This window comes from Pholis gunnellus, assembly GCF_910591455.1.
Source record: "Pholis gunnellus genome assembly, chromosome: 19".
In the NCBI taxonomy this organism is placed as follows: Eukaryota; Metazoa; Chordata; class Actinopteri; order Perciformes; family Pholidae; genus Pholis; species Pholis gunnellus.
In genome coordinates, this window is record NC_136546.1 from 8,157,198 (window position 1) to 8,299,718 (window position 142,521).

Consider the following 142,521-nt stretch of genomic DNA (forward strand, 5'->3'; position numbering starts at 1 on the left):
TGGCCTTACGTACTTCGAGGAGTCTTCCCTAGGCGTCTCAAGAGTGCGCTCAGTCCCGTCTTTTCCTTAGAGGGCGTGGCACAGAGAAGCTCCGCCTTCCCCATGAGTGACAGCTCATCTCCAGCCTGCAGAGTGAAGCTGTAGGGCTCACTATCCTCACTGAACTCCCCTGACACCACCTGCAGCACACACACATGTATGGACGTGTGAACATGACCTTGCATGATAGGAGGAACTTGAAGTATGACATTCTCGTGTTCCTCAAACCTTGACACTAAAAGTGATCGTCTCCATGACAAAGACCCGGTCAGGGAAGACTCCAGCGACTTCCTCCACACTGGAAAAGTACTGGACCGGATCCCTGACGTCCCGGTCTTCATCCAACAACTTGAACTTTCCTACAGAGAGGTTGGAAGCGGGACAAGGGAACGAGAAGAGAAAGGTGGAGGAGGTGTACAAAGATGGACGGAGGAAGAGGAAGTAAGTTGGAAAAGGAAGTGGAGGAAAGTTCAGAATATGGTGAGGGAGCCCAGAGGAAAGAGGAAGATGAAGAAAGGAGAGGAAATGAGAAGGAAGGAATGAATGAGGGCAAGGAAAAAGGAGAGAAGAGGGGAGGAAAGGGAGGAAAAAGGAGGTGAAAAGTTGTTTTTGTTCTGTTTCTCGTTTCTCTTTATGGCTCCCTGCAGTCTACTACAAACACATCCGCAGGAGACACTGTTTGGACTGGAAGAACACAAAGACACCTCCGTGACCTATGACCTGGCACCAGCTCTCGGCCAATCGACAGCCGACGGGGTTGGCATGGCAACCAATAAAAGGACCCCCATTCTCACGCAGAGCAGAGACCCATCACCATGGAGACACTCGCACACACACTCACATACTTTCCCGTGCCCATCCCCTCAAACCATCCAGTAACTGTGTTTGTGTTCTTTAAGCTGCACCAAAGGACCTGTTCAGGAATTCACAATAGGCTCCAAATCATCCTTGTTTCAATGACATTATCCTTCCTCCTTATTTACCAGTTTGTCGGAGGGAATTTAACTACTGCGACCCTCGGAGGATTCTCCTTTTTCTCACAGAGTGTTTGTGTGAGTGTGAAGGAAAATAGACATGAGAAAGTTTTCTTTTTTTTTTTGTCCGAGAGGCAGAGCGGAATACCAAACTCCTCCATCCTCCTCTGCAGCACCCCCCCCCCCCCCCCACCCCCCCTTTGCTCTCCCCCTCTTTCTCCTCCACCCAGAGCCCCCAGGATGAGGAGCTTCCACCCACCGAACCGTACCGGCGAGTGCTACTTTTCAACACAACAAACCACCAGCCCTCCCCCCCCCAAAAAAAGACTGAAGTGGAGTTTCAAATGAAACTCCATGTTTGGTGTAGTGGTACACTACACCAAACAAAACTACAGTTCCACCCTGGAAACTCTTGGACGTATAAGAGGATTACTGCAACAACATATTAACAAGCTATTACTCTGTGAGAAGAATGTCCCTCCAAGAAATCTAAACGGAATCACTCTGAGGCTTTTAAATCCCTACACATGGAGGCTTTTGGCCACCAGTTCCACATTACGAGGGTGGCTGTGGCGCCACTTGCTTCCCTGAAACCCATTCATTCAGCTTCTCTGTCCTCTCCCCTTCAGTCATCAGTGCCTCTCTCACTGATGGACGGAGGAGGATACAGACAGACGGAGAGAGAGAGAGAGAGAGAGAGAGAGGATGAGAAGGAGGGGGCATCCTGTTGTCTGTCCTCAGGGGGAAACCTATATTGCTCTCCTCCTAAGCTTATTTAGACTTCCTGTATGAAGTCATCACACAGACATTAGCTCATCACTGGCGATTGGCCTCTGGTTCAAAAACAACTCACCTGTCACATTTAAAGAGACACAAAGGTAGTGCTGAAAGTATGCATGAATTTAAAAATGTCTTTTCCTTGGCTGCTGGAACGCATTGTTAAAATGTTTCACACCTGAAGAGCACGTCGGCTTGATCCAGCAACGGAAAGAAATGCAAAGTCATGCCAGAAAACTACAAGAATTAATAAAACTCAATGTCAAACGACAACCAATCTTGCAGGAATTTTGGCCGTACAGACTCTGCCCAGCTTTACCAGGAACAGATTTAGAGTTTGAGACATAAAAAGAGGCTATCAAAAGTTCACCTATTCCCAACGTGCTCTACCTTGGCAGTTCTTGTGATGTGGCGGGAAGTCAACAAATATTGAGTTATTACTTAAAGTCCCAGTGAGCACTACTCAGCCTGCATGTGAAAACCGCTGTTGAATATCTTGTGTGGATCCAGAGCACTCATCCTAAAAACGGGCTCATTTTTATTAGGGTCGCCAAACCAAATCTTTTATTTAACATTCATATCTGAAGTACACCTTTGATGAGGAAGCCTAAATGTCCGTATGTTCTTATAATTGCAGCCTACTCATAACATTGAGTGTAATATGAAAGCCTGGCGTACATTCTGTTAGTTTTACTGATGATGGGGAAAGAAACAGGAAAGAAGTTGTGATTTATCAAATGTAAATCACTTCGAAATGGCTGTTTTTCCTATTCATGATAATAAGAAAATAAATGTGGGAATCACTACTCTCAAGAGCTTTTCAAAACTGGAAAAAAAAGAACCATGGTGCTAATGAATGACACTGTTGCGTTGCATTATGGGAAATGTAGGATTCAGTGTTTTTATTTTTAAATCTTGACCCATACTAGATCATAGCCCATCACAGCCTCTGCTTCTTCAATTTTGGCCATCCTATTTTATTATGTCTCTTATTATGTGCCTCTATTAATGCTAAATCTTAACTATACAATACTACAATAATCAATACTAATGTAATACTACATTACTGGCATACCCCATTGAGGAAAAAACCCTGGGTACACCACTTGCCCATTGTTATGCTAAGTCAGCCCTTATTGCACATAAAGTGCTTCTGCTGTAATGAAAACCACGACGGCTCCTGTTTACTCAGTACATCTGTGATACTTTGATATATGTTGGCCTAAAAGCTGTTTACTTCTCGCTTGCTGACTGCTAATATTGGCGCTCACACGCTTCCGATGTCAAATGCTGGAACGTCTACAATGTCAATGATCTCAACACCCCCCCCCCCCCCCCACACACACACACACACCCCCCTTCCTCCCACCCAAGTGTTCTTTCATTCTTCCGAAAAGGAGCCTGAGAGGCGGCAGCACTGTGTGAAGTGACATCAGCACTCCATCGGTGGCGGAAACAATGAAGAGGAGGCATTAGGATCCAGTTACACAGCGAATAATGTGACCGGTAGGACAGTCGGAACTATGGGATTGTGTGGATTGAGCACCAGTGAGGTCATACTGACTAGACTCATTCAGCAGGAAGACGACAGGTCAATGGAGAGGAGGAGACGGGGAAGGTCACATCTACAGCGGCTGCTTGGATGTGTGAATGTGGGTTTTGGGTCTAGCTGTATTGCAGCGAGGTTAATTCTTCCTTTAGTTCACCTTAAGTAACTTTCAGCTTGTTAAAATCCTCTTGTCTGGTGCATCATTTTATACACAAATGTATCTTTAGAGCATGGTGACCAACCCATGCTATTCATAAGAACCCATCAGACATCACTTGCCAATATCTAATGCTTCTGTGTCTATTTTCCCAAAGAGACATTTGACATTAATAGAGCAAGTGAAAAAAATGTTGGCCCTGTGACAACAATCTTTGTGACATTTATGTCCTCCTCAGAGGAAATGGACAATTTCCGGAGAAACATTTTGAGGTTACAGATGACATTTGGACTAACTATTAAGACATTTTTTTTGGGGCGACCTCTAGCTCACCTGGTAAGATTGTGGGCTCCCGGTAGAGTCCTTGACACCGGCGCCCTACGTATCATCTCCTCTGGTAGAAATGCAGTGTGTGTGTGTGTGTGTGTGTGTGTGTGTGTGTGTTTGCGCACGCTCACCCTGGTATTGCAGAGGGATGTCTATCTTGGGTCCGATAACGTAGTGTCCCTCCTCTAAGCTGTGGGCGGTCACTGTGGTCCACTGACGACAGGAGTGTAACAGCACCACATCCTCCTCCGACAGACCCTCCACACATTCACCTGGAGCGCACACACAGAAATGGAATTAGGATCAACAAATAGTCTGGCCAACAACAGTTTACTTTGTCTTATTTCTATGGTCACACTAGCTCAGCGATGGAAAACACTCCTCCCACACACATGCATTCAGGATTCAGTGTCCATAATTACCACTATCAGTGACGGTTCACCACCCCTAACCTACTCATCAGGATCCCACTATGCAACTGGCAACCCACTATTACACAGCCCCCTCACACACACACACACACACACACACACACTCACCTACCCCTACACACACGCAGCTCTCCAGCTTTCACTAGAGCCATCATGTAGCACAACAGCATTGATTTCCGCTGATAGCACAGTGGTACAATTCAATCACATCACACACACACTCACAGACTCACACACCGATCCCATGGATGCACGTTTTTTTTGTTCTTGCTGCTGTACCGAGCCTTTTAATCCAACAACCACGATGACAGACGGCTGAGTACAGACACAGGACACACGGTGATGTGTCACAAAGGTTTTCGTGCACGTTAAAGGGTCACTTCACCCCAAATCGCAAAAGGACACCTTTTCCCATCGTATTCCTCGTGGTTATTGAGTCATTCGTGTACATTTGGATTATTTACAGGGTTTTAGTCTTCTGATGCATTATTTTAGATATTTAAGGAGAAAAATAAATTATATTCAATAATTGGGGCTGGCTGCACCTCTGTTAAATCACGGGGATGTATTTCAGAATGGAAAAGGAGAGAAATAAGAAAGTGAGCTAACAGCAGACACAGATGAAGGGAGAGAGAGGCAGGCAAAGAATCGGGGAAGGAAAGTGTATCCGAACAAACCTGAGACGTTTTTATTACACGAATGAAGGTGATTTAGGCCTTGTAGACATTTCTGTGTCCCACATTTCTGAAATCGCTGTCCCACATTAAAGAGTCTGAGACAATTTAACACTAAGAGTGCTGATAGGTCTATACCATTTCTTTTATGAATGTGACATCTGCATTTTTCCTTTTTAAGGTTTGATTAGTGCACATTCTGTGGATTTCGGAGTGGTACTGAGCGTGGATTTTATGTATTGGCTACTATTGCGACAGACCACACGGTCAAAATATTTCAAACAAAAATAGTCCCATCTTCAACAGTAGACTGCAAAACTATTACCAGCACGAAATGCTGACATCATGCCCTGTTGTAAATAACTAACCACCATCTGTGTTGGCTGGTTGGGCAAACAAGCAGCTAGGCATCCGTGGAGTAACTACAGTGCAGTTAATAAACACCTACGGGTGCTCTCGCTCTCTCTTTCTCTCTCTCTCTCTCTCTTTATATACAATGCACGCGCGTAAAGAAGTAAGGTGCGTGATTTTGGGTGCGCGCGCTTTTGTCGACGAAGGAAAGTTGGAGGTTTTCCTCCTCGTCGCTGCTCCTTAGTATTCACCACATTCACCGACAGATTACATCATTTACATATGAAAAGAATTGAGCAGCACTTGAGCAGCACAACAGACACTTTGTGGCTTTCCAGGCCTCGCTGGACTGGAACAACTTTGGCCATGATGACACCCATCGACCGCTCCCAAAGTAAAGACACCAAATGTGGTGAAGCGGAGAATCATGTTCGCGGCAAAAACATGCAACAAATAGTAGAAAAGCGAACACAAATGTGACTCAATGGCGCCCTTATGAATGTCAGTGGGTTGGTGTGAACCAGAAAAGTCGGTGTCCGAGAACAAAAATGCTGCAGCTGCGTCAAGGTAGCCACAGTTTAACAAAATAATAACGGAAGTAGAGCGGCGTTTGTTTCAAAATAAGAGCACCAAATGTGCCCACACAGCTGGGCCAGTCAGTAAAACGTGTCAATATATTCCATATTCCTTTGTGCCCCAGAAGGTGTAGTGGCTTCTCTAAAGTTTTGTCGAACTACATTAATAATGTCCAATAATGTTGCACATGTTGAACAAAAACACGATTGATTGAGAAAGATCACAAATTTGCTTTGGAAGCAATGCTGTCTAAATCCATAAATACTCCAGTAAAAACTCAATTTGACTAATGTGTGCACTCATTAGCTATTTTAATTCAAACCAAATCTGAGCCACATCTTTATTGAGCCCGTCAGCAAAAATATAAAAGTGGTGCTAAAATAGCAAAGCCCATCCAAGGTCTATTGATGAAAGTGACTCTGCATGATCTAATTAACTCATCTAATTAATATATTAAGTTTATTACTGTCTCATAACAGCTGAGAGTGTCTCTAATCTCTGTTCATTTATTGAACATCACCAGCCTCACGTCACGATAATACTGTGAGCAGTTTATTAGAGACACCTTTTAGGAATTCTGGTTAGTGGAGTATCAATTTATCAGCCATTAACTTGTAAAGATGTCAAAGATGGTTAACAACATCAAGTTAATGAGACAACATCTACAAGCATATGTTTAGAAAGTCATGTAACACTCATCTGTCCAATTTTCCTTTACAAGACAAAACACATTTTAATTGGATTAAAATTCCTCCTTTAGGTTACCCTCTAAATTACTGATAAATTACAAAATTATAATATAATACATATTCTTTATATATATTTTCAATTAATCTGTAAAAGCTTTTTTCCCCTTATTAACAACGCTAAAGTATTTATTTTTGAAAGGTTTTGACCGGAAGTGATATTTGTTTCCTGTCACTCTTGACACCGTCGAGATTATTCAGTAAATTGCTACACTTGTTCTTACACCCCAGCGTCGTTACACTCAAAAAGAAAACACTTGACAGAGACTTCCCCCGATGAAAGTTTGAGTTTACCCTCTCTTCCTGACCGGAAAACTATATTTAGCGTTATTTATCATCATTACAGCCATATAGTTACTAAAAACTCCAGGGCTATGAAACGACGGTGGCGCGTTAGACTTCATCAGAATACAACAGTAGCAAAAGTTTCCACCGGTCGCGCTGGAGCTCGAGGCCCCTGGTGACGGTCGTCTCTTACCGTGCGCCAGGCGGACCAGAGTGGGCAGACGGAACTTGCTGACCACCGCGTCCAGCGGCAGCGCCAACGGGCTCCAAGTGATCTCCGACAGGCTCGCCGACAGCTTCTCCATCCTCCCGGGTCATCACGCTACCGGAGATAATGGTGATGATGATGATGATGGGGAAGATAATGGTGGCAGTGGTGGTGGTGATGACGACGAGGTGCAGGAGGGTGATGGTGGTGGTATAATGGTAAAGAGTTTCGCCATGTTCGAATGTGGGAAAGACGGAGCGCAGTCACGGCACGAGCGGTGGGAGGGTGCGCGAGCCCTCTCTCTTTCTCCCTGTCTGTCCGTCAGCGTTTGTCCAGCGCTGCACACACACACACACACAAACGCACGCACGCACACACACGCGCACACACACACACACACACACACACACGGAAACTGGATAGCAGAGTCAGTCGAAGTTTGATTTTTATTAAGCGTGTCATTATAATTGGAGATCACATATCCAGGGTCGACGTCAAGAAGCTTCCTTTCTATCTTTCCCAAGTTTACTGTTTGATAAGCTGCCCTCTATCTTCACGCTTTCCCCATCAATTATTGCACCACTATGTCCACATGTGAGCTGGTGCGTGGGTGGGCAGTGATAGACGCAGGGGACTTTCTGTCTATGGCATGATTGCTCAACATTTTCCTGGCCGTGCTGTGGGCTCATTTTAAGATCAAATGTTCAAATGAGATGGTATGCAAGTCATTTGTTCCCTTTTTTTTTGTACGTGTGCAACTTTACTCCTCGGTTTCACTGCATTCGCTTTGCATTCATTTCACAGTTATCCCTCAGCCTGCAGATTAAGCTTTTTGCACACAAAACCAACATTGATCTGTTAAAAAAAGATACATTAGTTCCCCAACCTGGGAACTGGAACCCTTCTATGCAGTCATACGATAAACTTGAGGGGCCACGAGGTGATTTGAATCACCTCTGCTGCTCTAAAATGTGTTCTAATATTTTCTTATTTCTGGAGAAAAACAGGATATTTTTCCCCTCTTCAGGCCTCTTAAAAATATTCAAATGAAACAATCTTAGAAGGAGAAAAAAGACTCTTGGAACTACTCAAATCTCATCATATTTGATGCTGGGTCTAAAGTAGACAACTGCAACATTAAAATGAGACTTAGTAGCAAAAACAATCCATTAAAATACACTTCATCACATCAGTGACTGGTTGTTGCAATCCCTTAAAGACCATCATGTACTTTGACTTACTTTTGTATATTCAGGCAACCGTGGCATGATAGCCGTGGCGCTAGAAGCAGGAAGTAACCGTGACAGCTCCCCCAGACACTCGGGCCAGACATTTATTTAATGATGTAGCATTACGGTAGAACAAATTCATGAATGCCCACACACCGGAGCAGTATCTCATCCCTTCTGTCAAAAGCTATCGATTCATCTCAGTCCCACGGGAGCAATCCTGCACAGACTACTGCATCTACAGTATGATGTCATCAATAGGCACAGTTATAGGATTTCTAGATTCGGAAGACAGAAAAAAACGTCATATTTTAGGAGTCGCCAAAGCTCAGTTCGGGGTTGATTTTTTTGTTTGGCTTAAACGCAAATAATGAGATGCTACAGAGATGTGGTGTCTAACTAAACATGTGCTAAAAGACAACTTTTCTATTCAATTACATTTATTTTTATAGCCCAAATTTGCCTCAGAGGGCTTTACAATCTGTACAGCATACGACATCTGAAAAATAATGACTGCTAATAATAACAGCAACAGTGGATAAAATAGAATAATGATAATGATAAAAGCAGTAAGAGTCAAATATAGAATTGACATGATTTTAAACTATTGTTCATATCCATATAGTGCAATCACTGGCACACACAGATTGTATCGGAAGTGGAATCAGTTTATCCACCTCTTCACTGCAGCACTAAACTTCTGGCCCCGGGCAGGACTCTGGTCGACTTACTCTCAGTTCAGTGAACCAAACTGTAAACACAAACGGATTCATTTGCTGTCGATTTCTTTTTTTCGACACCACATATGAGAATGCTGTGGTTTATTCCGCCGGTTCGGTCAGTTAAAACGTAATCCCAAACGGTGATTCATTGGCTATTAATGGCTCACTCATTGTCTCACAACTGGATATGGCAGACCCGAAAATAAAAAAGGAGCACGTAATCTGGACTGAACCAACGAGCTACAATGACGGATTATAAAATGGATTCATAGTTATTGACTATCATTCTGTAGCACCCTAAACCTCGGATGTACCGTTGAGCAAGACACATAATTGGCCTGCAGCAGGTAGTTAAACTGTTTGATCTTCTTTTAAAGCATTGATGATTACATTTTGTTGATGTCGTTTTCTGTCTACGGTCATCGCTGTATAATTTGATTTTATAATCACAACAATACACAAGTAACTCAGTTAAAGCAAACAATGAAATACAAGTTGTTTTTTTTAGATAGCAACTTTATTTGTTCCATATTAACAAAAAATTAAACATGAAGCTGGACTAACGATTGGGCCTTATTTCAGAGCAGGTGGAGGGGTGGTCGGCATGGTGGAACACTCAATGGGCAGGCTCTGCAAAAGAAGAGGAGCGCAACAAAAACATACACGTTTAATAATACGAATCACTTAAATGAACCCTGTCCAACTAAGCATGGGCAGACCATAGTGAAAGTCTCCCCGCACCCAAAAAAAACCCCCAAAATGAATCAGCCGGTAAAGTCAGTGTGTCGGTGACATCTAGAGGAAACGTAGCTGCACAACATCTGAACCATCCAACCTTTTATCCTGCAGCTTAAAAATCATGTTCACTGCTGCAACCTCCCTCCACACAACAACTGATTGCAGAATCCCAGAACATAAATCAGGTAATCCCTCTAACATCTGTGTTTGAACCCAACACATCTTTATTTTCCATTTTGTAAACAGCTTATTAAATAGCTCACACATTGATGGAAACAAACTCAATATTGCCAGACAGCAGTCCTGCTCATTGATTGGCCAGTGCACCAAGAGGTCTGGGATAATTAGAGACAGCTCCCAATGATTAAGCAAAATCTGATGGTAGACAAATGTATATTGTGTTGCCGTATATAATAATTGCCCCATTACAACTACATAGTATGAATAAATAAAAATGGTTGGCTACTTACTGTCCGCCACAGCCTTCTTGCCTAGAATAGAAAGAAACAACAGATGTTACTCACTAAGACACTCTGCATTTTAAGTATATCTAAGTTACATCTACTTAAATTTAAGCAGCATTACTGGAAGACAAATTGACTATATTTATTGGTGATTTTTGCAAATTCATCCAACTCGCCAAGCACAAAGACTGACTGTTTTTCAATCGAAAACTATTCAAACCTCCAACTTTATGTCAACTAGACCAACGACATTACTCCACATTCAACATGTTGCACACATTAGTAGGCCTTGAACACACCTCCATAGGAAACTTTATAGTACAGGTAGGACATGATGCCAATGCCCACCCACATCTCCTGGTAGGCCTTGGTGTAGTAAGGGCTCATCTTGGACCACCAGCTTGCAAAAACGCGTCCGGCCATCTGTGGGAGAAAAGCAACAAGCATAGTTTCAAAACAGTGCTTGTGTAAAGCAAGTTCATTTTCGTGCAGGCATGACATTGTGTCATGCATTACCTACAGAGAAAGACCACAGCGTCAGCTTACTGACTTGTTGCTCTTAAGCTGAACTGCAGGACTAAGTTTAAATATTTAATTTCATCCTTAGAGCTTCTTCTTCTGACATAATCCTTTAAATACGTCAGGCTGCACTACTACTGACTGAAGCTACGTTTTAGAAGCTGGGTTCCTTCGTTCAGACAATGTGGTCACTCAACATAAAGTCAACTTGGTTGCTTGAATGCTACCCTGACCCTCAGCTGTGTCAGGCCTAGCTAACGGCTATCCACTCCAAGGAGACACTGATCAAAACAGGCAACTGTTAATGAAGCGAATAACTTCACTTCCCTTCTCTTTACTGTTTGTGTGATGAGAGACATCGTTATTTCATTTACGTGTCCAATGTCATAACTGAAGGTAACTTATTTTGCTAACGCCATTGTTGGTCCTAACAGTACCACCTCAAAATCGTTAGCATTGCAGCAAAGAAGAGAATATTTAAAAGCAGACGTAAAATAAATAGCTGATGTCTATACTGCGATCATGTAACTTGTCCAGCTAACTACTTCCATCAATGAATGGACCCTGGCTGGCGTATTAAGCGTCTTCTCTGCTGTACATGTAGAGAGAATGCAAACTAGCAAGAAGCTAGCTAGCCAGCTAGCTTCTAGCTGGGTACATCTGCACAGGTTGCACATAACACCACAGTAAGTACGTGTGAGACAATTCAGTTTAAATGGCTGTAGTTTAAAGCAACCACTCTTTTCTGTTGTTACCAAAGTGACTTTGTTAAATTAGTGTATTAACTCTTCTCTTACCTTTCAGTTTGTCACGCTGCAGTGAGAAGGTCAGGAATAGCGCTGCTGCTACACGTCAAAGTCGTGGGTGAATTCTTCTTCTACTCTCATATATTGTGTAGGATGTCGTACGTGTTTTGGTACGCAGCGCCACCAGCTGGAGGTACACGAGTAACGTGTTGGTGACCTGTGGCTCTGTCTTGGCTCCACCTTGAGGATTTTACCATAAATGCTAAACAGAGTGATCTTGTTTTTTGGTTTTGTATGGAATCTGAAATCTGTGGATAATGTGCTGTTCACCGATTCAGAATTAATTGATAAACGTATTTTGAATACAGTCAATAGATACTGTATATGTAATGCTATACCTGACTTAAAAGCTTACTTACAATAATTATAGTTAACACTTAAAAAACAAAAGTGAAATAATGATTACTAGACTAAGAATCCTGGGTTTGAAGCTAATTTCAGAATATCTCAAGATTCCTTCTATTGTTGATTACTGAGCAAAGCTGACAGTATGCTTAGAAAGAAAATCTGATATGTTCCCCAGAAATACAAGGTAAAGGTGTTAAAAATTGGATGTATTGTTCAACCATCTGAAAATTCAAACTGTTACCATTAAGTGTGGGCTTAGAGTCCAACAACAACTTAAGAACATTTGTCAGACGTTAAGTGTTGCACATTGGCTCCATGTCTTGAGGTAAACAATAACTAACTTCTGAAAAATGTAGAATTACTCTGTTGGCACACTCTGGCCTTTATAAGTCAAAATAGCGAGAGTTTGATGACTGTCATGCAATTCAACCTGATATCAGTTTCCTTTAATTGGAGCTTTTATAATCTATGTTCTCTTAACACAGTAGACACACACTACAATAACCTTTTACATGCCTCACATTTTTACACACGTGTTATCATGGCATGCTCCTTTCCCCCCAATCTGATGTTATGCTACACAGTTTTAGACTTACCAGTGGAACAATTAAATCATGTGTCTTTTTCTGCTCTTTGGCTCCTGTGCCACTGCCATGACGGAGGTGGGAATTTGAGGTGAGGGTGCAGCTGCTATGTGGCACACAGACTGTCCACCAGCTCGGCCCGCTCACCATAGTGAAACAACAAATAAAACACTGGCACTGCTCTCAAGGGTAAAGATGAACTTGCTCTGCTGTTGGTGCACCATGTTTGTCCTCTGGTGAATAGGACAATACTTAAAAGATTGCGATAACTCATCAGGAAACAGAGAGAGTGAAGGCAGGATTGAATGTTTTTTATGAATTACTGCATATTGCAGAGTCATGCGTTAGCGTGAACCGTAACAGGGACCTGCAACAGTTTCATATTAATGCATCAAATCGAAGGTCTTTCTCAGTGTCCTTGTTTCTCAACTGTTACTATTATTGCACTAGCTCACAAGCAAAAAAAAAAGAAAAGGGAGGTATCAGTTGAAGCACTTGTTGTGTTTTTGCCTCCAGAAACACAAATAACAAGGAACAGCATTTCCCTGGGATTTGTGAGGATGTGATTACTTCCTAGCCCAAAGGTTACTAAGTCAGTATGAGCGCCTGCAGGAGAGGCATGGGCCTGCAGTGAGCGAGGGCGGGACTTTCCAGCGTTGTTTGTCCTCACGCAGAGCGCAGAGTTGTGCCAATATCAAAGGACACCGCTGAGGACATTTATTGCACATGGAACTCACTCTACTCCGGTCTTCATTGTAATCCAGTGTGCACAGCTGTCTTCGGTGACTACAGCCCTGCTACAGGTATGCAGAAGATTTGTGACCAGGCCTTCTATTTTTGTATATCTACATTATGACAGTGTGGCTCTTTCCATACAGCAGTTATCCCTCCTCTATTGAGCGCTTTGTTTGAGTGTTTGCATGTGTGTACTTGTATCTGAGTGTGTGGCAATGTAAGGGCGTGGATAAGCAGGCAGCGGACGCAGCGAAGCGAAACATTGACACTGCAGTAATCACCCGTGGCAATTTTTCTTCTCCCGTTTTGGCATTGTGGATTTCTCTTGAGTGGACGATTTACAAATCCATGTCTCCTGGACCTTCCTGAGGTTGCGTGCAGTGGCTGGAGGCTTCATGGCTTCAGGCGGAGCAGAAGAAGACGATGGAGGCATTCCATTGGACATCGACAACGTGCACATGCTCCTCCAAGGTCAGTGTATACTTTTGTCGATGTTGTGACATGTGATGTGCTGAGGTGGGGGCCACATTTTGAGAAGTGTTGAGATACTATTTCAATGTGACTTCCATCTCTCTGATGAGACATATAACATGCACTGTGAATTCATAACCTAAAGAAATGAAAGGGATGAAAACACAACACTTGCACTGACACTTTGTATTTTGCTATTTGTTTGCTATTTCACGTGTGTATAGATTTCATCTTGGACATATTGGACTAAACTGAAGTTTAAAATCTAGTTAGCAGCATGTTAACACGCTCAGTCCCACTCAGAAGACGGCACTCGTGACATTCCAGATCCCGAAATACAGAATGTTATTAAGGGTTTTGCAACTCCTTTCTTTATTTTCACTGATGGATTTGAGAAAAGCTATGGCTTATGGCGGGTATGAAAGTATAAACCCTCAGAAATAATACATACCAGTCTTCATCTTTACAAACACTTACATAATATCTATCTTTCTGTATTTGCTTGATTTCAATTCTCTGAAATGTTTGTTTGGTCCACACCGATAAACTCGTTTGTGGCTCCAACTTTTATTCGATGACGCATTTAAGGCGACGCTCAGCTCCTGGCCGGAGGAGGAAAACGCTGCTGCCATGCTCTGACCTCTGACCTCTCCTCGTCCCACTGGAGCAATGCTTCTCTCTGAATTTGTGAACTTATGTCAGTCAAACAGAGTCATTAGTAATAAATTGAGCCCGTTTCATTCCTCACAGAAACTTTAACTAAAACCTAACTGATTTAAAAGCTGATATATATACCATAAACATACTTTCACAACATTAAATTGTGTTTGCATTATAAACATGTGTTAAGATCTATGATTATAATTTGACCTGAGATGCCAACTTACAATGGCTTGAATCAGGAAGTTATTATGAATGTGGCGAAACCTCTTACTGTGGTTTTCAGTGAGCATGTCAGGTGAACTGGGTGGAGACAGAGTGATTAAAAACACTCAGGAGTTTCCTGCTTGGGCACGCTCTTAAACAAGCAGTGGACTCACTGAGTTTGATGCAAGTGTGAGTTCATGAATCTCTATTTATTACAGATTGAATCATAAAAAAAGTCTCCACGCCTTGTTTGTAATCATTCTGGCTATGTTCGCTCTGCAGGAAGGAACAACTTTAATCAAAGAAGTAAAATACTTTGAGACAATAATTGAAACTAATAAAGCTTAAAGTGGGCAAACAGGCAATCTCCTAAACTACTTACATCTGTCTTTAAGCGTTCTGTCACTTCCATTATACCGTAACAAGGAACGCCTCGATAATGTTATATATAGTAAAAGGTTTATGTTTTGGCAACTGAAGCTTAAGATCGAGTCTGGTACCTCTTCAGAACCATGTATGCCCAAAATCTCCTCACTGTGTGTGTGTGTGTGTGTGTGTGTGTGTGTGTGTGCATAAGTCTGTCTGGGAGTTCATCACCACTGTGAGTGTGTCTCAGTGTGTATTTGCTGTGTGTGTCAGCCTCAGTATCTATGTCTGTCACGGTCTCGGAAGCCATCCCGTCTTGTTGCCAGACCCCAGCCGGTAGCCTTACTTTAGCTTAAAGAGGAAGCTTGCCACTCGGGGTCATCTACCGTTGCAGAAGGCAGTCATATGTTGGTGAAGTAGAATCTTCACCCAATATGTTGATGGGTTTTTTGACCATTAGTCATGAGCATGGAGGGTCGGAAAGTCCTCCAGCCCTCTGATTTCGGTGAGTAGCTCATGACCTGCCTGCTGCTCAGACCAGGGTTCCCGCTGCTCTTCTGAGACTTCTGGATTATCATTTCATTTTCACAGCAGCATAACGTCAGAGAAAGTCTGGTTGCTTTTGAGGAATCTACCGTAGTGTGTTGAAGTGCTTTGTGTGACACGTAGACTGTCATATTAAGTGGACTGAAACAACCCAGGGATTGCAATTTACTACTTAATTACTGTGTGCAGCATTTTATTTGCCAATGCCAGCACACGCAAGCTTCAAAAAAACATAATTAAAAAAAGAAATGTACTCATATTTATGTGTTTCATATGTTACAGAAATCAAATATCTGAGAAAAAGGATTTTAGTATCCAGTACTTCGTAACATGTCGTCAGAAACCACCTAATGGAAATACATGTGGTTCTGAATGTGTATAGATTACAATTTGTTTGTCTGTTTCCTCGACAGTGGAGCACGAGCAGATTCAGAGACGAACATTCACCAACTGGATAAATGCTCAACTGGCTAAGGTAAGATATATTTGCTTAGAGGTTAAATTAATATACATTTTCTTTGCATTTGTCGAAGAAAACAAGAAACAGATCACAACCAATTTGAATGAAGAAATATATTTGTAAAAGTCAAAAAAGCTGCTGCAGGTATAAGCTGATATTTTTAATTAAATAAACACCTTGTGCTTTATCAAATATATCCCACACAAAGGTTTACATTCAGCTGTCAAATAGGATTTATCTTTTGGAGATTATCTTTATGGCAGTTGGAGAACATCACTGAGTGCGTTAGAGAAAGGCTGGAGAAGTGACGCAGAAAGGGACCGATGAGAGAATGTTACACAACACTGCAGGTGGATATGCTACTCATGTGTTGCATGGCTTTACTTTTAATATTTTTAAGAGGAGATATTGTGCTTGTGCACATGCATTTGGGTATCTGAGAGCCAACCAACCCACTTAAAGAGACAGGCGCTAAAACAGAGCGTTTCAGACAGAGTGTGACTTCAGGTACAGAATATTCAGACAGACAGTGTGAGAAAAATACTGTGTTTAGAACATTAAAGCATGAAAACATGTTCCAGTAAAAACCCAGAATACAAGTATGAACCTGAAAGTAAGCATGATATGTCCCTTTTAAATACTCTAGCGGTTGACCTTTTATTTTTACGTACGGTTCAGTAAAAGTTTGAGATATTTTGTCGTCTATATTTTCCAAAACCTGCTTTTAATTTGGGAGATGTCGCAAGCAAAACCCGATCACAAGTGTGGATGTATTATGCTTGGGAGTTTTGAATGCTTTTCAACCTGCAGAATTCAAATATGACTCAATATTTTGGAGAAGTCTGCCTAGAGAGACGGTGTTGACATGACGTCATGCTGTGGTAAGGCTGTAAATGGAATGAAGCAGGCTGTAGATATGCTGACTCATTGTTCAGACAGTGAGGTGCAGTGAAGCAGTCCTCCATGGATCTTGTTGCAAAAAGACATTGAGCTGCTTGTGAGACTGGGCTGGAGTATAAATAGTGGTTCAGTGAAGCAGGACAGCATGTAATCTGAATCCAGACACCTCTTCATAACCTCATGTCCTTATGACTGAGCTCTAAAATCACTGGTTCGTCACCTGCCACCTGTTACACCAATCTGAGTCCACTGACAACACCCAGGAGGATTTACTTCCTGTTTGTCTAGAGGACAACGTTCACTGTTGTGACTTGACCCAAAGCTTTGACCCAGAAACTTTTCAATCACTCGAGTTTCACTGCAGCAGGTTTTGGATGAAAGACAGAAATTGTAGGCTCTGACTTTTGTGGCTGCCCAGTAGCTGCCCAGTAGCCACGGGTGTAGCCTGAGTTTTACTGTAGTTGACTCAAGTTTATGTGACAACTAAAACATACACTGGGTGAAGATTACTCTGACCTCCATGTCTTCTCTCTCCACCACTCAGCCAGTACTTTACAGCCTTCATCTGCTGACATATGCAGGTGAAGCGGGGCAATGTGTTTTATTGTATTTTTTAAGCATACAACTTTAGGCTATGCATACATGTGGGTTATCTCAGTATCAGTACAATGACACTTACTGTTTTTTGATGTATTATTAAGATTCATTTTTCTGCGTTCTTCCAGCGATGCCCTCCCTCATATGTGTCAGACCTCTTTTCTGACCTCAGAGATGGATCACAGCTGCTGGACTTGTTGGAGGTGATGAGTAGCCAACCTATGGTGAGTTTCTACAATGTGATTCTGTTATTCCTCCCAGCGTGGGATGGTTTAAAAACAACAACAACACACACACAAAACTGTGCTAAAATGAACATTGTTATCACAATAAAGCTGACTTTGTAATTTGTCTCCACAGAAGAGACAACGGGGCCGAGGGGTTTTCCAGCAGAGGGCCAACATTGAGACAGCGCTGAACTTTCTCAAGAAGAAATCTGTAAGTTTCCACAAAACAGACGAGGCCTCTGAATCTGCAGTGTGTTTGTATTAACTTTGTTGTGGTTGGTTGGTGTAGATCAAATTGGTGAACATAAACATCCCAGATATCATAGACGGACGACCCTCCATCATCCTCGGACTCACATGGACCATCATCCTCCACTGTCATGTAAGTATACACTGTCAAAAACATATTAACTTAGGAGGAGAAACAGAAGAAGAAGAAACAGAGACTCAGAGCCTATACTGAATGTCAATGGTACATTTTTTTTGTCAGATTTTATATATGTAGGAACCATTTTAAAGATACTGATAATTTGATATCCAATATTTTGTCTCACTATCTCTGTTTCAGATTGAAGAGTTGGCCAGCACTCTCTCCTATAGTTCCTGTCATTCCTCCCTCGACTCTCTGGCCAGCCTGGACTCCTGGTCCGGCAGCCCAGTCCCACTCAGTCCGGCCCCTGCAGGCCGGACATCGCCTCTCCACAGACGCTTTCGACTATCTGCCAAGAAGGCCCTGCTCATGTGGGTCAGGGACCAATGCCTAAAGTGAGTTATCCACTGTGTATGTGCCTAGGTTTGCTGTCGTTCCAATTAAGCCCCTCTTTGGTTTGTCATACATTCTGGTCTTCATTAAAGAGGACATATCAAGAACAACACACTTTTACAGAGCTTGTGCACAGACGCCACTATTCTCAAGTATCACTTTCTTTTTTTGTATTTTGTTTTTTTTCCGCTCTAGGGTTGGTTGCTCCATCAGTGTGAAGAACTTTAAGTCGAGCTGGAGAAGCGGAGAGGCCTTCTTGGCCATCCTGTGTTCCCTCAGACCACAGCTGGCTGATCTCTCACTGGTCCAGCTAAGAAGCAACCAGGAGAACCTGGAGGAGGCGTTTCACCTCGCTGAGAGGGAGCTCCACATCCCCCGTCTGCTGGAGCCCCAGGGTGAGGCTTACGAAGTAGTATTGTTGAGAAGTTCTAAATAATGTTTCACAAATTACTAATACCAATCATACAAAAATAGATGTCTTTTTAAAGAATAATTTCGCAATGTTACTTTGTTCACCCATTTTACCCCAGACATAGCTGTGTTACTTGATTTTTGTACAAAGAAGGTATTACCTGTGGCTGTAATGGAATAGTTAAGCAAATGGACCGATTACTGCTCCAAGGAAGCACAGAGAAAAAGTGTATTTCCTAATATATTATATAAACCTAAAAACAAAGACTGGTTGTGCTGAATGTCATTTAAGAAAACACCATAAAGTGACAGTTGAGTTGCTGCCATACACTGAACAACAATAAAGGCTTTCTGTGTGTTTATCTACACCTCAGATGTGGATGTTAAAGACCCAGACGAGAAGTCCATTATGACTTATGTGGCCCAGTTTCTACAGTACTCTAATGACATGCCAGCACCCGATGACCATCTGCAGGTAGGCGGCGTCACTTTGACGTTACACCTTCTAAAGACTTTACTGCAGAAACGACGGCATTGCTTCCAGTCACGTCTGCATCTTCCCTCTTAAGCTTGAGTAACTGCATAGTACCAGCACTCTGTTTCATGCTGCTTCGCTTACCTCTTTCAAGCTTGAACCCACAATCTCTTGCATGAAACTGAGGGGTGTTCATTATTTTCCCTTGTTCTCTTGTGGTGGCGGTGGTGTAGCTGTTTCCTCTGGTCCAGCCCTTTTCTCTCTCGCCTGTGAACTTGCCCGCTCACTTCACTCCAGCAATTGCTGTCTCACCATTACGTCAGGTAGCTACACACCGAGCGAAGAAGTCCTTCAGTTAGTGTTTGTCAGCTTTCAGATCTTTTCTCTCTCTTACTGTAATTTGCATTCATGATACACATTTTGTTGACAGCTGTTATACGATGCATGACTCTTCCTGCAGAGGACTATTCTAAATTTGAAAGAAATGGTTTCCAGGGTTAAAAAAATCATTGCTGTTATAGTGCTGAAACACAGGTGAAGTTAACTGTTAGGTCTATATGAGTATGGTTCATACTTCTTATGTTTTCCCACTAATTATGCAGCTCCAAAATACTTTTTCACCTCAGTTAACACAGAACTGACAGTTTAAATTTTGTAAATGAAGGTCTCTTCAAGTGAGCGAGCACGAGAGGTGACTTCCTGGCTGCAGCAAGCCTGCCAGGAACTGTCAGAGGCACGGACGGCTACAGAGAAGTCAAGCTATGCAGACAAATACCATGTAAGCACAAAGGTCGAGAGCTGAAAGAAGAAAACATTCCTTGGTGTGTATTATTTTTGCATTCTCGTGCAGCGATCATAAGTTTGACTTTGTTTTCGCTCGTCAGGTGTTTCAGAACCTCGCTGGCTCCTTCACTGAGCAAAGGAGACCAGTGATGACCCTCCTTGCTGCCACAAGGCGCTGCCCTGAGCTGAGCCTAGAGCAGTGTGCGCTCAGGACAGCGTGGGATCGTCTGGAAAAGGAGGTGAGTAAATCCATTCTTACTGCATCCTGTGGTGTTTTTTATTTATTTAGGATTTAGCGTAATGCAATATGGAATTAATGAGGAAAAATCAGACAAGCTCCTAGTTTGCTTTAAGTCTGGAAATGGCTCCAGCTGATTCATGTCCTTCGTCTCTCTCTAGATGAATGCAAAATTCTTGCAGAGCGCTCGTTACAATTACCAGGTTTTGTCCTTGTACCAGGTTGTGTATGTGTATGTGTGTGTGTCATTCCCCAGCTGCAGAGATGTAAAGTAGATCTGGACTCGAGCCTTCCTCCTCCTCTGGACTCAGCCGCTGTGTGGCTGCTGCGTGCGGAGGCATCGCTAACAGAAGAGGGAGGAAGAGCGAAAGATCATGCAGATGCTGCTAAAGAAGCGAGAGCTCAACAAGACACACAAAAGGTTCTTTTTATTTTGAAGCTGCAGAACAGATTCGATCCGTCCTGTTCTCAAATATCAAACAATTAGCATTGTCTAGCGTTCTGAAACCCCGAAGCAACCGTGAGAGAATGAGGCAGTTGTGGACATGAACAGAGAGCATAACAATATTTTGAGACTCATGACGTGAAACTTGTTTGCTGTTTTTTTTTTTTCAGACTTTCATGAAGGAGATGAGCCACTTTGTCAATATCCTCGATACCTTCCACAACATGGATGACGTCGGAAACGTAGTCGTGCCCCTTGAAAAGTTTGATGAGATAAAAAGACGGTGCGTGACATAATTGTTCAACTCCTGTTATTACAGAATTTTATTAACATCTATATGCGCACATGGACTTTTAAAGCCATACATCTTTGAGTCCCTTGTGTCTAAATTATCTGCAGTTTGGTTCCAATAAAATAATGAAATAATGCATTAACACCTGTATTTGAAAACAGCTTAACTAATATCCGAGTCACAGCCAAGTATCGAGGGATCAAGTTGGAATACCAGGAAACCCGTCACACTGTACTGGATCTCCTGGGCCGCATCAGTGCGAAGGTTTTGACCTGGAAAGCTCCCTACAGATCCCAGGAGACGGTGCTTCTGCTTCTGCAGGACTGGCACGTACGTATCTGAAAGAGCAGGACATACAACCTTGTTACACCACAGTTACAGAAACTAATACTAACGTGAGCCGCATTATTACGAGATAACGAGGAATGGCATCATATCAAACTCTCAAAGCACTTGGGGAAAAATATTTACTTTTGGCAATTAGTTAAAAATAATGTCCGTTTGAAGAAATCAAATCTCTTTCTGCAAAACCAGCAATCATCAGTTCTGTTGGTTTGTCGGCTAGGAAACGGTGGAGCGCCATGGGCTGCTTTTAATTCTGATGGACGCTCTCCAAAACCTGAAGGAGAAGGCGAATACTTACACCAGTAAGGCAGCACTAGGTATGAGATAAGTCTCTGAGCATAACACCTTAGCTTAATCTTTGATATGTAGCGAAGACTTTGAGACCTGACCTCCACACACACTCTTCACTCCCCACTCAGGTGAGGATTCCCAGCTCGTTACCCGTCAAGTGAAGGAAGCAGAAGGTGAAGCTGAGCTGGTCACACAGGCTGTGGCGGCTGTGAGAGGGACGATGGAGCGAGCGGTGTCTGCTTGGGAAGCTTACAACAAGTGCCTTACTGCTCTACAGACATGGCTGGCACAGGAGACACTTTCACACGCCCAGCCTCCTCCTGCGGGGACACAGGTAACCTCTTGTCTGGAATTCTGTCAATGAATAACTCGAAAGGATTGCTTTATGACTCTCACTAGGAAGTCCGGTGTTTGCAAGCTGCAATAGCCAATTGTGATTGTGGTGTGGTTACCGCAGGACATGAGCGAGTGGACGACATGTCAGGCCAAGTTGAACGAGGCGGGGAACGTGCTCATCGAAGTGGCAGAATCGTCAACCAGCCTCGCTCTGAACGAGCAACTCCGCAGCGTCAACATGAAGTGGGCTGAATGCATGAAGAGGACAAAGTTTGTAAGTATGCATGTTCTCACTGTTCTCTTCACACAGGCGCAAACTGTGCATGAAGGTACAGTTGAAATCTAATTAAAACAAAGGATTTTCAATGTTTGTGATTTACTAAATGAATCTCAAATTGTTAGGATCAGCACTTATTATACACATACACATAAATAATGGTTGCTTGTCATCGGTGTTACTAGTTACCCTGTTAAACATGTAATAAGTAATGTAACGTTTTTAATTACTTCACCAAAGTAATGTAACTTGTTACATTTGATTACTTTTCTAACGTAATGTTTAAAAGTGGGCAATAAAGCTTGAAAGTCTTAAAAACAGAACACTTAAACCAGGCAGTGTAAACCCCACCAGTATCAACACTGACAAACTTTTATTAAAATGTCTTCAATATCATTATATACAAGACATTTAATTTGAATTAAGATTGGAACAGAGCTTTAGCATGAACGTTGTATTCTACATATAACCTTTTTCCCAAAAAGAACATATTCGAGTGTAACCCGTTTGAATTCACAGACATTTTCTATTAGCAACTGTAATGTCATTACATATATGTTTTTTCTCAGTAACTGTAACTGACTACAATTAAATCTATTTTGTAATTGAATTGCGTAACTCTGTTCTTGTAACCAGTATCTCTCCAACACTGCCAGTCATGAACATTTCTTTCTCAGGAAGTATCGTCTGAGCCCAGTGTTGGTCCCCTGTGCCTTCAAATGGTGCATTCACTGACCCAGGAGGCCAGCAGGCTGCTGAGGCAGCCTCTGGAGGTGGCCTCGGTCCCACTGAAGGCTAACAGGCAGAAACTACAGGTTGGCAAATCTACAAATACATTGATTGATGAGCTGATAAGAATGAATTTTAAATCTCTCCATGCCCCATCTAGACTCTCTTTTTTTGTCTTGTACTTTTTATCAGCTACTGAGTAAAAAGATGGCCGGGATGGATCTTTCATCTCTCAGTCCGTCCTCATACGTTCAAACAAGCAGCACAGAGAACCTCCAGCAAAATCTCCCACAGGTACCCAGCTGCAAAAACTCTCTGACTGACTGATACATGTGAACAGGCCTCGTTCCTTCTTCTAGTTTTTAACTTAACCCATTTTTTCCCAGCTTTATTAAACCAGAGCACTGGTGTCCAGTGCTGTCCAATTTTTGTATAACACTACAAAAAGGAAACACTGCATTTGTAGTCCTTGTCACAAATACAACATTCTCATAATATCTATTATTGATATATTATCTGTTTACATAGTGCTGCTCTCCATGTTGTACTATGACAAAGGATAGGGTTCAGTTCTGAGTTCTTGTATCTGCATGACAGATGCTTGATGACGCAGAGAGGACCTGTGGAGAGCTGCAGCGGGCTGCGTCCAGGCTGGAGGGCCGTCTGGCTGAGCTGGACCGCTGGAGCACAGAGGCTATGGACTGTTATCAGCACCTGAGGGAGAAAAGGCACGGAGGACGCTCTGCATTGGAATCTGCAGCCAAAGTCAGCAAACCAAAACTTTGTGCACTTTCAAAAATTGCCTACCGGTCTTTTTCATGGTCATTCATGGATCTTAAGTACAGTGTTTGTTTTGATTTGTGAAACTGAATTAGCAAGAGCAAATGGGGTCAATGCTGTTAAACAATTTGGTGATATAGGCCCCAGGTTTGTAATGATAATTCACTGTCTTGTGACCTCATGTTCGATCTCATGGGCTCATTGTTGTTGTGTTCTTACATTGTGTTTCCCAGTAATTACTTTGGGTTTTGTAGTAGTGTGACACGTTTTCCCACGGAATTTCAGTTGACTGTGTTGCCAGATATGCACATAAACTTGTGCTAGACTCTGAATATAAAGCATACATGTGTCCTGTAAAGTTGTAAAACTATGCTAATGTTTGGTTCAGTACAGATAATGCAATGTGGGCTATATACTCCTCTCTAGGTGCTGATCTCTCGAGGTGTGCAGCTGGAGAACGGGGTTGTAACCGAGGGGCGGGATCTGCAGGACCTTGTGGCACGAACACAGAAAACCTCTCCTCTGCAGCACCTCAGTACCTCTGAGACGCAGGACAGGATCTCAGAGGCAGTCTCCCACTGCCAGGTGAGATAAATCAGTGTATGATAGCTTTCAGTTCTTCAACAGTTACTCATATTTTCATGTATGTATTTTTATGTTTTTTGTTTCATTTTCTAGGAGATTCTTGGGACGTTTAGTTCCCTTGGGTTTCTGCAACATGTCAAAACAGCCCATCAGACACAGAGACAGCCAGAGGCAGGGTTGTTTGTTGTGGCCAAAACCAAACATGTAGACCAGATTGGGAGTGTTATGCTAACCCAGGACCCAAATCTGGTTTCACCGGAGATTTCGCCTCAACAAAGGACAAGAGCTCTTCACGCTTGGCCTAAAAACCAGCACGTGAACACACAGGATGAATCCACCATTGCTAATCCCCGTGTTGAAATCCAAATGCTGCCCCGGTCGTTGAGGGAACCAATATCTCATATCCACTCTCCTCTTGCTCAAACTGTAAGAGAAGCTGAACCCGAGCCCATGATCCAGCCTCAGTCACTTTCCAAGTGTCACGCTCAAGCTTCAAGTCGGAGTCAATATGATCAACTTCTACCTGCTTTGATCCAAACTCCTGTTGGACCAAAGTGTCAGAAAAGTCCAGTCCCAGAGGAGGAGGAAAGCTCAGCTCCCTCACCAGCTCGTTTATCAATGTCTAGAATAAGAGGGCAGCCAAACACTGTGCAGAGTGCTAAAACATCTCCACAGCCACCGGTTATGGTCCGCAGTGAAGTTCATTCAAAAGCCCAGTCAATGGCGAGGAGCAGACTGGAGAAGGCCAGGTTTCGTCTGCAAGGACGCATCCAGCAAGCCATCAAGTTATTCGGAGGCAAAGAGATTTCAGAGTCGCAGGCCAAGAGGAAACAGGTACAGTTGTAAAGTGTGAATGATGGAGAATATGGACATTACTAATCCTAAATGTTGAAAGAAGTGTAAGCTCTGAAATGATTTATTCAAATCGTGATTTACTTTAATTAAAAAACTATTCCTACTTCAAAGTCTTTACTTTCAGATTTTTCATTGAATTTGACAAAAATCCACTTTTGCGCCTGCAAATACGTGTGAGACATTCAAAGTAACTGTAAAACCAGCTTTCTTCCAACGTATCAAATGCTTTTCATGCTACAACATCCAGACCTTGGAAACTCAAAACAAAATCTCAGAATTAGGACAAAATCTTCAAAGGTCTGGTGGTGTTATGCTTTGCAAAGCTTCCAGTTTTGTGTGTGTATGTTTGTCGAGCCTTATGTCTTTCTGTGCAGAGAGCTTTAAAGATTCTCCAGCCTGCCATCCTCGATGAGTTCCTGGGTGCCGTGGAGGGTTTTGGGGCCTTTTGTACTGGGCCCCAACTCCAGGACTTGATGCTCCTCTCAGACTCTGTCAGAAAGCAGTGGGAGGTATGACGGGGTTTTGTATACAGTAGGCTGTTATACATCCAGTAGAAATGAGAGTGATATTGATCCTAAAACTGTTTTACTTACAATATCTTACTTTTTTGGGGTTATCCTGTAACACGCATTCATAACAAAAGAGCCCAATTAATTCAGTAGTATGCTGGTTAACTTTAGCCTTAACAGCTGTGATATACCATTATAACCAGGCCTTGTTTGTGCACTCAGGATGTACGCAGAGAAATGGCCGCTTTTGTTCCCATCTTGTGGTCTAATATCAGAGAGGGAAAGCATTCGTCTTCTGTTGTGCAATGTGAAACGCAAACTAACGCTCTGCACGAAGCCAATGACCAGACTGACTCTTTGCGACAGCAACAGGTATTTGTCCTAACTCCATAACATGGCATTAACATCTGACTGCGCCGCATGGTGACCGGAATGATTTCGGGGGAAAAGATGAGAAAGCGAGGGCCTGCATGATTTTAGTCTCTCAGAAGTTCACATTCCTCCTTCCAGGCCGTCATGGACGGAGCTGCATCCGTTGAGGTTGATTCACTCCAAGAGCTGTGTGCAACACTAACACCAGGGCAGTCCTCCTGCCTAGCAACAGATCAACTGAAGGAGTCAGATGAAGATCAGGAAACACAACCCAGTGACACAATGCTCCCATCTGACTGGTAAGATAATGCTAAGGAGATGCATATTGAGGTATTATATATTAGACATAACTGCATTTAGGAAGGAAATAATAACAGCTCTGAAGCAAAGGTAAAGCAAGCCACTCCTCCAGACTGGTGCAGATTCATTTTCATTTGTGTTATGATTGAATCTCAAGTGTAACAGGGAATTCATAAGCAAAGAATTCTATTGAAAGTCTGTATTGAAAAAACAATACCGTGAAAAAGTATTTATTTTGCATATCACACACATTCGTCAACTTACCACAATTCTCTGGACCACAGCAAGTATAACAAGTAACCTTACACACCCTGCAGAAAACCACATGATACATATTTGTGTTGGCGAAGAAATGGTTGTAAAATAAATCATTTTACAAACCTTTCTACGCTTGAGAAGATCATATTTTGCCTGATATCATGTGGCACCTTGGGCCTTGTAATCATTGAAAAGTCTCTGTTAAAGTTAATCCTCAATGATGTAAGTATTTTGTACATTTAAACATACATTTCCGTTCATATTTCTAATGTGAGTCTAGTTCAAGTTAAAAAACAAGTGGGATATGACCAATGTTTAAGCCACTTATTGGTAGGTAGCACATAAAACATTAGGAAGTAAGTCAGGTTTTAGTTTAAGAAAACTTAATTTTAATTGTATTCAGTTTACAGCGTCTATAAACTGTGAATTTCATTTAAGTTGAACTGCATTGTTGAATTGAAGCCGACAGCTTATTTATTAACAATTGTCCCTCTGTAATCCTTCAAGTCTATTAATCTTAATGAGATTCCTGGAGGACTGATTCTTTCTGACTGACTGGCCCCGCCCCCCCCCCCCCCCCCCCCTCCCCCCGATAAACCTTTTTTTTGTTTTTAAACTCAGCAGGGGACGGCAGCTCCGGGGAAACACCCCGCTGAGAGCGACTGGCGTGTCGGCCGACACACAGCAGAGCAACGATCTCCCACAGAAACAAAGCGTGGACAGACCACAACAAGACCTCTCACCTGTGTGCGGTGAGGTCATCCATCCGCCATCTCAGGATGTCCCGACGGAGAACGAGGACGACCCGACACAACGTGCAGGCTGCGGGTCGGCGAAAGAACTCAAGCCCTCACTTCTGACCAAAGAGCAGTTGCTGAAAGCTCGTCTACTGCACATCACAGAGAGCAACCAGCAAACCCAAGCCCACATACAGGTAGGAGGAGGGCTCATGAGGGCTTTTACATGGATGTCATCTACTCAGCTCTGTGGGCTCCCAGAAACAACTATTTTCATTTTTATTTCATATTTAGTTGCAAAGTGAAGTAACAGTAAGATAAACAGCTACTTTTGAGAGTCTGGTCTTAATAGAGGTGCTTTCAGTCAACCTTCCTTTAGATGTAGTACACACTCACTTTGATTTAGCATTAAAAACATTTTGAAATTTAATTTTAGTGTTTTGAATTTCATATGTAATTATCATTGTCCAGCAGTTTCTGTACTGGACAGCTCACGGATCATAATTTGGGCCAGTCAGGCGGTAATGTGGCATGCTAAAATGCTCTCCGTTGAAAACAAACTAATAAGTCACATGACTTACATCATAGAAATAACACTCATCACTCTTTATTTGAAATCCTAGACCTCCATGTTCCTCCACATTGTGTCTTCTTCGGGATGCTGACACTGAGGAATGCAAAACAAATAGAAGAGTTAAAGACAGGGAGAGTCGGGTTTGCGGTTTTTATATCCAACATTCATAGTAGGCCCCTCCTCCCCGGCTCAATGACACCAGAAGTGTACGATCCCTGACCGCGGCTGTGTTTAATGTGCTTGTCGGCGGGTGAAAGCCAACCCCAGATTCGCTCTCGTTTTGGAATGAGCTTTGTCCGCTTGGCGTTTTGCCGTGTTGTATTTGCGTTATTTAGGAGATGTGTCCACCATTTTCATCGCGTCCTCTTGGATGCGCTCTTGATCTGGCACCTGATCACTACATAAGTGATGATTGAAAGGGATTATTTTTGTATGCGTCTATACATTGTTTTTAAGGAATAACCCTACTCATTCTGCCTTTTAAATGAATGAGTATGTTACTTTTCACCTCTTGCTTTGGTCCATATTTGCAAACCAGAACCTCCCTACAAAAAAAAGTTTATTATTTTTTTCAAAATTGTGTCTGTGGATCTTTGATATTTGAATTTGAAATGAGGTTTTTCTGTAACCATTCCAGCAAAATGTTAACACAAAGTTAAAAAAACAATGCTATGATGTGACTAATGGTTAGAGTGCATATGCTGCATATGTTAATTAAACTGAATTCATCTTATTTACTTTATACATTGCATTTAAAGTTGCCTTTCCTTAAGTCTTCCTGGTCAGAAAAAAGCTCAGTCGTATCATTGGCTGCGACTGATCTGTGCAAGACACGGCACCAGCTGCAGGGCACTAATCCTCAGTAATTGGATAGCTTTGCTCGCTGTTCCATCGCTTCCTCTTGTCTTCACTGGACTGTTTCTATGCAACTCTAGGTGGTTGTCCGGGGTAACACTGTGGAGACCAAGCAGGAGGCAGAGTGGACCGTCATCCCAGGGTCAGCCGCCCCCCCACAGGAAGAGCACTCCTCCGAACAGGAAGTACTGGAAAGGTATGTGTTGATTTCTCCGTTCTTACATTTGTGTTGTTTGGAGGACATTCAGCATGTGGAGTAGAGTGAGACCTGACCGATTAGCGCAATAGAACACAATCTGAAATATGAATCAATCATTTCTAAATCTTTTCAACAAATGTTTACAATTTATTGTGAATTTACAGTGTTTTATTGCCTGTATCACCTAAAGTTAACAACACAGTTACCAACAACATAGACACAAGTGAGATGAAGTTGATGTCACAGATTTTGTTCCCACGCAGCCTTTCAGTGTCATATTGAAACAATGTGTAAATCTTTCCCTGCAGGTACAGAAAGTCCTGCTTGATATTTCAGTTTCAGCTCCAGAAGAACAAGCAGCATTTGGAGGAGTTTATTTCAGACCCTGTCACCATCTCCACCCTGCAGAACCAAAAGAAGCAACTGCAGGCAAGTTAAAGCACCACTTCATAATCATATTCAGCAGTTGTTTGGTACCATTAGAATTTCACATTTTCAAATCATACTCATAAAGCTGCTTATCACGTGTGCTTCTCTGCATCTTGGTGCTCTTCCACAATCTAAAAACAAACTGCTGAGCAATTTTTCAAACTGCACCATATGACATTGTTACTTTGAGTGCTTTGTTAATATGTTTCTCCTCAACAGACTTTAAAACAGGAGACAGAGGCTCTATGGTTTGAGTATGAGCGCCAGTATACCCAGCAGCCCCCGTGTTCCCATCTGATGACCAGGGAAGATAAGGGTGACATGGAAGGAGACTGGGAGCAGCTGACTCAGCAGTGGAGAGAACAACAAATGTGCCTCCAGAGCAGGTACTGTGCACCTCTCAGATCAGTCATGATGATGATGATGATGCTGATGATGCTGATGATGATGATGATGATGATGATGATGATGATAACAGGATTATTGATTTCAAAGTCTATTCTTGACTTTGAAAACACCTTTTTCTCACCTTAATGTCCATTTACTAGTTGTTCTGGAGCTTTCAATTATATTACATGATCTTTATCAGCAGATGGAGTTAACTATCTAGTTTATATTTTAGTACTGTAGATAATAACCACTTATTTTTGACTTTTTGTCAGGATGACATCTCTGGAGAATACTGCTGATCTGATGGCACTGATCACAGAAAAACTGGACCGGATCATCCGAGAGTCCGTGGACATCTCCTCCTTCACCTTGGCTGATCCCAGACTGGTATCTGATTTAAAGGTACATCTATGCATTTATTAACACTTACATTTAGAGAGTCAAATATGGAAACGTAATGATCAATCCCTCTTGAATTTCCCAGGAGATGGATGACAGACTGCGGTCTGACATGAGACAGTCAACAGAGCGAGGCACTGGAGAAAAAATACAGGGGCCTGAAGCCACATCCCCTTCATCCCTCTGCCAGGCTTTCCACAACAGTGTCCATCATCTTGAGCAGCTCAGACAGCGGCTGGCGAAAGTTCAGTCAGCCGCCCAGGCTCTGGATCACTTCCTGACCACAGTGAGGGATGTCAGGGCTGAGATCCCAACCCTGCTGGCAAACCAGGACCCCAGCAGACAGCCAAATGAGGCGGATTGGGAGCAAGCGACACACTCTTGGCAGGCAGCAATGCAGCAGAGGTTGCAGACTGCCGCAAAACAATCTGATAGTGTTGACAGCACTTTGAAGGCAGTGGGGATGACTCTGACCATGGATGGAGCAGCAGTGGTGTGCCAGGATGTGGTGACATCATTGTCACAGCAAGCCGTGAACGTAGAGAAAGAAGTGATGAGAGCCAAGAAGAGGGAGAGTAAAGAGGAGTTATTTCCAGTGGGAAGGGAGCATATGTCAGAGATACGTCAGACAAACACTGGGGATGATTCAACACATCAGGGAGCAGCACAGGAGCATGAGTGTCCCACTCCAAGTAGGACGGAAGAGGAGGTAGGGTTGGTGGCCAAAAGGAGCAGGCTGGAAGGAGATGATGATGATGATGATGATGTAAAGTCACAAAACGGGGAAGAGCACAAGGCTCAAACACAGAAGTCTGACGGGGATGTCTTAATGAAAGCTGAGGACCAGAGAAGAAGAAGAAGCAGCCAGGTTAAGAAAGAGGAAGACGAGAAGGAGAGTTTTGTCCAGAGGAGAGTCGCCTTGTTAGGCACTCTGAAGGAGATAAGGGAAGCAGCTGAGCTGCTGAGGTTACAGGAGCCCACCCTGCCTGCTCTGCAGCACAGGTACAACACTGATGTGGGCCCAAAAATAAATACATCTTCGTGTTTATTCAACTTCAGTCCATTGTATTAACGCTATGAATCATGATTCCTCTCTTAACTTAAAAGCTGTGTCGAAGATCTCATGTATACAACAGATATATTTCTGTATCTGCTTGTTGCAAGATGCGTAATGATGCCATGTTTTTTTAAAGCTGCACCACAACATAGAATTATTATTATTATAATTATAATTATTATATTAAATACTATTTTTGTATTGTATATTATTTTATTTTGCCAGCACTTCCTGACTGGTATACAAACACAATAATAATGGTAAAGAAGGTCAGACACAAGTACACTAACGATGGTTTCATCTCCTGCAGGACACGCGCATTGACAGAGCTGGAAAGTCATCTTGCTGGCCACCTCGCTGAGCTGCAGCACATACAAGATGAATCCTCACAATCAGGAATCCCTGATGCGAGTCAAACCAGAGAGGGAGAGGACGCCTGGGAGGAGGCGACAAAAGCTGTAACTGAACGGTAAAAGGAGCAGTTTGAGTCCTTTTTATGATTTACTTCTATGTTGAATTTGAGTGCTTTATTGAGTTTGACGCATGTGCGTGTTGTGTTATGGACCACAGGCTGGAGCAGTGTCATGCCCTGACAGAGCTGCTGAAGAGGTTTCAGAGCATTCGTGGGGAGTTGAGAGGGACACTGCAGAGGGCAGAAAGCACCATCCGTGAACAAGCCTCCTACATGGGGAAAGACAACCTGCAGAGACTGCACACCAAGGTACCGTCTACAACACTGTTTAATTGAGGTGATTAAGGAAGAGATTTGTTTTTTATGTATACTTCCTAATGAAGGTCAGTCAACATAGACCAAATCATTTGTGTGTCACTGGTAAATCATTGGCTCTGGTTCTTCATTTGTTTGATTGAGTGTGTTTTACATAAATTGTGTGTGTGTGTGTGTGTGTGTGTTTGGTTACACAGGTCCAGGAAACAAAAGCAGAGCTGAATGGTCTCGGGGACCGCATCGAGGAGGTCCGCAGTGTCTGCAGGCAGCTTGACACTCATCTGCGTCAGATCCCAGAATGCGTCACCATCCCATTTGAGGACGAAGCGGATGCTCTCATGGACCGCTGGCTGGACGTGAGTCACTTTAAAGTTTCAACTCGCCATTTTTCACAAAACTTTATACATTGCTTAATATTTCCTACTTACTATTATTAATTCCTACGTCGGTAAATTATTTTTTTGTTTGTTTGTTTGCTTTTACAATGAGCCAATACAATATTTCTATTTTTTTTTCTTTTTGCATCACAGAATATTTTAGTTTAGCTTTGTTATCTTTTTGTAAATTCTTTTCTCAGTAAGTGTGCAATCATTTTTTTTATTTTGCTAAGTTGCATACATACTGCCGTACTTGCTCTGCGGTTTACGTATGGGCTTTCAGAAGCTTCTATCAGGGAAGAAACATGTTTGTCAAACCTCTCATTGTAATTCAGTTTTAGAAGAATAGTTTTTTAGCTGATATCTTTCTGCTTTTCTTGCAGATTATGCAAAGTTTTACATACTGTTATCAAAGCAGGATTTGCGAGGCTAATAGTATTTACCCGTGTGTTTCATACGTTGCTGCTCCCATATGTAAACTAAAGCATCGTATAGTAGATCATTATCATTGAAAATGTCTATTTTCTAAGGTTTCATTCTGAGTTTGGTTGTACGTTGTAAGATGAGTACTTGCATTCATTGCAACTCAAATTCTTGCAGATATCAGAAAGAACAGATTCCCACCTAGAAAACCTACGCCTTGGCCTGACTCTGTGGGATGGCATCATCCAGCTGGGAGCAGAGGTAGAGAGCTGGACCGCCAATAAACTAGCAGTATTTGCTCAGTCTCCGTCCTTCCAGACAGAGGAAGACATGAGGGCCTTGCAGGTAAAACTACCTTTCTGTTTCATTCTGTAATGATACACAGGTTTGGACTTATTGGAAGTTTAATGTTCTGTCTAAAGTTGCTTTGAACAATGATAATCTCCCTCTACATGCCTCCAGAATGAGATTGTGACCCAAGAAGAGAATATGGATCATTTCCACCGAAGAGTCGCTGAGATTCAGGCCCTGCTTCAAAGCAAAGAGCCCCCTCTGGAGCTGCAGGTGCGGCGTGAAGCTTTTGTGTTGAGGATGCGAGTGTTTCAGGCTGAAATGTTGCTGACCGATGCAGTTGATCTGAAGGTTCTCTTGATTGATTTTTGTTTGTTTCTAGGTTGTGGAGACCCAGATAAGGAAGAAGATGAAGCAGCTGAAGGAGCTTGTTTCTGAAGCTGAGGACGTTTACAGGCAGATGGTGGCTACTAAAGGACAAATTACTGCCAGGATGGCTGAATGCTTCAACTCCTTCCAGAAGATTCAGGACTCCCTTCTCACTCTCAGTGCTTCAGATATTGCAACAGTTCTTGCAAAACTTAAGGTAAAAATGTATTTAGTTTTTGTGTGTCGCAACATGTACTACACACTTTTACAGTGTTCTGAGAAACTTTTACTTTTATTTTACTTTTTAAATGCTCACTTACTGTACTATCAAAATAAGCTGAGAGAAGCTATAATTAGCTAAAATGTCAACACATAGTGGCTCTAAAGTCTGACAACGAAGCTGTTGACATTGATTGCTGAAGCTTTAGAATGCTAAACACTAACCGTAACGTATGTTTCTCTAAAGGATCTACTTTTTGAGCTCAAGGCGCAGGATGAGCAGGCAGAGAGTCTGCTGGAGGATCTGCGTGTTATGGCCTCCATAGTGAGTCCAGACAGCCTGCAGAGTTTGTGTCTGGATGGGATTCGGCTGCAGGATAAAGTCAGAAACACCCACCAGCTCTTCTCTGAGGTGGAAGAACAGACTCAGAGGAATATCCAGGCTCTCGACAGGTAACAAGTATATGCACAGAAATATTGATTAATGTCTCGTCTTAACCATGTAGCATGCATACAAACATTTAACATTGGGGAGTAGGTTGTTCTCTGAGCACAACTCTGCAAGTTCATGGATTTCCTCTCTCTGTAAAACCTCATAGTTGTTATATAATCCGGAGGACGGTGGTGTAATCTGTGTTACTGAATATTTGCGGTAGCAGGATGGTGTATGAGAGCTTGACTCAAAATAAACTACGGTGCTCATGTTCTTTGTAATTAAGGAACATGTCACTCAATGCGAAGGTGTGGCTCATATACGTGCTTTTAATAGTTTTTGGATAACAATGAAGGACTAAGACATGGAGGAATACGGTATGAAAATAAGACAGCGGGACGAGTTCAACTTGTTTTTCTGAAGTCCTTACTCTGCAGCAGAACCCTTTTATCACCATGTCACTTTGAGCTACAGTGTAATGTGCACACTGTACATGTGAGTCTGTGTCGTGCCTGCATTCATACTGAATGTGTTTTGTAGGCTGCAAAGCGAAGGTGAGCACTTGGAACAATGGTTGCAAGGCGTTGAGGGAAAAGCAGCAAAGGAGGACGATCTTAGTCTCCTGCAAGAGGAAGCACTTCAACAAAGGTAAACTGTTTTCTGATTTCAGATCTATGCCTTCTAGCTTGGCATTCATTGTGTGGAATTCAGCAAGTCTTGTCCAAAGGTCTGGAGGTCTAGACTCTTATCAGGCAGTGTGCACTCTTATATTGTGTATATTTAGTTTGTAGTGGGCTACAGTTGATATCATCACTAAGTGATAGTAACATCTTCCAAAAGGTGATAAGGATGATAGGATGTAGATGCAAATATGATCAGTTAGACCGTAGAAAGTAGTAGAAACTAAAATGTAACGTATAGCACACTTAATTAAACAGCCTGCAGTAGTTCAAATGTTGGGTTTTGTGATGAGTCAGGAATGATGGAAGTTGTAAAGCCTGTTATTCCGTGTACACGACTGACTCATCCATAGCTACACGGCTGTTTGTTGTCACACAAAAGACTGTAAAGTTTGTAGATTGAGGATATAATTAATGACACAACTTAGAATTGATCCCACTTTTTTAATTTAGCATAATCATAATCATGTAACCGCAGGGTAAGAGCAGAAGCCGTGGATCAGCTCGTGTCATCCTTACGAAGCAGCACATTGAAGCAGTCCGCTCTGCTGGAGGAGAGCAGCAAACTGTTGAAACGATACCACAACTTTCAAACCAACGTGCTGCGTGGCGCCACGGAGAAGCAGAGCTCTCTGAGCAGGGACGTCGAGGTGTTTCAGACCCTTTCAAAGTCCACTCAATCCTGGGTTGGAGAGCTGAGACAAACCCTTGACTCTCCACTTGGGAAAAACCTCGGCATCCAGAGTCCCGCAGAGCAGCGGCTTCAACATGCTCGAGTAAGAAAACATCACCCACTCTGACTGAGCTGCTCAGTTTCTCCACATATCTAAGTCTGCCTCACCTGTGTGGGCATTCTACATCAGCAAAATGTATATATGTTATAATAGACTTATATGTTATAATATTTATAATAGTATTTTAAATAAAAAGCGTTTTTTATACTGGGTTCTCATGTAGTTTTAAAATGACAGATGTGTTTTATGTCATACAAGGGTGTGGCCACAGAGCTCTCTTGTTTCTTTAATCTACATGTGTTTCTACTTGTATAATACGGGGGTGTCCATTGTTCAACAACACGCTCTTCAGTCCCTGCAGTGAGAGACTGGTGCGCTGGCAGTGTAGAGTGTTAAATAACTAATCTGTGAGAAAAAAAAATGTATTTCAGGCTGTAGCAAATATGGCGGCAGAGGGGGAGGCTCGCCTCGAAGAGCTCAGAGTTACTGGAAATCGTCTGAGCCACAGACTGTGTGATGGCGATGGCCTGAAACAGGACATTCAGGGAAGCATTCAGAAAACAGAGGAGCAGTGGAGGGACCTTGTCCAGTCAGGCCAGTCTCATCACAGGTGAGTGGAGCCAGATAAAACAGGCTTGTTTTACACCCTGACGCATTGTGCTGAAGTGAAGCTATGCCTGGACATAGAGGACTTGTTGAGTCCTCACCTATCCGTTTACTAAGATTTTGAGGGAAATGGAAGCACATAATGCACACATCCCTTCAGCTAAGTTTTTCTTTTTCGACACTTTCCCAACTCATCCACTAGTTCTGCTTTGCCTGAGAGACAGCTTTTGCTCTCTTTTTACCTCTGAAATTCTTCTACTACCAGTTTCCTCCTGTCAACCGCTGATGCTTTGTTCCACGTACAGTAGGCTGTGGTATAATTAATCCAAACCCCTGACACCTATGCTTTACCTACCTTACAAAATCCCTGTGTCTAAGTGCTGCCGGAGCCTGTAAAACTGCCTCCCTTGGGTTCCACTTCCTCCCTGCTGAGACTGTTGCCTCTGTACTCCTTATGCTATATCTCTAGACACTTACAGTCTCTTGCTTTTGCACATTTAAACTCTCTCAAGCTGGCGAGGTAGGGAGCTCCAAGATAGCGTTTCCATACAGGGCAGAGTTCTGCACAGGTCTGATTGTCAAGATCTTCACACGCTCCAGCATTGCGCCCCGCCACCCGCACATACTGTACGACCAATTAGTTTCGCCACCGAACCCGACCTGTCGACACGACCCGAAACCACAAATCCTATAATAACCAGGCGCTGTCCAAATCATTTGTTGAGGCAGCTCATTTTAAGTGATAATTTTGGCCATTTCATACATGTGATACTTTAATACTGTCATTTTAAAATGACAGTAATTAAGGAACTAATATTTAAATAATATTTTTAGCTTATTATCATAATATTAAGCACCACATCTCCAGTTAACATGCCTGTTAGTAACGCACCTGATTGAAGTGGTTCTCGTATTCCAGGTGGTGCAGAAGACAGTGAGCCAACATACAAAGTAGTATTATCATTTAATTTCAATCGCCTACAGGCCTATTTGTTATCCAACACCCACAATGAAATTGAGACAGAATATAACTCATGAATCACCTTTTTTGTGGGACAAAAGATACATAACGTTACAGTCATTTAGCAGACGCTTTTATCCAAAGCGACTTACAATTCAGATTCTATCACATACATACACCGTAGGCACAGCTACGGGAGCAATCTTGGGGTTAAGTGTCTTGCTCAAGGACACATCGACATGCGACTAGCCACAGTCGCCCAATATAGATACCCACAAATACCTGAAACGATGCAGGACTCTGATACAGGGCCACACTGTTGAGGCAGATTTTGGCTCCCAGACACTTTCTAATGTAAAAGCTAATCATTCTCTCTCGTTTCTCTAACATTAAAAACTGTCAGAGGCCAAAAACAACTCCTACTTGAAAGCACTCCCTTTATAACTGAATACACCTTGATTTCTCTGGCATAACCTTCCTCCCAGCCCACTTTGTTTGTGTTCAACTTGACAGCTTTTTGGTACATGATGCTGCTGTTGTGATGTTTGTCATGTCATCCATGTAAGCCCTTATCGGTGGTAAGCGCTGCCCCCTCTGAAGCCTCTGTTTTAGTATTGCATGAATTCTGAGTGGTCAGTTATTCTCTCTTTGTTTTTCTTGGTGCTTCAGGGTTCCGCAAGCTGATCCAGACCTCACCTCCTCCTACCTGGACCGAAGACAGCAGGCCAGCTGCAGAGTGGAGGAGCTGCAACAGAGAACTGCTCAGCTCCCTACTTCATTCCCCTGGCCCGGCTCGTCCGAGCGCAGACAAATCTGCCATCTAGCCCGTCAACTGCAGGATGAGGCTGAATCCTTGAAATTAACTCTTACCAGCCTGGCTGAACAGAGGAGGGAGATGGCCGAACGAACCAGCGACACCATCTGGAAAGATCCGTCCTTGGCTGAGCTGGAGACCCGCTGTTCATCACTCATGGATGAGCTGAAGGTAGAACATATAGAACAGCAATTCATATTGGACAGAAATTCCCTAGCAGGGGTAGCAGACACCAGGGCGTACTTCTGCAGTTGCAAGGGGTAAATGGAACGTCGAATAGTATCTTATCAAATAAAAAAAAAGCATAAACTAACTAACCCGGCAATGGATGAACAATTAAATAATTAGCTAAAAGTAATGGATAACATTGAAATAGTTTAAGTTGAATGCATGAGCTAACGGTAATAAATGAATGGTTTCGAGTATACTACACTTAAAGTGGTAGTATAATGGTAGTTTTAGTTTTGTGACTGCATAGTACACATTCCCCACCCAGCTGAGACAGCTGTAACACCTGAAAGCCATATCGTTCTTTTCCTATTTAGAAATCTATTTAGCATGTTGTCATAATTAGCCAAAAGTAAAGGTCAAACTGGTAAAATAATAACCTAAAAATGAATGGATAAACAGGTGTAATGGATAAATAATTACTTTTAATTTCTTAAAATCATTGGATGAAGAGGTAAAAAACATTATTGAGTACTAACAGTGTAATAAATAGGCAAATAATGGCATAATATGTGGTGTTACGTTTAAATCAGTAGAAATGATCACATTTGGAACATGACAGGTTGGGTGGATGAACGGATACTTTGGCTGATCCGATGGGATGAAGGAGCTGCCGGATTCATTTAATCACAATAAGCCTGGGAAATGATTTATGAGCCATCTGACTGTGGCTTGGTGTGCTTGAAATGTCCACAGGGAGTGTGTTCCAGCCTGGAGGAAGGTGTATGTAATGAGGAACATTTTGGCCAGTCACTGCAGGACTGCCGCCATAAATTGACATCCCTGCAGGAAAGGATGTCAGCCTGTCATGCCCAGAAAGAAAGCTCAGCTGGGCTCATCACTGATGCACCAGCTCTGGAGGTGAGGTCCATGAAGTAAACTGACCCAATGAATCAGGAACAAGCTTCTGATACATTTTTTTTTTATTTCACATTTCTTCTGCATTGAAATGGACATTTTTATGAAGAGGATGGAGACTTTCCCAACGTTAAGCCACCATTATTGTATTTCTGTTTCTTTTCATCCGTCCCTCTCTCCACTTTCCAGGCTTTGCTACAAGAAGTAACCGACATAGAAAAAGAGCTTTTACAAATTGTAACACTCAAGGACTCCATCACAGCCAGTTCCACAGCCGAGGCCCAGGCCAGCCTCTCCCAGCAAGTCAGCAACCTCCAAAACCAGAAGAGGGCACTAGACAGTAGCATCAGAGGAATCCTGGCACTGCTCACAGAAAACAGCAACCAGAGAGTTCAACGAGTGAAGGGAGAGGTCACCTGTGTACAAACGGCTCTGAAAGACCTGGCTGAAAATCTGTGTGGGAACTCTGAAGTGTTGCCTGATATCAGTCAGCTCAAACAGCAGTGGTATACAATACAGGTATTTTTTAAAGATCCTTTAAGATGTTGCTTCCCCCCCCGAATAACAGTGTACAGCAAGTTAACGGGGAAATATAGAAGCATCAAAAAAGCATTTGTCTCCCTCAGGACTGTGATACCAGGCTGACAGAGTTGGGTACAAGAGTTTACGACCTGCAGAAGACTGGAGAGTCCAGCAGTACAAAAGAAATTCTTCCTGCAGATGTCACTTTGACTGTTGATGCAGTTGCTAAAGACCTTGACAGGTATTGTACCTCATTTTTCATTTCAAAATAAAAAAAATGTTTGCCACAGTAAGAAGGCAGTCCTCTACTGCGGGATTATTTGGGTAATGAGGAGTTGATGGAAAAGTAATTTTGAATGCAATTATCTAAAAAATGAAGTTGGTCTCTCTCTCTCTCTCTCTCTCTCTCTCTCTCGTTCTCACTGTAGCCTCACTTCCATTTTTCGAAAAAAGAAGCAGACGTGTGCAGAAAACACAGTTAACAGAGTGGGACAGGTCATCAACCAGCTGCAGCATTGGAGACAAACAGCACAAGCTGAACTATCATCACCCAGCCAGGTAAAACACACCAAAATATTCATACATTATTCTATCAATCTATTTATTAAAACCCAGAATATTACCAAAAATGCACATTCATCTAACAAGCTTAAGAAAACTTTATATTATTTGCAATAAACTTAAAAAAACAAAAGACAAAGAAGTACATGTCATCAAGAATTAAATCTCATGTGTTCAATCACTTAATCTAAACTTTTCTTGTAAGATAGGACCATGAGAAGTTCAAGCCAACAATGGGTTTGTTTGTCTCTTAAAGGTTATAATTCAGAGCGTATCTATTGCCTCCAACCGGTTCTCAACATGGCGTCGGCTCGCAGCTAACGGTGCTCACAGGGCTAACAGTGCAAAACAACAGCAACGGTGCTGACAGAGCTAACAGTGTTTACCTGAGGGGGAACCTGAGAGTATGCGCAACGCTGCTGCAATGACTCTGTTGGTCTGCAGAGCGGCGGCCATGAGCCAACCAGTGGGGCAGGCTCACAAGCTCTAACATGTACGAAAGTGCAGATGATGGCCGGCCCTGCTATGTCAATAAAACACGAAGAAGTTCGGATTACAACACACAGGGAGAGCGACTTCATTCTCTGCGCATGTAGTCATTACTACACTATAACTTTAGATAGCAAATCATTGTTTTGCTGCTATATTAATGCTCTGAATGTCATCTACTTTCAGCCATGTTTGTGGCTCTTAGTCCCAAGCCCCTTTGATTCCTTTTGACAATGCAAATTTGTAAAAACGTGTCACAAATTTGAAGTTTATTTTCAGCACTTTCCTAAAACAGCTTGGCACTTTAGTTTTCACTTGACATTATTCAAACAGCAATAGATGTTGCATTTTTGGGGGCAGTTTGGCCATTTCATGGGATTCGTTGTCAATAAGAAAAATGTAGGACATGGTAAAATAAGATTGGTTCTCAATATGATTACTTTTACGTTCCACATGAAATACAACAGTGTAGCCTGGGAGTCTTAGAGAAATAAAATAAAAACTCTAAGTATGCTCAATTTAGGTCAGCCCATCATGCTGTTGTTTGTTGTTTGAATCCTGGCGAACAAAGTGGGTAGCATCCACAAATGCAAAAAGAGCAAGCCATCCAAACCCATCTAGGCCTGCACTTTGTGTTAATACCAAAACATGGTGAACATAATAAACAGTGCTCACTGGGAGGATGGGGCTAATTTTGTCCAGGTTTGTTCTTTGGCATTACTAAAGATCATAAACATGTTGTGACTCATTTTTACATAAGCTTCACCGTCTGCTGCTACCAAAAACAGCTGAAAGCATAACTCCAATTCCTGTTTTGCCAGTCTTTTTAGTGATGGTCTTAGTATGTAAATGTACAGTAATTATACTGAAATTTAAAAAATATGTACTTTTTCAGCTTATCTAACCATGATATGAACTAGATAAGGTTTGGGCTTGATTCTTAAGGGAAATATCTCAAGAACCTTAGGATTGATTATAATTCAATTTTGTACAGACATTCATGGTGCCCAGAGGATGAATCCTAATGATTTTGATGATCCCTTGATTTTTCATCTAGCCCCACCCCCTGTCAGAATGTTCACATATCCTGTGAAATATCGCTACGTCCACATCTATTGATTGTCACAACACTTTTTACAAACATTCATGGTTTCCAGATGATATTTCCTAATGCCTTTGGTGATTCCCTGACCTTTCCTCTTCTGCACCATGAGGTTAACATGTGTGGTTTTAAGTGAAATGTCTAAACAGCTATTGGATACATTGCCATGCCATTGTGGGTATACATTCATGTTGCTCACAGGACAAATTATGTAATATTGTTGAATTCAATTCTGAAAAATATCTGTCTGTGCTCTCGTAGGCAGCTCTTGATGAGGGGTTGTGGCTTCAACAAGGGCTTCGTGAAGTGCTCACTGAACGAGATCTTATTCTTAACTGTCTGGGAACAAAATTAACAAAGAAACTGGAGACAAGTGCTTCAGATGCTCTAAATGAAAGCACATCTGTACTCGAAACCTTATCTAAAGGCCTGGTGAGTTTCAGAATTGTAACATACACTTTTATAATGATGATGATAAAGAGATTCTGTGGTTAATAGTTTTGTTCAATTTAACAGGTTTCACAAATCAATCCATATCGTTGTGAAGTGGAGTTGGACAAAGATTTGCCAGGCAGAGTTGTTGAAGAAACGTTTAGAAGTGAAAGTGATGCTTCACCTGATAAAACTCTGGCCGCGTGTCCTCCTGCTTCTCCTTCTGCAATAAACAGCAAGGACAACTCTGAAAACGATCAGAATGACAACAAACCTAAAACCAAAGACACTTTGGAAACAACCAAAGAAGATGTAACGAATCAATTCTCCTCCGCAGAAATCCGAGATGATACTGGCACATTGGACACTGATAGCAATCCTTTATGCAGTGGGCTTAGGACACTATCTGGGAATAACACTTTAATGTCAGACTCACTTCCTGCTCTCAACAAGAGTTTAATAGCTCGGCGAGAGAACACTGAACCATTGCAGGAAGACTCTGCCTCAACCCAGGACTCAAAACTGTCACTTAAAGACACAGACAATATGAATGAAATCAATTCACCACAAGGTGTCACACCTCTGGTTAGATGCCCAGCAACAAAGCCTGAAGATGTCCCCATTTCTACCACTGAAATTATGTCTCAACGTCTAGCAGCCCAATCTGAGACATTTAAAACAGTTTCTGATGCTCAAGAAAAGGAGAAATACTGTGAGGACATCAGTGTGAGGCCAAATAAAGTGTTCACAATAGTGTTGGACATGGAGACAACCGAGTTCCAGCTACAGGACAATGTTGGAGCCAGCAGTCCAGATGTACTCAGATGTTCACAGGGGGCAAAGATTTGCGATGCACAGCTCACAGCATTTTCAAGTATTCCTGAGAAGAAATCTGGAGTCTTTACAACGTTATCGAGCCCTGAATCAGATGGAACAGACTTGAAGATCCACTATACGAAGAGCTGTGCAGTAAATGATGATGCTCAAGTGATGAACTCACTGCCAGGAAACCCCATGGCATTAGTACGTACAGAATTGGAGAAGATAAAGTCTGCAAGTGCCACATTTTTGGGCAAAGAAAAGTCAGAAAGCCATGAATTCATGCATAATGAGGTGTTGACTTCCTCCAAATCGTGTGGCCCTGTTGCTGAATGTCAGCTCACTGGTGCACATGCAGCAGAAACAACATTTCCGGATGTCAAACGAGAGGAGACGACAGATTTCTGTCAGGCTGAAGAGCAAACGATGAGCTCAGTCTTGTGCACTGTGGAGGTAGATGCCTTAACTGCAACACAAACACCTGCTGGTGACAATAAACAGCTGACTGTTGCTGACACGGCACAGAGTGCCGGTGCAGGACAGTTGCAGAAGGCAGAGGGAGAAAACACGGGAGAAGGAAGTGACCCTGAAAGCCTGGAGTCCAAACTTTCCAAAGTGCCAAAAAGACGAGTCAAAGCCACGCCGCTATTTGAAGAAAGGGAATGGAAGGTGCCTGCATCGCTGGAGGACACTGAGGTGAAAAAGAGACAGGTAGATGTCAAATTAAAAATAACAGATTTTCCATCTTCCCTGCATCAACCTTTTTTTCTCATTCTTTTTCTAAGAATTTTGCTTTACTGTCTTTTAATGCAGTGGTTCCAGTGTTTTTTGGATTGTGACCCCTCAAAACAATGCCATGTCTCCCTGTGCCCTTTGTCACCTGTTGTTTATGTCCACCACTAGTTTCACCAAAAAGTGATATTTCCACTTGTTCCTGAAGACTTCAAATTATGCAATATACAAAAACAACATAAGTGTAGCTCGAATTAACTTGGTCTTTACGGGGTGCCATTATGTCCTTCTGCATTAGCACATAGTGGAGACCTAACCGTAAATGAGAAGGCAGAGAGAGAGAAAGTAGGAGGACGTGCAACAAAGGTCCAAGCTGGACTCAAACAATGGCAAATTGCGATTACATAGTCAGTTGCCAGTAGACCTACGCCACCAGGACATCCCATAAAGGATCCTGACATATAACATGATAAAAAGACGTGCATTTTGAAAAGCGATATAATTGGTGGCTGCTCTCCAGACAAATGTTTGTTAGCCCTGCTGGCAGAAGGCCCAGACGTCCTTGCTTTCCAAAACGTCTTATATGTAACTGGGTCTTCTGTGACATTTACAAAGCGCTCTTCTTTCCTTCTCTTTCCTTCATGTCAGGAAGGGGCTGTTCAGTGAAAGTTTATTGCTGACATTTTGTAGGTGTTTCATTCAAAATTCAGTCCTAAATGTATCTAAAACGTAGTTCCTTTTATTCCTCCCACCATTTGGCATTTGAATGTCCTACTTTTGCCAAAGTCCCTTCATACAGTTTTGGCATTCATCTTTTTCCCGTTCATCCAGTGGAAAGAAACATATTTTTCTAGTAACAGATAGATGAAATCTATGTTGCATATTGCCTTGTTTATTGCACAGAATGAATTAGACATTGCAAAACAAAATGATGCAACACAGTGTGCAACAAAACACAAAATTGCATGTTAAAAAGTGAAAACAGGACGAAGTAATATACTCCGTTAAACCCTCCGTCGCATCCAGGAATGTCTACCGAAAATGGAAAATTACACCAATTCAGAAAGGATCCTTCTGCTCAGTGTGCAGGAGCTCCCATGACAGATCTTGAATAAAGAATAAAGATGATGAGGCAGAAATATTGGCAGCTGACAAAAGAAGTACCTGCGTTCTCTGACAGGGAGGGGGAAAAAACAGTATGAGCTAGATGCCAGAAACAGAGAAAAGAAACACTAATTAGTACATTATTCATGTTAATACATAAGCACTTAAGCATCCTGCTAATTTGGTCATTATCTACACTGACAGTACAGTACTTTGGTAGCACCTTAGTCCTTTTCTTTGGCATTTCTTTCATCAGGGGAACACTATATGCTTAGGATGCTTGTAACAAAGTAATGTATTCAGTCATTAGATGTGTCTTTGATAAGTACTAGCCACAGTGCTCAAAAGAATTTGAGGAATTTCTCACAAAGGCAACTTGTAATTGTTTGTGAGTTATTACAGTGCTCCTTCTCGCTGTAAACGGCCGACATTTGTTTCCAAGGAGTGTCCTAAAATCTACCAAAATGTTTGTATACTATAAATGTCCTGACCCTAATTTGACTGCTGATTCAATTCATTGAAGTGTGCTGCACTGGGGGAAGTCAACAAGTTGTGTAAACAAGTGTGTACAAACAACAGATTAGAGTGATCATAATCCAGGAGACGGTTACAGTACAATTTAGAATAGAAATAAAAAGAATTACAGATATTTGTGTTGTGGTTATGCACTTAAATGTTGACACCACTTTTGAGACAGAGATATTTGACTGAAGATATATATTTTTTCCCCCAAAGAAGATCAGAAACCTCCTGTTCCTTTTCAAATCGTCTTCCCGCTCTACCTGCACTCTGCTTCAAGACACACCTTGGTCATGGCCAAAATATTTCCCAAGGCAACTCCCCTGTAACCTAGCAGTTAATGTCGTGTTTCGGTGTTTGTCTTGTCTAACCAAGTTATAACAGATCACTTGTTTTTTTTTTAGAGAAGCAAGGGTGGAAGCACTTTATAGATGAATAGACTAAGTCCTTCTCCCTCAGGGCAGACTGCTCCCTACTCAGGCACATTCCTGTGTTCACTGTACTGACTCGCCGGGCCACAGGCAACATCATCATTTTTACCACTGTGGAGCAGGAAAAGAACAGGAAACTGTTATTATCTGTGGACAACCACAGGAGAAAAGGAGGCTAAACCGTGACACCACCCCTGTCTCCTGTGTATGTAGCGTCAGACCCAAGAAAGCATGGAGCCTGAGAGGACAGCGCCGGGTTCGGCACCTGATCTGCCGGCTGGGGAGGCGACAGGTGGATCACCGGAGTACTACAAACACAAGTCCACCGTGCAGGATGTTTTGTCTGAGATCCAGAGCTTGGTGGAAAACAGTAACATTATAAATGTGAGTATCAACTGGTTTTGATTTTTTTTTAATGACTTTCTGCATCTCTGTTAGATCTACTGTAGACTTGCTTTGTTGCAAAACGTGTGTCTGCGGGTTAAAACACTGATTTATAAAAGTCTGAACTTTAGAGTTTGTACAAAAGGTTGCATTCTGAACTAATCTTTGGATTTGAGGGGGCGGCTGTGGCTCAAGCAGTAGAGCGGGTCTTCCTGTAATCACAAGAAATGCGTTTTAATCCCCGGCTCCTGCTTTCAAAGTGTCCTTGAGTGAAACTGCACTAGTTGCTGCACTACTCCTTAAATGCTTAAGATGTGTTCTAAGCAGAGGTCAAATTTCATATATGTGATGATTAATAAAGGTTTTTATGTCGGGTATTTATTGTTTGTGACACTGTTTCCTGTAATTGCGCACAGTATGTTTAACGGACAAAGATATGAAAATCATAATTTAAGATTTTAAACATAACTGCATTGCGTCAAGTGTCCAAAAAGGGGAGGAAGTCAATTTGAATGGCATTCAACAGTGGCCAGATAAGAGCAGCAGCGTTGTGATTGATGTTTGTGTATATTCCCATGATGCTGCTGACAGGAAGGTAATGATTTCCTGCAGGTTCATTAGTGGGTCTAACTACTCTCAGTATACAGTCTGTGACTTGCACTCACTGACCGAGTTTGACTCTTATTTCTATGCCAAGTATGATAATTATAATAGTATATATATATATATATATAGTATAATTTCATGTCGACATGTAAAAGCCAAAGGAAGATGAAAACTAGAAGATATAAACCAAGCAAACTAGGCTTGAAAGAAATTGACGCAACTTTAGTAAACAGTCAGTCATTTAAAAACATTTTTTTTTACCAATAATACCAAACATAGTCTAGTCCCAGACTCTCAAATGTGAGGATTTACTGTTTTTCTTTCTCTTATGTGATAGTAAATCAATACTTTTAAGGTGTTGGACTGTTGGTCAGACATCAGCTTGGGCTGTAGTAAATTGCAACAGGCATTTCTTCAATATTTTCTGATGTTTCCAGTATAACAAAGTGTTTTAACAGCTTTTTCTTTGATTCTTGTGTTTGTTATCTTAGCGGACACCACACATTGATTTGAATTGGTACCTGAAGTCCTCTCCTGGTGAATCACAGATTCGATTGTTACGAACTGTAGAAAATGTTCTGGCATGTCGTTATCAACCAGCACAACTCGATGTCACTGCAATGGCCAACCAACTGCAGGAGGCAGAGGTATACACTTCTGTTTACTTTTCTTTTCCTTGAATATAAAAATGTACTTGGCTGGGAATTACATTTTTGATGTAACTGACCTTTTCTCTAAAGGAAGTAAAATATACATAAATGTACAAAAATGGCAAATCATTTTATCTGATGACTGTTCTGTCTACTGTAGGACTACCGACACTGTGTGCAGGAGCAAGTGGCTACTATGAAAAGCACGAGTGGTGCCAGGATTTGTGATCTGGATGCCTTGAAAAGAGTTGAAGGACAATGGAGTGCTGCACTGCTGGATGCCTCTGCCACAGTGCAGGTCAAAGCAGCACAGCTGGATCAGGCCAAAGAGTATCGCAAACGGATAAAGATCACCAGAGCATTCCTGGAGGTTGTAGCAGCGGAGAAGGACAAGATGAGCTTGTGAGTAATTCTTTCATTTAAAAGTGAGGTTGTCCTCTAGTTAAGATCAACCTAATAGTCTTTATTTGTGTACCTGATAAACAATAAACTCATATTCCTTTTCTAGAAGTACTTTGAGAAGCAGTGCTCTTCAAGCTGACAAACTCCACGCCCTGCTGCAAACCATGGTACAGAAAAAAGACATGATGGAAAGGCTCCTCCAGATAAGTAGCCAATTCTCGGTCCACTTGAGCGACGCTGAGAGTTCAGGTGTTCTTCTTGCCCAGCTCGGAGATGTCCAGGAGGAATGGAGGCTTTTAGAAGGAGGCATCAAAAGAGCTCTGCAACACGCCTCAAGCTCCGCCTCTCAATCCTCTCTTCTGATAAAAGAGGCCGAACAGCTTAAAGCCAAGCTTGACGCTCTTCGGCAATCCGACTTTCAAAGCCATGACAGCAAAAGCGCTTTAGAACTTGTTTGCCTGACCACAGACCTAAAACTGTACAACCAGCTTTATCTGCACTTACAGTCCCAGACAGATGCTCTTGTTCATTTCTCTCTGGGTCAGAAAGAAAAGGATGAGCTCAATCGTAGTCTTAAGGAACTTAGGTCCTTGCTAAATGTCACCAAGAGCAAGCTTGACACTTCCACATACAGCTGTGGCGGCATTTCTTCGGCTAAGATCAACAAGCAATTACAAGACCTGATCATATGGGCCAAGCAGGCAGAAATCCACATCTCTATTGGCAAAAAGTCAGCCCTTTTCCCAGAGGAGGCCCGTATTCAGATTGTTGAGATGAGGAAATTTCAGACAGACATTTGGTTTAGAAGATCCAAGATGCAAGTAGAAGTTGAGCAGATGAAAGCTGGAGTCTCTGATATGGAAAATGAGGAAAGTGACCAAATATTAAACACAATACATGACCTGTATGAAGCCATTTCTGACAGCTTGGATCAGGTCCTTGACACCATGAAGAAAAATCTGCAGGAGAGGGAGAAACTGTTATGCCAGCTTGCTAGCATTGATGCCTGGCTAGCAGAAACGCATGCTGAAAGAGACCCCTGCGCTCATGTTGACAATGTTTCAAAAGCTGATGTCAGAATGCTGGAGAGCGAGCTAAAAAGTCACAAATTAGCCGCAGTCGAGATAGAGGGTCAACTAAAACGGGTGGATGCAATAGCTGACAGTTGCGGGGAAATAGCTGTAAGGTCCAGTCCAGGAGAGAGCCGCTACCTTGTCAACAGACTGTCAGGCCTTTGGACAGAATTAGTCGGGTTGCTAGCTCATGAGAAAGCATCCAGCTGGGAATTGGAAGAGCTGATTCATGAGCTAACCACTTCCGATGAGGAGTTATCGACCATTGAGGCTAGCTTAAAACAAATTTCCACTGATTTGGCGCAGCAAAGGTTCCCTTTAACACAGGAAACCCTGTCAACCATTGCACATTTGAAGCACATGCTAATGGAACATCAGTGTCAAGTACAAGGGCTTAAGCACTGCCAGGAGGCAAGGCGAAGCTCCCTGCTGTCCACGATTGGGGAACTTCAAGACCAGTGCAAAGCTCTTGGTATTAGTGCCGTTGAGCAAGACAAATATCTGCACCTGAGGAGACAACTGGAGGAATCTAGGGACCTTGCTAAAGAGCAAATCCAGCGTGCCAAAGATAAAACAATCAGCATGGGTGAGAGGATCTTGCTATGCCAATCACTCTTGGTTGAACTTCCTTTGGTGAAGACCCAGTGTCAAGAAGTGGCAGACCAGTTGGAGGTCATAGCTCCGGAGTTGGAACCATCTGAGCTAAACCCGGAGAAGCAGAAGATTCACCACACTGTGGAAACTTTAGTCTCCTGGGAGCATTCTGTCACAGATGATATCAAAAACCTAGAGGCCAAGCTTCTACTAGGCCTGGATTTTTCCTCCGAACGTCTTGCCTTAATAGAGCTTTTCCAAAGAACAAGATTGGAGCTGGAGGGAGTGGAACCAGTAAATCCAGATGAAAAAGCCATAGATATTGCACTAACAAGGAATTGGATTATTTGGAGACATATGGAGTCGGGGATGCGGGTGTTAGAAGGTCTGGGACGGAAAGAAAAAATGAACCTGAAAAACAACAAGGAACTGTACTCTCTCAGGGATGCAACCATGCAAGAGTGCCATTTACGAATGGTAAGCTTTAACGTTTGGATTAATCCAGCCTACTTTCGTGTTTTTTTTTAAACTTTGCCATTCATACTTTCGTGTGTCGTTTCTCTAAACTGTGCTCGATCATGTAACATGTATCCAACAGGAGAGTTTATGCCAGGCGAGAGAATCCTTGAAAGATTACGAGTGGGCTGCTCAGGGAGCAATAGGCTTCCTACATAATGCTGAAGCCACGTTCTTATCAGCTCCTGGAGGGTTTTTGGACTGTACTGAGGAACAAAGACAGACTCAGCAGGCTCTAGCAGCTCTTGAAGATGGATTTCAGGCTCACACCTGCCACCTTGTGGATCTGGTGCCCCAACAACCCTGCTTGTCTGGCCCAAAGACTGAGCAGCTGCACATCAGCATCCTCAGTCAGCTGTTGGTGGGAAGAGCCATACTGGAGGCCCAAGCCCAGCTCAGGCTGGAGTCCTTGCAGAGGTACTGGCTGTTCTTACCTCATTGAAGTGCTTCTCTATGTTTCTCTGTTTAGTGAAACCCCTAAAAGACTTGTTTCTCACAGGTGTGAAGTAAGACAACAGAGCCACAGGAAGTGGCATGAAGACATACGTCAGCGTCTTTCAGGGTTTGAAGCCAAGCTTTCAGAATGTGCGACAGAGCAAGTGACGTCGTTTGACAAATGTATTGCCCAACAAAATAGAGCTAAGGTAAGGTTTGATGCAGCAGTATTGGATCTACTTGAACCTTCTATGTCACAGATTTTGACAATTTACAAATGTGAGCTTTTGAGTGATACTAATAACATGGCTCTATGAATGGCAATGTGTGTTGGTCTTTGGTGATGAGGGAAATATCTCAACAACTTTTAGATGGATTACCATGATATTTGATGCAGAGATCCGTGGTGCTCAGATGATGAATCCTAAAGATTTTGGTGCCACCACGACATGAATTGGTTTTGAGTGAATTGTCTCTATAATTATTGGATGGATTACAAAGTCATTTGATGTTCATGTCCCTCTCAAGATGGATTGTAATAAGATTGTTGATTCCTTCACTTTTCATTTGGTGTCATCATCAAGTCAAAACATCAATTTGCCCAATACAGTACATTACAGTACTTTTCATGATGAGCAAAACAAATTACATTGCCATCATCATAAGCCACACTTATAATGTAATTAGCAAATGTTAGCATGGTAAACATTACCTTCGAAAAAACCCGTCATGTTAGCATTTTCATTTCCGGTGTGTTATGTGCTGCCATTAGTATTTACCTATCAAAGCACCACCTACCCTAAGTACCGCCTCACAGAGCCGCTAGCATGGCTGTAGACGTTTAGTCCTTGTTTTTGCCTTTTTGCAGTACACCACCTATACCATTACATCACACGAATGCACTGACAATGTTGTAAGAGGAATACTGCCTGATTCAAACTTTAATCTGAGCTTCATTTCATCACTGCATAAAGCTCCTGATGGAAGGTCTTCACAGCCTTGCAGGTAAGCTAGAAGAACTGAGAGCTGGATGTCCGGTGCAGGGCTGTGGGATTGGGAAGGACGGGGAGCTGGGCGCCCTCTGGAGGCGCTGGGTATCATTACGCCGAGGTCTCTGCCTCCTTATGGCACACACAGAACATAGAGGAGAGGAATGGAAGGACATCACTACAAGTGTGAGTTTTACCAACAACAAATCCTTTTGCAGCTTTTGCATCTTAACATGACCTAATGTACAATAACATGTATAAAGTAATGCAAAATTAACACATTTGTTTCTGTAGTACTGTTGTCTGGCTTGCAAATGTGTGCAAGCTTACAGAACTGATGCGTTAAAAAGTAATATAGAGCTATTTTGAGTGTTACATTCCGTTCTCTTTAGATGGAGCAGTGTTGCAGCTTTTTGGCCAGTCTTCAGTCTGAGGTTCCCGACTCCTCCACTGTGAGCTTCACTCAAGAGGAACCGCTGGAGCTTCTGGCTCAGGCTGAGATGCACCAGGCTTGGCTGGAGCAGGAGCAGCAGGTCTTAGCCTCCCTGGAGCAGCGACTGGAGCACGCCCTGAGCTTATCTGGTTCCCAGGAGCCCATGAGCCCTGGACCTGTTGCCAAAACACTAGTGAAGATCCAAGAGAATGTCAGGAGGTGGGGTTTGTTTGATATACTTGTGCGAAGTGATTACTCATTAATGTCAGAGATGCTGAGATGATACTGTTCTCCACAGCTTGAAAGAGAGAAACCTGCTGGTGGTAGCTGCAGCGCAGGCAGAGGAGAAAGACAGACAGCAAGTCCAAGTGGAGATAGCAGAGGTGGAGGAACACATGTTCACCCTTCTTCCCTCACTGGAAGCCTGTTCAAATCCATGCAAACAACAGGTCAGGCTCCTCTTTTATGTCTAGTAGTCCAAGCATGAAAATTGTGCAAGAAGGCATTTGAAGCGACATTTAGAAAAGAAAAACATATGACATTTATACTTGAACAGAATAACTACAGAGAAAAACTCAAGAGCGTCTTAAGGTATAATAATAAAAATAATGTTATGTATAGGATATGTTTCTTTTAGTGTCAGGATCTGCTTAGAAGTCCTTCACAGCGTCAGTGAGAAATATAAATTGCGTTCTCTGCAGCTGCAGACCACGTGTAGCTTCAATAATTAGAGTAAAGACTGTAAATGGTCTTTTCAGGTCGACGACGGTCTAAACTGTCTAAATATGTGAGAAATCAGCAGTACAGTAAATGGTTTACTGCCTGAATAAATTTGCGAGGCGCTGCTGCAAGCTTACGTTGAACCTTTAATTTGAAAATAAGTTAAACTAATTTGGAAAGAATTCATTTAGAGCTAAACCTTTGACCTTATCTTGCAGTCTCTCTCTCTTTCATATTTCCTGTCCTGATTTTATTCTTGTGGATTTCTACACTGACAGGAGCTCAGGAAGGATTTTTTGTCCTCCCAGAAAGCCAAATTCAAGAGTATGATGGACGGCGTGCAGAGCCGGTACCCTGAGATACAAGTTCAGCTGTCTCTACAAAGAGAAGAGGAGAAGGTAATTGCAAACAGGAATCCATCCTTAATGTCTCATGACCTGTCACCTATTAAAACCTCTTGTATTTTTCTAAATGTGTGTGTGGTCATTCTACAGCTCACGGAGAAGAGTAACCCAGTTCGGAAGCTGGCTAGTCAAGTGGCAGAGTTGTGTTCTGGTCTGGAGAAAGTGAAAGTGTTACTGGAGCAAAGGAGTCCAACGATCAATGCAGCTCAAAATGTGCTCAAGGTGGGAGTTATCCTTTACTAGCTATGTTAGCTAATATGCAAATGTTGCAGGCTATAAGAAAAAACTAAAGTGTAGCAAGCTTGTAAAAAAACTGAGTAATAACACAAAAAGGCAGATTATTAGTGTCTAAAATATCAGTTTCCAGTAAAAAGTATAACACAACTAAACCATGTCTGCTCACTTCTGACGATGGGAACAAATCAACTGAAACAGCCACTGCTTCCTAAGAGCTGATGACAATCCAGGATTACAGTGTCGCTTCAATGCCCCTACATACTTTACATTTGTTGTCCTCCAGCACGTGTGGGATGAGCTGGACGCATGGCACGGCCGCTTGATGCTGCTGGAAAGCGAGGTGCAGGATCTTGCAGAGGAGCATCCTGATCAAGCCCACCTACTTATGGACCAACTCAACCAACCACTGCAGCTTTACCAAAACGCAGCGCAGATGACCGAGCAACGCACCGCCTTCCTCAGCAAGGTCAGGCATGCTATGTTATATTCACAATGTATTGGGGGAACAGGAACCATCGGTTGACTTGTGTATCTTGAAAATGCACTACATCACATGTACATCAATGTGACTTCCTTCTGCTCATTCTGCTTCCTTGTATTTTCTATTGTCAGATCCCCGCCTGTCTGCAGGAGTTTGAAGACATTCTGTATGGAGGCACCTGCTGGTTAGAAGAGGCCCAGTCATGGCTCAGTGCGCCATGCTCCTTCCCAACAGCCAGAGGCCTCCAGAATCACACAAACTCCCTGCAGGTCAGTCAGACACCAAGTACCAAGCAAACAAAAACAAAAAACACTTCTGATACCGCATTATGTTTTCCTGAATACTCAAATATTTCTTGAAATGTATTTTATCCTAAATATACCGTCTGTTTTGTATTGTGCATTAGTTTTAATAGAACATGTGTTTTCAATGATACATCAGGCGTCGTGGTATTTATTGCACACCCTGTACACATGCTTTGTTTATTTCTTTAAACAGTTCAGTCATTGATTTCATGCATGTATATATTTAAAGGGTGACTTTTGAACCTGGACCTTATTTTCCCATTTTTCTGTTTCTAAGTGAATAATGGGGACAACAATTTTAGAAATCTCTAAACAGGAGTGATCACTAAAGTGAAAAAAAAACGTTTTTCTTTACCTTTTCCACTTGATCCATTCTGTTTGTTATGGAGTCTCTCACCCAGAGAAGATTTGTTCTGAAATCTCGCGGCACATCCACCTTGTTGAATATTTAGGCATGACGTTGAAAATCTTTAAGATTGCACTAATCTATGCTTTCTGTACTCTTAACACAACACGCCTCTAACTACTCCTATCTCCAACTCGTACTCACATATCCGTTCAGTCACCCTGTTTGACATGATTCAATATTGATGATAGTATCCGCAAGCATTTTCATGTTAATGATGAATTTAATTCTAAATCCTGGACGACAGCTGGTCCTGGACGACTCTCAGAGGATCAGACATACCCTGCAGGACTTCAGGCCAGTCCTGGATGAGATCTCTGGTGTGTGTGACATCAGCACCCACGAGGAGAGGGTGAACCAGAATGACCAACAAGTCCAGAAAATGCAATGCAAGATCCTAGAGCTGCTGGAGCAGCTCCTGCAGGCTGTTGGGGTAAGAAGTTTTAAAGAGAGGAATTTCAGGTTGTTAGTGACCCCAAATGGCTGTGAGAGTAAACTGCCGGAGTATTTATTTTTTTCTTCTACGTATTGGTTCCCGCCACTCAGATCTAACACCATTTGGGCAAATGTTCCTCTGTAGTGTGACCACATTTTGAGATTCAGGGCTAATAAAACATGTATCAGAAGAAGGTAGGACCGCAAACAGGAGAGACTGCGCATCAAAAGTCCCCAGCCAGAACCAGGGATATTGTGGCTACATGGTGTGCATGGCAGAGACTCCAAAATATATTTTTCCATAAATAGATTCAAGAGAAATGCAACCAGTATCAAAAAATGCCTTGCCTTTGATCGACAGTGTTGTTGGCAGTTACATTCTTGTAGGTGGAAGGAGCTTTTTTCCTGTCTTTAATCAAGAAGTTGATTTTCCAAATTGAGAGCATGACTTGTTGATTTCATGTTCAGATTGTGTGATGCTTTCCCTTCAAACCCTGTCCTCGCACTTAAATAGCCTCTGTTTGCGTTTTGGATTAGCTGTGCTTCTGCTCACACTGTATGCTTGCAAGCAGATATATTGTTGCTTGCACAGATCCCCTGTGCTCCAGCTGCAGCCCTTCTCCTCACTCTCAGGCTGCCTCTGTTTGCCTGAGAAACGTCTGCTTTCAGATTGTTTTTGTGCAATAATCATAGACTGTGCAGTAACACTGTTTAATTCATCCAACCAGTAGAATGCCAGGTGTAGTGTAGCCCAATGAAATGAGCCCTGCCTCATTGCAGGTGCGCTCGCATCATTCCTGCGTCCCTGATGGACGGTTATACTCTTTAATCTGGTTCATCAACATCTGCTGATATATTGATATCTTGACCACTTTTGTCATAAACGGACAGTTCATTTGTAAACCAGCGTGCCGCCCTTACTTTTTTCTTTTACTATAATAGCTACACTAGCCTCCTGTTGGTGTGCTAGAAGGGAACGAACAGCGGTGCCGTTCAGAAGAGCAAGTCACAGTTAGCTAGTTAGTTAGTGGCACAGGCAGCCGCCGGATATTTCACTGAGATATGCCACTGAGAATCCAAGTGCAAGCAGGGGCTATTTGAGAGTGAGGACAGGGTTGTGAGTCGCCTGATATCAGACCGAATTGTCAACTCGCGGTCTGGACCCAAGTAAGGTTTTGAGGGAAAGCCTTACAGAATCTGAGGTGAAATCAAACTGAAGACCACACTAAAAGGAATAGAGATGGGAAGAAAGCTCCATACAGGTGGAGCATGTCAAACCGTCTTTATTATTTCAGGTAGTGGAGTCAATAGCAGCGGAGCTGAAGACCATGGAGAAGAATGTCCCGAAGATCAGAGAGATTTTATCCTCCGTGGACGACTCGCACATAACTATGATGGAGCATCTTCACAACCGACAGGTGATTCGTTGCATGCATTTATAACACTTGTAATACTTATAATACTACTTAATAGCACCGCACACATAGACCATGGAAACAAGGTTCGAAATGACTCTGTCTTAAAGAATCATCTTTATGTAAATGGTAAGTAGGTTGTGCATTAACTGTGATACTGAGATCTATTGTCTGATTGAGGAAGGAGGCATACAGTTCTTTATTATCCATAACAATACATCCCACAACTTCCCTCCCTATATCCACTAAAATAAAGCAGCAGTTGATAGTGTTCTACCAAATATGAATGCTTCTAATTTTTTAAATGTTACTTTGCTAGTCATACAGAGCCCTACTCATCCGGTGAAAACCGTTGAAAATCATAGAAACCACCATTTTTGTAGCTTGACCAGCTAGCAACTAAGTTTCTTGATTCTGCTGTATCATTTTTGCTCATTTTTCTTCTTTTGAGGTCCCCAGCATTATAAAAGTGTCCCATAGCTGGAATTAAAAAAAAAAAAAAATGTTGTGTCAAATTATTGTTTACATTTTTACATGGTTGGACATTAAACTATGATGAGGCGTCTAGCACAGATGTACAGAACAATCACACTTAACATTTCTTCTGTTCGTTTGTTTTGCCATCCTTTCAGCACCAATATGACTGTCACCAGAGTTAGTTATTTATCTGACAAAAAATGTTCTCTTAATCAGCTTGTTCTGTTTCAACTCGAAGGTGATCCTGGCCAATGTGCAGTCAATGCGGAGGACATTGGGGGAGATGGACAGATGCAAAGGAGAGCTTCACCTCCCACAGGGAGCAAAGGAGAGCCTGCTGATCTTCTCCAGAGCCAGACTGCTCCTGCAGCCGCTCGAGGAGCTGGAACAACTCACCCACCAACAAGCAGCGCAGCTGGAGGTACTGCATGAAGTCCGAACGCCACTGCACAAAGACAAACTAATTGATTCGATCTGTTACTGTAGAGCAGTAGGGGGTTGAGATAAAAAAAAAGTATTTCATGACTGTGACTGAAATAAAGCAATCAAGGGTGTTTGTTGTTGGCAACACGGAACTAAAGCCAAAAGTGTGTATCTTACTGTTTCTTTACAAAACAAACTCCAGGTTGTTCTGTGTCTTTGTTAGTGGAACAAGTGTGCTATTCTTATGTTTTTCCATCAGCATTTGTCACTTGTCACATTGTCTCTCTGTTTCTCTTTGTCTCTTTCACTGACATAGAACAAGATTAGGGAGGAGAAAGAAACATTTAAGGATCTTGGCGTCACCGCTGTCTCTCATAGTCCTGAAGAAGTACATCAGCTCGACAGATCTCCACAAAGATGCTCAATCCAGGTAATACAAATATCACAATCATGATAAGGTAGAATCATCAACAACACCAATTAAAATCCCTTATTAGTTTGTTTTTTGGGGAATTATGCCATTATTGTCTGACTGTACAGTGGCAAACTGCATATTGTATGTTTTACAGGCTATACATAACAATCAGTTTAGCTCAGTAGCAAAGCTTTTGGATGTCTGTGGAATCACATTCAGATCACTTTAAGACTGCATTAGCAATTAAAAAAAAAAAGGTTCTTCCTGGGTGAGAAGATCAGTAATTTATTAATTTGTTTATTTTGAAACTTCCCCAAAAAATTAACAATCCTTTTAATTAAACATGTGCTCACTAAATTAACTTGCATCCTTTCATCAGACTCTATAAGTCAAGTTTTTTTTTTATATATTAGGGTTTTACCTATTAAAGGGACAGTTGACCACAAAATCAAAAATTCATATTTGTCCACAGACCTTGTTGTGAGCAGTTTCATGTAGAAACTATTTTCTTTTAACCATAGTTCCTGCATTAAACTGCTCACACCAAGGTCTGTGTATTATCTTGAGTAACCAGGTCCCATCCCATTATATTCGAGATAAGGCAGACAGCCATAATAACAATATTAATCTTTATTTAGCACATTTCATACAGACTCTGTAGCTCAAAGTGCTGTACATTTGAAAAAACAGTAAAACCGAAAACCTTCCTTTTACAGAGCATGTTTTTTGAACTCACATTTTATTGAATTAAAACGTATAGGCATAAAAGAGTTTGAATACACAAAAGATAATTTGAAAGACAGATGTGGGACTGTGTGGACTATTCGCAGATGTCTCCAAAAATAAGTCACCTCACACCAAATCCATGTAGATTGATAGATAGCACTACAGGTAAATGGAAAAATATGTATTTTTGATTTTGGGCTAAACTGCCCCTGTAAAGGCAGTAGAATTACTTTATAAAAAGTACTTAAAATGACATTTGTCATGTACCATATAAAATGAGTTTACAACTGCTAATGGAGTCGTGCTGGTATGCATCCTGAAAAGCAACTCCTATTGATTGAACATTACATTCGGGAAAGGTTTTATATCAGATAATATTCCTTCATCATTGGAAAGAAAACGTATTGGTCCATTTCCTTTTTAATCATACTTTTTCATCATATCGTTCACCCTCGTCACTAAAAGCAGGAGGCTTTTGAGTTGTCTAATTCAGAGGAAGAGGAGGATGAGGAAAACAGGAGTTGTCACTCGTCGTCCTCTGACACACTAACTAGCAGTATTCCAGAGGTAAATCTATAATTGAAGCCCAGGAGAGCATGTTTCTGGGTACCTCCTTGATTTTCGGTTTCATTTCAAAATGTCACACTTTATTATTAAAAAACACTAGATTTGACTTATCAAATAGTCAATAATACATTTGAGACTTGGCAAGGAATTTCAAAAAAGACACACAGTGCTAATTCTATGTGTTTTGGAATGAAACTAAACATTTCTTGGGCTCCTTTTTCTCTTATATTTCCCTCTTTATTTGTGTTTCGATTCACTTAATAATATCCAGCTTTCATACTGCCTCTCTTTCCTGTGGTGTGGGGGATTTGAGCAGATCTGTGCATGTTTATTTGAAGCTGTGTCAGGCAGGCAGGGTAACAGGATGTCACTCCTGTTACCCGATGAATGCACTCTGACGCTGTCAGAAGCAGCTGCTTGAAATATGGTGCTCCTCAGAAACCCTTTCACGCACACACACACGCAGACACACACACACACACACACACACACACACACACGCATACACACTGAAAATGTCATGTATGTCTGTGTGTCAATGGATGCCATTTGCATTTGTATATTGATATGGTTCATGTGTTAGGACCCAGAGGAAACACTCAGTGCTTCAGATGTGCAAAATGAGGACATTGCAGAAATGAAGCTACCATCAGAAGTTAAGGTAAATACAATTTTTGGTTTCAGAGGCTGGACTGTCGAGCACTTTGGTCATTTATCACATTTGTATTTAAAATTCTTAACTTTGAGGTTTATTTTTAAATCCAAAGATTAGTCCGCCCTTGTCTTTATTCACTGACTATTACAGAGACTGGTGATTTTCTGTAAAATCAAGCTTCATTGTCATTCAGGCACTGGAGAGTTTGGCTGGTCTGTTTTCCTCTGAAGTGATGACGAGCACTAAAAGTGCTGAAACCACCGGGCTTTTGTCTGAGAACCCTACGCTTCATACAACAGAGTCTGAATCAGAAAATGTTGATACTGGATTGATAAAAATGGATTCCATTGTTGGCGAGACATTGAGTCATGAAACTGTGACAATTGAGCCACTCATCGCTGCAGCCAGTCTTGCAGCTGAAGACGAGTTTACTGCTGGCGCTGCCAAACTGGACTCACCTGGTTCACCAAAAAACGAAACTCTCGTCACCGACCCTCATGCAAAGTCCCTCCAGGCAGCAGCTGCAGCGGAAGACACAAGACGGATTCCTGCAAGGCCTAAAACTCCATTTACTGCCACAAGAGGATCTGATGGGTTTATAGAGGAAGCAGATGAACATCTGTCTTCGTCTACAGCTCCACGTCAAGATCTGGTAAGAAAAGAGACGCCCTTTAAAATCACTTTCCAACTTTTCCTACAATGTACAAACATGTCAGTGACATCCAGCTTTGAAATGAGGAGAATGATAAATTGTTGACATGTGTAGTGATGCGTAAACACTGATTATAACCCTGAATGTGATTTATGTCTAATGTGATGTTTACTAAAAGTGGCATTCAAATAATACACAATAGAAATGGTAAGAAAATTGCGAATTCTTCTCTTTTCATTATCTCTTCAATGTCCAGGATACTCTTAATGTGCTGAAGGAGCGGAGAGAAGTCAGCACCAGTCATCATAGTGATTTGCTGGAAGAATCTCATCAAGCTCAGGAGTCGTCTGAGGAGCCGATCAGGTAACCGAGTGTCAGTCATTGGAATTGATGTTTTACAACTCACATAGGAGACCCTAGACTCAGAAATACTGTGTGAACCCCTTTGTTCCCTAGCTTGGCTGGACAAGAGGAAGATGACAAGGAGCAGCTAAGGTGGAGTCGGCTTAATATCCAGATCTCCCAAAAACTGACCGCTTTGAAAAAAATGAAGGAGGAGCATCAAATCGGCTCAGAGGATGGAGGGACCCATGGAAAGGTAAAAACATACAGAAGATTAAGAAAAAGATTGTTTCAGATTTTAGGAGGATATTTTTAAGGAGGATACGTGATGCGGATGAGATGGGACCACAATAAATAGAAGGAAAATCATTTTCAAAGAGGTGAATGCCACAATCACATGTTTCCAGGTGGGCTAAACATTGCTAAAGCACATTGTGTCCTCTGTGCTGACACTCCTTTGACTTTAAGAGCTATAAAGTTCCTAGTCTTATCTATTGTATTGTATAATGAGAGGGACCAATACCAAACACCTTGCAAAATGTACAATATCATTGTTTGGAATTGAAGGAAAATGATCAGGGCCACACCGTGTGGGATTGTTTTTTTACATTCAAAGTTTCTGTTGAGTTTTTCAAATGAAGCTTTGAATGTCATCATATATTATGACGTCATCACCCTCGAAAAAAAAGAGAACGAGTTACTTAATGAGTTATGATCACACACGTCTTCCTAAGTCAGTCCTATGCAGCCACCACTGGAATTTAACTATACAAATGGTATAATACTAATATTATTAGTGTAGTTTAATCTTTAGCTGCAACTGTGCATGAATACCAGCTTTTGCAGCGTTCAAATGTTGATTAGGAATTTGAATGTCAATGTTATGAATGAGTCGTTGAAGCTTTAACGACAGCCCTTAAAATGAAGGTCCTTGCATCCTGTTCAATTATTCCCTCCATGCGTCCTTTCTTTTTTCCTCCACTCACTATGAAACTTAAACCAAAAATGTATGTTTTTGTTTAGGACCCAGAAAGGGAGCCGATATCAACCGGGTCTGCTTCTGCTGTTCTCCAGCGGACACATGAGTCCATCTCCATGATGAGACAAATAGTACGCACCATAGGAGATGAGGTTAAATATGAGCATACATGTGTATACGTATTCAAAATGACTTGTTTGTAGACGCAGAGATTGAGTCTTTAATAAAATGCACTGTGTTTTTAATAAATTGTCACAAACATGGATCTGTGGGGCTTAACAAGGTAATCAAAAGGGCTTATTTTAAAGAAATGCTCTGATGGTTAGCCTCTTTAACTACAAATACATAAAGATATTTAGATGTATTTTCTTATAGTTGACCAAAACCACAAACCATATTTAGAAGATCTGAATTGTTACATCATAACAGTGTAGTGATAGTGATCGCCATGCGTTTGATCATTTCCCAGGTGAGCTCTCCAGGTGTAAATGAGGAGTTGTATGAGGCTGCACGGAAGGTCCTCCTCTGTCTGGATGCTTTGACCGACCTCCTGTTAACTCCTGGTGAAGACGACCCCCAGCTGAGGCTGCTACAGCAGGAGGTGACCGACCATAATGCTTCTCAAGCACACAAATGTAGCGCAACCAACACAACTGCACATTAACGTGTCTTTGTATTACGTAACAGTATTTTTTCCACCTCTGATTCTAAAAGCTCTGTTTTTGTGTTTCTGACTAAATACCTGCGTAGTGTGTATCAACTGAGCTGGTGACTCTGTGTGAGATGTTGAGTAAAGTGGAGTCGGGGACCAAACCTGCACTTTTGAGGGAAAGACCAGAAGCTCTCCGCTGTTTGACTTCCCTTCAGGATTGTTTACAGACGGTCCAGCTGGTCTCCAGTTTATCCCACAACCAGCTCATTGAACATCTGGGACACACATACCAACATCAGGTTTGAAATACGAATCATTCCCAGAATTTGATAAATTCCATTCATAGATTATGTAATTTCTCACAGCAAAAATAGTCGTTTAAAATGTTTGTTGGCTGAAATTTGGCTTTTATGGCTTTGGAATTTATTTTTTTATTATGCTTAATGGCTGTAATGTATTTAATTGTAATTCTAATAGGCAATGCAATCATTTGGATGCCATCTATTTCTAATTATGTGTATGTGTACATCGTCTGAACCAGTAGTAGAGAGTTGTATAACTTCAAATACTTAGATACAATTTTGTAATACTGTACTTGTACTTTGTATTTCAATTTTAATGTAAAATGTTGAACAGATAACCTTTATTACATTGTCATATTGGTACTTTTATTTAGCAAATGATGAATACTTTTTCCACCACTGTTGTGTAACACCACTACTCTTTTGTCACACAGGAGCATGCCTCCAACCAGCTGTTTAACTTGGACGAGTTTGAAGGAGGACTAAGTGAGATGTTCCCCAGCATTAAGAATGCTCCCAGTTTGGAGGTAACCAGTGCTTTGCAGCTTTCTTTATGTGTTTTATGCATGTTTGCCTTCGTATATGTACACTACTATAACATGCCCAGTAAATACCTGTCTAAAACATTCTAATTAACTCTCAGCAACAATATTACATTACAAGCAAGGCCTAATTGGAGAGCTGTTAAAAGCTATAACTGCTGCATTATCATTTCTGCTTTTAATTACACATGGAGAAATAACCCATAGCATTATATCAGCCCTAATTACAGACTAATGTCAAAGTAGGAAAGATGTAGGATCTGAATTTCAAAAGTTAATAATATTTTTCTTCAACTTTATGCTTTTCTGTATCTCTCAGCAGTGTGTGCTGGGCCGACATCGGCGGGAGAGTCCAGGGGTAAAAGCCAAGCTACAGCAAGCTTCCCGGTCCTTACTTCAGGGGATAACTCGCCTCTTGGAACTGGGTGAAGAATGCATAACAGAAGGGCAGACGAGCCATGTTCATAACTGCAGCCAACTTCAAGCCGTTCTCTGCAGACACCAGGTATCTCACTGCGCTTTCAGCAAGTTCTTCAACAAGCAAGCAAAGACTTGATTTAAACTAGGCACTTTCCCAAGAGTGTGTAGAGGCCTCTTGATGGTTTTCAAAGAGACGCCCAGTACTAAAACAAGTGATGATTAGACTTCACCCCACAATATTCAGACCTCAGTCACAGTCGGTGTCTGTTTTCACTGCCTTGTCTTTATTTATATCAGGCCTACTGTGCAATTATTACACTTCACTGCTGTCATAAATCTGGTTTCTCGGTGATCCAGAAGCTCCTGCGGGTCCTCGGGTCTCAGTTGGCTTTTGTGCAGCATCTGTTCCAACGTGAGCCAGAAGCACTCGAGTGTCAAGAGGATGAGCGGGTCCAGCTGGAAGTCAGAGCCAAAGCTTTGCAGCATCAGGCTCTGGAACAGAAAGTGGCTTCTCAAAGGAGGATCCAGGTTTGTAGTACACATTTGCTGAGGGCCATATGAATTCATACATAAACAAATGTTTTTATAATGTAGAATACTTGGAAAACTGTTGAAAATCTTGTATTTGGTGTTCAAATGTTAAAACGAATGTGTGGGTTTACGGTTGGACCTGCTGTAGGAGTGGACCCGCTGGGAGGATAATTGTGGTCGACTTGGCGGGCTGTTGGATGATTTTGAAGCCTTCATCAGCAGTGGGGAACCAGAGGGAGACAACGTGATGTTGGCTCAGCACCGACAAGCTGCCTGCCAGGTAAACCCTGTCACACAAACATATTGCATTTTTTTGCTGTCTCATCAGACTTCTGTTACTGATTTCCAACATTTCCCCGCATGCCTCAAACAGCCTCTAGACAACATGAACTACTGTATATATGGTTAATTTCATCGGAAGGTGATGGGAGCTGAGTGAGGGCAAGAGAGGAAACTTTTTTCGATACTTTTTTTGAAACTCAACATGATATGGGGTCTTTTGTGTTGATGTCCCTCCTTGAAAGCTGATTTTTAACATTTGTGTGAGAAGAGTTCCTGAGCAATTTTTGATATTTGAGGGACACATTTGAGGTTAACTATTGATGTTTGAGATACTGCCCCTAAAAAATATGTTACTCAACTGCAACAAAATTGAGTCATTGGCCAGTTATTCACTTTAATTAAAAGAACCAAACATCAAATACCAACATGGCCAATAACCAGTTTTAGGATGAACAAATGTGGATTTTTCTTCCCATTTTTCGGCCCATTCTGGATGGACAATGACATGGACATTGGTAGAGACAGTAAGGATATGTCCTTACCAAAATCCAGTGACTGATATCGTATTCATAGTTTTTCAAATGGCATCGTCAGATTGGATGGGACAAAGACATGCGTAGAGAGACAAAAACAGCTGATGCATAGCCGTGGCTGGAGTTAGTTGGAGTGGCATGAATCAATGATATTGTGATGATAGTTTAGTTGGTTTGTTTTTCCTGTGTTCATGTTTGTTATTCCCTCTCTCTTCTTTTCTCCTTTTTGTCAACCTCTGCTGTTTTTATGTTATTTTACATTTCCCAAACTCCTGCTCTCAAGCAACATTTTCTCTACACCAGTCGGTCCACGCTGTTTCTTCAAATGTTAATGCGGTGTTGGCTTGTCAAGAGAATCTGACAGAGTTTGACGTAAACTCAACATAAGCACTGTTGGTTCTCCTTTTCACTCAGCAAACACTGGTCCAGCTGGATGACAGCAGAGCAGCTTTAGGACTGCTCCTGGATCAGGGGAAGGTGCTGCAGACAGATCCAGAGTTTGCTGCCAGAGTTGGTCACGCAGGAGGCGCTCTGGAGCTGCGATGGCTCGCCACCTACAGGCGGACGGAGCAGGAGGGTCGACGCTGCAGAGATATCCAGGACGGCCAGGACAGGTGGGACAGTCTCAAAAATACCAACATCCAATTTATGTAACAAGAATAAGGAGACAGATTATTGGCATCTTTACAGTGAAGGACATTAGTATCTATCAATGTAGACCAAGCAGTCTGAGTGTTGTCTTGTCTGTAAAACCACATCAGTTAGTTTATTCATAGATACTTGTTTAGGGTTTTCCATGTGAAGACATACTGAGTCTTGTATTGATTTGTACCCATATTAAAATAAGCAACAACAGGCATCTTTTTACAGTTCTAGTATGTATGATTATGAAACCTCATGTGATTTGTAATAACTGCATGAATAGTGGTCCAGTCAGAATTTAAATCTAGATAATCTAATAAATTGGTTGCTTATTTCTCTGTAGACAATGATGGAGGCTGCAGTGGAGAGTATTATTGAGAGGCTTTGATAGCATTTTGAGTCAAATTCTGCTGCAGTGAAGTCCATTAGAAAAAGAGCCACTTTAAACTCAAATCCATCATAGTGTGAAACCTCAAAAGATATGAGTTCCTATCTCTAGGCTTAATACAGCTTCTTGAGGATACTACTACATGAGGTTTTAGCTATTTCTGAGGATATTCTCTTGGATTTAGTCAAAGAATTTAAGTGGGACACAGACTTTGTTTCCACCCGAAATGTGCCACTTGAAAAGTGTGTAAATTCTTGTTAAGCAGTATTGGACCCATGCCCAAGTCCTTAACTCACTCTTTGTTAAGTAGCAGTCATGTTCCGCCCCACTGGATGAGCTATCTGTGTTTCCCATCCTCCCCACAGATTCCAGACTGACTTTGCCTCGGTCACTGAATGGCTGGTTGGTGCCAACAAACACCAGAAGATTTGGTCAAAGCTGGCCGACACAAACCAGGAGTGCATTTGCAACAATCTGATTAAGCTGCTGGTATGGCTGCCTTGTCTACTCATCACGTTTCTAAAAAATAGACAGTGAACAACTATCGTCAACTACGGCCTTTTTCCCCTACGGAAAAAAAAAACATGTTTTCTCAGTCCTTTTGGTGATTTTAATTATTTAAAGCAGCATCAATCTACAAGTAAAACATGGGAAAGTGCAAAAAAAAAACCCCACAATTTTAAGGTTGGTTCTATAGTATTGAGCCCCAGATAACTGTATCGATGCAAAAAGCAGAGGAAATAGAAACTATCATCTTCTAATTCGATCCACCTAAAGATTCACAAGTTGATGAACTCAGCCAGCAGTTAAAAATGAATAATTCACACATGATAGGCATTTTTCTGTTACACTGGTTGTGTTCTCATCCCCCAGGACTTCTCCATGGAGACTGAAGCCATGTCAGTCCAGAGGGCGTCTGCATCCAGGGAAGCCACTAAGCTGCTCCACCTGAGGGAAGCCGATTGTCCTGGGCTGAGAGCTCAGCTCGCCCAGCTGGAGGGCAGCTGGTCCCAGCTGACCTCTGACCTGTCCACGATACAAGACCGCCTGCAGCAGGTACAGTACATACAAAGAGTAGTCACCTGAGCTGAAGAAAAAGGAGGTTTCAAATATAAGGTACCGTAACTGAAAGATTAATAGTGATACTGTGGTGTATTTATATATTACCTTAAATAAATGATGCAATGGTCAGGGTGACCTCCAGCCTTTATTGCATCAAATGTCCTATAAACTTTAAATATCACTATCTCCATTACAGTGTTCTGGTCTAGATTCCATGGAAGTGCTGTTGGTTTTCAAAAATAATTAGGCATTGAGAAATCCCCTCCAGTGAAAGGGAGTGTAGACCCTGTTCAAATCCCTTTTGGGGTGATTAAGGACCGGGAGTTTGGGAGGACTCAGTGAGGAAAACTTTAAAATGTCCTTCACCTCCTTGCTATTTACCACCAGTGAATGAAACCAGATAGTTCTGAAATATAATAAATATTCCACCAGTCCTTTTTAAGACTAACTTTGATGTCTTACTCTTTTGGCAATACCCACAGGAGAGAATGAAACAATCTTATCCACCAAACAATAATTAAAATAATTTAGACAGACACAAAAGTCAGATTAAAATAAAACAGTTTTTTTATTGTTTGACTGAAGTTAATGTCAAGTTAAAATTTCTCCTCTGTTGTCTGCTGTCCATTAGCAGCTGCTGGCAGCGTGGCCACCGGTAAAGCTGCTGTCTGACCTTGAGGACTGGCTGAAGAAGCTTGAAGCTCGGCTGAACCAGGAGAAAGAAACGGTCATCAAGGCCAAAGATGCTGCTCAGATCACTGACATTCTGCAACACTACCAGGTACTTATACCTCCAGTGTCCACTTTGACTTTATTTTGTGCATTTCCTTCAAGAGCATTTCATTTTGAATGATTATTTCAATGTTAGATCAATTTGATTCACATTTAGTGAATAAGCATCTCAAAATTCAATGTGTTCATCCTTAAAATACACGACTGTGTTTCAACACCCCTTCCCTTTCTGCATTGACGTGATGTCAACAAGATAACCATTTTCTGTACAACAAAACATAAATTAAAGCTAAAGCTCTTTTCTCTTTGGGGATTACTCGTAAAACATTGACAGAATGTATTTCAAAATACATATATACTTTGAAAGGCAAAGAAAAAGGAAAAAATCCAATATTTATTAAGCACTACCAATGTTTTACAACGCTAACGAAATATATCAAATACATATATTACGTTAGAAATATGTTTCTGGTCAGACACCTGAAATTAGAATCAAATTCAGTTGCACAGCAGAGGAACCTCCACGATATCTGAGAAAGTTGAAGCATACTGATTTTTTTTTAAATAGCAACCTCCTCTGGTTTTATTTATATGCATATTTGTATTGATTTCTTTCTATGTAATGTGCTTTCTCAGGAGCTAAAGACAGGCTTGGTCAATGGGCTGCTCCTTCTTGATTTCCTGTGTCAGTCTGGGCCTCAGCCGGTGGGACTGGATGTCCGGACTCTCCGCTCAGAACGTACGACGTTTGCAGAGAAACTTGGAGCCCTCAGACTGCAGTGGCTGCATCTTCAGACAGAGCTGGAGAGCCAGGTCCGTTCTTCAGCTAATGATTTACAGTAAAACACGTGGAACATGTAGAATCTGAAATTGAATGATGCAACTGTGACCTTCTCTTTTATTTTCTGGTCTAATAATATTTATATGCAGTGCACAAAAAGCAGTACAGTTGGGTGGCTCAGATCCTGATCTGGGTGCATGTTTCCATACAACCAATTCAAAGAATACAAAGTTGGGTTTCTTGTCATAAAAGGCTCAAATAGTTGGCTAATGGTTTATATTATAAACTGAAACCCATGAGCCAAACCAGAGACATAACTCAGATTATGCCAACATCGATGGAAAAAAGCTTCTATTTTGTGTCTCTTCAAAGTTATTTATTTAACACTTTGATTTCTACACATGAATCAACCACTGTTTGGCTTTGTCCACTCAGACTCGTGAAGCTGAGGAGATGCATTACACTTGTGCAGACAGAGAGAGGCGTTTACAGCGTCTTCACAGCTGGATAGAACAGCAGAAGAAGCAGTTGAATCAGTGGAAACAGCCCACCGGTCAAACTCTGGCTCGTGAGGCTCTGCTGGAGTTGGAGGTACAGTAACGCCATGTAAGCAGGTGTGTATTTGATCCGCCTCTCCTGCTGATGTCCTCTGATCTTGAGACTGCTCCTGTTTTTCTTTTAGGCTGTTGTGAGCAGAGTGAAGGAGGTGTCTGCAGCTCTGCAGGAGTTGAAACCCAAAAGAGTGCATGTTGAAAAGGACGAGGATCACCCTTGTGATATCGCCTTCTCTGTTCAGACGGAGAGTGTTTGTCATGCTTGCGTGGATCTTAGTCAACAGGTAAAAAGAAATCTGTTTTGGCAATCAGTGACATAGACAAATGAGTGCCAGAAGAAAGTGAAATAGTTATTGGCCAACATATTTAAGATGCCTTTTCTGATCCTCCTTTTAAACTTCTTGTCTTCCTCTTGTGGTCATTTGCAGATGGAAGCTCTGCGACCAGCTCTACAACAGAATGTGGAGGAGTGGACTTGTTTTGAGAGCGATCTGAAGGAGGTTTCTATGCACACCACCAGGGTGCACTGTGCTCTTCAGCATCAGCCTCTGTTCTCACTGAAGCAGGCAGAAGGACACGTGGACCTCCTTGAGGTGAGCAGAAGTCATGAGTATGATATCACATAAAGACTTTACAGCTGTTTTTTTTAGTTTGACACAGCCAGTTGTAACTGAATGCCCTTAAAAGCCCTTCCATCTAGTTTTGACAGATTTAGTAAAGGTGTGGGCGTTCCTGGGCGTCAAGACCCCAGTCACCATACTTAGGTTTAGGAGAAGTAAGAGCACCTCTGAAGTGAAAATACAAAAGGTGAATTCTGTGCACAGCAACTCCAGGAGAAGGCCATAAAAGGAGGAAAGCTGTGGGCGTCCGTGGACCAATCCTATCAGAGTCTTGTGAAGACTCTTCATCATGGAACAGCACGGGCACTGGACGATCAAATGAGTGGAGAGCGAAAACGGTCAGTGGTCTGAAATTACCGGAACAGAAATCAGTGCATCAAACTTAAAGAAGAACAATAAAAACTTTTATTTTTTTTAGCCAGTAGTACACATAATCCTAACATGTATTCACAGTGCACATTTTCATTCCTGTACCACGGCTCCATCAGATATATCTCGTATTCATTTATTGTGTTCAGGTGGAAGGACGTGGTGCTGGAGTTAAAGAATGAGCACATGAGGACTGGAGAGACAATTTCTCTCTGGCAGGAGTACGCTCGGCTGTCTGATCGATGCTCTCTTAACATGCAAACCCTGTGGCATCGGTGGGAGGAGCTGTCGAGATCTCCACATCAGCAGGAAACAAAGGCCGCGGTTCACTCAGTGGAGGTGAGTTTGAAGCTGTTGTGTTTACAACGAAATCCAGGGATTGTTGATTTGAATTGATTGGCTCCCTCATCCCTGATGTACTGCTACAGTACTGTCGTGCAACATGGAGGATTAGAGCCTCGACCGATTTTTGACCAATATTTAAGTCTGGTTGACAATAATTTCTTTATATTAGTATATAACATATGGACAAAACATTTTTGTTCAGGAAAGAACTATATATAGAGATATGTACTGAGTGAGACATTTTACAGTATGTACTTATCACTCAACTATTTGATGAGGCTTGTATAAAGGCAGGAAAGTAGTCCACGAATATGAGATATAAGTTAACAGTTAATTACAATTCCTCCTCGGCATTGTTGAGGTTGGTTTTATGGCGGTTGGTTTGGCGGTTACAACAAACAGCGTGCTGAGCATTAACGCCTTTGTGCGTGCACGTAGCTCGGCACCGTCTGCGGAGACTCACGCTACGGTGCCACAAAAAAGTTTACAAAAAAATGTCGTGCAAAACTTTTTATAAGTTGGCGGTGCATAAGATCAAATATATTACACGCTAACTTCTCCTGAAAAAGTAAAAACGTATTCCTCTGATGATGTGATGATGAAAATTTGCCAAATCTTTGCACATTCATGTCGGAAACACTGACTTGTTTATTTATGTATATTTTAATTCGTTGAATTGATTCCTGGCATTGTTTAAATTCACTGAGAGCAGGCAGAACTAGTTTGATAACGTGCTTATTAGACTGCTTGTTTTTCATATAGTTTTTCTTAGAACTGACTCATGCTGTACTCTATCACTTGCATTTCAGGCTTTCATTCCAAGTGTTTCTCAATGACTGTGCTCCTATTCTTTTCTTGGAAAGAAACAGACAGCATGCACCTAGAGATATCAGCGAGGGTCTGCTCCGTGTTCGTTCACCGAATCTCCTGTTCTTATACCTGCGTAGTTCAGATGCTATGTGTTGTTTTGCACATTCGTGCAAAAAAACAAGCGTCCGTTCATGACATTTCCACCCCACTTAAAAGTACACAAAATGGTGTATTTTGGAAGACCAACAAATTTGTGGAAATTATTATTTCCATTTTTTGAGAGGATAAAAAGCAGCCATGACGTTATGATCTTGAGTATTTTAATGGGCATTGATGGAAATAGTTGCAAAGATGATGGAAAGCAGGAAATACTAAGTAATTAAATCCAATTAAGGGTCACAGTAAAAACAGTAAATATACAAATGGATTAAAAAAAAGCACTTATCTTCTCATTTCTCCATCTTTCCCACTCTATCAGCAGACGTTGCAGAATGCTGCTGAGGATTTGCAAAGCAGTGTGGGGGATGTGCTTGTGGCTTGCAAGCCTCTCATTGAACGACTAGAACCACTGGCCACACATTTAATCCAATCAGAGACCAGACTGCTGTCCCGGGAAGTCCTGCTGCTGAGCAAGGCAATGTCAGGAAAAAAGAAACGTCTTCAGGTGAGGAAATAAGTTGAACCATCACCTTCATTTTACAACAACAGTAGAATTATTGCTTTTAACTGTGCAGTTTCCGTCACAGTTCAAGGGTTGATGAAAGATCGCATGTACAGTGACTAACACAATATAAAAAGCTATCTATACTCTTGACATCTAATTCCTCAAATGTCTAATGAATGGGCAACAGTTTCCCTGACATTAAATGTGAGACTGTTGCTTATTTCACAAATCCAGATTAGTATCATCACCATCACATTTCTGTGTGCAGGAAGATTTGGAGCAACAGGAACTGTTTCATGCTGGACTGGAGGCCCTTGAAAAGCAGGCACAGAGCACACAACATCAACTTTTGACCAGGTTCAACGACGCAGACTCAATGAAGGTTGGTCCGAAACTTTATTCTTGCCCATAAATGGACTTTCCTGTAAAATACTTCTATGCCTCCTCTTTCAATCTAAGGAGATGCTTTTAAACTGTGGAGGAGAGTTGGAGGATGGGAGAACTGCAATCAGCATTATAACTCAGACAGACGGGACACACACATATCTTTATCCCGAGGATATTATCTTCATTGGCTTCACTTTTCTGACTCGGTGTGGTTGTCTCAGTTTTGTGTGAAAGGGCCCACGGTGAATTATAAATGTGCTGTGTTTTTGTTTTTTATTCCTTGGTTGTGTAGCAGGTTCTCTTGGAACTCAGTGATCTGTTTGCGTCACTGGTTGACGTCAGGGAGAAGAGTTGTTATGTGACCCTTAACAACCATGAGACAGAGAGATTGCACAAGCTCAGCGGGCAATGGGTTGAAAGCATGACTCGCACATCTGACATGAACAGGTGAGAGAATTCAGTTAAAAGATGATGCACAAATAAAAGCCTTTAAGTGTGCAATTTGGTTTGGGGTTTTCTCACTGTTGCCATTTGAAGGTTCACGAAACAGTTCGCTAAAAAAAAGTTATCCTGGCAGATGAGATGTATAACATTATCGGTTTTACAAGATGTGCAAGGCTGTAATGACTTATTTATTTTTCTGATAGAATACAGTGGATGTGAGTCCATTTTGAACTCCAAATTGTCCTTATATCCCAGAGAGCTGCAGGCTGACCGTCAGCGTTCCAAGAACTTCCAGGAGAAGTGTAAGAGCCTGACGTCGATCCAGAAGAAGCTTGAGGAGGCATCAATGTCTGAAAAACCTCAAAGTTTCTCCAGCCTCCGAGAGATGCTGACTGTCCATAAGGTCTTGATCACTTAATACGTCACGCTTTTTGATCCTCTACATTTCTTTCATTTCCTAGACATTGATTATATTTGTATCTGACCAGCTGGACTTCAAGGTGCTTCAAGTTGTTTACTTCTTGGCACACAGCAATTCAAAATATATTTAAATTTGAACGACAGTCTATCATTTAAAGCAAAGCTAACTCGCAATCTACTTGTTAATGGGATAACTAGTGTTAAATTCACTGTTGGTGAATTGTTTGTTGATAAAGGCTTTCTCTCCCCTACATCTGGAGATTAGTCTGAACTCTAGATTAACCACTCATCTGTATTCTGCCCACATGCTATTAGATCACAAACATGTTGACAAAGAAATATTTAGTAATAAAGGCTCGATGGAGCTGAATTAATAAGCAATCCTCATCACAAAGGCATATTTTGCATCCACTCTTAATGGGTTAATGCATCACTGTGATGGAAGATTTGTTTTAAATAGTGTCTTGATTACTCTTCAAATGGTGTGTTTTCTTTCTTTCCCACTCCCACAGAGGCTCGAGGCTGAAATAATTATTGGACATCAGCTTGTGCAGGCGCTTCTCTGTCACGCAGTCGAGTCCATTGAAACCGAGACAGGAAAGAAAAAGTAAGTGATGGAAAAGTCGTGGAAGACATTAAATGGTAGTTTTTAAGCCGCGATTTCCCCTGGTTCTTCCTTTCATCTATGTCTCCTTTCAGGACTAGAATGAAGTTAATAATACTGCAGCATTCCTCAGTTTCAGAAGGTGCTTAGTTCAGCACACTCCTTGGTTTGATTGGTCAGTCTAATGCTATAGAATAGCAGGTGTTTTGCACCATATTGGCACCGAAATGACACCCATAATGGAATAGTGCATAGTTATTGCACAGTTTAATAAGTGCATTGTGAAGAAGCTGTACTTTTAATGTGAGTTGTGATTTCTTCCGCCCGCTTGTCATCAAGGTTTAGCTTTGTCTGCCTCTGACAGGCTCATAACTAGATAAGACCAGAGTTTAAAGTTCAGCAATCAATCAATCAGATAATGAAACCATGTGACCATGACAGTTGTCTGAAAGGAAGTAATTAGATTTGAGGTTTTCCGGTTGGATTCCTTACTTCGCGTGCAAGAATCACACACATTGGGTTTACGCTGCAGACACACAACAAAATGCTGTGTGTGCAGGTGTTTCCTGTCCTGGAACATTAACATGTCTCTTGCACCAAAGCGTCCCTAAATCATTTCTTTGGAAAGCTCTTACTTTTTTGTTTTTGTTTTTGTGAAGGCGCTAAAGGAAAGTTTCTTCTCTTGCCCGTGCTGGGATTACTTCTTAAAGCTGCCCTAAAATCCTGATGATTTTGTGTTGATGTATCGAGTGCCTGTGAAGGGACTGTGACAGACCTATTTGTAACTTTTCTTCTACCACTTTATGTGTTGATTTATTTTTTACAAGGAAAGAGTAATAAGCTTACTTCGATTTTACAAAACTTAATATTCCCATAGGGAGCACTGAATATTTTCACTCACTGGATGGATGCCAACGTGTTTGCCAACAGATGTTAACAGTTTACAGCAAGTACGATTGTTTTTCTCCAAAGTATAACTCAGTGGAACCTCTTCTCCTTCACAGATCTGAGCTCATGGCACAAGTTAGCCGCATGAGGGACAGCTGGTTCGACTCGTTGGCTTTGGCTGGCCAGCGCAGGTCCTTGTTAAAAGAACAAATGGGCAAGTGGAGAGTCTACCATCGTGGCTCGAAACTTCTCTGGAGGCTGTTGAGAGAAGTTGACCCTTTGCTGCCCCCTGCTGGACCTGCTCTGTGTACACTGCATCAGCTACGAAGCTGCGCGGATGATTACCAAGTTAGTATGTTTGGCTGCCAGTGAGAATGTACAGTCAGCTTCTTGCATTGATGAACAAAAATCTATAGTGGCGGAATAGTAAAATTGTGCGAAATGTAATATTTATAGTTGTTTAAAATGATAAACAATAAAAACTATCTCCCCACATTCCCTTTCCAAGTGTGTTCAAGACGCTCTGGGTCTGCACTCCACCGTGTACTCCGAGTCGCTGGGGGCTGGCAGACATTTATGTGAAACCATGACAGAGTCCGAGTGTCAGAGCCAACTGCAGTCAGAGCTTCAGGCCATACAGGAGGCCTGGGAACGAACCACCTCACTGCTGGAGAGGAGAAGAGACCTGGTCGGCACAGCTGTTCAGGTAACAGCCATATTTCCAATAAATACTAACAGTCTTATCTATTATTTTCAACATTCAAAACAAAAACTAGAACCACAGTCGTAAAGCGCAGACCTCCACCAAGGCCATGCCCTTTCTCGCAATGTTAATGAAAGTAAAAAATAATGTATGTATCTGCCCCAGGAATTGAATCCGCTCCTACATTTAATTGGTTCTTCTTTTGCTTTGCCTGATGCCAAAACAAATATTCAGAAATAGTTTGTAATATTTCAGAATCCAGATAAAGCTTTGGACTTAAAAAATCCAAGAGAAGAGCATGTTTTACAGTATTAACAGAGTAGGAGGGGTCAGCTTTACATGACCCATATCCAGGACCTGATCCTACCCCAACACACACACACACACACACACACACACAATCTGGTGTGTTGCCCTGGCACAGACCTCCAGCCAAGAGGGATCAAAGAGAAGCTCAAATCTATCCATGATCCACATCCAGAGATGTCTGGTTACCAGTGACGCTCCCTTTCATTCCATCACTGTACAGAGCAGGACACGTAAATCATACAGGCATTATACATATACATATATCATAGACATACTTACAATCGTATAGAATATTACATAAATATGGTAAAATGAGCAAAGCAGTGAGGAAAAAATACTTTAATTTACATTGATGTTTTAGTTTAAGGATGACTCCGAGCGTTGACTGATCACTGGTGTCTGAATTACAGAAGTGCTGCCGAGATTCATGAGCTGTGTTAAATACAGTATCTAAATGTTTTGGTGCCCAGTCCCCCGCAAGGTCAGGGAAAGTTGTGTTAACCCCTTTAGGCGAGACAGGATCCTCCCGGGGAAAGGGAAATCCCTCTGAGCAACATGTCAAAGATCACACAGAGAGCAGCATTAATGCACAAAGTAGAACTGACAAGCAAGAGACCAACTTGGTTATCATAATAAGTGAATAAAGGGTTTGTAGGAACAGGAGGGTGCGGTTCTCTTTTGGATTTATTGAGTTTATACTTGGAATTCAGTTACTAAAACTTTTAAGTGAAGCAGTCCTGGTCGTTTCAGCATTTGACATGAATGTTTTAGGTTCATTCAGCATTATTTTCAGCATATGAAAGGTTTGTTTGTGGAACTATTTATAGAATTAGCAATTAGGAACACAGATATCATTGTACAATTCTGCCTTTTACAAATGCAATTTGCTAAGCATACTGTCTCATCCCTTTACTGCAGGCAACATAGCCAAAGTCATAGTATTTTATGATTTCACTTTTTTTATTATATAACTAACTAAAAGCAGGTTACCGCTGTCGTTTCTCAATAGATAGTTCCCCCAAAATATACTGTGCAGCCCAGGCCTTTGTGGTTAAACATTACAGGTTCCTGATCATAACGTGTCAGATGTTTGTTGAACTGACTCCGGAGATCTCCCTCCTCTCTTTGCTGCTGTTTATTAAGAAGTGGTCTCAGTGTCAGGACATGACAACCAGTATCGCGTCTGAACTGGATGAGCTGAACGCCATGCTGAAACAGCCGCTGCCTGAGAGACCGCAGGACTCTGAGGGCGAGAAACATGTTCAGGTAATTATAAAACAGCTAGTCTGTGTACCCTTGACTGTATTCTACTGGAATAGTAGTGAAATTAATCACAGCCCGGTACTTGTACCATCACTTACTCATAATGGAAGGAAGTTGTTTATCGCATACATATCATAAACAATAGCATACATTTGTTGAATGATAGAAGAGCACAAGCATTACCAAATAATATCAGAAATCTAATGATAATTAATGATTTTATTTTACTGATTTTGACCAACTTTGCTTACTATTGAAACAAGTGGTTAAAAACATAAATATTCTTTTCACAGTCACTGTTAACTAAGGACTCGACTGTTGGTCGTTAGGGACTCTCGGACTCGTGTATCTAAAATCCTGGCTACATCCCTGTGGCTATAAAATACGTCCATATTACCGCAGCAAATCATTTAGCAGGACCCCGAAGAGACAGTCTCCCAAAAGCCCACAAATTGTCATGTAATGCCCAAATTACTTCTCAGTATCCACATTTGAATTTGCAGGAAAACAGGCACTGCTTGTGACTGACAGCGTTCATTGCGTAACCTGCAAGAATAACGACTTGATGGATGGAAATTGCCCAAAAAAATTACAAATAATGTTTTCGTCTCTGTCAAAATGAGTAATCATTTCACAATGTGTAATACATTAAAGCATAAGTTGACAAATAACTTCTAATACATCAGCAGCACGAATCTGCCAGCTGGTCTGCAAACTGGCCAAAGTTCCTCCACCCCTCAACTCCATCAGTAGCCACCCCCCATCCCACCAGAGCGCCTCTGAGGTTTACCCCCCTTTCTTTTATTTCATACCCCCATGCTTTCACTCCCCTCCCCCTTTCTATCCCCTCCCCCTGTCCCGTCCACAGCCCTTTAATCTGGACGGTCAGAGCGAGAAAGAAGTATAGAAGCGTGTCCACTCAGTTTGTACATGGCTGTCTGACTGGCTGTCTGCATATGCGTGTGTTATGCAGGAGACAGAACTCGTCCTGCAGCGTTTGACTGGTGGATTTAGGGAATTGGCCACCATGAAGACGGACCTGTCCCAGTACGTAGCGGCCGGTGACTCGGCTCTGCTGGAGCAGCAGCTGGAGCAACTTCACGGCCAATGGGATGAGCTGTGTATGAAGGTGAGAACTGACAAAAAATGGAGGGAGAGAGGAGAGACCAAAAACTGAATCAGAGTAAGTGAGAGATTGTAGATGGTGCAGGTGGAGAGGAAGGATTGGGGGAAAGAGTGAGGGAGAAGGAGGAAAAAGTTGCAGAAGAGTCTTGGCGCTGACCAGCAGCACAAAGCCTCTGCACCGCTGGGGCTGAACACACACACACATACACACACACACACACACACACACATACACACACCAATTTGTTTGAGAATAGAGCAACATGTGCCGGTTCATGGAGGGAAAATGTCCTTTCCTCTTGTTACTTGCAACTTGCCCCCATACAGGTCAAATGAATATGTTTTCTTAACATTTGTTCTGCAAAAGTGCAAAAGTGTAAGCTTATTGTTGATACTAGGTGTGTGTTGTATGGGACAGTTCTGGATTTAGAGCCTTTTCTGCTTGTATCAGCATATAAAGAAAAGCTTTATGCAGTTTTCTCAAATGTTTTTTGAAAAAGTCACTTGACAGCTTTTCAGGTTGTAATTAGCTCCTTGCCCGGGCGCACCGTGTTAACAGAACAATCAACTCTCTAACAGAAACAGGCCGTGAATTCTGTAACTGCATTATTTGTGAAAGCAGCTCTACTGTATAGACGTGGCCTCAAATTCCTACAGTTAAGTCTTTTGGCTTAAACACAAACAGGCACTTGTTCTTGAGAAACCAACGGTTATGACATGCCTGGGTCCGTTATTACGGGTTCGTTGCAGTCATGCTAATTGGGTCCCCACTCAGAACTGGCTGCTTCTACCTGCTCCTGTCTTGGCAGGAGCTATTGGGATTCACAGATGCTGCCATAGAAGCCAGTATGTTTTCTGTTGTGCGGTGTTCTGTATGTAGCTGTCTCTTTGTTATCTGTACAAGTATGGTACAGTAGCTGCTCATCCTCACTACTTAATTCTTAAATTTGTCCCAAGAAAACACAAAACACATAATTTTCCCGAAAACCATTGGATGTCTTCAAGGAAAGCCCAGTTACTGCATATCAAATGTTAAAGCGTACATGCTTGTACATAGGTTGAACGCTTTTAGATCACACACAAGATGTTTCATCCCTATTCATTCCTGACATGGCTGACAGGCCATGGATCTGAGCCACAACCGTTTCCTCTGCATAGTTAACAGGTTGTAGGTGGGGGAAGCCACTGGAATGGGTCCGCTGAGCAGATGGCCTGGCTGGGCTAAAGGGATTCAGGGGACAGGCTCTTTTGTTCCAGGGGAAGCCCAAAGTCCTCACGGGGTGACGGCAGCTCACAATGCCCCCTAAATTCTCCAGAGTCCAAAAGGCGCAGCAGTGTTAGTACATTAAAACCAAAGCAGGGCTCCTTTAAATCAAATAAATGCCACGGAGCAGTAAAATATAGCTGGTTCAATCATGCCTTGTGGGCTCGCTAAGCCCTTTAACCTCCAAAAGATCATCGGCCCCCTCCTCAGTAATGGGGTGTTCTCATGGCATTAAGCTGTCATTAGGAAAATGGACCTTGTTAGTTTTATCAAACAGCAAGAGTCCCTTAGGGATTTCAGTTGACCACTGATTCTGATAGAGATTAAATGGCACTGGTATTAAAAGAAAACCATTAATATTCAGTTCATTTGGCTGTTTTTTATTGACATCAGTACCATGTAATCTGTTGTATTAAACAGTACTTTTCTTTAGTACTTTACCAGGTTATTTGTCCCTTTGCACCAAGCTCTAATCTACAAAATGTGCTGTTGTACAGTAGAATTAGGTCAGAGTATCTTAGATACACACCAGGAAGTATCATAACAAATAACCCTGTTTTAGATCGGATTGACATTTGTCAAATTTCGTTTGTGCACGTCAGACAGTTAAAAGATGTTTGCGTGCAGTTGTTCCCAGCAAGTCTGTTTAGTAACTGAAACCCATTTATTTTGCTGGTGTAAATGTTGTCAGATTTATGGTTTGTTTAAATGCTCTTATTAATGTTTAGTGCTTGGTGGGGTCAATGCGCCAAAATCCCTGGTTTGTCCCTGAAAAACAGTCATCTGGTTACCCTAAACTAGCCTGATAGCTGCATAAAAAGTTGCTAATGCAGATATAAAACCATGTACAGCTTCAGTTTTCATGCAATATGTAACTTGTAGGGGAAGGATCAATAGATGAACCTTTAACTGCAGCTGGCACCACAGGTGTCCTGCCACCATTATAAAGGTTTGTATTTTGTGTGTTCAATGTGAAACCATAAAATGGTTATCACCTGATACTTAGACATTCGGCTCCCTACCATAACGTGTGCAAGAGTCGCTAAATGACACTTGTATCACTCTTAGGTATCGTTGCGCCGACAAGAAATTGCAGACCGTCTCAATGCCTGGACCATCTTCAACGACAAGAACAAAGAGTTTTGTGATTGGCTGACTCAGATGGAGAACAAGGTGTGCCACAGCGGAGAGCTGAGCATCCAGGAAATGGTGGAGAAACTGAAGAAGGTACAACAGCTTATGAATATTAATATCTTCCCATCTAAACACATGGAGGAACAGGTGTTTCCATGCGTTTTCAAGTGGCCACACAAGATTACATCAGGACACAACATTGTTCAGAGTGACCAGTATTCTGAAATGAATCTGGATGAAATTGGACTCTTCCAGATATGACTGTTGGATTAGAGTTCACTGTATATTGCAGGTATTATTAGGCACATTATAAAAGAAATGTACTGGATGCTTCTTGCACACTATTCTTCATAAATAACACATTCTGTAATTCCCACAATCAACCCACTTGTGTAGGTTAAAATCCATACATGAGCAACATGAATTATGCTGTTTATAACAGATGGTGGCCTGGAATGGGATGGCTGCACTTCCCTTTGTTCATACACAATCGTTGTCCTTTCAGTGACTGAAAGCCTTTTGTGCCTCCCTGTCTCATCGTGAAGCATGCTCATTTACTCAACAAGATAATAATTGGTTTGAACGCCGCAGGATCGTTGTTTTGAGTTGTTCGATGAAGATGAGACAATTAGTGTCACTTGATAGTCCCTCTTTATTATTTGGATAGCTAAAGTTAACACTTCCCATTGATAACTGACTGCTCCAGGGCACGGAAACAGGTGTTTGGCAGGTTGAATGAACAGAACACTGAACAGGAAAAGTGCTTAAAAGCATTCCTCTTTACTTGAAATTGAACTAAAATCCATCTTTGTGTTTTGCTGGTCATTTAAAGCTGTTTTAAAGCATCTTTGTTATGACAAGATTATGTCATAACAAAGATGCTTACCTCTCATCCTGTTGGTGTCCTTTGCTCTAAAGGAAAAACAGATCTGCCTAATGAGCATAAAACATGCAGTTTACTAATGTTATGTTATGTTAATGTTGAGCATTGCGCATAAATAATTTCTACTCCGGTTGAAATTTACATGCATAATATAAAATCATGTATTGTACATGATAACACTACTGACAAAATCTCCATATGAAATCAGCCTACTGTAAAACACAAATAAACAAAACAATCCAAAGAGATTTTAGATGTAACCTGCATTGAATCGACACAGTTTGTGAGAGCATAACATTCAAAAAGCAGCACGATGTTATAATGTCATGTTTCCACAGGACTGCATGGAGGAAATCAACTTGTTCAGTGAGAATAAAAGCCACCTGAAGCAGCTGGGTGAGCAGCTGTTGTTAGCCAGCGACGAGGCCAAGCGGACGCAGGTCCACGGCTCGCTGCAGGAGGTCAACCACCGGTGGCACAACCTCTTCCACCAGATCGAAGCCAGGTGAGAACAGCCACGGAAGCTGGAAGTAGGGACTTACTTGCCCACTGTATTTCTTTTAGCAATTTAGTCACTTTTCAGAAAGCAAAAAATGATTTGACTTTTCAACGGCAATTACCAAAAGGGCTTTTAGATAAAACATCCTTGTGTGGATGTTTTTTTCAGTACGACACAATAAATGGCACAACATTATTCTGCACAGGCACCTTTCACAGCAAAGCCACTCCACATTAAAAAGCATCATTATGGACTGAAGGGCTTTAACTGGGAGCCTGTAATTAAACAATAGCTCTAATGCGGATCCACCCACCTGCTGTTACGCTCGTCGTGCTCTGCAGCTGTCAGGAAAACATGGCTTCTAATGTACAGACTGTAGGTTAAGCTGTGATGGTAAACTGTTCCTGCCCCCGACCCCTCCCCTCAGACAGATGGACAGCCCTGCGTAAGAGCTGGAGATACAGACCTGCACATACAAGCGACCCCCACCATCAAGAAAGCTGTGCTTACGTCTCAGACAGTACCATATGTCCCCACTGACTCTCCCCCACACTTTTTGTAGTCTGTCAGAGTGGGATGACATGAGGGAGGGAGGGAGGGTTAGTGGGAGGGGCCGTGTCCGTCGGCATGCATTAATCACTGATTCTCAACGAGAGGTTTCAGAGGGCTTGATCCCATGCAGCTAAGATGTTGAATAGTGGAATACTGAATTATTGACCTTTTTTAAATGTCCCTGGTATTTTTATGGAAAGTTGCTGGAAAGACTTTTTACACTATGCTTTACTCCACTTTCTTTAATTGTCTTCATGCCTTTAATTCAACTAGCTGGCAACAACTAATATGATGCAATGCATTAATCAAGTAGTCTAAGCATCGTTATGTATGTAAAAGTGAAATGATGGAATTCAATAACCACTAAAGAAGCACATGCACAGTAAGGTGAAGAGAGTTAAGTCTCTGAGTAACTTTGAGTCCTCTACTTTGTTAACTCCAACCTTATATCCTCACTTATCCTCCAGCTCTTTTCTGCTCCGTTCGTTCTCCTCTTGTCTCTTTTTCCTCTGCGAGGACCCCTGACCGGGTTTTGTGTCTTTGTTGGGCCTCGGCATGAAGCTGCTGGCCTTTGTTAGGCTGTCAGAGGTAGAGCGGGAGTGAAAGAAAGACGGACAATTTAGTTGACAAGGATGGTTGTGTCTGCAGAGGGGAAGAGTATTTTCAGGACAGAATTTACACTGACTCTATTATGTCTTCATTACACGGCCATAAACATAAAGGCACATTAACTACGCACACAAACGTCCACTGAATATAATGTACATTATTCCTGAACTGTAACTAGGGCTTAAAATCAGTTGACATTTCCAACAACAGAGTTTTGTTACAAAAATATATTGTTTTTTTAGGTCCATTAGTTCGAAGGATTTTTTTTTTTCATTTAGCAAATCATGGCAAATTTCGGTGCATGATTGTTTAATGTTGTCTCGGCACAAGCAGTTTTATAAGAACTGTGTCTGTGTGAAAAACAAATCGTGATTAACCATTAACATAACCTTTCCAAAACCGTCCATGACCTTTATGTTAATCGTAACTAGCCGCTTGAAGAAGTAAGAACCATCCAAAAAGAAAACTATCCTAACTCCGGCGGTCTAAAACTCAAATTGGATCGCATAAGAACAGATCTATGCAGACTCTCAACGTATGTACTTGTGCATTGTGCAAATGTCCGGCATCTGTTGGGACCCTTTCGTGAATTCTTCAGCCTGCCGCTGACACTCACAGCGGTTTTCAATGCTTGATATTTTGGTGAAGAGTCTCCCTACTGGACCTCGACAGGAGATGGGGATCAAACTCCCAATGGGCCACACTTCAGGCTCTCAAGCTTCAGAAGAGTGCTCTTACTGTCCCAAGCGTTGCTATGACACCTGTGTGTGTGTGTGTGTGTGTGTGTGTGTGTGTGTGTGTGTGTGTGTGTGTGTGTGTGTGTGTGTGTCTTCATGATGGGGTCAGTTACCATGGTGATTTTGGAAGTTGTACTACATAATAAGATGAGAATGTTGCAGGTTAGAAGAGAGCTACATTTTCTTTCTCCTTTCTTTGTCTGTCTTTTCGTTCTCTTTCTCTCTTTTTGTCTTTCTTCCTGTTTGCCCTTTTCCTGTGTTTGTATCAGTTGTTTTCATTTTGTCCTTTTTATATATACTTTCAAGGTTATGTAAAAAAAAAAATGTATTTCATACAAAGAGAAGAGATGCTTTGGACCAGATTTAGCTACAGGCTTTTTTTTGTTGTTCCTGCCTTTTAAATACCCACGTGTTCAAAAGGATCAGTCCTGGGTGTGACTCCACCAAAGAGGGTAAAAAGAAAAGTTATTTGCCAACGCAAAATATCCTCTAATCTTTGCTTGCCTATTTGTTCTTGTGGATTACTGGCAAATTTGCCTTTGGGCCTTTAAATTAGTCAATTAATCACGTTTCAGTTAACTTGATATTGGTCCATGCACATATGCAACTGTTTAAAAGGTCACGAGCCAAAAGGATTGAGAAGCGCTTGGTAAGCTGTTCGTTAGTCCACGCTATAAATTAGTACAGATGTTTCCAACAGTCATGATTGCTTACTTAAATATGGATTACTTCATTTAAAGATTGGAAGATAAAGTTAATAAAGCAGTGTGTGTGTGTGTGTGTTTAGGGTGAAGAAGCTGAAGGAGACTCTGGTGGCGGTGCAGCAGCTGGATAAGAACATGAGTAATCTCCGCTCGTGGCTTTCTCGCATCAAGGCCGAACTGTCCCGACCCATCACCTACAGCGTCTGTCACCACCAGGAGATCCAGAGGAGGCTGTCCGAGCAGCAGGTACACAGAAACACACACTCTGGTGTTGCTAAGCCAGTCCACCAGTGGTTTAAACTGAGTGAGGAGTTTTGTCTTTAAACTCAAATGTCTGTGGTAGGTTAGCGCTATGTGAAATTTTCTCTTTCTTTTATTCTTTTATCTATTTCGTTAGATTTTTGTTGTTGTGTCGTCTCTTTGTCTTTAAAGTATTGTTAGTATTGTTACACATTAATTTAACATTTCTTGTGACAGTTGTTTTTCTGCTTCACTGTCACTCCCACTTACTCTTTGTCTCTGTTTATGATTAATAATTTACAACTGTTCTTTGTTTAATTTTGGGAGCGGGTGGTCTCATGCAGTGAGCTCCTGTCCTCCATCTGTATGTCTGTTGACTGATGTGTAACACATGGTTTCACTGCTATGGTCTGATGCCATGTCTGACTTCGTGTCCGTCCATGTGCCTGTCCAGGAGCTGCAGAGGGACATTGAGCAGCATACGCAGGGCGTCGTGTCAGTACTCAGTCTGTGCGACGTTTTGCTGCGGGACGAAGACGCTGCTGGCGGCACCGAGGCGGAGAGTGACTCCCTGCAGGAAACCAGCCACAGTCTGGACCAGCGTTGGAGGGCCATCTGTGCCATGGCTCTGGACAGGAGGCTCAGGTAGGCACTAAAATACACACACACACACACACACGTACATAATGTATGGTTTCCTCACACTTTCCGATGTGAATGATTGTTACACAGCGCTGTTAAATCCCTTAAGCCGATTCATTCATAACCACATTCCGAGGTTTGTTGGCAGTACTTCATTTACATCCAATATCTCACTTTGCAGTACACAATCCCAGTCCATTTAGTTCATTTCTGATCAAATTAATAATATAAAGCTTGAGTTTTGAATTTCAAAAGGAAGATCCACTCATTGGTTAGAAAAGCCTTCATCAGCGTCATAGAATAACTCCAGTACGGTGTGTCCTTGTAGGATCGAGGAGACCTGGAGACTCTGGTGCAAGTTCCTCGATGACTACTCGCGGTTTGAGGATTGGCTCAAGATGGCCGAGCGCACCGCTGCCAATCCCAACTCTGCAGACGTCCTTTATACTGACGCCAAGGAGGAGCTCAAGAAGTTCGAGGTCAGTTGGGACGTCGGCAAACAGAACGGACTTGAAGTAGCTCTGTTTTAGAATGCTGATTTTGTTTTCTCAAAGGGAAATATTCTCATTGTTCTGTATTAAATTGGATGTGACTTAATTAATTAATTTTGAATTGTTGCCTTGACAGACTAGGTGGGTGTTTCATCTTTTTGCTTTTTGCTCTAGGACCAATTATTGTGGTCCTAGACCACAAATTACTTATCTTTTTTTCCTCAATGTTCTTTCTGGTGTCTGTTAGATAAATAGAAAAATACTACTCGTTTACCATTTTTCTTTTAACAGCAAAAAAATAAAGATCCATATGTGAAGTAAATCAAACTATCATTTCATTATCAATTAATCTGTCATGGTTACCAAGTTGACCAAGTTATTAAATTGCTTTTTTTTTTGTCAGTCAAAACCCAAAGATGTCACTAAACTTTGTAGAAGACCAGCAAATATTTGCTGGTTAAATAAGTTCAATGTGTTCACAAGACTATTATAATATTTAAAGCCATTATCCCTTTCTATTTCTCTATAAGTGGTTCATCCCATCTTGTCCTGTTCTTTTTAGGGTTTCCAAAGGCAGGTTCATGAGCGGCTGACCCAGCTGGAACTAGTTAATAACCAGTACCGCCGCCTGGCCAGAGAGAACCGCACTGACCGAGCCAGCCAGCTCAAAGCCATGGTCCATGAAGGCAACCGCCGCTGGGACAACCTGCACCGCAGAGTGGCTGCCATCCTCCGCAGACTGAAGGTACAGCATGGGACAGAGGGCATGAAAGGCGATGACCATGACCCGCAGCGTTCTTTCCCTTTCCTCTTATTTCCTGTCATCACTCTGTGATTTTTTTGGGGGCATTTTATGGCTTTAATTCGTAGCAAACAGTAGTGTTAAAAATGTATCATATACTTCTACACCTTTCTCTCAGTATTTCACCGGCCAGAGGGAGGAATTTGAAGGCACCAGGGAGAGCATGCTGGTGTGGCTGACCGAGCTGGACCTGCAGCTCACCAACGTCGAACACTTTTCAGAGAGCGACGTCCATCACAAGATCCAACAGCTCAATGTGAGGACACACTGGAATACCTACAGACACTTGTTTTATAGCGACCGCACACGGCTCAATGTCAGGAAAAAAGCTTCAATTTGTCTGACTTTAAGCCTTTATACCTGAGGAGAAATGACCTCTTATGACCAAAAAAGAAAGAGTTGGAAACTATTTCAGCCAGTTCTCTTGGTGCTTACATGTTACAGCCATTAAAAGCAATGTTAAGATATTTAGGGCACTGGCTTCATTTTTAAACTATGAGTAATTCCTCTTTCCTGCAGAGCTTCCAGAAGGAGATCACCCTGAACACAGAGCGCATTGACGGGTTGATAGTGTTTGGAGAGGGTCTAATCCAGAAGAGCTCACTGCAGGATGCAGCGCTGATAGAAGAAGAGCTGGAGGAGCTGCACTCCTACTGCCAGGAGGTTTTCAGCAGACTGGTCCGCTTCCACCAGCGTCTCAGCCAGCCCCCGGTGAGCTGGATGGAGCACACACACATAAACTACATCCATTCTTCCATTCATAACTTCATTCATCCCTCAGTAAATCTCACTCTTTCTATTCTCTTTTGCTGATTTTTATTTTGTACATTTGTGATTCAGTTCATACCTGTTTCTATTTGCAATAGCAACATATTTCATATTACATTTACATGTCTAAATTTCATGCTGGCTTACATCGAAATCCAAATGTATGACATGCTCATCGCAAATGACGATGATGGTGAAATTCTGGCTGCATTTTTGAGTCCTAGAGGGCTCGGGACTCTTCATGGTGGAACGTCTCCAAATATACTAGAGAACAAATGATCCCATGTTGTAAATCGCAGCTTATATGTTTTAAACATGGTGAAATTAACCCCTGAGATGCTCAGTTCAATTTTGAATTTAAGGGGCACAAACCAAAAAGGTCTGGTCCGTAAGAGACGAGCTGATTACCTTCTATTTCTTCACCGTAGTTGATCAGAGAAGAACCGGTGCTCTCTGATACTACCTTTTCCTTGGAGTCGAGCTTGGAGCTGATTGGCCGACCGTGGCTTGGGCGGAGCCAAGGAAGCCTCCCGGCGACACCCACCCGCCTGCTGGCCTCTCCGCTGGAGCGCTCGGGGCGGGAGACACCGGTGAGCGTGGACTCCCTGCCGTTGGAGTGGGACCACACCGGAGACGTGGGAGGGTCATCGTCCCATGAGGATGACGAGGAGGAGGAAGATCATGAGGATGACAGAACTTACTTCAGTGCGCTATCAGGTAGATTTACAGGAAAAACATATTGATTAACGGTTCACCCAGTTTAAGGTTTCCTAGTTTTTATTGCTGTAAGGGTTTTAAATGTCACAAGGTCATAGGGCACTATCCCTTATGTGACTGGTGTTTGAATGGGTGTTGCAAAAGAGACAATGAAAGGAGACTAGAAACACCTGAAAGCCAGGGACTGTTTGACACCCAGGAACCATGGCTTTAAATTTAGATTTAGTTTCTCCAAGGAAAGCTTTTGAGTCCCTAAAAATCATCCTGGATTACTGAAAAAGCTCCTGTGGTGGAGGACGATTACTTCAGTTTTGCTGAAAAATTATATGATAAACATCTGGTTTAATTGGATTTCTAAGATGTTTTTTTCAAATGGGGTTTTATGAGGTACTTATTCATAGTTAGTGTACAGCAGATGGCGGTCCACACGCCCAGAGTTTGGAGAAGCAGACAGGAGTTTTAGATTATGGCAGTCTTTTAGGTGGCTACCCGCGTCCACAATAGTACAGCGCTTTGCTCCTGTGCTGGTATTTCTTTGAATTGGGGGCATGCCGACCACCATCTACTTTGGTACCTCATACAACCCCACTTCAAAAAAATCCAAACTACCCCTTTAAAAAAAAGAAAAGTAAAAAAAGACAAAATGTAACATTCATTCCACACACACACACATAATCATAGACGTCTCTACTCTGACCCCTCTCTCCTCTCAGAGGTGGAGTTGACTGAGAGCCAGGAGGAATTTGTCGAAGCCCTGGAGGCCCTACGAGCCTCCTCACTGGGTAGGATAAAAAAAAGAACGTCTTCAACTTCTGCTCAATAAGTCCACTCCTTGACTCTTCATGGTGAAATGGGTTTCCAACAAATATCTTCGAGCAGCTCATGTATCACTTTGCGTCTATTTGCATGTCGTGATGTTGTTGCTGCTCTGACACTTTGCTTCCTGTAACTGTGGTTTGGAAAATCTTTCAGTGCGTACACAAACACTTTGTACCTTTTTCTTTCTCTGACACCTTTTTTCAAGCTGGTGTTCTTCATTTAAGATGCACTTTGGTCTAAATTATAAAAAAACAAACAAACACTAACAGACATTTTATTTTATTAGTTTGAGTCTTGTGTTTTCTTGCTCAATAGGAATTGTATTGGCTCTGTACTAACAACACTGGTCTAACTTTGGTCAAGCTTGTCACTAGCTGCATGAATTATGTCATTGAATATTTTTCATTTTCGGGTGACCATGACTTTTGTTTAGCCTTTGCGAGGATAGATCTCTTTCATTTATTTTTTCCCGTACACAGAATTTGCTTTCTTTACATGTCTTTCCCCACCAACCTTCCTTTTCTTTTTTTTACCAGTCCAATCTGTTTTGTTGTGTTAATTTTAGTCCCTTTCATCCTTTTGTCCCCCAACATCCTGTCTTTTATCTTCCCCCCTTTTTCTTTCTGCACTTTCCTCATCACGTAATCCCATAACTTTTTTATTTTCCTTGAGACCTTCCTCACTTTGTTTTACCATTTGTTTTGTTCATCTACTTTACTCATCCAATAATTTCTAGACACATCTATAAAAACCCTTCAATAGCCCTTTGATCAGCCTCTTTCACTGAGTTTTACACTGTGCCTTAAAATGGCCTGTTTCTTCACCGTCATTTCTAACAGTAATTTAAAATAAGGTATCTTATGTTAATCTGACCCACCAGATGGTTTGTTATACAGAACCGTCTGAGATGCCATAATTGGAAAAGGGCAGTGACTTTCAAAAAAATATTGGATGAGCCATCTGTCAATCAAACTCTTACCAAAGCCAGTCAGGGAAAAGCATCTTTTCAATGAAGAAACTTCTTCAGTACTGTTGCTCTTCTCTCAATGAAGTTCAGATAAAAGTAATGTCATTGCGACATCTACGCAAACTTCCTCGGGAGCCTCCATTGTTTTTTTAATAACCGGTGTTGTTATAGGTCAGCACATTTGAGAAATACAGTATACCCAAATTAGAAGTTTTTAGTAGGAAATACTATTAGATTTGTCAAAGATGAGGGTGTTTCATATTAATGCTGGTGTAAATAACTTTTTTTTTATTTGTGTTTCAGTTTCAAGCAGGTCCATGGCTGTACACGAGTCTCCAAGATGGCGATCACAGGGAGACACAGAAACACAGCTGGACTCAGAGGGCCACATTGAGGCTCCTCCCACCCTCACCAGCACCCCTCTGAAGCAGGGCTACGTACGTTTCAAAGATGCCGCACTACTGGACACAAGTAAACCTGTACCAGTTAACTGGGCATGAGTAGATGCTTCTTACAGTGTGAGCTCTACTAACAGCGTCTTTCTTGTGTCTGCAGTTGCGTCTCATGTCTGAGTGCAGCGGCAGCATTGATGACATTAAAAGAGTCTCGTTGATCCTGGATGATGAGGAGCAGCCGGAAGACCTCGGCCTGAGGAGACTGACTGCCTCAGACAAACAGTCAGGTGGGAGACGCTGCGACTTATGACTTGATATTCACTGTATTGGATTGTACAGCTCAACTCAGCTCAATAAAATGACATAAAACAGCACAAACTTCAACATCAGTGAATGTTTTTGCTCTCTCAGGTGTGATTGAACGCTGGGAGCTGATCCAGGCTCAGTCCAGGAGCCCACAGGAGGCCCGTCATCTCACATCTGACCTCGACGACATCACTTCCTGGTTGGAAAAGGTGACCCCGGAGCTAGAGCGCCTCCAGCAGTCCGAACCAGCAGCCAGTATTGAGGACATGGCAGCCAGAGCCACAGAACTAAAGGTGACATTTAAGACCAAATACAACAGATCTGATGCTAAGTATTCCTGCTTTTGTGTTTATATTCATGGATATTCTCTTGCAGGAGACGCAGAGGGCGTTTACTCGCTACAAGTCCATCATGCTGTCTGTCAACCTGCAAGCTCAGGAAGCAGCAGAACTACAGGATAGACTGGCTGGCATGAACCAAGACTGGGGCCGAGCGTGTACAGGCCTCCAGCAGTGGGACACCAGTCTGAGGAGAACGCTGATGCGCTGCCAGGTGAGAAGAAAGTATTCATAATAGACTATTTCAGCCTCGTGGTGTCTTGAAATAGGAATGACTGTTTGCTCTTACTATGCCATTACTGTTGTTCCGTATGTTTTTTAATTTGAAGTGTTACTTAAGGTGGATTGTTCTATTAAGTTGATCAGACTTCTTTCTTATTTGAATGCCATTCACACAGCTTGTAGACATTTTTCATTTGCCCATTCTAAAATAAACGCTTCCACTACGTATGTAGCTGTCCATATGTCCAACATATGTCCAACATATTTCTCAGCGTTTCAAGGTAACGTAGTGCGTTAGTTTGCATTCTTTGGACTCTTATAATCGCTTACAGAATAAAGAGCTTCAAAGTTGGGGCTCATTTTAGCAAAGATTAGCAAAAATCTGCATGAGTACTTTTACTTTGAGTACTTCAAGTATTTGTGGATGCTAATACCATTGTACATATACTTAGTTACTTGTAACTGAGCATTTCTACACTGTAGTTTACTTAAAGCAAAATGATGCAACTTTCTATATAAAAATAACAGCTTCAAAATGATTTGTTGGTACACTGACTTGTAATGGGGAGAATGGTCTCTGTCGTTCCCACTCCGCATCCCAAACTTGCATCATGTAGAAGTGCGTTTTGTGTTATACTTATTGCTATTTGAGTGTTCATCCCCAATGTCACAAAAAATTAATCTACGAAGAGTATTTGTGTAAAATCCTGTAGATTATCCAAAACCTTGTAATGAAAAAAGAAGTAGGTTGTGTGAAATCTCTAAGCAATACGTTTTTGCACAGTATTGCATCAAGTAAAAGACCCAATTGCTTCTAAATACCACTTTTTTTATTGTTCTCCACACAGGAGTTCCATGAAAGCCTCCACTCCCTGCTGCTGTGGCTGGCCCACGCAGAGAGCAGACGCTATGCAGTGGACATCAGTGAACCAGCCACACCTGTTCGAGCCCTGCAACAACATCTCAGCACGCTCACAGTAAGCGGATGATCATGTTTTTGTCAAATATTCACTGTCCTGCTAGGCTGCCCCGTCACCATCTCTTGCGTTTGTGGTTTGAAGGAGCTGCAGGAGGAGCTGCAGGGCAGGCAGACTCAGCAGGCCTCCCTTCAGGCTCTGTGGTCTCAGCTGCAGCCTGAGGACGAGGCTGAGGAGGCCGACGAGGCCAAGGAGAAGCTCCATGTGACGAGCGGCAAACTGAAGTGTCTGCTGACGCAAGTGGACCAGGACCTCAGCTCTCTTCAACAGCGTCTGGTGAGAGTTTAACAAATACACTTTTCTTTGTCATGTCAAACAGCAATTCCTGAAAGAATTTTCATGAACTTCTTATATTTAAAAACAAAGATTGTTACCACAGGGTATATGCAGGGATCCTGCAATCAAATACCTCTTCAGACCTTTTTTGAAGACCATTTCCATGATTTTAAGACCTTATCGCCACTTCCGAGTGCTAAAGTTATATCAGCGACACACTTAAACTAACATTTTCCAAACATTTATTGTAAGACAGAGATAGCTAATGCAACAAAATGTGGTGGGAACAAAACACAAGGGAATAAATGAAAACCCAATGCAAGGTTTATTAGAAAGAGTAATATCACTAATACTCGAGAGCAACAAACACAATCTTGTTCCCTGTAACACAAACACACACAGTTGAACTCTTTTGAATAGAATTACTGTAGGCTACTTTATATCAGTCCTTAATGTTATCGTCTTTTTTTATGTGTGTTGTGTCACAAGTAAAGGAATCGGAGGTCAAGAAAACTATGTTTAAGACTTTTTTATTATACTTTAAGATCCTGCGGGAAATTAGGGATGGTGAAATAATTATGTCTTTTATTCAGGATTGTGAAACTGCATCAGACGTCGAAGGCCAAAGCGCATCGGCAGATCCAATGAAAGGTTCTTCTACTCAAAGGTGTGCAGAAAGACTTCAGTATATTGCCATTTATTAATACAGTACTACTGTATTTAATGGTGTATTTAAACTTGATTGCTTACAAAAAACTGCAGACACTCAAAACTGATTTTGTTACAATATGTCTTTATCACTCAGTGTGTGTATTTCCTTTATTCCTGTAATAAACTTTGTCCTTGTCTCTTGTGCGTCATGCAGAGAGAAGAGAGGCTCGCCCCCGCCTCGTTCCTTCTTTTACCGGGTCCTTCGAGCTGCCTTCCCCCTCCACCTCCTCCTACTGTTTCTCCTGCTCCTCCCCTGTCTGATTCCCCAGTCAGAGAGCGAACCCGGCTGTACTGGGGCCAACAACTTCGCCCGGTCCTTCTACCCCATGTTGCGCTACACTAACGGCCCACCGCCAACCTGACAGACATGTACTTAGGAAGAAGATATAAAGACTGAAAACATAATGAAAAATCACAAGCCACCTTTTTGCCACACCTGAACAAACATGTAGAAATGATGTTAAGCTGTTGAAGTGATTGTCTTCTAAAGAAAAGTTATTAAGGGGTCTTTGAACAGATTGTATTCATTTCACAAACAAAATTAACCATTTCAATTTGGAAAACCACCACATGTGATCAAAAATGCAGATATTTTTGTTTAACAATGGAAAGATCTGCAGCCTCTTGGAGGTCTCCCTTTAAGGAGTGACACAGTAGATGGGGTATCTTGACACTTGTAGAGGGATAAAGCAGAAAACATACAGTGTAATAACAATAACAGGTAAGATACATATCTAAGATACAGCGAACATATTCCAGTGAGTTCATTCAATAATGAGAAGCCAGAATTAAGATGAAAAGAAAGAATTTCCAAACACAGCATAATAGTGACTGTAAACAACTCCCTGTTAGATTTTATGAACTGTTTATGAACATTTATTTTTGTCTAAACTGGCGCTTAAAAGATAAAAATCATGCATAATCTATTTTTATGTGGGAATTAACTCTTCAAAAAGTGTATGTGTTACATCAAAGACACTTGTTAAAATGTTAATGTTATCTTTATGAAGCCAATTGTTGAAAAATACGGCACTTTCATACACAATTGTATGAACATGTTTTTTTTAGAGGTCATTTATCTTGAGTTGATTGTAAGTGACATGTTTATGCCTCCCAGTGCACTGTTGAAACACTGTAGATTTAGCAGGAGAACTTGTATGTACAAAATGTAAAAATACAATGGTTATTTATAACATCAAATGGTTGATGTATGCTCTTACTTTTCTGGTAGTTAACACTTTCTTAACTCTGTTTACTCAAAGCAATTGTTTTGCCTAGAATGATGAACAAATAAAAATGTAAATATGCACTTTACAGAGGGATGCAGTATATGCTTGCTTCATGTCAGTGAAGAGGCCTTTACATTTTTTTTTTTATAAATAGTATAGTATCTCGAAAAAAGGTTTTTAAAAAGTTGTAGTATAGCATGTCAGAAAAAATCATTAAAAAAAAAGTTATATAGTATGCGGAAAAAAGTAAAAGAAAAATTCATAGTATAGTATGTCAAAAGATGTCATAGTATAGTTTGTGGAAATTAGTTAAAAGTTATAGTATAGTATATCGTAAGAAATGTATAGTATGTCGAAAAACGTTTTTAAAAAGTCATAGTAAAGTATGTTGAAAAAAGGGAAACAAATTCATAGTATGTCAAAAAAAGTCATAGTATAGTATGTCGAAAAAAGGGAAAAAAGTCACAGTATAGTATGTCAAAAAAAGGGAAGAGTCATAGTATAGTATGTCGAAAAAAGGGAAAAGAGTCATAGTATAGTATGTCAAAAAAAGGGAAAAGAGTCATAGTATAGTATGTCAAAAAAAGGGAAAAGAGTCATAGTATAGTATGTCGATAAACGTTTTTAAAAAGTCATAGTAAAGTATGTTGAAAAAAGGGAAACAAATTCATAGTATGTCAAAAAAAGTCATAGTATAGTATGTCGAAAAAAGGGAAAAAAGTCAGTATAGTATGTCAAAAAAAGGGAAGAGTCATAGTATAGTATGTCGAAAAAAGGGAAAAGAGTCATAGTATAGTATGTCGAAAAAAGGGAAAAGAGTCATAGTATAGTATGTCAAAAAAAGGGAAAAGAGTCATAGTATAGTATGTCGATAAACGTTATTTAAAGAGACAGAAACATGTTGTATAGCCAAAAGAGTCATAAAAGTCCTACTATAGTGTATCAGAAAACTTAAATCTGATATTATAGTATGTCATAAAAAGTTAGAAAAAGTCATCGTGTACTATGCCATGAAAATATCTTAGGATAGTTTGTCATAAAATGTCATAAAAAGTTATAGTATAGTATGTCATAAAAATCAACAAAATAGACGAGTATATTTCACAAATAGTAATAGTTTAGTGCATCCGAAAAAATCTTTCAAATCTCATAGTAAATTATGTTTATGCGAGTCATAAAAAGTCAGTGTAATGTCAGAAAGTTTGTAAAAAAGTCAGAGTATAGTGTCAGAAAGTCATTAAAATGTCATTATATAGTATGTAATGAAAAGCAAATAAAGGTCATAGTGTAGCATGTTATTAAGTCATTAAATAGTCATACTATAGTAAGTCTTAAAAACAAATCATAGTATAGTGTGTCAGAAAAAGTAATTTAAATCTTATATTATAGTATGTCAAAAAAAGTCAGTATACAAAGTCAAAAAGTCACAACATAGTTTGTCATAAAAATGAAAATATTGTAGTATAACAGGTCATAGTATATTATCCCATAAAATATGTTATACAAAAGTAATTTAAAAAACAGCTAGTATGCCATTAAATAATTCATGTCATAGTCATGTATGTCATTAAAAGTCATTCTAAAGTCATAGTGTAGTATGTCACAAAAGTGGAAAGAAAGTTTTTAAAAGTCAGATTATAGTATGTCATAAAAAATGTCATAAAGAAGTCATTCAAGAAGTCTTTGCACAGTATTCAACAAGAATGTCATAAATATGTTCAAATATTATATTCTTTCTGAAAGTGCAGCACATTGACCAATGGGAAACTTGCATTCTCCCAATAGCCCGGTAGTTAAACACCTGGATGTAAAGGGACCATTGTGTAACATTATTAAGCAGCAGTCAGTCGGTCTGTGGATTTTATTCAGATGATGTCAAATACCATGAATAAACCACACAGAATCCCACTACACACCAACGCAAGGATTCAATTCAAGAAAAGTTCAGCAACTTCACCTCTTTGGACAGATATACTTATCGAGAACAAGGTCAAAAATGGAAAAAGTGACTTTTTAAGATCTTGCAGACACCAAAGTGCCTCTGCAGATCCAAAGAAAGGTTTCTCTACTCAAAGGTTTGCAGAAAGACGTACGTATTTTGCCTTTTAGTGAGAAAGGTTTACTTGCAGATACTCAGGAGTGTTTTCAGACTCTCCTGATTTTGTTGAGGTATGTCCTTATCACTCAATAGTGTGTGTATTTCCTGTATTCCTGTAATAAACGTCCATGTGTCTTGTGTGTTATGCAGAGAGAAGACAGACTCGCCTGGCTCCTTCTGCCTTCCACCTCCTCCTCCCCTGTCTGATTCCCCAGTCAGAGATCGACCCCGGCTGTACTGGGGCCAACAACTTTGCCCTGTCCTTCTACCCCATGTTACGCTACACCAACGGCCCACCGCCCACATGATCGCCTTTTTTTCTCGTACCCAAGTACATATCGGAGAACATAATGGAAAAACACAGGTCGTATTTTTGTCACACTGAAACGCACAGAAATTGTATTTCTATTCATAAAGATTTGATCCGAGAACAGAATTTTGTATTTATTTCACGAACAAACCACCCAAATTATATTTCAATCATGACAAACACCACGTTAACAAAGAAGCCAATATTTTAGTTGAATAATGCAAAGATCTGCAGCCTAAATATGGAGGGGTAAAGCAGAAAACATACTGTAGCAGTGGAAGTAACGGGTAAGATATTTTAAATATCCTTCAGCTACAGTAGAAGCAACCGTGCAAATTCCAGCAATGATTGCATAATGAGCTGGAAGTCAAATAAGATGAAAAAAAAAAAAAAAATCACAATATTTTCAGTATAAAAGTGACTGTAAACAAGTCCTTGCTTAGCTTTTATCAGAGGTTTTTTAATTCAAATGTATACATTATCCATTCATTTTATGACATTCCATTTTTTTACATCAAAGACACTGTTAAAATTGTAATGTTACCTTTATGAATCCAACCGTACATAATTAAGGCAGTTTTATACACATAATTGTGTAAACATATCTTTTTAGAGGCTATTTGTCTTGAGTTGATTGTGTACAATATGTAATAATACAATGCTTCTAATTTTCTGATAGTAAACAAAAACTCTGTTTGCTCAACGCATTTTTTGTATTTTGCCTAAAATGAACAAATATGTTAATAAGCACTTTACAGAGGGATGCTGGCATTCTTCCAAAAATCAAAAACAGAACAAGAATTAGGCTACAAGACATGATCTCATTCGTTTAAAACAGAAATGTGAACATAACAACTTGACTCCAGAAGGTAATGGCACCCAGCTGTTGCAGACCAATAAATAGTTACGGCACTTAATTCTCCTTTTAAACTTGAAATACTGAAAATAGAGGGAAGCTAAAGCGTAGTTTATATACTCACCGCAGTGAAGCCGGCGCGTGGGCCAGAAAATGACGTAATCACGGCCGGCGCGTGGGGCACGCAAGTGGTCGCGCTGCTTGGTTTTGCTCCTCCAAATTTTTGTAACTTGACGGGCGCAATCACATGACTGTCACAAATAGTTCACTGATAAAAGCAATACTTATGTCTAGGGCATAACCTCCGGTTCAGCCGAATGAAGCCGACGCAGAAGTGTCTTAAAACTTGCATTTTCTCCACTAACCACCTTTCACTTGATTTATTACCTCAGTAAATATTGTAAACATGAGTTTATGGTCTCAATCGCTAGTTTCAAGTCTTCTTTAATACAGCATGTTCATTTAGTAAATGATGGTCCATTTAGAGTTAAATAGAACATAAAGCCGCATATGCTTTAGGGCGGGCTTACTGTTGAGTTGAGTTGCTTTTTTTTTAAGTTCCTTCAGGGGCTTTTATACATTGAGAAAGAACAGTAACATAATTTAATAATTTACATATATAAACATCATAACAAATCTCTACCTGATTTTTAAATTTGGAGAGAGAGTCAGGCTTGCCGTTTCCCCCGCTTCCAGTGATTAGCTTAATGCTAAGCTAATTAGCTCCAGTCGCTAGCGGTTTTAAGATTACAAAACATAAGATTGGATTGAAGTAATTTGATAATTCTTTTTTTTAATTCATACTCAATGTGGTTTGATAATTTCAAATATTACAAACATTGTAACCACTGCTAAATTCAGAATTGTTAAAGCAACTGAAAATCTAATTTTAAGTTAATTCTTGACTTAGAAAAAACGTAGTTTGGGTTAAATCTCATGGTCCACTTATTAACTTTTTCTGGAGCTTTCAACCATCAATGATCACTAAAATCAACACTGAAAGTTGAAAGCTCTAGATTTATTTTTCATCCATGATGTTTTTAAATGACATTTGCAAACCATTATAAAAATGTCTTGCATTAGCTGTACAATATTTGTTCTTTATTTATGGTGTAAAACAGAGAATGTATGCATAAACATAAAACATAGTTCGTAGTTCGGTCAAACTGCATGGTGGAACACACTGGAGATACTGTTTGATCATTGATGGAATACCCAGAAGTCCTTTCACCAGAAACAAACTAGGCACACTATCACAATATTGTCTGGGAACATAAAGTACAACCTAAGTACACAATGAAAATACAGTTTGCAAGAATACATAAAGAGTGTGACCAGAGGAAAAGCATATATTTACATATTATGCGCCCTTCTTGCAGTGATCCTGATTGTCGAAGCACGACTGTGCACACGATGACTACTGTAGACAGTTCTAAGATACAAAAATAATGTTCCTGTTCTTTAAGCAAAACTTCACAGGTCGAGTGCAATGTTGTCTTAAGAGCAATAATGGTTATGATACTTTTTCCCTCTCTGAAAAACACATTTTATGTCTTTGATGAGGAAGCCAGGACTGTACAGGGACAATTGACCAATCTGCAGAAGGCCCTCAGGTGCGAGTATGAGCTGTAAAGCGCCCTCTAGTGGTCAGTAGGAGCAGGAATAGGCCCTGCTCTGACAAAACAGCTGGTTTCAATTCTCAAATACTTTTTCAATCTTTCAGTGGCCTGAAACTGAAATGTTTTCTGTTTTCTGAAATGTTCTAAGCTAGATGGGTATCAACATCTACTACTAAAATGGACTTCTTTTCATTTTAACCAAGACAACATTTTTTTAGCATTTAGCAACAACAGTTCCCATATTTTAGCCACATGTATGCTGTCAAAGTCTTACAGGTGCTGTAGTTGTTGAATGCTAACTAAATAACTATACCATCTTCTATCACATGATATGTCATTTTGCATTAAAGAAATAGTGAATACAGTACACTTGCTTGCATTTCTTGCCAAGAGTTAGATAGTTAGTTTGATAGCTAGCCGTTTTCCCCCATCTTCATCCTAAGCTAAGCTAACCGTATGCGATACATATTTATCGCAGCGATGGGAGAGTGGTATTGATCAATTGATCTCATCCAACTCTTGGCAAGAAAGCCAATAAGCATAGTTACCAAAATGTAAATAAGCTTATTCGCTTAAGATGACAAATTATACTACAATCAAGTAGGAATTTAATTTCTTATAAATATTTGTATAGATTAAATGAATAGATGGGAATGTTTGTCTAGTCCAGAGAAATAAATACCTTTTTAGGTATTTTATCATTTGGATGAAAAAAAAAATATGCAAATTTAATATACACTCAGCCATTAAATAAACAGCTACCTCGAAAGAAGATGTATAACAATTGATTGTATTGTCTTCTTATTAGTGCTGGGCAAGTTAACGCGTTATTATCGCTTTAACGCATTCATTAATTAACGCCGACAATTATTTTATCGCGCGTTAATGCAGTTTCTTATTTAGTATTAAGTGGACATTTTTAACACAAGAACCAGCTGGCAGCGAGCGTGAACAGCTGTGTTTGTGTGGCATCTCTTCCGGTTTGCTTCACCTACATTCCCCTGGGTCCTAAGTCCCTCCAAGTACAGCTTCTTATCGCCCTCTATGTACCAACGTACATTTATAACAAATACCACACATATTACGGTAATCAGCGTTGCATGTGTCTGACCAAAATACCAAAAAAGCAAAGATTCATTTAAATAATTATTTTGAAAGTGTTTTTGTTTGGAATATGTATAATAAGCATATTATTTAGTTATCGCTACTGAGAATTTAACAAACATCAAAAAAAAGAAGAAAAAAACATGACGTAGATAGGTTTGCAGTTTTCAAGGTGTATATTTCAAATTGCATCTCTCACACACACCGGCTGAATATCTATTATCAGAATCATAACTGTATTATAACTGCTACTGTGTGTAGGGAATGCTGCTGTTAAAAAGCACCTTATTTGTTTAAAGTGTTTGCAAATCAAATGTTATTGCACTTTTGTTCATATAGCAGTACTTTTAAAATAAAAGTGCGCAATACACTACTTTTGAATTCATTATTGAATTTTGCGCATTAACAATGCCATTAATCTGAAAAAAAAATCATGCGATTAATTGCGATAATAAATGTTAATCGTTGCCCAGCACTACTTTCTATACATCATCGTATCGCCCAAACCCATCTATATCCAACAGGGGTTGTGCATATCTCTTTTTGTCATTATTTACACCCAGCATTCTCTGTTGGACCTCCAGAACAATACCAGACACGGACGATAAATATTTGATCCGATATGAAATTTGCTTCTCAGCTCAAGAGAATCATGGCAGTAACATATTACATCAACATTTAAGCTGGTGCTACAGGCCAAATTATCAATAAGAATTGGTTTCCATTCAAATTTTTCAATATGTAGTGATAAGGCTGTGAATACAGAGAGTTTGGTCTGTCTGCAGAGTAACGTCCTACGATTCAAAAGTTCACTATCATGAGTACACAGTGTCTCAAAGTATTAGTTTCACCTTTCTGAGGTCACAGAATTCAGCCAAATGTTCCGGCAAAAAGTCTCATCAGTCTTGTGAATTACTTTTGTGCAAAGCGGTGAAAAATCATTGCATCGAACTACTTCCATTCACCTCCGCTCCCAGTGCTGCTGGGAGTCCAGGTATCCGAGGGTCCGCTACTGGAGCCGTGTGGCCGAGCAGCAACCTGCGTCTGGTCCCCGGGCTCCTGCTGGGAAGGCCGGGGGGGCAGACGGGAGCCGTGCATGATGTGGGCGTCCAACATCTCCAGCAACAGGTCATACAAAGGCACCATGTTCTTCATTTTCATGCAGTGGAGGTGGTCCATGCCTTTGTTGCTGCATGTTTGGAAAGAAGAGAGTACCGAAGGCAAGCGCTTTGTTTAATAATAGTCCACAAAATCAGCAACTTGGTCATAAAAGGTATACCATACTCTCCAACACATAAATTAGCAATTTTGTATTGAGAACATTCACGACTATGGGGTCCTTTTACCTGGCATGGCGGATGTGTGAGAGCATCATGAGCAGGTGGGCAAGGCGGGTGTATTGTTGGCGGAAGCTGAGGCCGGTTTTGGCGATGGCCCACACCAGAGCGTCCGTCACGGCGTCCAGAAGACGCAGCAGCTTGGAGCGACTCTGCAGCTCCTCGCTGCCCTCCGACGAGCTGAGGCACATGTCTGGTAACGCATGGAGAGGCAGACATCTTGACTTTAACAAACATGTGGTGCGTTGATGATAATGACAATGCTAGTGCGATTGGACAAATCAACATCCAATCTTTTTCATCTCGGACTACTTTGATAATTAGTTGCTTTATTTAGCCTTCATTTTAGTCAAAGCCTTTATTTTGAAATAAATCTTGTTTAAATATTTAAGATGAATTAAGCCATGACTGTACAAACTACTGCATAGCTGGTGAAAGTACTTTCCAACTTTTCAATTATGTTAAAAGGTTCAGTGTCAAAGATGACATTTTATACATCCTGCTTATACACAAATGTTCAAACACATAAAAAGCTGAAATTGAGGAGATTGGTGCTAAAACTATGAGCCCTGCTCGACTCGCTGGCTGAGGGATTTAAAAAGGAAAACAGAAACATTAGTCAGATGTTAATTACTCCCCGGAATCGCTGCTCACCAGTGAGACTCTGACCTTGTTCATCCTCAAACAGGCAGTTTGTTGCTGCGAGCATTCAGCAGAACCAACGAGAGCATACACAGTGTTCCCATTAGGCTTTTCACTGGTAAGTTATTTAGCTGGTCCCCTTGCCAACCCTGTGCAGACTCCCGCACAGACAAGATCACATGCTGAGACACCAAGCACTCAACCGTGGCTTCACGAAGTCACAGACACAAACATGCATCTCCTTGTCTCACCTACACACAGAGAGGACATAGGCTGCACAAAGGCCTTATACGTGTATGTACACACACACACACACACACACACACACACCCCCACACCCACACACTTACTGGAGTTAAGGAGGATCATGGCCTTGAGGCAGACGTACTCCTCTCTCTGGAGCTTGAGTTCTCTCACCCTGGACGTGGCAGCTATCAGCATATCAAAGATCTCTGAGAGGCCCTGGACACAGTTCCCCTCTTCTCTACCATGCAAAGACACAGAAACCGCTCTTTATTTTTTTGGCCTTTCGGGAAATTAGGTAGAAACCTTGTGACATTTTGCAAACATGCAGCACGCATTTAACTTCCACCAACATCCAAAAGATGGCAATGGAGCGGTACTTGTTTGGCAGCTAATATTTTCGTAAAAGGAATTCTCGGCTGGATTATTAGATAGTTTTATTAACACTTCTGTAACAGAGTTTGACTGAAAGTTGCACAAATAGCAGAAGATTCCAGTGAAAGAAAGTAGAGTACTCTATACTTCTATTCCACTACATTTCAGAAGGAAATATTCAGCTTTTCACAGACAGCTTTAGTTACCCGTTACTTTTCAAAATAAATCCTACAAACAATGGCTGCAGAGCATGCACTGCACTTTTTCGAAAGCTATAGGCCACCACAAAGGAAGTGTAGGTGGGTGAGAGAGGACAGGATGCTTTGTTCAAGCTTTGGAAGCAGCCGAGTGCCAGCAGAAACCTCTCATTGAGTGCAAGCACAGATGCAGGCAGAGCTCCTCATCAGTTTCTAAATGACAGTGCTGTGGAGGAGGTAGCAGTTTGAACTCCCACATTAAAAACGGAAATTTAGCTACATCTTTGTTATTTATTACCAGTATGATCTAAATCGCATTGTGGCAGGCCTTGCACTGAACGTGGGTCTTTATTGTACTCTAAACAAATGGGGGCTGGGGCACATCGTGCACTGCATTTTTAAGACAGATACTGATGTTGATAATTGAGAAGGAGAAAAAAAAACCACCAGTATTCCTTTTTCCAATCATACATAAACAAACAAACTAAGACTTACAACTTCAAGTGGAATCCATGTCAAAATTATTACAATTTCAGTCCTGGTTGATTTTGTGACACCCGTGGTCACTGTGGTAACAGCAAGTGAAGTTGAACACAGCAAACACCCCTTGAGCAGCTGCTTTGTCAGACATACAACAGTAACGATGTAATAGATACATGCATAGTTTCCTGTGAATCCAATGTGCGTGTGAAAGACATTTGAATCGTGCGATAATGAAAAGCCACTCCAAAAGCATGGCTTTAAGTTTGACACTTGCCAAGAGAAATATGTCGGCATATAAACTACTGTTCAAAAGTTTGGGGTCACCCAGACAATTTTGTGTCAATTTCCAGTTTCTTCGCAATTTCTCGCATGGAATAGCCTTCATTTCTAAGAACAACAATAGACGGCGAGTTTCACATGAAAGTTCTCTTTTTCTGGCCATGTTGAGAGTATAATCGAACCCACAAATGTGATGCTCCAGATAGTCCTATGTAGATATTTCATTAAAAACCAGACGTTTCCACCTAGAATAGTCATTAACCACATTAACAATGTATAGAGTGTATTTCTGATTAATTTAATGTTATCTTCATTGAAAGAAACAGTGCTTTTCTTTGAGAAATAAGGACATTTCTAAGTGACCCCAAACTTTTGAACGGTAGTGTATAGCACAAAGCCTCTAAATGACAGCTTGTCTAAAACCAAAATTACAATACATACTGTTGAAACTTTGTGGGAGAGTGAGCGCGAGAAACTGTCCCTTTAATCAAGCTTGTGCGGTCGATATGCGAGATGTCGGCGGTGGTACCTGCTCAGGCTGAGGTCAGGGGAGAAGATAAGTTTCCCCGGATGGTCCACTGACCTCCACATCAGTCCGATCATCAGCACCTCCAGCCAGCAGCACTCCAGCAGGTGCACTTGGTCCAAAAGGCTGAGCTCTACAAACCCTGAGGAAATGACATGATCAAACGGTATGTAACCGTGTGCTGCCAGTGATGCTCCACACAGACAAGCACGACAAGCAGCACTCATTGTGTCCCAACTAGTGCTGAAACGATAGGTTGATTGCAGTCCTTATTCATTAGGTAATGTATCCAAATCAGGTCACAAGCAAGTTAAGGACAACATTTTTGAGGCCATGTACCCACTGTCAGTGTATGACCTGTTATCTGTTTTCAGCCAAACTGTGAGTGACTCCGTCTAGTAGGGACACACAAACATGTCACCTCAGGGTGAGGTAAAAGGTTTCTGGGTCATAGTGTCTGCCTGAAGCAAAGGAAGAGAAGCCATGGCTGAAAACCGCCTGAAGTCACAGCCTTCCATTGGTTTAAACCTTTCATATTGTGCAGACAAGCAGTCTGACACAATCAGCACAGACTCGACTCCCATGCTGAATAAAGCCGAGACACTTACAGCGGCTGGCCAAGATACAGTCGGTAACTCAGGTGTACAGCTGACTGAGCTGCTGAGGTGTCACTGAGGAATGTGATCCTATTATGCATAATATCTCAACGAATGTAATGTCACTAAAATTAATCGTAATTTTCCTTTAACGGTTCCCTGCATACCCAGACACACACCTGGAATCTTCTTGGCCCAGCTGATCATGTGAACCAGCTCCTTATCAGCCAGGTTGGTGAGCGACATCATGACGTTTGCTTCATTCAGCGGCCTCCTCATGTCCTTCATGAGGTAGATCTCCGGCGGCTCCGCCTCCATTATTCGCCCGATCAGCTGTTCTGGGGTCAGTGCGGGAGGTTGGGGCTCGTTTAACAAACTGACCGCTGGTCCGGCCACCATCTTTGGTCCGTTGGTTCTGCCCTGTGAGGACAGACGGGTCAGTCGCCTCGCCTGGGGGTTCCTGTTGTTTCCTCGCTCCTTTCGCATACCTGAGACAAAGAAAACAAGCCTTTTTATAGTTGTGCTGGACATATTTCACTATCCCAGTGGCGGGCCGTGCATTTTGTACCTGGGCTTTCACTGCTGTCCTGCAGCTGAAACACCACCTAATAATCTCATGAGCTCACAGCTACGGTTATTATTTGTTTCTAGGGGTGTAATAATACACGTATTCGTATTAAACCGTTCGGTACGAGGCTTACGAACCGAACAATCCGTTTGAATAATACTAGTGCATTTGGAAAATGCAGAAGTTTAAATTGTAAGAAATATAATGTTTTCTGCGCTCACGTAAGAGACAACGGGCTGTGTGACCTCTGAACCGGAACCAAAAAAATAACAACAGCTGAGGTACCGCACTTCTGGGAGGCTACGCTAAACTAGCTTAACAGGAAAACAACAGCAGCAACACGCTCGAGGGCCATTCAGATATTAGATGTAAAAAAACAAATGCAGTTCACTCACCAAATGCTGATCACTTAAAGACAAACTCCATCCTCCTTTCTTTGTTGACAAAGAGTTTAATCCCACAGTTAAATCCTAACTCACAAATCCGTTTCTCCTCCTTCAGCCATCGAGTGTTAAAAAAACAAAGCTAGGTAATACAAAATCTACATCAAGCAAAATGCAAAAAAAATCATAATTTCTTCCATATCTTTCAATTTGAACTCTTACTACTCTGACTAAGCCTCTGATGGCTACTTTAAGTTTCGTTTCACAATAGTCACGTGCTCCCCCACTGACCAATCACAGCACACGCTGCACCTCACTGCAGAGCTGCACCTGAAAACTGAGCTGCCCGTTAATGCTGACGTGCTTGTAGGCCAGCTAGAAGGCTCTGGGACGTCAAAGAATACGCCCAACATGTCAAACTAAAGATCTGATTGGTTAAAGAATATGACAATCAACAATATCGTCCCTATTCATTTAAACTGCAAAGGGATTCACTTGTGAGTCTGAAGGCCTCGGGCCTCTCTTCTTACCTAGAGACACAGGGTGACGGCCCACCACTGCACTATCCATACTGTTTGGGAAATATTGGGAGGCAGTAAAAAAAAGCTGTGAAAACAACACTGACATATCATCACAATCAGATGAACTTATTAGCAAACAGTTGCTTATTAACACCTCCTATAGATATGGAGCATCAGCAGCAGCTCCGTCTTTGGTCTCCTGAGGGAAATATCTGGCTCTTAAGCTATTTAATGACCCACAATGTTCATCGGCTAGTTGCCGACTTTGTCTGATTGCGGTTTGAGGCTGGGCAGGTGGTGAACAGTGTTTTTTTAGAGGGTTTTTTGTTCGATTTTTGCTGGAAAGGACAGTTTAATAAGTTGATATTCCCCAAAAAGCTTCATAAAGCTGTGAGGATACATAGCTAAAAATCTTTATTATGGCTGCTTTAAATACTGAATACAGTGTGGGTCGCTAGAAATCCCCGACAGCAAACAGCAATCTTCTCCACTTTTTTTTAACAGCTGTTAAACAGATTAAATTTACGTTGGATCGAAGAACCACCTTTCCTGGCTGCTGGAGCGGGATCATGTTGCTCTGGGAAAAGGGGGAAGCACTCCAGAACAGACAAAGCCACGAGGAACTTTTGATCACCTGACTTTTCATATGATAAGATGACAACCATAACAGCATGTTGGTTAAAAAAAAAGAGATGATGTGTTGTCTGGTTACAGTTTAATGTTCTTTGCGGGCAGAAATAAGAAATAAGAGTGATACAAAACAACATACCACACTTGGTCATGCCAACTTCACAGCATTTGCGAAGGCGACACGCCTGGCAGCTCTTGCGGCGGTTCTTGTCTATAGTGCATTGATTGGTTGCTGGACAAATGTAGTCATTGTGTCCTGAGATGACAACAGGAAGAAGAAAGAGAAAAGATGAGGACAAAAAGAAAAACAAAAGAAGTTGGAGAGGAAAAATGGATGGGGAGTGACAAAGATGAAATGAGAAAAGTAGAAGAAAATAAATGCATTAAAAAATGAACACTTGCTAAAGGTGATGACATTTGTGATTCAATCTTGTATGAGCTCATAAATATGGATTACAACTGTACTATGATGTGCTAGTATTACAATTATCATAGGGTTCAGTGTTAATGATGCAAATTCTTGTTTCGCAGTTTGAGAATTCAGCACAAATCTACGTGATATGCTAAATAGCACTAAACACAAAGTAAAGCCAAAGTTTAATTATTTATGACCAAATATCTGCAAAACTAAAGTATTGGTTCAAATGAAAATGTTGACCTCATGATGATGCTAAAGGAAAAGTTATGGGATCAACAAAGTTATCACGATTATCTTGAGGGGGACACGCCGTATATTTCCGTGTCTCACCTTGGATGCTCCTCTTGAAGAAGGCCTTGCAGCCCTCACACGACCAGACGCCGTAGTGGTAGCCCGAGGCGTAGTCGTGACACACGGCGCAGTAGTGGAGGTCGGCCTTCCCGCCGGATGACACCACGGCTTCCTCGCTCTCCTGAGAACGCCTCCTCACACTCTTACTAACAGATACGTTCCAGTCATCATTTCAAGACAAAAACACGTGGAATGAGTCACTTAACGAGCAGAATGTTCCAATAAATCATTACCATCTTTAGATTCTTTTGGCTTTTTGCAGCCTTCGTTAAGCAGGCAATAATTGAAAGGGACAGGACAAATGATCATTTTCAGTTCTATTTTGACAGTAATCTTTTGTATTAAAAATTCAGCAGTGAATGCTGACCAGGGCTGAAATAATGAGTTGATTCGTCAATTAGTCGGTTGACAGTATTCTTCAATAATTTTGAAAATCAATTAACAATTTGAGCCATATATGAAATCAAAAGTTGGTATAACAGTGTGTGCCAGAGTGAGGGCGTGATGCGCCATCCTACCTGGTTGCTAAGACACTGTCCCGCTGCGTCAGCTCCACCCATGGACTCTGGATTGGCTGCCCGTGCTGAGGCCGAGTCTGGGAGTGGTGCAGGGTTATGGGTGCCCCCACGTGGCCGTGGCTGGGCCAGAATAAGGAGGGGCTTAGTGACCGATGGACCGAGGGGCAGTCTGAAATGCCCGGGCTGGCATAAGTGAAGATAGTTGGACTGTAGAAAGGTATGGTGGTGAAGTCGCGGCCGAGGTCGGTGTAAGGGGACGGGATGCAGATGGGCTGGCTTGTTTCCAGGGAAAAGCCAGGAGAGGAGGAGCTGAGGACCGGAGGAAGGATGCGACAGCCAATTCGACTGGAGTCCACCTCCTGGAGCTGGAGGAGGGGCTGATCCTTTTCTAGGGAGGAGGCAGCGGCCATCTCAACTATAGACGGGCTCCGTATCCCCGGCTTTAACACATCATCAACAAAGAATATCAGCCTAGGATGGAGTTGTCTCCTGGTGTCAAGGTCACTGGCCTTGAAATAGCAAAGCAAAGACCAGCAGATCTACCAACACAGGCCGGCGTTGTTTAATGTTTCTCATGAGCTCACATTGTAGACTCCCAGAATGATGAATGACTCCTTTGACTTGACTCTGCTTACCGTAAAAATGCAAGATGGATCACATGATCAAACTGATATCAGATGAACCAGAGGGGAGTGAACACAGTCCGTTCTTCCCAGAGCAGGGGAGATATTCAGTGCTCAGTCTCTGTCCAGCCATGTCACATCATTGAGTGGTAGCACATGGAGTGCTATCCACCTGCAAGACAAAGAGAGAAACTGTAGTTTTCAGCTGAAGTTCTGGTTGTGAAGCGTTATGGTGAAAAGTCTGTTCTCAGTAGGGGCTGCGTCGGCCAATTCCTAAAAAAAAGAAGTGAATGACAGTATCAGGTATCAGGTGTGACCACTTATCTTCTTATCACGCGAGTAATGTGATGACACCTGAGCACGATCCATTTGCTGAAAAGTAATGTTTTTATCACAGATGCCTCGGTAATATTTTGAGATTTTAGTAAATAAATACATTTAAAAGAATTTCAAATTGTGTTCTCATAGCGATATTTTGTCACATTTAACCCAGGTTTTTTAAATGTATTATGTAATGTATGTAGGAAAAATCCTTGCAAGACCTTGCATTAGGCCTATAATTAAAAAAAGATTCCATTCAAGACAACAATCTTTTTTAAAAATACAGTTTCTGGCTGTCTGTGGTTGAAAACCTTCACACTAATTATGTTCATTATTCAGACACACAAGATAAACACTGTATGAGAAGTAGAAGCTTCCAGGTGGAATAAAATAATATTGCTGCAAGGTGGATTTTCTTTTAGAATGGCAAAGTACAGTCTAGGGACATGTTGGTTTACTCTTACAACATCAGATAAAGCAAATCCAGACGAGTTAATCATTCGTGGGGGGCAGGACTCTGTCTTCAGCCGAAGTTGGTACACATTGTCTCCACCTTTCTGGCATGAAGCTCACTTTTGGAAGTCATTATTAATCCAGAAGAAAAAAAGGGTCCATTAATCTTCCCATACGGCTGAGACACTCTTTTGGTTTTGCTTGCCAACAAAAGTCAATAATCCGTAGGAGTAGCTGAAGTCTTGTGCAGTAAGCGTAAAATGAGCACCGGTGAAAACTGGCGGTAATTAAACTCACAAAGTTGCAACGAGCACATGGGATCATTAAATATTTTTGTTACCGTGTAAATCGCCAATATCAATTTTAATTTGTACGATATCACATTCAAATGTCACCGGTTAAATCACTCTTACAGCTGTGGAAACACTTTGGGGAAATGGAGTCATTTAAGCGTATACCGATCATTGCTTTCATTGTCAACGACCCTCCAGCTACTTGATTTTTACCACCAGCTGACTGCTACTTCTTGAGTTACTGTACGTGAGTCATGACAAGCTAAATCAAATATTAAAACTTGAGCACAATTTTTCTCAGAATCTTCCAATAGTCCACGACTGTATTTTAGTGTCTACAATAAGAGATCTAGCACTTCCACTGATGCTTTGCAACAAACAAAGAGAGGCTTTTTTTGTTTTTATAATTGAAGCCTTTGTTTCATTGTAGAAGTGTGGACACATAACAGGTGGGTTGGCATCTAAAGAGGAAAAAAAAAAGTGAATGTAAGAATAAATAAAGTAAATTAGACAAAGGAATGTTCATTTTGTGCTGATGTCGGCGGTCACTGCGGACAAAAGCGGAACCGTTTCAAATATTCTCTTTCCAATATTCTCGCTGACGGTCTTATTTGCTTATGTAGGTCATATAGAGGCGTCAGTCTTCAGCTGTTTGAGGTTCACATTCAAACCCTTACATTAGCATTTTCACAAAAAAATGTTAACATGCTGAATAAGCCACTGTTTTTACAGTAATTATTGAGGATTTTTGACTTTGTGATGTTTCAGACACATTAGCCTTCACAAATGCTGTGAAAGTCCATTACTCTCAGCTGTTACAACGGCTTCAAGGCAACGGAATCTTTTTATATTCTTAAATGACATTTGTTTTGACAAACGATCGGTTTCTGGCTGATGGTACCGAGTGTGTCTTGGCAGTAGGAGGATGGCTTTACCTCCGTCTTCTTTGGGTTCATCAATTCTTACCCAACATCTAGGCTGATGCGATGGCAGGAAATCAACGAGTTCGAGGTATTCTGCGTTTGAGGTTTATTAACGCCGCCTGCCAGCTCATCTGTTTCTGCTCCAATCGTGGAAAATGAGTGATGAAATGAAGTAACACACCGTCTTATCAAACTATGCGGCCCTACCATCAATAATACGCAAACCCAAATAAAAATGTCATTACACTTGTGAGGATATCGTAAAAATCGACAGGTCATATGTTCCTGAAAGCAATTTAAAAAAAAGGAAAGCGCTGTTTCGTTTCACCAAGTTTCCAACGGCCTTGTGTCTGTAGCCAATGAACTGACTCCTAAAACAAATGAGTCACTTAAAGAGAACAGAAAAGAGACTGTGGCAACATTTGGTTGCTTCATCTACCATTTGGAGGTAAAAGCAGATGTGGAAGAGTTTCCTTTGAAGCTTTGACCTAGCCTTCAAACCTCTTCACTGTCACACTCCAAATCAGCTGGATTATATGCTGCTCTCTATTGGGCATCAAAGGCAGAGCGCAGTAACTGCACCAATATAAAAAGGAACAGAAAAAAAGGCTTGAAGCTTTTCAGCCAAACTGTGCATAGCAATTATAAACTGTTAATACTTAAATTGTATGTCTTTTCAGGTGGATTGTAATCATTGCCACAGACCTTGCATATAGCAACATTTAGGCGCTAGGGGGCAATCTAAAGGGTGCACAAAAAAACATATCTACAAACAAAATATGTTCTTGCTTCTTCAAGTTTCTTGTCTATTTGAACTAATTAGCTAGTTTAATAAAGGAACCTTTAATTAAACACATTTAAATATGTGATTTAAAGGCATCTTAACCACATCAAATCACGTAAACTCCTCAAGAGGCAGAGGCGGCAATTAGTGCTACTTAGCTAGTGCTAGTTAGCTTTTAGCAGTTTGTCCAGCTGTTGCTTGGTTATTTCGATATAATTAGATTCAGCTTCTGTCTCATTCGTGTAGCATAACACAACTCAATAATTAAGATGTTTGAGCATCAAAATGGATTTTTCTACTGCAGGAAACAGGAATAAGTGTATAAATCTGGTTTTAACAAATATGTAGGTACAGCGTTTTGGCTTTGTATGGAAGATTGGACACCAGGCAACCTCCATATTCACACAGCTGGCAAACATTCATGCAGCTTATACATTAATGCATTGCACACATACAGACATGAAAAAAAGTATACACAAATGTCGAAGCCAAATAAAGCAATATCTGAAGTGACAGTACTGTTCTTGGTCATTAGCCAGAAGTGCATGCCTTTTACACAAAAGCCCAAGGTCATGTAGTTTTCCCATCCCAAAACCTCACTGCCTCCCTAAAGTCAGCCGGAAACGGATGCGAGAGCCGCTTCGCAGAAAGAATCCGTACATTACTATATACAGTAAGGGAGTGTGAGTGCTGATTAGCACCAGAGAATGTGGAAAATCTCAGTGAATTGTTTGCCCCGCTGTAGAAAAAAACCTCGGGTTCACAGCAAGAGATGTCTGCTTTACATTTACAGCAGGTACTTATAAATTAAAGTTGAACATTAAACATAGAAGGCTGTGTGATAGGTTAAGTAACACAGACCAATAAAGCAGCATTCAGCTCAACGTTTATTCTACTGCACTATCATAAAGGATGTTCTGAATTAAAAAAAAAATGACAATGAAAATGTTAACCTCTCTAAATAATATACGGAACTATAACATTAATGTCCTTGCATTTCCTTTAGTACAATAAAAACTCTATTTTTTGACACCAAACCAAAAAAGATCTTTACAGTGAAAGCAGTCTCTAAACAAATACATCTAATGTATAATAAATGCAATCAGCAGTGTGACAAGAGCAACTTGCTAAAAAACTAGGATAAATCAGTGCTTGAACTGGAGAGTGTTGTGGTGATCCAACATCAGATGCAAAGTTCAAACAGGGGAAATTCTTTCTGCGAGCTCCTCTGCATCGCAGCTGCGTGTTTACACAGAGATGAGTGCTTTTTGAAGTAGGCGAATATTCACATTAGGCTCTTTAATTACGCCCAATTCCCAGATTCACAAATAGACATAAAACAGATCAGGGGTTTATATGAATATCCAAATATGGTTATGGATATATCTTGAGATTATAAGACGTAACAGTGGGTGTGATACATTTATGATAAGCAGCATCTTTCTTTACATAGTCTTTGAGAAAAGCTGATTATGTCTAGAAATGATTTAATAAAATCTCACCATCTTGGTAATGACTTCTTGCTGGAGCTTATTCTGTCACCCATTAACCCAGCAGTCTAAGTGCATTTAACACACACAGTTACAGGCCTCCTAGACTTAAACAATAATAAAATAGCAGAGGGACAGACAGGATTCCACCCACCCAGCCTGATTCACCACAAACATGAATAGGTAAAATTTCATAAACAGGGAGATATTCTTACCTCTTCCCACAAACACCAGTTGCAGACAAAGTTTGACAATATGAAGTCCTGCTGCGGTGTCACGTGCCCGTAAAGTGTGAAATAAAGAGTTTGGGGAGCTGCTGTGAGCCTCAGGGAGGCCTAACACCGAGTCAATTCACCGACAGTCAGATAGCGTTCATATAAGACACACTGTGGCTGTCAGCCCGCAGGCAAACCAGCAGCTGCGTTATGGGAAATGATGTCAAATCGGACACAATAAGGTGCACACAAGATCCAGTCAGTGCTTTCAAAATAAAATCCACCCTCATGGACACTTTGCTGGTTTTTGTTTTTCGCAATCATTCATCAGCATTGGCATCAACGTCAATATGTTGATATGAGTAAACGGAAAAATGCACCAATTAAAATGGAAATACCTTTTTTTTCTTTTGATGATTTTGAAGAGCTTGTTTTGGTTTGTAACTGCTTGTGCTTTTGGGCATAAAGAACAATACTTGTTCCTGTGACCCCCAAATACTAAATGAAATGCCATGCTTCCTTTGGCTTTCTCTTGATTGTACAGCTTGTTATGTGTACACTTTATACTGCTTGTTTCACACCGTATATTGTCTTTTGTTCCCGTTTCCATTCTTTTGTTTTCCTGTAAAGCATTTTCAAGCTTTTTCATTGAGAAATACTGTGACACAACATGCTTTGCACAGTTACAGCCAAACAAATAGTTTAGTTTATGATGAGCCATGATTAGCTGTCCTTCTAGTTTTGAGTGTGATGTCCATAAAGCAGCCGGTTTGTAAAAATGTGGCAAAAATATTTAACAGATATTTTGAAGAAATGTTAAAATGGCTATCAACCAAACTTGACTTCAGCATGAGACTCTCTTTTTACTTGTAAATAGGTGCTTTTATTTTGAAGGAAATCTGTCTTAGTTCCATCTTTTATATTATTTTGTGAACTTGACAGCTGTTCAAGGAAAGTGGCTCTACGAAGTCAGAATAAACCACACCTTCCTGGTTGGTGTGTTTTCACAGTCAATCTAATCCTAATTGTGTTTTTTTTAGTTTAACTTCACTGTTCCCTCACAAATAAAGTCAGACACAAGCCTAGATCAGTCAGGTAATTCTCATCTGTTTAAATGTTAAACATGTAGACATTTCTCATTTGACTTGTTAAATGTTCCCTTCCACTGAGGCTACCCACAAGCTCTGCAGATACTGTCACATAAAAACCACGTCGTCATCTTGGTACCAGTTAGTAACTTCCTCTAGTTTACTTGTGATGTTTACTTTGGCATTTACAGTGCAAACAAAATGTAAAATGTTAACAGGAAGTCCTTCTCTTTGTTCTCTTTATTGTAAACTATAAATGCAAACTAAATTAAATGCATCCAATCTTAGCTTCAATCTAAGAAATGATTATCAACCATTCAAAAACAATCATAAATGTGTGTGGACTTTGTCTTGCATCATTTCATCCTCATCAATAGGCTTGCATATTTAATCACTGCAACAGAAATATAATATATCTGACTGTGAGGTCTATTATTTGTGGCAACATTTACTTGTCTCAGAGTTCGGATTTTCATGTGTTTACCTCCTCATGTTTGCTTCCCATGGACCAGTGACGGTGTTAACGCATCGTTATCCCCCAGAGCATGTTTGACATGCATTACTGAGGTCTGGACGAGCGCGGTGTTAAACGTTAAATGCGGACAATCACCCAGCAGCTCAGCTGAAGTCTGACCTCTGCTTTCCTCTGAGCTCATTAGCAAACAGTCCGGAGAGGAAGCTGCTTGATCTGCAGCCAAGCCAGCAAACAATGCCACACATATGTAATACTATCTCAAAAGTGCATATATATATATATATATACACACACAGTTAGTACTTTTGAATTATCACAGAGATAAATTCAGCTAAACTCAGGTTCTCCATTGACTGCATCATCGTAAATAATATCAAGCAAACGGTAGAAATACATGACTCTACTAGTTTTAACTGATTTTCCTTTCTTTTGATTTTAGTTATAAAAAGGGCTCTTTTTCCTCGATGAGTTCTATCTGAGTGTTAATAAAGGTGTTTTAAAACAAAATGTTTTTCATGAATACTGGTGGCTGTTTGCTATATCGCGTTCACCAGCTGGAGAACAGGTATTATTTAGCATTAATGGGGATTTACACATTCATTACTGTTATCTGTAAAAAAAAAAAAAAGAAAAGCTGAAACTAATATAGTTGATTGTTGATTGGTATTTTTTCTTGAAAATAACATTGTTTACATCCATGTTTACTTCATAGCAGTCTCCTTTCCCTCCTCTGTTAACGCATTGCTACGTTTGTTCACACTTTACTTCCACCAACCTATTTACTTGTGCAAGATACGTTCAACTTAAGCAATGAATCAATTATGAATATTGCTATTAACCAATAAATTAACCAATAGTTTCAGCACCGACAGCAACAACAAAAGCAATACAGGAGAACTCCTTTTGTCGTGTAATTGCGATATGATTTGATGATATTAGAGGGAATTATCCTTTTTTACATCACTGCTCTCATTTTCATTGGTAAACCTATTAAAATGATTATGGTGTGATTTTTGCAGGGGCTCTGCACCAAACAAAGCTGTTATCAAACAAAACGTTGCATGCCGTTTTGAATTTGCATAATGCACCTTTCAAAGACAAACAAATTACATGCATTTCCCCTGAGATAAACGCTGCGCACTTCTACGTAATCATGCCAATTTGGTGGTCTGCTAATTGCAGCGCTCCTATTGTTATGGTGCCGGGTGCCTGCAAGCTGTGATGCCACAGTGACGTGCATCAGCAGGTTCATCAGTGCTGCAGATCGGATGCAACATCCTTAGAGGAAAAAGCAAGAATGCTCTCTGTTGCCATTGTATTAGAGAAGTAGCCTAATATAGAACATGCACCACTAAGACGCTCTAGTACCTGGGATGCTTTCTTCAGATTCGATTCCCCCTCTACACCTGCTCTCCCAGGAGGCAAGGAGGACAGACTGACGGAGCATTTTCACCCAAAAAGGTTTTCACAGTCCTGGGCCTTCGCCACACCTTGCGATATAATTGGCCGGAATTACGATTGCGCTCATTTGTCACCTCTCGAAATCCAATTTCGGTGATTACATTTTGTGGCTGTGCCGTCTGCAGAAGCTCATTTGAAAGTAACAGGTAATGGACTTTGGTCTTTACATTCTGACGAAACCTTCACGAGTGCACCGAAGTTTGCAAGGTGCAAATTGTGCCAGGAGATGTGACTACGGCTTCTCCCGTCTCTCTGTCGTTTGGTTTGCGGGGACCTGAAGGAGCAATTTGCCTCCAAATTGGGCTTTTAACCCTCAGTTGTCATGATGCCACATAACGAGTGAATATTACTGAGATTTGGACCCAGTCGTTCCATAATGTCGCCACTTCATTGCTGAGGCACAAAGATACTCGCCAGCAGAAATGACTTTTTTTGTACTTTTATACCCAAGGTGTATTCTTTCTCCTCAGATCTCCTTGGATAATCTTTCACCCCAATGACGGCGCTGTACGTTTTCAGCTTCTTTCATTTGCCAAGTCAGTGGCTCGAGAACTGTCCTCATTCTACCCACTGGTGTGTGCAATGAGCTTCCTTGGTTTTTTTGCCATTAGCATGCAAACTGGGGTGAATAGCAAACAGAATTTAGAAATCACAACTGAGTGGAAATCCTCAGCTTGTGCCCAAAACAGAAGAACAATTACAGCTTCTGCTTCTTTGTCAAAAAAAAGCCTTTTTGGAAGTGCTTCATCTCAACTCTCTCTGGGTTTTCTCTCATTGTGGGAGACTGGCTTACCGAGAAAACTAGCAGCATTGATGACTGACTGGCGACAGGGGGTCACACACTCCAAGATCTTCCACCAGGAAACCCTGGTGAGTGCATGTCTGGTCTCCAAATAAAAGCATACAACAAAAACAAATGTGGTGACCTCTCCTCCGATACCCGTGTCTCATGCTGTCATTGGCTGTGGCTCCCCGACCGGTCCAGACATTCAGCATGCAAGATATCTGGAATGTGTCTGAGAATAGCCTCTAAGCTGGCATTTATGAACAGTTCACACATAAGCTCAAGCACCAATTTGGCGAGAATCTACTACTGCTGGCGGCCTTTTCTCTCAGCTACAACCGCAATGTTGGATCATAGCGGGTCAAGGAAAATGTACAACCAGTGTTTAGTGCAAGCGTTTACTTTTAGTCTGCGTATTACTCTACAACACCTGCCGGTCACTTGAACTTTTGAATACGGGATTGTTTTAACTGGTATCTATTGAAGTGAATATGGAGTATTGCACCATAAACAGAGTTTGGTTGCTCCGGCATGATTGCAGTAACTTAAGACACAGTGTTGGTGTGCATGGCAATATATGATGGCAGGAGGGCACTTTTCTTTTCTTTTTTTAAGGCGGAAACAGCTGGTGCAGAGAAAGGAGAAGTCCTATGTGCCCAGAGAGAGATGGATCCATCAGTAAGAGGAACACAGAAGGTTATGCCCACTTCAAAACTCATCTTAACCCCGATGCTGGCTACATTGCTTTGTTCCGGTTACATAAACTGTATTATAGCTTATGTGACAATAAAAGCTGCCAAAACTCCAAGGACTGATCCACAACTCCACATCCCGAATGTAGGCTCTGACCTCTCCTTTTTGGACCGAACAGCATCCCTCCAAACAGTTCCGACAGTTCACAGACAAACAACTGAATCGCTGTTTTCCCGATGTTAAGCATCAAAACGAGGAATCAAAACTGCCTGACCTCCAGGCTGGGAGGGTCTTGCCAAGGTCAGAGGTTCATGCTGACCTCTTAAGGCATGGGACATGGCAAGCGTCACATGCTGGCAGCTTTATAGAAGTGAGAGTGGGAAGTTGTTGCTCTTATTGTGGCAACCTGGCACATGAGGTGACACTGAGGGCACTGCTTTGCATTTTGGGTAGCTGGTTTTCACATGCTGACCCGGTGTGGGAACTGTTTACTTCTTGTGATCTAATTGCTGCAGGGATGAGTCAGGGCATCGAGTCAGCTGGTTTTGATAGACCGATGCTTTTTAGATACAGGGATGTTGTGTGGGCAGAGGATTATGAACGCTATTCGTTCATGTAACCATTACATCTGCAGTGACCTCTTTGCTGAATTAAAGCAAAAAGCACTGTAACAGTTCTGCTCTGATCAAAACAATTGTTTTCTACTAAGATTTAGAGTCAAACTAGGATCTTATCTACCCTAGTTGAGTGTCTCAGCAGTTTTTGGTTTGAACTACCTTTCTGAACTTTGGATTTGTGCAGCTGTTATGAGCTTGCATGTAACCTTGATCTTCAGCCAGGATCTCTCTGACTGTTCCTGTGTCCAGAATAAAGGTTGAAGATTATCAGGCTTTTCATTTTTAGACCGACATGCCGGAGATCTCAAGCTCACGGTCAGTCTCATCTTTTAAACCACTTTCTTTCTTTCTTTTTTGGCTTTTATTCATTTATACTCTGTATCTTTTCTGTAATTTATTGAGCTGGGTTTATCCCAATAAGGAGCCGTTTTTTAATTTTTTTTACTTCATTTTGATTAATATAATTAGAGTTAATAAACAGGTAATAGCTCTGCATTATGATCTGTAGTTAGGAGGCAGGGTTGATTACCGTAAGATGTGCACAGTGCAAAGCGTCAAGACGATATTATGCAAATTGTGGAAGGATAGAGAGACTGTCTGCATGAGTCAACATAGAAACCCATGAAGGGGGAAACTTAGAGTTTAGGCTGGTACACACTCCATAAAATACAAGAACAATAAAGGATAAAAAATAAAGGACTTCGATCAGAGGATTCAAGGACAGATGACGCTGGAATTTACGTCTTCAGATTTACAGCGAGTTTGAGGCTCAATCTATAAATCGTTTATATCTTATTCATCCACGTAATAGCAAGCGTAACTTAGCAACACAAAGCTATTGCAGATGAGATGAAAGAGGGGGGGATTTATATCGCAGATGTCAAATGCAAAACGTGTTTAATGGGCTTATGTTTTCAGTAAATAAGCAGAGAAGTGAAATAGAACTCTTGATGAAAACATTCTGCAGAGAAAATGTTAGATGTTCTCAAGATTTCCATCATATCATCCATGTTGGCTTCACCAGCAGCTGGGCAAACTCCATCAGCTGATGGAAGATCATGACGAAGAAGAATGAACTTTGAACCTCACGGGGAAAGTGTGCTACTTTTTATGTGGATGTCCAATCAGTGCTGATGGCAGCTGTAGTGCACTGAATGAGTGAATTCCCCAGTGCGTGCCGGCTGTACCTACATGTATCAGGATGCACTCTGTGTTTCTGATAAATAAATAAACTCACAAAAATAAATGTAGGAAATGTTCATGCATTTAAAACAGAAAAAGTACATCTGTACACCTTTTGAATCAAAGTTTCTCTCTTGCACCAAACTAAGACTTAACTGCCTTGTAAACTCATTGTTAATTAAACACTCTTCATTCAAACTGGACAGAAAAAAACAACACTCCCCAAAGACGTCTTTCCACTGTTCCAACAAACAGCAACTCTAGTTTGGTCGAAATAAATCCTTGACTCACTGTGCAAGATGTGAAATAAAATATGCCGGCTTTACACTTTACACAAATCTGCAAATTTGTAATGTAACAGAAGAAAATGACAAAGCAAGTAATGATAGAGGAAGAAGGCGAGAGACTGGCCGAAAAGAAAAGGTTGAAGTGTGCGTGTGAGACATTGCAGGTGTGTACAGCATGTGTCTGATAGAGATAACAGACAGGAAACCTGTGTGTGTGTGTGTGTGTGTGTGTGTGTGTGTGTGTGTGTGTCAGTCCCTTGGACTCTTTGCCGTTGGTTTCCTTTAAAAGGCTGAAGAGGTTATTTATTGCTGGAGAGCGCCGTGCCTGGCATTCTCTCCCGGTACACGTTGTGATGTGGGAGTAATGCTGCTCTTCTAAAAAATAATTAAAGCCATCCTTGACGAAAAAAAAAAAAGGAAAAAAAAGCTAGCAAACCCAGAGGCATTATCAAACTATTGAAATGTAAAGAGTATTTTCTTTTTATTCCTTATGTTGTGAAGAGGCTTGGGTGAATTTTAAAGATGATGCTGGTTTGATGTTCAATGTGCAGAGAATAAAACGAGATGTTCTAAGATGTTCATTTTTTTCCCCCCCTTGGTCCGTTCTTTGGGTTCCTCTTCAAAATATAGCCACACAGAATAAAACCCTCTTCATCTCTTCTCCAGCGAAGCCACATCTGTTCATCATATTCCTTCCTTTTCAAAATGAAATACTTTAATAAGAGAAAGTTATTAAATCACATTACAAAATCATGGCAACGTCTACTTTGTTCGAATCAGATTCAGCCGAATCAGAGGTTATTCTTCTCTATAACACGAGCTGCCCTGAGAATCCATAAAGATCAAGTGATTGTGTTTCCTCTCAGCACATTTAAAAGCCTTTTAATGGTTCGGTCGAGTTTCACTTTGCAGATGAATCACGGGAGCCTGACTAGCGAGTGTCCAAGACCCAAACTGATTTTACGAGTTGTTGCACCTTCGACAGGTTAAAAGCTTATTATTGGCCACAGTTAAGTCTGTTTTATATGGGGTCAACACAAGAGACAGCCGGTTCAGATGGAGATATTGTTACATTATTAAATTGTTCTATTCTGTTTGTGTCCCTTCTGCACTTTGTACTTTGGAGGCCCTGAAAATAGGCCTGACTCAGACTAAAGACTGACCTCATACACCTTGTTGTACCAACTAGGCTGTCAGGAAGTAACCACGATCGTAAATATTGACCCGAAATAAAGGCCAAGTCTACTAAGTGCAGCATACGTCGCGCCTGAGATGGGATGACACTCTCAGCCTTCCTCCTAAAGCACACATCTTTGTCATATTAAAATGGGAGTCAAAAACAAACAGAGCTTTTCAATATATCCATGAAAAGAATATAGAGGAGTCAGGAGGACAGTGACAGATAACTGTTTAAGGGAGTGATGGGAAAGATCACTATGCTTCCAATAGGACTATTGTTACTCCCTCCTATATTATTCCCTGTTATTAACTTGAGTCTGCAACCGTTGATCTTGTTTTTGGGCCACTTGGGGGCAGCAGATACAAGCTGTACAGTTATGGAGCAACGTTATCGTTCATTTTGAGCTTCTGGAAATCCAAAATTCACTCTACTTTTAGGACGTTTTCAGCCAACTCCTGAGGGAAAAATCTAGCTTTAAAGCTTCAGTTAAAAGCGCGACTATATTCACTAACTGTGTTGCTATTTGGTGACAGTTCAGACAGACTTTTATGCTCTTATTGTTCAACTATTATTGGTGATTATTACATATGGACATAGTTAATTGTTATGTTTTATTAGCCTTGTTAATGTTGCCGTTTGTCTTTTGTAGGTGCTTCATAAAGGGTCATCCTTATTGCAACTATATCACAATGCAGATTTCAAATCAGTTTTTCAACATTTACTGCAACGACTTATTTATTATATATACTAAAATTCCCTTAAAGTATATATGCATATACAGTCGTGTTTACTGAAATGTTAAATATGCTGGTTGCTTTAAATAATAAGCCAGTTATCAGTTTATTTTTGTTTAGTTATCTTCTCCAAAAGAAAAAACAATCATAACAAATGTTATTACCCTAAAACTATGAATATTGTATTTTATAAATCACTTCTTCTCCTTGACTTTTTTCACTGATTTAGACTGATTATCAAGAATAACTTAATATGCATTAACTCATGGTTTAATTGTTAGAATTATGATTCTGAGAAACACGTATGATTCATCGTAAGTAAGAAAGTATTTCAAAGTAAAATACTATCAAAAGAATAATGGATTAACACTACAAGCTGTATCATGGCCCTGGTGCGTGGTCTGCCTGTCTTGTCACAGAAAACATTTTATTCATTAATGTTTTCAACATTTGTTTCACTTCCTTTAAATTTTACTGGCCCAGTCCCATAAAAAAAAGGATCCCGCATAGCTTGTAAATGATTTGGATGTTTATTCCTTTTGTGTTGTGTTTTCATACAGAATGACAGCGCACCCTTGTGGTCAGTGTCCTCGCTTACACTAAACTCTGACCGCAGTCTTCTACATCGTCTGATCATTATGCAGCCACTGTTGTAACACAGCCATTATCATGAGTTACAAACTGCACTCGGAACATGTGGAAGTTTGATTTTGAGAACGCTTTTGGAAGTAATCGATTTTGAAAGGCTGTTGAAAGACCATATTTTGTGCCGTTTTGACACGGCTCTGCAAACGTTAACATGTCAAACTTTAAACTGCTTTAATACAGAGGCTCTACAAATTACATTTGTTGAAAGGACCAATTTGAATGGACCAACCATTGAGGACAGAAAAACTGCTGAACTCACTCTATGTGAAATGAACTCTTCATTCACCTTCTCATTGTGAAATGAGACAAACCTTTGTTTTCTAACAACATTTAGATCTTTTACTGGTAAATCATCAAAGCGGTGGATTTAGTCTCTGATAATAAAGAACTGTTGGTCATGAACACAATTTGAAGGAAGTATGGTTCAGTATGGTCCTCTGAATCACTGTCCACATCTTTCACTTTTTACAGCAATTTGAATAAAATCAATAAATACTGAAGTCAAACAAACACAATTTAGTGTCTGAGTATCAGACTAATGGAAAACTGTAGTCAATCAGAGGGATAAGTGCTTCTGCACTCGACTTTATTCAATCTTTGATAACATGTACAGAATACAGAATTTCCTGATAATGGTTTCTCATCTTGATCATTTGTCTACTTCAAATGCTGTTTCTGCTTTTTTTGTTGCTGTATGAATGGTCTAGAAATTGCTCATTAACATAAATAAATGTATTTCTTCTACGCGTGCCCATGTGGTAAGCAGACATCTATATTGTCTAACAAGGCGCACACACACACACACACACACACACACACACACACACACGCTAGATGTTGATACAAAGGGAGGAGTTCAGTGAACTGTAAAAACACTAATGGGATCCCTGACAATATAATTAACTAATGAGGCTGATGGAAAAGACAGCTCTCTGTCACCAGACACCCACACTCGTCTCCCTCCCCCTCTCTGGATGCTCTCTCCTCACATCTGCTGCAGCTCTCAACAATCCTCTCATCTACACATTCATCATTTTATCGCGTGTTCCGAGGTATTCTCTCAAAGCTTTGGTTTCTAAAACATACAATCAGGCACTCTTAAAATTGAAAATCTATCAATTTCATTTTTCTCTTTTCTGGTGGTTTTCATTGTCAGTTTATTCTGGTTCTTTGGCTCTTGGCAGTGAACGTGTTTCTGAATTTACACTGGTCTGTTTGCAACCTTTTAAATGATGTATTTGTGTCTGTTTTATGCAGTTTGATGAAAGGTACTTTAACCAGCATTGTGTTAACGTAATATTCTGTAAAAATGATTAGTATGATTGATTAATACATGTGCCCAAAGCGTTTGTTTTGATTTGACTGTTTTGTTGTTTTGTTTTCATTTTCACTATTGATGAATCTACAGATTATTTTCTCAATTAATAACTTTGCCTCTAAACTAACAGACCATGATGCCCGTTATAATTTCCCACAGTCCAAGGTAACTTCTTCAAACGTCTTGTTTGGTCTGACAAACCGTCCAAAACACAAAGATATTCAGTTTATAATGACATAAAGCTGAGAAAAGCAGCAAATACTCACATTTGAGAAGCTGAAACAATGTTGGGCCTTTTTGTTTGAAAACAATACATTATCAAAAAAGTTATATTTTTTTACCTCTGCAATCAACAATTAAAAAGTTCATTGTTTCATTGATTTGTTTCATGTGAGCCACATCACCAAATGGACCTCTGATGAGTCTGATGTTTGCTCCAGTGCCTTCGTCCCAAAGCACTCCTCATATATGCAAACATAACAACTGGTTTGGATCTATTGAAATATATCCTTTCGATTTCTTTCTTGATCACATTTTCAGCACTTGACGAGCTGGTAAATAACATCTCCTGCTCTGATCCGTTTGATTCGCCGCTGCTTGCACCTGCCCATCCCGACTACACGACCCATTTGGCACAAACATCGGCCTGTTGCGAGTGAAAGCATGAGCCCGAGTGCTCTTTATACCCCTCTGAGGCTTAAACTGCAGGTGCACAAGTTAAGTGAAACCTATGACATTTTACTTCAGATAAGTAAACAAGACTATGAATAAGTCTCTACCAATGGCTTCTGTAAAAAGACATTTTTCTAGCAGACACTGGTCATCCATCTACATGACTATTTGAAAACGTTCCAGATGTTTGCTGATTGGCTGACGCTGCTTGCTGGTAAACAGTTAACCTCTACTAATGCTTGATTTCATGGTTGGTGCAACAATAGCTAAAAAGCAGTACAATAAGGAGGTCAGACACGTGATTGTTGAGTCGCCACCGTGGCGGTGACCACTACAGAAAAATCACTGTTACATTGTGTTGAAGTGTCGCGGACTGACTGCGGACACTGATTTATTGCTGAACCACAAAAAGGCTTCCTTTGTGTTGCAGTATAAAAGCCAGGAATGTTGGACGCTCCATTAATTAGGCGGTTTGTTGTGCTTTTGCATGGGGACACTGGTAATGATTAAGCAACTCTGTACACACACACACACACACACACACACACAAGGTGTAAACATGCAGTATGATGGCCTTCCCGAGATTTAGTTTTTTGGTATAATAATTCTGCCTATGGCATATTATTTTTATAGGAAATGATTTAATGTTTGTTTTCTAATAATTCTTTGAAAAACACTCGATTACAAGTAAAAGTCCTGCATTCAAAATCCTACTTAAGTACAGAGGTATTATCAGCAAAATGTACTTAAAGTATCACAAGTAAAAGTTGTATTCTTATATAAAATATTACTAGATCATAACTACTACTGGTGCATAAACAGGTAAACAGCACTTAAGTCAAAGTAAGTCAATTAACTTCAACTGGAAAATAAATGTAGTGGAATAAAAAATACAATGTTTGTCTCTGACATACACTGGAGTAGATGTATACTTGACTGAATGTTCCACACCCCATAAAGGGTTGAACATAAGTATTCAAGCAAGCAGAGAAGTTATATACTGATGACAGTTTAACTTCCCCTACATTTCTGTTTGATTCATCTTTCCTTTGATCCTTTCCTTAAAATAAAGTCCCCCCAATTCCTGAAGAAAGAAATGTCAATGAAAAAGAAGTGTAGCGGAAAGTTGTACAGACCGTTTCCTAACAGAAGGGGTCAGTATAAGCATGTTTAGTTGCAACACATTTTAGCAAATGCATGTACTGTATATGAAATGTAATGCCTCCCAACACACACACACACACACACACTCTCTCTCTCTTCTACACACACTTCAATCAGTACCATGGCCGTATGTTGACAGTGCTCTCTATCCTCACATTAGCGTTATGTCTCCACATCAGTCTCCTCCACTGCCTGATGATTAGCAGCAGAAGTACTGACATCCCTGCCTTCAGCCGCCTACTGTTGCGCAGTCAAGGCATGAGCTACACCGGTCCAAACTAGATGCGATAGTCAGCACATTTTGCATTTATTGTGCTTCTATTTTCACAAACGCACAACGACGGCCGCCGCGAGAGGCACCGGCCTAACCTGGAGGAGTGATTTGGGGTTCAGCGTGTTGCTCTGTGACACTTTGACAGCAGCCAGGAATCAAACCGCCAACCTACTCCACCTCCGGAGTCATTATCACAGCATAGAGATCATTTTATTCACACTCTGAAAGAATGCCAAGCAAGTAACGCTGATGGATATCATGGGAGTGTTGACAGTCGTACTACTGGGCTTTTTCCTCCATCTGTCATTCTTAAAGCTAAAACAATCTTCAAAGCCTGTTTGTTTACGTGAAGATCCCCACAAGGAATGCTTGAGAATGTGTGGTAAATTTAGTAAAGTAGTAAAGGAAACAAGATGTCGCCTACTTCAAAAATCAGTGTATGTGCACTGCAGTTTTCAGGTTTCAGTCACACACACACCGATTGGCTGTCGAACTAGTTGTGACGCCACAACATCGTCTTATCAGGTAAACGTGTTAAACTGAGATTTAAGGGAAGCACAGATACGTTTTCCCTCTACAGCAGATGAATGTGGAGACAGCCCTCTAGGATCAAACTTCAGTGACGGTAAAAGCAACAACAGGTCATTTTAGAGTGTGTGGGATGCCTTTTTTAAATTTTTAGTTATAGCAGCTCTAATGTTTAAAAGGTAACAAGTCTGGTAGCTTCGCAACTAATATAGGATATAAAACATGAATGAAACACAGCTGAACCGTGCTACTTCCACTTCCACTATAAGAACATTTGCACCTGCTTTATTCAAACAATTTGCTCACTACACCTTCATCAGGTCCTTCCCATCCCTTTATTATCATCTAGTCTTCTCTGTTAACTGTATAGTGTGCTGGTTTTGTGTCACGGACCATTGTATTTTCTGGTGATGGATGGGGTACTTAAATGGGCTGAGGTGCCTCAGGCCATGTTAAAGATTACTTCTTCTCTTCTTCTAGTTTACATGGTTGTTTCCTTCGAATACCAGCAGCTACATCCATTGTGGATGAACAAATGTACCACCTGCACTAGAGAATCCTATAGCCGGGATGCCTCTTTAATTGAAAGGAGACATAGCAAAGCAACCATAGATTACAGCACATACAAGTCTTTACATATCAAATCATAGATATTATCATATTTTAAAATGTTATCCCAGGCCACGGTTTAAAAATAAACCAGCTCCCCGTGAGAGAGAAACCTTCCTTCTTGCCTCCTCTTCTCTTTATTTTCTCCTCTGTGTGTGTGTGTGTAGTAGAAATCCTTCCCTCCCTCCTCTGGCTGTAAACTTCCTGACCCTCTTTGCTGCAGCAGTAGTGCTCATCTCTGCATTGACTCCTTCTGTGGAGAAAATCAATAAGCAAGGGTCAAGACAGCCACTGAAGGAAGGAGTATTGGTAACACTATAAAACCATCAGCACAAGATGTATTGAGGATGCAACCCTGGTCTCAGCACAAAGGCTTGGTGTGTCTTTACTTACACCTATGTTTAAGTGCAGACTTTAGTATGCCTTATTTTCAAGTACGTTTATTAGCATCCAAATGGTAATGATGATCCCTATTTCAAACGTTAAAAAAATGAGCAAAACGCAGAGAAAGAAGGCTCAAGAAAGACTTGGACGACAGTCGACTTGCATTTTGTATAAAGGGAATTTGAACACACACTCAAAAGATGCTTGACACACACAGGAACAATCTGATTGGCCTAATGTGAAGACATCAGCCTTTCCCCTTTCCACACATGCCTCTCACCTCTCAGCACTCTCAGCGCTCATCGTGAATGTGCCGCCGACCGAGTATCTTTGGCTTCATGCCTGCTGGTGTTCTTGCGTTCAAGCTCCTTATCAGGTGTCAGATGTGGGTTTGGTGTCGCTGAAGTCCAGTCCACTTCCCTTCACACACACACCCTGCTTTTTGAGTTTTAGTCCAGAGTAAGTGCAAACTATGTTAAATCAGGTTTTATTTATCGGTTGCTTAAATTGGTTTCTTGACCTCCTTTCCTTTTATGCAATTGTTAATATGTGCAAATAAAGATAAAAAAAAGTGTTTTCTCTTAGAAACTCATACCTTCATCTCTACTTCATAATCTATAATCCATCACAGCGACCAAATATCATGTCAGTCAATAGTTGTTGGTCTGAGGTTTAGTGGCAGATGTGACGTATCTGCTTTATGTTTGAGGCTAGGTTCACACTAATATGGAGTCTTTATAAGTTTTAGATACTCTGAAATGTCAAAACGATAAAACATATTAAACTGTATTCGATGGCACAATATAGTTGCTTTCAGTGACGCATCTTTGTGTCGTCAGATGAGTGTAAGAGTAAACTGTAAAACATGAATTTGACCTTATAATCACAACTAATTGTACATTTATGGCTTATTCGTGGAGACCTGTGAGTAGAAAGTTGCTTTAAAACTCCTGGAGTCATCTGACAGGAAAACAACAAATGCCACTCACAACACCTGCATAATGAGCCATAACAAATACATTGAAACACACAAAGTTGGCGTCACTGAACAAAAAAAAAAGAAATGTTATGATTCCGTGTGAGACCAATGCTAGTGTAGCTCAGCCGAAACTGCCCTGAGCTGTCTGCAGAGTTTTGGAAAGTCCCGAAGCCAACCGTGGGAACACGGGACATGAAAGCTTGTGTCTCAGCATCGGGGTAAGTGAATGAACAGTTCAGATCAAACTTTGTCTCCTCAGCATTACTGGCAATTAGCTGCTGATAAGTGGGCAGGAAAGGCAGCAGACAGTGTGTGAATGTCTCCAGAAAGCTTGGAAACAACATAGCGGTCCCAACAGAATGAGGATGAAGAGCCAATGCTGCCGCACGCTAACACCAGCAAGCCCACGAGGCAGTGGAAATGCAGGTTGTTAGAGGGGTTTTTGATACATTTTTCTTGTTTTATTTGTTGTTTGTTTGACAAAAAAACATAGGAAGGTTTGCAGTTTGTCTGCTCGTGGTCATTTTCCAGTTGTGAAATAAACAGAGCTACAAACCTTTTTTACGAGTTACAAGACCCCAAACTTAATCCACAAACAATCCAAGGAAGAAGACGCCACAAAGATGATGTTCAGTATATTTTCAGTCTGTCAGAAATCCCTGATTACACTCCACTAGTCAGTCACAGGCTTGTTGTCCTTCCGTGTGCACGTCCTGTCATCTGCTCTCCGTCAGTCATCGATGTTTGATCTCATTGGATTAGAAATCCAATAATGGTAAAGTCTGTGTTTCAGCCGGCCACACTCATTGACTTATCTAGTAATCTCTGTATAGTGTAATGCCAAAAAAACACATCAGCGATTGCTTAGAACCACCTCACACTTGAAACATGTGGCCGCCTATAGAGCAGCATCTCTTTAAAGCAGCTCAAAGGGCCTATCGAATATCAGCATCGTCTTCTTCACTGGGTGCATTTTGACACATACAACTGAAGGCAGCACACACAAAAGATTACAGCCTGAGATAAGCAGTAACCAACTGATTCTTGACACGGATTACATTCTTCGAATTTGATTGCTACCACTAGCTTAGACACAGACAGAAGATATATATGATTGATGCAGCTCAAATGCATTAAACGTATCTGCAGACATGTATGGGTTTATAGAATGACCCGGACATGGTCACAAATGTCACCGTCAATCAGCCCAGCTGGAAATATCATCTGACAGACAAACACAGTTAGGAGAGACCAAATGTAAAACATGTGAACTACGCGGAAGGCTTCCTGTGTAGGGCAACAAAACAAACATGGCCCTCACGATTAAACCAGCATTGTATGGAAGTATTCAGGACGCAATATGATTATTGTTAAGAATGTATTGGTCTCTCATCGGGAGATTTAGACTTACAGCTGAATACATGACTTCTGATGGGGACGGACAAATGGATACGTGAAAAACCATCGACTCACTTCCTCTGAAGATTTGTCAAGGAATTTCAACACAACGCCAACGTGGATGACAGGGTAAGAGGTCGCATTGTCCAGGAGCTGTTTTTATGTGGTGATAATCAGACACACGTCATTCAGGCTGAGAATATCGTGATCATCGGGTGGAATTTTCTCCCTTTGATGTTTCTCCAGGGGTGACTATTTATACAGCCACCACTTGTTTTCTGGAAAGTGCAAGCCTGCGCTGCTCCGCCGATCCCCCACTCTACAGTACACAAGCATACAAACACTCAAAAACGCTGCCCTCCTTATCGACAGGAACCCAAAGTTCCTCCAGTGGAAATGTCTTTGTTCCCCGCGGGCTGCCACACAATGAGCGCGACTCTCTGGAGTCTGCTGAAGGCCCCGCAAGCGAAGGCCTTCTCTCATTCCACACATAGCACAGCGAAGGCGCTGACCTTGGCGAGAGGCTATTAAAATTGTTCTCCACCAAACACACATGTGTACAGTTACCTTGACACATAAATAAACATGTCTTAGTAACTTAAAAACAAAGGGCGGCAGGTAAAAAGACACAAATTACTGCACTGAAGACCAGAGGTACATGTTCTACTCATCATCTATGTGTCTATCTAAAGTATCCTTCTATCGACCATATTGTATCACATCCATGTATATATTCTTGATCTACAGGACCATATCATACTGTATCTAGGGCTGTAACTTACGTTTGTTTTGTCATTCAAAATGTTAACCAAGATTCATACTGAGTGAAACATGTTACAGTTGAAAACGTATCAGTGCTCTCCGGTGAACGAACAATGTAATGGAGAGACAATGTTTCTGTATGACGTCAAACCAAGTTTATATTTCCTGTGTTGCAAGTTCTGATTCCAACATTAGCTCTGCAATAAACTAATAATGGCTGATCTATCGGTCTACCTCTAAGAAGGACATTAACAATCTATCTGTCATATTGTATCCCTCAGCCATACCGTGTCTTTTGAATCCATCTATTGATTATATTGTATCTCTCCATTCCACTGTATCTTACCAACTGGTATTGCATCTATTAACCACATTGTATCAAATCTATATGGATTGTCTTCTATCCATCTAGCCTCTCTTTTAAGCTATGGTTGAAAATAGCAAGACTACGCTGGATTTATTCCAATATCCAATCGAAGAACTCAGCCCAGTGTTTCCAATTATATTCCAATGAAAGCAGCTAGCCGCACTAGCTGTAAAAGTTGCAAAATCTAGCGAGAAAGTCACCAAGTCCGCAGCACTGACAGCCCGTCCCTTCAGGCCTCCCTCCAAAGCCACCCCCACAAAATCCACAGATATTTTTTCTTATTTCTTTAGAAGCGTTTTTAGTCATTGATTGCAGGATGTAACAACAATTTCAAGATTACCAACCCTAGCTTGAAGGCACTGCTCCTTCAGTTCCTCTGAAGTATGACTAAACATTTGTTCTGACACATATGACACTCTGCCAGGTACAAGGCGGTTTTACTGCATGACAGACTCACCAACTCACGCTCTGGAGAATGCATAACCTCCTACATAGTATAGTCAGCACAGAGGCAGACAAACACACACACTCACACACTCATGGGTTGTTCCCTAATGACTCGCCTCACGACAGCAGTCAGTCGGAGCTCTACAGAGGATGAAATCCTGTTACAGCTGGCTTTTCATGATACCTTTAACCGCATTACGCTCCTCTCTCAAGTCCAGATCCGATTTCCCTATCAAACAAGGCAGCGAGCACACAAGCCACGCTGTGACAAGGCTGCCTGCCTTTAATGTCGTAAAAAAACACAAAGTATGCGTTTCTTCTCTCAGTACCTCTAGTGGCTGGGCTCTCTGGGTAGATGGGAACAGGAACTCAGTCAGACAGACGGGGGGGGGGGGGGTGGAAGCGGGGAGCAGTGGGTAAGTGGATAACTCACTTGACTGGGGTGGATGTTTGTGTGCGTGCAGTCCTAATAAATATTAGAAAGATGCGGAAAATACTCCTTAGTTATTTTGTCAGTCCTCACCTATTCAATTAGCTTGTCTAGGAGTAGGACTCGAGTTATGGGTTATAATGAGGATGTGAATCAGAAATAAATTAGGTTAAGGGTGAGGGTTAGGCCTGCAATGAAGGGGTCAAAGGAGACTTTAAAACACTTTAAAACCTTTAACTTGCTTTGGGCAAAACTTGCCAAATTGCTTTCATTGGCTTAACAAGGGCAGCATCCATACATCCACACACTCCTACAGTAGGGAGCGGTATGCGCCGTTAAAGCTTTAAAAAAAATAAAGGTTTTGCGTAAGTAATAAAGTGGACAACAGAAAGCTTGAATTCGCGAAATTAGAAGGTTAATTGGGTGGGTGTTAATTCCACTACTTTCCCGAGCACAATATTTATCATGTTGGCTTAAACTGACGTAAATAAATGATAGAAATCGGCTTTAATGATCTTTAGGGAAGGTGGGTTGCACAGCAGGTCACATTTCCCCTCCCCCCCATCGGCCTGGAAACATGCTCGTCTGCCGGATAAAAGGCCTTCCTTATGAAGTCAGCTGTCACATCAGGCACCATGCCAAGCGACACGTCCATCCACTCGCTATCACCAGCTGTGCTCTTATCGCTCAATGCCAACGCCGAATCCAAGCACGACCTCACACAACCTCGATGAAGATTAAGATTTGCTTGAGTGTCCTGCAACTTGGTGACGTTTTGGAGAAAATACAAGTTATGTAATAGCCAATGTTTAATTGTGAACATTATATGAGTTGTCAATTATAGTCCTTAGACAGAAGGAAAATCGTAATCTGCAGTGGAATCGAACAAGAAAATTGCAATCGGTGCGTCTCTAATCTGGAACGATACCTTTAAAGGAAACGTTTTGTTATTAAGCTTCCATACTTCTCTGGTGGGCGACAATTGTTGCAACCAAATGTGATTTGGATCCATAATCCCACAGAGTTTTGAAGGCTGAAAGGGATTAAAAGCCTTCAATCAATTATCTTTAGGTGGGATTCGCCCTGTAACTTCCAATTATCCTTTTATTCAGGCTTTGTAATGGAATTGATTGAGTACAGATGGAGTTGACCTCTGATCAGATATCTAAGGTTGCGTCCGTCAAGTGTCAAGTGAAAGAATTGATTTAAGTATTGAATGGGTTTCTGATGAATTGATTTTTCTTTTTTTCTGGAGAGTGTCACTTTCACCACAATCCATCAACACAAAGAGGAGAAACAATTAGCTACTTTTTAACCATTAGACCTCAGTTGGTAAATGCAATGTTTTTTAAGATCAAAACAGTTTCCAAGAAAGTCTTCTTTGATTATGTATTTAAACTATTAACTAAGAGTATTGTCAGTATATTTCATACTTACTGTGCATTCTATCCTGTAACATAAAGTTCATTTCAACAGCTGTGACTGATATTAAACAATATTCAATGCATTTATTATTTCATTTAGAGCTGAACTGATCTAATCTATGAATTGGCTAGTTGACTGACAGATAATCTTAACTATTTTGATAATTGATTAATTGTTAAAATCTAGATTGTTCTTGTGATGCCTTGTTTTGTCCAACCTACAGTCCAAAACCCAAATAAATCAATCAGATAATCGAGCAAACAGAACGTAATAAAAAAAGTTATAATAATAATAATACAAAATAATCGTTAGTTTCTACTTTCACTCATGATCCTGCCTGTACTGGCTAAGTGAACATTAAAAGAGTTCACTGTGAGGTGTGTAAAAGGAATGCAGTAAGTTCAAGAAATGCCTCACCCAATACAATACCCTTTAGAAAGACATCAAGCCCCAACATGCTGCAGCTGATCTAATAAAATAAGAATTCTGAACTCACATAAACTATTTAAATGTGAAGAAAAGGGACAAAACATCCCCCCTTACTTTTTGTTGAACAAAAGCACATTAAATGTAAAAAGTTGGTAAATTGGTTTAGAGCTACAGTCGAGATTTTTAATACGTTTAATCAATCATTTTCTCTCCAGCTTTATTGTTCAAACACATCGACTCACCTGTACTTGACATGGCTCGAGGCAACATATTCCTGTGACATGCCCAAACTAACCAAGGAATGAGTGATATTACATTTATTATTTCTTTACTCATTGTGGACCAAGTGAGTCACACAGGAGTGGTGCCAATATGGAAACACTAGCTAAAAGGCTTAAATGTAGAGTAGACAGTTCTCCACTTTATAGAATATTTGTGCTTTTCCATTACCAAAACCCAACGCACTCTAGCATTCACACTATCATCTCCACTCAAAGTCCACTTACTCGCTTGGTCTTCATCAGCAGAGGCAGTCTGCTAAATTGTGATTGGAATTGTAGATTTCGAAAAAAGAAAAAATCTTTCAGAGCAATTCAAGGAAAATGAATGGAAATGTGAAGCTCTACGGTGACAGGACAGGTGGGCAAATTCCATCTGCTGATGAAGATCATGGCAGATGATCGAGAGCTCCAGAACAGCTTCTAAATTAGGTGTTGACCTGTTTTTCAGAACCAAAAGAGAAATATAAAAACAGTCAACTTGGGGTTTTGGGGGAATAGTGATTGGCTTTTTTCTACATTCCTGACATGTTTTAGAAGAAACCATTTTAGATTAATTGAGAAAATAATTGCCAGATTAATCATTAATGAAAAAAGTCATTAGGGGCAATACATTTCTGTGTCATAATAATCGGGAGCAGCGAATATCATCAACCATCTGGCTATGTCGGCCCGTCTTCAAATTGCAACTATTCATGCTCTCAGTGCTGCTGTTTCCAACTGTCCACCTACAAACGTTACATGGAAAACGAGATGCAACAAGTTCCCAACACCCTAAACTCAATGTCAGAGAAGTTCAGTGTTGCTGTCTGTGGGAGGTTTTTTTCATGGTAATAACTTGTGTTTCTTACACAACACGCAGTCATGTTTCTGAATGGAATGTGAGTATATGAAGATTTAAAGATACACACCAAATTATCCAATAAATAATTCTACTGTTTTCAAGGATATGAGTGTACATCTATACTTTGTGGACGTAATAAAACATGTGGCATGTGATAAATAGGTAAATGATTATGTGAGTTTTAGGTTGGCACTCAGCCTTTTAGATGCAATTCAATAATTAGCTGAATATGATATTTCTGGTGAAAATGTGACTACATATCCAACTGTATGTGTGACTAAGGTCATGTTGTAGCTTGCTTAAAGCCACTCTGATGAGGGCCAGTGAAAATGTGTGGTGAATAAAACGCAGTAGTGGGCAATACTGGAGAAGATGCACTTATAAGACCAAAAGCCAACATTCAGTATTAGAAACCTGGCTTACAGTGTGCCAATAGTAACCAACCAACCAGTAACCCAAAACAGACAGCAACAACCAAGGGAAAAAAGTACTTTCCTCAAGTACTCTATGTACAATTTTAAGGTATGCATTCTTTACTACATGAGTAATTCCATTTTATACCATACATTTACATTTTTGAGGCAAATACCATACTTAACTTTTCACTCCATTTATCACACAGCCTTATTTACTCGTTAGATTCAAATTATGATTACAAACTATAACAATGTAATGCACATATCATGATGTAATATTAGATCAAGCTACCAAGTCGTATAGTGCCAACATTGCACATGAATGCATCCATAGTCATATTCCAATAACGTTTCTACAAATGAGTACTTTTACTTTTGCTACTTTGAGTATATTTAGATGCTTTGAATGCAGGACCTGCAAGAGTATTTCTACACTGTGGTATTGCTGTTTTCACTTAGGAAAAGGAGTAATTCTCCCGCCACTTTGCACTGCAAATATAACACTTGCTACTCAGTAATCAGATCCTACAACACTCCGTAAATCAGCAACATGAAAGCATCATAATGTAGCTGCCAAAACACAACCAAAGGAGAGATGAGCTCAGTTGCTACAAGAGATTATTTCACAACAAATGCACACTTACTGCCCACAAGCAAAAGTGCAGCCAGGAGACGATAAGACATGAGCAGAACTACCAGAGAACCAACAGTCAGATAATACCGAGCCCATCACCACGACTGAAGGGAGCCAGAACATTAACGTACAATATAAATGTCAGCACCTGCAGCACGTACTTACAGATAGTGGTCAACAAGGGTGCGTTCGATATATATCGCATGTCACAGCCAGTTCGTCACATTACAAGAAAAAACATAAACATAAAATAAACATAATGTACCAAAAGTAAAAGTAACGCTACTTCTTATGAATAATGTACAGTTTCAGAATAATAACTTATCACTGGATTGTAATTATTGATGCAGTCATGTATAAATCACTTTACATGTTGCAGCTGGTAAATGCAGGGCTAATTTCACTTTATATTCTACCTGGTATCTTAATTTATAATATTGCATCATAATTTATTGGATGATTAATGTTTTTTAATTAATAATCTGAATCTGGATAGTAACAAGAATCTAATGTTGTCAAATAAATGTAGTGCAGAAGTATATATATCAGCAAAAATGTACTTAAAAAGTAGAAATATGGTTCTGCAGAATAATATGTCTCCTGTGACTGATATGTCAAGATATTTTTAATCTCAGTAAGCCCTTTTCCTGGTTGAATAAAGTTATAGTTATATATGGACAATCTACTCTCTCATGGACACCACTGTTGGTGCCAGCACTGTCCTCAGATGTTGGGTTAACAATTGTCTGAAAACATAGATAATGTCAGTGTAGCTTTCTAATTGTAGCTTGCTTCAGAGTAGCTCCTGGGGGCGTTTTACCCTCCCTGATGTCAGTCATGCTGAGAGAGGTGCAAATTGACCTTGCATATCACTGTACATGGTGTTGGGTTGCACTGCACACTGTCACTTGAGCGTGTACAAACAGACATGCATGGCATATGTAGAGGGAAACATAGGAAAGAAAACTACATGATGAGATCTCAAAAAAGCACAGTGCCAAGCGCACCATCTTTCCATCTGCCTGTTCATGTAAACATGGGCTATATGTGTGACTATTAAAAATACATGAGCTCTGTTTTTCCCCACCAGCTGCTAAAGGCCAGATTCTCACCAGAGGTATCCAAACGACCAATAAGTGCACATGCATAGCATCATGCCACTGTGGCTGAGGTGGGAGAGTAGATGCAAATTCACAGTTTGTTTACCCTCCCCTGACCTTTGACTTTTCCTTCTGCCCTTCAAAATCCAACATGCGGGTTTTAAATGACTTCCATGGCTGTGATCTGCCTACAGCAGGGAGACCCAAAGAACGGACAGTCGATTAAGGATGTCACTGTCAGATTAATTGGGATTCTTCGGTATAATTACTCTAAAACCATGGTTGAAAATATTTGTCTCTGCTAAACGCCAGAGGTATTTTTAGTGCTTATGGTAAAACTTTAGATTTAGCTACATTCATGAAATATGTAGTTTGAAGGTTCACATCGTTGGGGAACCCAAAGCCACAAAAGATAATACTAAGAAAATAAAGTAAGTATTGTTTTCATACCTAGATATTAACCAGCCCTTTGCACTGGCAGCCTTTTGCACATTATCACCAAAAAATAATCAGAAACCATTTTGATAATCAATTAGTCATTTACATTCATTTTAAAACAAAAAGATTTACTGGCTTCTTATATGTAAATAGTTTCTTTTTGTTTTCTATGATACTGGATTGAATATATCTGAGGTTTGAACTGTTGGTTGAACAAAACAAGATATTTAAAGACTCCACAATGAGTTCTGGGGAATTGGGATTTTTTTCTAACCCTCTGCTGACATTCTATACATCAAATTATAAATTGGTTAATTGAGGAATTAAATGATGAATCAATAATAGGAATCATTAGCTGCAGCCCTACTTTTTTTTATTTCTTAAAATGTTTCTATAAATGAGATACATAAATCTCTTGTTCAAATGTTTGATTATCATACATACTCATCATAAGGGGCTTCCTTCCCTAACCCCTTTATTTCAATTCATATTTAAGTGTACTTGTCTGTGTCCTGTTACTTCTCCCAGTGTAATTGCTAAGTTTACCTGCACAAATCATTGAAATTTCCTCCCAAGACAATTGTTCATTTATACACATCCACGCACTGAACAGGTGGCCCAGAAAAGTTGCTATGGCACAGTAGACTCCCAGTCACCCCCCCCCCCCCCCCCCCCCCCCCCCTCTGCCAAATGTGGTGCCCCCCCCCCCCCCCCCCTCCCGGTGCAGAGGGTACATGTGAGAGTTACTGCAGCGGCAAGGCAGACCTGCAGTGCCAGCCAACTAATACACACAGATACAGTCAGTACATTGTGACTTGTTTTCCCGCCTCAGTGCCAGCTGCAGCCCGCTGCCCACCAGCCCGTGCCAGCTTGATGTCTCATCGGGGCCATGTTTGGTTTACGACTGCGTATGTGTGTGTGTGTGTGTGTGTGTGTGTTTAAAGGGACGGAGGGCTTAGCCTAAAATCCTGCCACCCAGCTGCTTCCACTGTCAGATGTTCCCAAAGACCCACATCAACAGATGTACAGAGCAGCGACATGGAGCAGGAGCGCACACAAAACACCATCTCACAGTCAGTCAGTGTACCGCAGTCTGCAGTGTGTGCAGAAGGTGCATGTGTGTGTGTGTAAAAGAAGACTCGGCAAAGCTTCTCTGCCTTAATGCAGCAACGATAAATGAAGCAGCCATGTCCTCTACCTTGAGGCGCTTTCCTCTGCTTGTTAATGCTTTCACCATTTTGAGTGGTGTAGTGCGACGTGTTTACAAATGCAGCGTACTGAGATGTCCTTGACTGTTGTAAGGAGCCACTTTTGGAAGCTGGTGTCAGTTTACTGATGCAGTCTGCAGTCTGGGATCAGTGTGGTGGTGGTGGTGGCGGCGGTGTGGTGGCGGGGGGGGGGGTTGATCTCACAGGCAACTTGGCATCACACATGTACTTTGTATCAAGCTATGGCAATAAATGAAGTGTTTTATGCTAAATGGTTTGACGTAAAGGAGGAATTAAAACAAACACGTTTGGATACACAAGAAGTTAATGTCCCTTTATAGTATCGAATAATGCTTGGAGAACAGGACCAAACTCGTCTGAAAGTGAATTTACAGTCATACGTTTATTAATATATGTTGTAAGCTGCATCATCTCCCTTCCTCTCCCTCCACCACTTCCACAAAGCTGTGTAAGTCGATCCGGCCTTTCCGTCAAGGGAAGGTCCTATTAGCGCCAGCCAGGGGCACCCACGGGAGCCGGGAGGAAAAGTGTCCCACCCCACCACCACTCGGTTCAGCATCATAACATTACTCATGAAACATTCACATCTCTCTGTGGCCAGGATGATCACGCCAGCCTCCAATTGGCGGAGACCAGATCGGCCCAGAACAGGAGATGAGGTCCTATTGGTGTGGTGGGAGAGAGACTGGAGAGTGATGGCAGGATGGCGGGGAGGCCGGTGAGGTTATTGGATCGATCGATTCCAGGCTGTCCTCAGCCCACACAGACGAGGGCAAGGGCAAGGACGGCAGGGTTTCAAGAGTTTGTTATTCTTTGTTTTGATGTATTAATACATGTAACTGAGGTATTAAGCTGAGCAGAGCTTTTGTGCAGGTTTAAAATATCCGTTTCTAATCTTTCTGCCTTCACACCAGTACTATGGAGGTGAATGCAGTTTTACTTTTGGGGTTTAAAACATTAAAACATTTCATTTGAAAAGCTCGATGCTAGCGTCACATTTGGTCTGAATGATCTGGAACCGCTTCCTTTGAACAAATAGTCCTCTGAAGTGGGAACATGTGCTTATTTTTTCATTGGGTCAGGTGACCCTTTAAAGCACTGGAGAAGGCTTCGTTTACAACGTTCTCAAAATGGGGTCCGGGGCAAGTCGCCGGGGGGGTGGTCTGTGATAAATATACTAAAGGCTTCATGGTTTAATGAATATTTCAATTTGTAATAGTTCATAAATGAATAACTCTTAGAATCTGCAAATATGTTAAAACTATATTTGTGTTCTTTTACATAAAGACTATAAAAGTGTATCTTGGAAGTGGTGATTGGCTCAAATAAGATCGAGAACCCCTCTGTTTCACACTAAACTAAGGCATAGGTCAAATATAAAAGTGAGATTTACCTTTTTTTAATAGTTGTTAATAAATAAGAGCAGTTTCCTACATACACATCCAGCAGTCAGAGCTATATTAGCATTCATTTGTAGGTGTATTTCTGGCCCCCTACCCAATACGGCTAATATTTAGTTTTCTCTTAGCTCCGTTTTTGGTCTCCCCCGACTCCTGGGGGAAATGTATAGCTTCTTAGCTTGCTAAATGATTGCCGCTATTTTAGTTTACATCAAAGCTGACCGACTGCCTGCGCTTTTGTGTTGGACGGGTAGTGAACGGTAGGTTTATCTGAGCCTTTACTGTGGAAAAGTCAACCTGGTGCTGCTGGAAAAGGGATTCGAGAGAGTGAATCAAACCAGTAGAGCTGTTGACCATAAAACCAAAACAAAGAACTGAAAGACACTAAAAAACATCTTTTAGAGCTGCAGTCAGGTAATAATTCTCTGTGGCTTCTTCATTAAGGAGCAACCTCTTATATTACAAAGTAATTTGATCAATTGTTGTATACAAACATCGATTACTGCAGCTTTAAGGCATGACGACATGTTTAACTCTACTTGTTATCGGATGATAGAATATTTTCAATGTGTCATGATACACAATTTTGTTGTGTAAATAAATATTACAAAGATTTATCTAGTAAGCTTCACTAAAATGTGATTTGTCTACTTCTAAAAGACCCTAAGCAGACTTTAGGCAAATTTAGTTTTGTCAACCGCTGTTTCCAAAGCCAAGAATAAATTGTAAAGCACGAGTTTCAAACACAAATGAAAGTTTCTAAATAGTTTGAACATCTAACTGTACCATGACGAAAGTTGCAGCACAAGTGAGTGGACCTTTAGTTTTTTTTTCCATTCCCAATGTTGTGTACTGCAAACCAAATATTACAAGCGTGATCAAGATGTGTCAAAACTGCTTTAATAAATAACTGGGATGATTATTTCGAACAATGAAACATCCACTAAAATAATGGAAACCGTTGTATAAAATTAACTTATGTCCCTTAAAGAATAAAATGTATACAATATGCATATTCAGCTTTTAACACCAGCAGTGATGCATCTTTAATTCTTTATTTTGCTGTGTCCCATTTACAGAAAATACGATGCCGGTTTGAGACAATGACATATGAAAAAGTCGGTCATTTTGAACTGAGTTGGTATCTTAAAAAAAGAAAAGAAAAAGAAATAAACACCTGCATGGTAGCAAAGACATCTGCAAATATTGTTCCCTTCATTAAAGCCTTTAAACCAAACATGAAGCTAATGAATGACGTCAACATTTGACCCACTGACATCCACATTCATGACACTTAAAAGAGTCATGGTGGACTGATTTGTTTTTTTAATCCTCCATAAAGTGTATTCCAGCAATCTCCGTGACAGCAAAGCGAGACAAGGAGAGCACTTTACTCAGGCGAATAAAACACGCCACTATACACCACACAATGTTTTAAAGAGTTACTTTCCTTAGTAGTGAAAACAAACCAACAACATAAAAAGATGACCATTGATACACAAGTAATGCATTACTTATTACATTAAGGCACCTGAAACAAAAAGGATTTGTGACGGGTTTAGAAATGGCTTGAGAACTTTTTAAGGCTAGAATGTTGGTAGCTTTGCAACACTGTCTGCCAAAAGCTACTACTGAATTTAGTTTTTAACCAAATCCTGATTAAACAACCAAAATCAGTGACGAGTTATTTAAAAATGACTAGTGAGAAAGACTGGATCACATAATGTAGAAGTAGACGGCTGCTCGGCTTCCAACTGGCAGAAAACCAGGAGCAAGTTGCATTTCTGGGCACGCCCCCTTCTGCGTCGTCACAACGGGTGTTTCACCAGCCCTACTGTGACATCACTGATTGAGGAGCGGCCATAACGGCGACTTGCTTCGAAGTTTCCGTCGCTCAGCCGTTTATCTGCACTATTTGATACATTTTTTGACTTACCCTTTCAATATGACCATGTTAAAAATCTGTTTTGCAATGGAACTGTGAAATTCTAAGAACACAGATGATACATTAATACATCTTTCCTAATATTAATACAGGTTTGCTTCAATAGAGAAAATTACGTGCAAAAAGAATTGGGATTTTTTTTTTTGTATCCAAAAAACTATCAGAGCCATCGTTTTTTTGCTGTCAATCTACTGTTGACTAAGATCAATAGGTTCATTTTGCCAGGCTGATAGAAGACTGAGACCAGATCTAATTATGTTGGACCATATATAGCCTGGAAACAGTTCTTTATCATTAAAATTGTTAATGGTAGTGGTAATCCTTTGGCCAGGTATTTCATGGTAAGGGTACTAGGCTTCACTGATTTGCCCTAACTAAAAAGCACTAAAGACATAGCCACAACTCTCCATGTGACAGCTAGTCACAAAAAAAAGAAACGTGTCCTCATGACTAACCATTTATAAACCCTTCAGAAACTCCTTCACAGGTGGTACCTCATTGTAAAAGGTTCTTAACTGTGGGACTCTGGATATGAAGTGTTATAAAACGTGCCCATTTCAACTGGCATAAATAAAAGGAATGG

The 142,521-nt window shown here is 41.1% G+C and overlaps 3 protein-coding genes across 17 annotated transcripts in view; 1 reads left to right on the forward strand and 2 right to left on the reverse strand.

Annotated features, from left to right (window-relative positions):
* gareml (GRB2 associated, regulator of MAPK1-like) overlaps positions 1-7,197 on the reverse strand; it is a gene marked incomplete at its 3' end in the record, with an annotated part of 11,795 nt that extends 4,598 nt beyond the window's left edge. The window contains exons 1-4 of the mRNA XM_079179905.1: positions 7,080-7,197; positions 3,955-4,095; positions 268-398; positions 14-179 (exon numbers count right to left, since the gene is read on the reverse strand). Of these exons, the coding sequence (XP_079036031.1) occupies positions 14-179; positions 268-398; positions 3,955-4,095; positions 7,080-7,191 (550 nt within the window). The 5' untranslated portion in view covers positions 7,192-7,197. The remainder of the gene's footprint in view (positions 1-13; positions 180-267; positions 399-3,954; positions 4,096-7,079) is intronic.
* A 6,311-nt stretch (positions 7,198-13,508) lies between these two features.
* On the forward strand, positions 13,509-94,248 carry syne2a (spectrin repeat containing, nuclear envelope 2a). 15 transcript variants are annotated; one of them, XM_079180294.1, is made up of 113 exons: positions 13,510-13,710; positions 15,903-15,964; positions 17,575-17,670; positions 17,807-17,884; positions 17,963-18,055; positions 18,242-18,438; positions 18,632-18,831; positions 19,222-19,322; positions 19,987-20,100; positions 20,207-20,344; positions 20,600-20,764; positions 20,959-21,071; positions 21,242-21,410; positions 21,646-21,742; positions 21,845-22,050; positions 22,174-22,326; positions 23,007-23,144; positions 23,251-23,352; positions 23,656-23,823; positions 24,265-24,423; positions 24,517-25,257; positions 25,653-25,787; positions 26,010-26,159; positions 26,298-26,458; positions 27,339-27,651; positions 28,964-29,079; positions 29,391-29,511; positions 29,731-29,897; positions 30,174-30,303; positions 30,386-31,302; positions 31,668-31,826; positions 31,928-32,078; positions 32,282-32,440; positions 33,062-33,229; positions 33,347-33,448; positions 33,558-33,761; positions 34,011-34,216; positions 34,737-34,844; positions 35,355-35,652; positions 36,042-36,220; positions 37,847-38,162; positions 38,916-39,080; positions 39,267-39,596; positions 39,704-39,840; positions 40,028-40,157; positions 42,013-42,183; positions 42,268-43,713; positions 46,002-46,172; positions 47,270-47,425; positions 47,589-47,830; positions 47,937-49,974; positions 50,096-50,430; positions 50,513-50,657; positions 51,423-51,623; positions 51,830-52,089; positions 52,169-52,319; positions 52,869-52,988; positions 53,085-53,216; positions 53,515-53,697; positions 53,844-53,981; positions 54,671-54,856; positions 56,154-56,276; positions 56,989-57,171; positions 57,490-57,603; positions 58,780-58,881; positions 59,465-59,542; positions 59,730-60,188; positions 60,445-60,551; positions 60,645-60,786; positions 61,554-61,661; positions 61,979-62,110; positions 62,260-62,460; positions 62,898-62,990; positions 63,325-63,510; positions 63,783-63,953; positions 64,105-64,236; positions 65,186-65,385; positions 66,167-66,290; positions 66,675-66,857; positions 67,495-67,644; positions 68,232-68,408; positions 68,812-68,967; positions 69,059-69,214; positions 69,359-69,523; positions 69,755-69,888; positions 70,069-70,258; positions 71,553-71,738; positions 72,007-72,120; positions 72,418-72,572; positions 72,825-72,972; positions 73,502-73,596; positions 74,598-74,829; positions 74,990-75,187; positions 76,637-76,759; positions 77,730-77,885; positions 80,214-80,372; positions 81,501-81,667; positions 84,347-84,509; positions 84,958-85,148; positions 85,474-85,624; positions 86,199-86,381; positions 86,557-86,694; positions 86,958-87,149; positions 87,635-87,923; positions 88,637-88,705; positions 90,013-90,146; positions 90,265-90,391; positions 90,516-90,703; positions 90,786-90,962; positions 91,819-91,947; positions 92,032-92,223; positions 92,817-92,890; positions 93,089-94,248. In XM_079180294.1, the coding sequence occupies exons 1-113, from the start codon at positions 13,635-13,637 to the stop codon at positions 93,294-93,296; spliced, it is 22,767 nt and encodes a 7,588-aa protein (XP_079036420.1). In that variant the 5' UTR covers positions 13,510-13,634; the 3' UTR covers positions 93,297-94,248. The 15 variants fall into 15 exon arrangements, 14 of the variants coding, with proteins under 14 accessions (XP_079036425.1, XP_079036420.1, XP_079036430.1 ...); XM_079180304.1 differs by having other exon boundaries at positions 76,640-76,759; XM_079180305.1 differs by having other exon boundaries at positions 72,421-72,572.
* Positions 94,249-101,101: 6,853 nt separating this feature from the next.
* esr2a (estrogen receptor 2a) lies at positions 101,102-108,627 on the reverse strand (the record flags this gene model as incomplete). Its single annotated transcript, XM_079180675.1, has 8 exons — positions 101,102-101,339; positions 101,497-101,680; positions 102,480-102,613; positions 104,236-104,374; positions 105,008-105,316; positions 107,070-107,186; positions 107,679-107,845; positions 108,218-108,627. The coding sequence occupies 8 exons, from the start codon at positions 108,625-108,627 to the stop codon at positions 101,102-101,104; spliced, it is 1,698 nt and encodes a 565-aa protein (XP_079036801.1).
* Positions 108,628-142,521: the final 33,894 nt, after the last annotated feature.

Excerpts from the sequence above, each read along its gene's own strand:
- syne2a (XM_079180294.1), top strand. The coding sequence starts at position 13,635 with ATGGCTTCAGGCGGAGCAGAAGAAGACGATGGAGGCATTCCATTGGAC. Across the intron at positions 58,882-59,464 it reads TAACTAGCAGTATTCCAGAG|GACCCAGAGGAAACACTCAG; the intron begins GTAAATCTATAA and ends TTCATGTGTTAG. Across the intron at positions 86,695-86,957 it reads ACAAGATCCAACAGCTCAAT|AGCTTCCAGAAGGAGATCAC; the intron begins GTGAGGACACAC and ends TCTTTCCTGCAG.